Source organism: Sciurus carolinensis, chromosome 8 (assembly GCF_902686445.1).
Source record: "Sciurus carolinensis chromosome 8, mSciCar1.2, whole genome shotgun sequence".
NCBI lineage: Eukaryota > Metazoa > Chordata > Mammalia > Rodentia > Sciuridae > Sciurus > Sciurus carolinensis.
The window spans coordinates 23,785,334-23,892,951 of NC_062220.1; the positions used below are offsets into that span (position 1 = coordinate 23,785,334).

Genomic DNA, 107,618 nt, shown 5'->3' on the forward strand with positions numbered 1-107,618 from the left:
CCTGGTGTTAGTCTTTCTCACCTGCACATTGCTGCAGGTTCTTGGAATTAAGAGGCTTTCTTGACCACCAACCCCCAGCCCCATATGAAAACAGCTTTTGCTTCTAGCTTCTTCCCTTAGAACCTGAGAGTGAGAAGGATTCTTTTCTTCCTTTCCTCAGACGCAGACAGATTTTGTTTCTATCCCTCCCTCAGGTCACCTCCTCTAATGGCCTAAAGTTTTATCAATTTAATAATAGAAGTGTCATAGGATATGGGTGATGGTTTGAGCTTGTTCCAAGCAGCAATCGCTTCCTGCAAATCTATACTACTAAGGGAGCCTCTGACCTCCTGCCCTGCTCCCAATCTTTCTTTGAGGATTCAGGGATGCTGATGGAGAAGACATTACAAGTGAACATAAACTCATCTTGTGTCTGGGGCTTTATATTAGTGTGTGTGTGTGTGTGTGTGTGTGTGTGTGTGTGTGTGTAAATATCTATCTTAAGGAACACAACTAAGGAGGCTGTCAAGTCCAAAATTTACAGAGTAGGTGGGCATGCTAGAGACCCAGGGAAGAGCAACCAAAAGCAGCCTGCTGGTAGAATTCTCTCTGCCCTGGGGGTGGTCAGTCTTTTTTTTCCTATAGTCTTCAAATAATTGAATGAAGCCCACTCATGTTATAGAGGTTAATCTGCTTTGCTGAAAGTCAATTTACTTAAATGTTAATCTCATTTTAAAAAGCACCTTCACAGAAACATCTACAATGATTTTGACCAAATATTTGGGTACTAAGGCCTAGTCAATTTGACATATAAAGTTAACCATTATGGTCCCTGTTATTCCATACTGATCTTTTAACCCAAACTCAGCCTCTTGGTGTTGGTGAACATTCTAGATGATTTCTTCTCTCCACTTTTTCTCCAGTGCTCTACCAAATGTAAAATTTGTGTGTGTATCTCTTCTCTCCTGAGTGGGGCTTGTTGCTTTTTGAGTCAGGTTATGTGACTAACTTGTGACTTCAGCTCTCTGAAGGATTCAAGGAAACTTTTTATTTTGCAAATTATTCATTTTTCCTATAATTAAGATGGGAGTGATGTTCCCTTGCAGCTTTTTATATTCCAAATGAAAGCAGAAATATCATTAATGTGACTTTTGCTTTGTTTTTACCCCAGGTGTGATCTTGTTTATTTAAAAAATCATGAACAGGAATTATATTTGCAGAGTTTAGCACAGTGGTTGTAAATTAGTGACCCATAGATGTCACATGAAAACCTAAGTTTCTAGATTATTTTGAAAAATTGATGATCTGACTTCTGACACACAGAATCCACATTTCCTGGCCTTTTCATAAAGCACTGGCGCTCCACTGTATCCACTCTGTCTACTGTGTCCAGAGTGTGACAGCTACCTCCCAACATGATTCCTCCTTCATGTCTTCAGGGAGGACCATCCTGAGACCCAGGTCAGTTCCTCAGAGCCAAAACTGGCTTTATGACAGAACATCATTCTTTTTTGATTGTTTGTTTTGTGGTGCTGGGGATTGAACCCAGAGCCTTGAGCACATGAAGCAAGCACTTTACCAACTGAGCTATATCCCCAGCCCAGAATATTATTCTTGCAAAGCCCAGGCCAAAAGCTGGAACATGACATGTGACAACCAAATGTCCTGGGCTCCATCACGGATGGTCCAGGAGGTCTTAGATCTCCTGGGAGAGGACACCAAGCATCACAGCCAAGCTTTCCACATAGTTCACTGCTATGGTTCAAATGCATCCCCTAAATTTTGTGTGTGAGCAACTTAATCCCCAAATTCATATGTTAATATTATTTGGAGGAGGAACCTTTGGGAGTTGATCACGTGTTAAAAACTCTGTCCTTATGAGTGGAGTAATCCAATCATAGATTAATGGGTTGATAGACTGATGGGTTATTAAGGAAGTGACTTTGTTAAAAAAAAAGGGAGTTCTCTTGGCAAGATTGCTCTATCTTGCCATGTGATGCCCTTGGCCATGTTATGATGCAACAAGAAGGACCTCTCACCAGAGCCAAGCAGAGGTTGGTACTATGCTCTAGGACTTTCCATCTCCAGAACTCTGACCTAAATCTGCCTCAAGTTTTTATAAATTAACTGGTCCCAGGTATTTTGTTATAGCAACAGAAATGGATTAAGGTACCCATAGAAGTGTCTAGAACTGCATGAGTAGGAATGCTGACATTGTAAAGAAAGCATCCATGATACCAATTATTTCAATTTCCTTGTTTCATTAGAAAGTAATACAATCTGAGAGGTGGGTAATACTCCCCTGTGAGGGGATGCAGGATGGTTGAGGCCTTTGGTCCCAGACCCAGCACTTCAAGCCTAAGCCAGAGGCAGAAAAATTCCAGTCCCCCACTCAGAGGTGGGTATGCTCATCCCTTGAAAGCATCCCACCCCCACTAGAATGACACCAACTTGTTATTACCATTGAAGGGACTTAAAGACAGGGTGAGCCTGCAGATCTTTGGGTTCACTTTTGGTCCTGCCTCAGCGGCAGTTTCATTTTGGAGGGCCAAGGGAATGACCCCAGGATTGGACTGGATTGGGCAGAATTGTCTCCTTAACCATCTGGAAGTACATGTCACTTAGGAAATGAGGGTAAATGAAGCCAAGAAAAGGAGCCAAGGCTCATATCCAACAAGTAACATCATGAGACAGGCCTGAGGGGAGGGTGCTGGGCTTCAGTCAGGAAACCAGGTTTGACACCCAAGGGTGGAGGGATGGAGAGCTAATTGGGTGGAGATGATGAGACTGAACAAGCAGAGGGATCCAAGATGGATGGTCCAGAGAATTTGAGGCATGGGAAAGGGCCAGCCTGCTTGACACCAAAGTGCTCATTTAGTTCTAGTAGGGGAGACTAGGAACTGACTAGATACAGGAACACCTAAAGCACAAACTAGTCTTATGCTGACCACAGGGACCTACCTGGGACTCCCCACCGCTCTACAGAAGCTAGAAGCTTTCAGGAACCCATACAGGGTTAAAAAGAAGACATCAAACAAATGGAAGTTCACAAGAGCACTTCTAACTTCAGGAAAAATAAGATTAATCAGTGGAAGTAGGAACTTTTAAAGAAAAGAATCAGAACTTCTTCTCTTACAAACAAAGCTTGAACCTCTTAGCAATCACGACTCTGATTGCAAGGGTCTCGTTCAAGTGCCTGGAGAGTCTTTTACTGCCAAGAACTGCGGCACTTCACATAGAGGAATTACTCGGAATTCAGCTCTGGTCTAAATCAGCCCAGACAAAAGCCATAGACAGTTTCCAGTCGGCATCAGGTTTTTTTGTTTCTTAGAGGGAGAATATGATTTTTAAAGTAGAGAATGAATTCACACTCACTGAAGAAATCTGTGAAATGCATAAAAGTATAAAAAATAAAATAAATATCCATATTCCATAACCCAGAGATGGTTTATATTTAAATTTTTTTCAATTTTTCCCCTGTGCATACCTGTACTTTTTCTGCGTGCATATTAGGATCATATTAAATTTTTTAAAAAAGTTGCCTGATGCTCTTTTCAGTTACTATATCAGGAGCAGGTCTCCATTGCCTTAATCATTCTTTGAGACATAACTTCTTCATGGTTCCATAAGGTTGCTTTTTTAAAAACTACTTTTAGTTGTAGATGGACACAATACCTTTGTTTTATTTATTTATTTTTATATGGTGCTAAGAATTGAACCCAGGGTCTCACTTGTGCTAGGTAAGTACTCAACCCTGAGCTACGACCATATCTCAAGATTGCTTTTTATTTATATGTCATGGTATATTTTAACCATTTTTACTAGATGATCAATTAGGTTGATTCAATTCTCAGCATTTCAAATCAGATTCCATTGAATATCTATGGCTATGATCTCTGAACATCAGTCCAATTATTTCCTTAGGAGAAATTCTTGAACTATTAAGATTTGAGGACTGTTCAATACCCACTCTCAGATTGCTTTTCAAGATGGTTTTACTTCTTTATATTCACACTAATAGTGTACAAATGTGTTTGTTTTATAAATTATTAGTGAACACTGAGCATTACTATCAAAAGGAAGAGAGAAAAATACCCTTTCCTCATTTGTTAGTTGGAAAATAGGATTGAGCAATTTTGCTTTGTATTTTTTTTATTATTAGACACTTTTTCATATGTTTATTAAATGTTTTTTCTTCTGTGGATTATAATTTTCATCATTTACCTGTTTTTCCTATTGAGGGTAAGTACTTTAATTTTGATCCAATTTTGACACAGCAGGATCCAAAAGGAATCATGATGTTAAAGGTCTTTAGGTTTATAGCTTGAAGTTTTCCAAAGATTCTGACGAGGCATATTGTGAAGGAATTTCAAAGTGTGGCCGTGAATCCTCCTGCATCAGATTCAAGGGATAGGGGCAAGGAACATGTATGTAAATTGCTAGACCCCAGCACACAGCATCAGATTCAAGAACCCACATTCCCATTATCTCTCTATATGCTTCATATGCAGCTCCGGTTTGATAAACCTGATATTCCCATACCTTGGAACCAAATACTTGAACAAAGAAATGAGCCAAACAGTGAACAGAAGCTAAATGGGCTTGCTGGCCTCTTGACCATTGTTCTTATACTTGATTAATGCATTACCACCCATTTACTCAGTCCTCCAACTAACAGTCATCCTTGATACCTTCTTATTCTTTGCCCCTTTTGATTTCTCATGTTATATGCATGAGAATTTACCTACAAATATCTTTTGTCTTTCCTTTTCTCTTTCTCACCACCCCTTGGTTGCTTACTATCTTCCTTTTTTTTCCTGTTTATCTACTTATGATCTCCAAGCACCCCCAAGCCATCGGAGGTAAGCAACATGTTCTAAGTAGTAAGGAATGGAGAAGCTTTTGCTTTTATGCTCCTAGATGAATATCCTCCCCACCACCCACTTTTCCAATTTTTTGCAACCCCAAATCCTTTCTTGTTCTAGTGGAAGAATGAAAGATGGAGCTTTTAGAGGGGCTAAAGGATTGGAGAACATTAGGGAAGTTAAGATAAAAGTCGGTAAGTATTAAAGAGTGACTGCAGTTCAAGAAGCAGCTGTGGCCATAGTTCAAGAACCTAGAGGTCAAATAGCTCTGAATGACAACTCCATCCAAGGTATGACCCTAAGTATGGGTTGCTGAAGGAGCTGAGAGACAGACATGTGAGACCACATTGTTGAAATGGTCATCTGCACAGACCCTGAAGTGGCTCACATTTATACTCTTATTCGGAGAGCCAGTGAATATGAACAGCTCAGAGTAATCTTTCTCCATTCCTGGAAAAACAACTTTGAGCAAAGGACAAAGGGTTACTGTGCTGTTCCTTCCATGTAAAAGGAAATAATTTTGATGGATTTGGTGGGACATTTAAGAGCCAAGTCAAACTGTGTGCGTAATTGTTTTGTAAAGGTGCTAGGACTTAATTTTCAGATCTGGAATGAGAACAGGTGGTGGCTGGTGGCAGGAGTCACAATGGTTTCCATGACGACGGGATTGGGTTTTAGTCATCTTCCCATCCTCCACAAAACCTACTGCAGCTTTTCTCATAAGGTGCTTATTAAATACTTGTTAAATGAATGATGAGCCACTGAATGGTGTGTGCTTTGCAATTAAATCTGCCGTTTTTGCGCTAGCCTAAAAGCTTTTAAAGCAACAATAATTACTGTATTTACTCGTGATATTTTGCATAATTTGCATAATAACTTAACCGGAAAACAATAAACTATATATCCTTATTCCTGCTCCATATCGTATTCTGTTTTGGGGAGAAGTAGCCCAGCTGTTTGATTAGAATGGCCTTAAGACCAGGGAGGGGGCTCGAAGGAGGTGCGTCCCATGTTGCATTCCTGCTCCCCCATCAGCTAAACGCCTCTTTGGTCCCCATTCTGGACACCCTCCCCCGCCTTGGGCACTGCGCAGGCGCCAGTCTCCTCCCGCCCTCCCCCGCCCCGAACCCCACTTCCCGCCCTAAGGCTGGAGCTCGCGGTCCAGCACCCGAGCACAAAAGGCCGCGCTAGCTGGCGTCCCGCGTAGTCCCTAGCAACCATTGATCAGAGTCTCGCTCTCCCAAGACCCTGCACTGAGACAGTAAACGGGGCAGCCATTGGCTGGCCCGCGAAGGCAGGCCAATCGGAGAAGAGATTATAGGGAGGCGGCAGAGCGAGGTCGCGGGGGGGTTTGAAGCTAGGGTTATAGGCAACCCGTGAGGCTAGAACCCCGAGCGTGGTCGGTTGGAGCAAATATGTCTGTCCGGAGGCACATTGGGAATCCTGAGGTGAGGGCCAGGTCCGGACCCCAGAGCCGGGCGGGGCGGGCGCACCGGAAAAGGCGCCACGTGGGCAGGGACGACCTGCCAGCTACTTCCGCCGCCCGGAAGGCGGGAAGCGGCCGGCGTGAGGAGGGGTCGGAGCTCTGGGCCAGGGGCGGGGCGGGCCTGGGGCTCCGCGCCACGTTTAGCGTTCGGTGGTGACAGTCCCCAAATACGGACTGGATACCCAAATACGGTTTGAAGTATTTGGGAGCGAAGTACATAAAGTCACAGCCCCCGCCTTCAAAGGGCTTATAGTCTTGGAATGACAGTTGCAAAACTAGTGAAATACAAAGGCAGCTCCGAACAAGAGCCGGCATGCGTAACGGCATGGGTACAGCAAGTGGAGGAACAAGAGGACCAACCCATTGGAAAAGGGAACAAAATAGGTGATTAGTTTTACCCCTCTTCCCTAGGAGCTTTAACTTCCTCATCTTTCTCACCCTTGGTGCTTTGCTGCATTCGTATCCATCCAGGGTCAACAAATATTAGATGCCTACCATGCAGTAGGTGCTAGACATAGAGAACAAAACGAGGCCTCTGCCCTCTAGGAAGTTCAGTCTCCTGAAGGAGACTTAGAAACAAGATCTGAATACATAAGACCCAACGGGGGAAATGAAAGAAGGGTCCTGGGCTGAAGGCCATTCATTAGTCAGGTGAAGAAGCATCCCAGGCAGAAGAGCATGAAGGCATGTTGGAGCTCCGAAGAGTCCCTGCAGGAGTCAATAGAGAGGCAGAAGTAGAGTTGGGAGGGACCTTCTGTGTCTGGCTAAGGTTCTTAGCCTTTATCCCAAACACAAGTTGCAGTCATTTCATCTGGGTGAACCCTTGGTGCAGTTTTGAGAAAGGATGAGTTCAGGCTGTGCAGAACACCATGATCAATTAGTAATGTCTAAATACTGTATAATCTCACATGTGAGATCTAAAAAGTCCAACTCAGAGATTAGAATGGTGTCACTAGAAACTGGGGATAGATGGAGAGACGGGGGAGATGTTGGTCAAAGTTTCAGTTAGGAGGACTAAATTTTCGAGATCTATTGCACAACAGAGGCCTCGTTTTGTTCTCTATGTCTAGCACCTAGTGCATGGTAGGCATATATTGTATATATTTCAAAATAGCCAAGAATAAATTTCAATGTCATACCACAAAAAAATTAAGGGACTGGATAGGTTAATTAGCTTGATTCAATCATTCCACTCTGTGTGTGTATGTGGGTGTGTGTTGCCCATGAATCACATTGTACCCTAAAAATATGTACAATTATGGTTTGTCAAAAAAAACAATGTTAATAAGAAATGTCTATGGGGAGTGAGGAGGTGGACTACTGGAGAGTAGTAGTATGGCACATAATTAATTCTCTTACCTGCTGTTATGAATTTGAGAAGATTTTGGAAAGTTTTAGTAAGGAGTGACATGGTAAGATTTACATGGTCAGATGACTGTAACCTCAGGATGTGAATGAACTTGAGGAGACCAGGACTAGAGATAGGGAGATTGGTGAGGTAGGTAATTTGATACAGATCTAAACTGAGGCTACTGAAACTAGAGACAATATTGAGGAGCAATATTCAAGGGGTATGTTATGGTTTGTATCTGGAATGTCCCCAAAGTCTCATGTGTTGAAGACTTAGTCCCCAGTGCAGCCATGTTTAGAGGTCAGGTGTTTTGGGATTGGATTATGAAGGCTCTGACTTCATTGGTGGATTAACCCATTGATAGCTGAGAGTAATACTGGAAGGTGGTAGAAACTGTAGAGACAGGTGGGTCATGGTTGGGAGCTTGTTCTTGGATACTAGATCTGGTTCCAAGCCCCTCCTCCCTGCTTGTTGCTGCTAGGAGCTTGGCAGCTCTGCTCCACCACATCCTTCCACCATGTTTCAGCCTTGGAGCCAGCTGGCCATGAACTGAAATATCTGCAACTGTGAGCTGAAAGAAAACCTTCTTTAAGTTGTTTCTGTCAAGAGTATTGACGATAGCAGTGAACTAGCAGGGTGAAATCATGGAGACTCCATGATTAGATTTGGGAGTGTGATAGATGACCATCTGTATGAGGAACTCCCATCTTCTCCAGCCTTTTTCTTAAATTCATTATTCTGATGTTGCACCTAATGACTGGTTCTTGAATTTTCTTCATTTTTATTTCCTATTCTCCTTATATTTATATTTTTTGCTTTATTTGGGAGATTAATTTTTTCTGCTAATCCTGTTATTGTTTTTAATTTCTGCCAGTATGTTTTTAATTTTTAGGAGTTCTGTTTTAGGACATTTTGGTTGTTTTCAGTTTGGGGCTATTACAAGTAAATATACCAGCGTTTGAGTGTAGCTCTTTGTCCAGAATAGATACCCAGGAGTACAATTGATGGGTTGTATGGTAAACATATGTTAGTTATATAAGAATTGCCAAACTGTTTTTCAGAGAGACTATGCCATACTGTTCCTACCAACAGTGTATGAGACATCCAGGTTTTGTAAAATCTTGGCAATATTTGATATTGTCAATATTGCTGGTGGTGACGACTGTGTAAATACTTTTTATTTCAGAAGTAATTATTGAGATTACATGTTCTTTCTTATGCTTTTCATTTTTCCTGGAGTTTTTGCCTTTACTTTTATTCTATACTTTCTATGAATAATGTAGGAAATTTTCTTACATCACTATTTACAATTTTTCCATTTGCCCAGAGAAAGTTGGGGTGTGTGGAGAGTTTTATATTGTAATTTTGGTTTACATAAATGTTATAACATTATACATATGGTTATTTGACTTGCTTTTTTTTCCCACTTAATATATCTTGGAGATCTTTCTGTGTCAGAGAAATATAGCTCAACTTAATTATTTTCTTTTAACTCTTACCTAAGTACTTGATATGGTCATATTATATTTTTTGTTTTTCTGGGAACCTAATTTGTTTAAATGGATTGATTTGATTATTCATACTCTTATAGCTAATTTTAGTTCTTATTACTTTTACCTTCCATTCTTCTCCCTTCACCATAATCATCTACTCCCATACATGTAATGTGTATCTTTCCAATTTACAGGCTATATTTTTCTTACATGACATATAATGTTATATGCTTAAACATTTTACAAAAGTATTATGCTATTTATCTTTACAACTTTTATCATTCAAATTATGCTTGCATTCCATATAGATACATATGTCTTCTTGAAACTTTTTAACTGCTGTACAGTAATATAGCATTTTATTTATCCATTCCTCCGCAACAGTCATTTAGGTTGCTTCTGACTTTTGCCGTTATAAACACTGATGCAATGAACATTTCTACTGTTGAGTTTTGAGGACTCTTTTTATATTTGAGATATTTATATTTGCTGGATATGTGGTTTGCAAATAATTTTTCCTCTGTAGCTTTCCTTCTTTCCTTCCTTTCTTTCTTCTTCTTCTTTTTTTTTTTTTCTTTTTCTTTTGAGGATTGAATCCGGGGTGCTCTACCATTGAGCTATATCCTGAGCACTTTTTAATTTTTCATTCAGGATGGGATCTCACTAAGTTGCCCAGGCTGGTCTCTATCTTGCAGTTCTGCCTCAACCTCGTGAGTCACTGAGATTACTGGCTGTAGTCTTTTTAATCCTACTAGCAGGGCCTTTTTTAAAGAAAAAGATTTTTTTTTCTTTTTAAATTTTAATTGTTTTAGTCACAGCTTTATAGAGATGGTAATTCACATAACTCACTCCTTTAAAGTATATATTTTAATGGTCAGTAGACATGTGCAGTCATCACTAGAGTTAATTTAGAACTGTCATCATCCCAAAAAGAAATACTGTGACTTCTAGCTGGCATAAGTCTTCCTATCCCTCCTTCCCACCCAGTTCTAGAAATCCCTGATCTATTTTTTTGTCTGTATATTTTATATAAAAGAAGTCATGAAAAAATGTGGTCCTTTGTAACTGCCTTCTTTCTTGCATGATGTTTTAAAGGTTATCCTTGTTATTTCATGCATCAGTACTTCATTCCATTTATTGCTGAGTAATATTCTGTCACATAGATATACCTCATTTTGTTTATCCATTCTTCTATTGATGGACATGTGGATTGTTTCAAGTTTGGGGATACTATGAATAATACTACCATGAATATTCATATATATGTTTTTGTGTGAACATGTATTTTCATTTCTCTAATGATATGTTGTATGACTATATATGTATACATACAAACACATATATCTATGTATATATACACACATGCATAACCCCTTTTGGGTGCTGAGATCCAGGAATGGGCCAACTAATGGTAGTTTTGGTTGGTTGGTTTGTTTTTGCAGTACTAGGATTGAACCCAGAGGATATCTACACTGAACCACACTCCCAACCCCTTTTCTTTTGAGACAGTCTCACTGAGATGTCCGGATTGGCCTTGAACTTGCTCTCCTCCTGCCTTAGCCTCACAAGTCACTAGGATTACAGGTGTGGGCCACTGTACCTGGTTGCAACTAATAATAGTTTTAAAAAATGTTTTTCCCCTGCATAGTCTCTGTTTCCTACAAATATCTGTTTTTTGTTTTGTTTTGGTGGAGATGTTTGTATCAGTCAGCTTAGATTGCCATAACAAAATATCACAGACTGGGTGACTTAAGCCACAGAAATTTATTTTCCACAGTTCTGGAGTCTGAAAGTTCAAGATCAAAGTGTCAGTTGAGTCAGTTTCTAGTGAGGACTTTGCTTCCTGACTTGTAAATGCGAGGGGAGAGGGAATTCATTGGTGTCTCTTCTTATAAGGACCCTAATCCTGTTTATTAATTCCGTTGGATAAGAGATAATGATCTCAGGCTTCTTTTAGTTCTCAGTTATTAATTTGTGTTTTTGAATAGGAGATTTTTTTTATTTAATTGGTACATTTTTCTTATACATAATGGTGGAATTCATTCTGTCCTGTTCATACATGGACATGACATAATTTGATCAGTCTTATTTCCTAAAATCTTCCCATCCCCTCTGCTCCTCACTCTCTGATCTGCTTGCTCTTTGAGTAGGAGATTTTAAAAGATAGGTGAGGTCTTTGTATATTGGGGAGAGGCTTGCTGATGGTGAGCTTTATTATAGAATGATCTCACTAAGCCATGGTTTAGGGACTCACTCCTTTGCGCCTTCAGGTCTTTCCTCTCTGCCTGGTCACATTCTCCAGAAAATTGCTCTGGTCTCCTGAGAGTAAAAGCCTAGAGGGATTCCTGGTGGGATTACAGATGGAGGTTAAATTGCAACACTAATGTGCATCATTCACTTATTACTCTCATTTTCAATAATGATATATCTGCCTTCTGCTGTGCAGAGACATCCCACTCTAGAAATCCTTTCCAGGAAATAAATCTATAGACATCTGCTAGGATGGGCACAGGGCAGTCACTCGGTAGCACAGAGAGGAGAGGGATTTGGAGATCCAACTGCTTTTCAAAGAGCCTTCCACCAGCCCTTCTTTCGGCCACTTCTTTTACTCCCCACCTTTGGAGGTGCCTGAGTCTGTCAACTCCTCAGCCTTTTAAGACTTGTTCTTGGCTTCTTTCCCTGTTCTTCCTTAGTCTTCAGTTATCTTGAATACATCAGGCATTTTCATTTGTTGATCTGCTTTCTAGAGTTCAAGAATCTACTACTCTACTGCTGTCACTACTCCCTCTCTCTGGTTTTTTTTTTTTTTTGGGGGGGGGGAGGTGCAGTATGTCCTTAAAATAATACCCTGTCAGTGAAGTTTTATTGAGGTTTTGGGAGGGAGTGAAATAAAATGCATTAATTTGATCTGCTGTCTTTGCCCGGTAGGTCATCTGTAATTATTTTATTTACTTATTTGCTTTCTGGCATACTTACAAGAACATAAGATAGGGCCCTCATCTGCTGTGTTGTCTCATTATCTGGCACACAATAGTATTTCCTAAATATTTGTCAACGAGTGCATGAATATATATATATATATATATATATATATGTGTGTGTGTGTGATTGAGATCTATCTATCTATCTACATATCTGTCTATCTATCTCTAAAGCTGGAGAAGTCAAGGCTGAAAGTTCACAAATCGGAAATTAGAAGCCTATAAATGGAAATAAGCCTAAGTGTTTGGCTCACAGAGAACCTATTGATTGAGAAGGTGGAATCCTGGGGAGTACAATAATTAAGTGGCTGACAGAGATATGATCTGTGTGTCATTGGAGAATCAGAGGAAAGAGATACCACCGAAGCCAAGGGAGTGGAAACTGAAGAAGGTGGGGATATATGTCAGTGTCACATGGTACAGAAAAGTCAAGTAAGTTACAGTCTGAAAAGTATCCATTATATTCATCAAGTAGTGGATCTCAGATGTTGGGTAGCTGCCATAGAACACTCAGTGGAATGGTTAGCAGCACTGTAATGGACTGAAGAGAAGGGCAGATATGTAGTGTATATTATTGTTCCTAAGGAGCTTAGCTAGAAAATAATAAAGGTGGGGTGGATATTCTAATTATATATTGATTTGTTATGAACATTCCCCTATTTTATTTTATTTTTATTATATTTTATTTTTAAATTATTTTTAGTTGTAGATGGATACACCACCTTTATTTTATTTATTTTTATGTGGTGCTGGGGATCAAACCCAGTGCCTCACACTTGTGTTTGGCAAGCGCTTTACCACTGAACTATGACCCAGCCCCCATTCCCCTATTTTAAAAAAAGAAATCATCATTTTACTATTATCCCTCATGGTTTTGAAAATCCAGTGGGCTCAGCTAGGTGGTTCTCACTTAGACTCTCTCATATGGTTTTGCAGACAGATGGGGACTGGAGCTAAGTTACCTTGTCTATTGGCCACACAGATGGGCTTTTCTGTGTGGTTGTGTGGCTTGACCTTCCCCATTACATGATCACCGAGTTCCAAGAGCAAGAGTTCCAAGAGTGTCCTGAGAGAACCAGACAGAAGCTATACTTACTTTTATGATCTGGCCTCCAAAGTCACATGATATCACTACCCTCACAGTCCCAGACCCACCCAGATTCTGCAGAGGGCACATAGGCTCCACTCAATTGGAGTAGGATGGGACTAGGATGGGAAATTTTCTTATTGCCATCTTGAAAAATACATTTGGAGTACTTTTCCCAACCCTCTTCCCCATCTTTTTATCCGCAGTTCAACCCTAAACACAACTCCCGTGCCCACTCTTCTGTGAAGTCTCTTCTCACCCCCAGATTCCCAGAGCCCCTAATATCTGTGCTGCCCACGTGGCACCAGCATGCACACTGATGTTGCTCAGGTCTTCACTTGGCAAGTACTTACTGCTCTTTCACTAGTACAAGACTTTGCAGCAAGTACAAAGATGTACAAGGTTGAGCCCCTGTTGCAAATGCAGGCAGTGAGAAGTGAGATGGCACAAAGAGCAGTAAAATCTAGGCAGGACCTTTAGAGGAGAATTCCTACTAGACCTGTTTGTGCTGGGTCTCAAGAGTCAGTAGAAGTAAAGTTGCTGGGGTAAGGAAGGTGTACAGGGAGGGTATTTCATATCATTTGACCCTCCTTAGAGATGTAGCCCTCAAAGGCTCTTGACATTTTCAGTTGTCTCTCAAAGAGCCTGTAATAATACCACAAACATCAACTTCACATCCTGCTTCTTCTTGATGAACTTCGTTATGACTACCTTTCTTATATCTTTATTTTAAATATATTTAAATATATCCAAAGCTTCCTTTTCTACCTGAACCTCTGCCCATTAGCCTATAAACATTCTCAAATCAATTTCTCCCTCTCTCTCTGTCTCTCTCTTTCTCTTCTCTTAAAATAAAACAACAACAAAGATTATCCCTTAGCAACTCTTGGGTTGGGGAAAAAACAAAAAGACCATCTGTCTATTTCCTATCCTTTTCTTTCCTTCCTCCCCTCATACAGGAGACCTGCTGTTTTTACATCTGCCCTTGTCAGTTTACCATAACTGCTTCTACCAGGGCCATCTACAATGTCCTGTTTTGCTAAATCCAAATTCACTTTTCTGTTGTTCTTTACTTGACCCGCATTCTTGTTCTCCTGTTCGTGCTTGACCTCTTGTTCTCTGGCTTGACAGCTTTCCTCCCTGTTGATCCCTCCCTTCTTCCTGCAGCTCTTCTTAAATTTTCATGACCCACTTTCTTATGGCCTCTTCTGAGTCTCAGCTAAGGTGCCTCTTAGCACCTAACCTTCAATGTTGGGGTTTTTCTTCTCAGTTTATACTTTTTCTAGAGTGGTTTTGGCCTTTATCATGGCTATATGCTGATAACTCCTATTTCTTTTTTGTTTGTTTGTTTTCATAGACTGTATCTCTCTCCTGATTTCCATATAGCCAACTAGATGCTTCCATTTTAACCTACAGGTATCTTATACTGTGCATACCCTACACTGCACATATCATGTTTTTCCATGAATGCTTCCTCCTCAACTCCCTCGTTAGGGGCATGGTACTACTGTCCTCTTGTTACAACAGGCCATTGATCATCATTTTGATCATACATTTGAAAGGTTTCTTGAAATGGTTTTTCTTCACCTCTGCTGCCACTTTTTGAGGACCAGAGACCCTCTTAGCACAACTCCAGCTGATTATGTTGACTGCCTCCCTTCTTGACTACAAGCAAATTCTCTATGTTGCTGCCAGAGTGATCTTATTAAAATGAAATAAATCTCATCATTAATTCTTAAACTTTCAGTGATTCCCTATCATCTTTTTTTTGGGAGTCTCTTAACTTTGGCACTGTTGACATTTGGGTTATTTCTTTGTTGTGGGGTCTGTCCTGTCTGTTAGCGAATATTCAGCAGTATCCCAGACCTTTACCGGCAAGATCCTAGCAGCAACCCCAACACCCAGTTGTGGCAACCCTAAGTCACCAGACATTGACAAATGTTCCTGGGCAAAATTGCACCTGTTTGAGACCCACTGATCCACAGGATAAAAATCCAAATTTGTTAGCCTGTACACAGGCTCTTTGTGATCTGCTCCTGCCTGCCTCTCTAGCGTCATCCATCCTCACATTGCCCTCAGTGTTCCAGGCCCACCAGTTGCCATTAGAGTTCTTAGAGCTGTGCATACCGTCTCTGGCTCGCTGCTTTACCCAGGCTTTTCTCTCTGCCAGGCTCTGTCTCCCACCCACTATTCCTTGTATTTGAAAAACCATTTGGGTCCTCAGAATTCAGCTCAGAAGTCACCCTTTTAGGAAATGGTTCTTGATCCTTAATCTGGATTAGGGACCATTTTTGTGCTCCTGTCACACCCCTGCTTCCCTCCCCTTGTTCACCACCCTGTCGGACATCTGTATGTCCTGCAGTCAGTGAGAGCTGAATGGCAAGGACTGTTTTTTACCTCCGTGTCCTCAGTATTGGGGTCTACTCCTGGTGGGCACTCAGTGAATGAGTGTTTGGTGCTCAGTAAGTCTTTGTTAAGGAATGAATAGTCTTCCTTGAACAGCTGCTTTCACAGCTCTTTCACTTTCCGCCATTCCAGGCTGTTTATGTCATCGAAAGAATGCCAGTTGGTCAGTAGGTCAAGAAGCAGTCACCCCAAAAGCGAGAATTTTAAAGAAGAAAGTAGGCTGTGCCATAAACTCCATGGCTGTGCCAGCAGTGGAGCACAAATAGCTTTACGTTGTGGTTGGTACTAGAAAATCAGCAATAAAAAAAGTTGGACTGAAATGGGAACGTGGAAAAGAAACACTACGTTTTTCTCCTGCAGCATATGGATTTCTCATTAGTCCTTGTAAGGGAAAACCGGGGGCGGGAAGGGCTCAGTGACTGCAGCTGTCCACACTCTCCCCTCATCATTCTGCCGCCACCACACCTGGTCCCCAGAGATACCCTCACTTCTTAGCTATTTTGGCTTAGGTATGGACAAATCCCCCTGGTTCAGCAGAGACTGGCCTGGAATTTTTCAAAAAAGAAGCTTTGCTAGGAAACTAGTGGGAAAAACAAAACAAAAGTAAAAACAGGAAATAAAGTATAGAAATTATAAAAATATAGCGTGCCAAAAAAAAAATTAACTTCAGATAACTGAAATCAGTATTTGCTTTTCTTGAAATCTAGTATTTGCTTTCCTTAACTCTGTACTGTTGGTTTGTTTCATTTTGCTATGAAATTGTCTCCCTTTGGGGAACTTGTCCTAAATCTCCCTTTTCATCTTTGTTTATTTTCCTTCTATTACTTATGAATCATCTCCATTTTCATCTAGGGACAGAATTGGAATTGGTGTTAAAGTCACTTTCTCCTCTAGACAGCAGGTTACTGATCATAATGAGAAGTGATCAGTAACCCTTTTTCTAAGGATGAACCAGATCAATGCTTGGAAACACAATCTGAGGACCAATGCTAACTGTTCATAATAAGGATTTTACTTGCCAGGTGTGAAGCAGAAATACAGACCATGTCATGAGTTTTTTAATATCACTTAAGAACTGAACTTTTTAACTCTAGGATTTTTTTTTTTCTTTTTTACCTTTTAGGCATTAAAATAGCAGATGGCAGGTCTCTGTAGTAGAGTGCTTGCCTAGTGTGTGCAAGGCCCTAGGTTCGATCCCCAGCACTGGGAAAAAAAAAATAGCAGATGGCTTATATTTTTATGTATCAGCTAAAAATTAAATTAAAATTTAAAAAAATAATGCTAAAAAATTAAAATAACAGGTGGTAGTTGTAAGGTTTTGCTTTGGTTTTGTTTTTCATGTCCTTAGTTGGCAAAATTAAAAGTTGATGACTCTCTGTAGGTCCCCCCCAACAAATTTTTGAAAATTCTTCTTGGTCTCTGAAATCCAAAACTGATCAACAGAAATTTTGTTCGGATATGTAAGTGTCCTACATTGTTTTCATGCTTTGTAGGTCATTTGAAAATGTATTTCAATATGCAGTTTACTCTGCAATCCTCCCACCAGGACATGCTGTAAACTGTTTTCAAAGGCAAGTGATGTAATTTTTGGAAGTTTTGATGTTCTCTCCTAAGGAACCAGATAGTTGGCTGTAATTTGGTCTTTATTCAGATACTCATTTATTAACTGAATATCAGTAAATGTACTTAGCATGTACTGGGTCCTGGGCAAATACAAACCTTCAAGGAAATCCTAGAGTAGTGAAGAAGATCTAGTTGTAGACAACAGGGAGGCATTGGTATTCTGGGGGACAGGGGAAGAAAGTGCCTAATTCCACTTTGGACAGTGTTACAGAGGAAATAAATTTTGCCCAAGGATAAGTTGAAGAAAGACATTCTAGGCAGACATCTGCCAAGACTTGGAGATATTATGGGGACATTCCTGTCCACTTCAACATGGGTGCATGTGCAGAAGATGAAGTTGGAAAGGTATTATACAGTTTTAATTTCATATTCCACAGCTACCTGTACTGAACATATGGATTTCATACTTGTAGGCTAGAAAGAGGCCTACAAAAGAAAGCCATATTTTGTACTGTCCTTTTTCTTTATCCTTCCCTTCCTTAATGGCTTTTGCACTCACCACAGGAATTTAATATGGCTTAATGTCTTGTGCTTGGATTCAAAGTGTTAACTACCAAACACAGCACAAGGGAGACCTGGCAGGCATTTTTGCTAACCATAAACTTATCCTGAGCCTGAGATGAGCCGGAGCTTCCACAAGAGCCAGTGCATTGGCAGCGACACATATGGAGCCCTAGACTTGGAGAAGCAGTGCCAGAGTTTGCTAGCACAGGCCCTGGCCAGACAGCATCTGGTCAGGTCTGGATCCCACCTGCTGTATTTTAGATAATCTGTGGATAAAATCTAGAGGGTATCCAGAGGAGATGGCCCAAAGCCTTCATGAAAAGAGTAACATTAAAAAGAGGAGCAGGATAGCTGCCTTTCATTATCTCAACAGGTTTATTGAGGCAGGGGCAGGTGACTTACTCCGTTACAACAGGGAACTAAAAAGAAATTGAAGGGAGATCAATTTTGGCTCCATGTACGAGATTTTTTTTTCTTTTCTTGCAGTACTGGAGATTCAACCCAGGGCTTCCCATGTGCTAGGCAAGCACTCTAGCACTGAGCTACATCCCCAGCCCAATATAATTTCTTTTATTTCTTTTTCTATGTTTTTTATTGGTATGTTATAGTTGTACATAATGGTGGGATTTGTTGTTACTTACACACACAAATTGTATTGTGTGTAATTATATTGTATATAAGTAACAACAAATCATTCCCCAGTATTTCCCCTTTCACTTCCTTCTTCCTCCCCCTGGTCCTTTTTTTCTACTCTGCTGATCTGCCTTTGATTTTCATGAGTTCACTCCCACCTTTTCCTTTTTCCTCTCTAGCTTCCACATATGAGAGAAAATATACAATTTTTGACCTTCTGAGTTTGACTAATTTCATTTAATATAATGTTCTCAAGTTCCATCTATTTTCCTGCAAATGACATAAGTTCATTCTTCTTTATGACTGAATAAAACTCCATTGTGTATATATACCACATTTTCTTTTTTCACTCATCCATTGATGGGCACATAGGTTTGGGTGTTGGGGATTGTGCAGCTATAAACATGAGTATGCATGTATCACTATAATATGTTGACTTTAATTCCAAGGCAATTTCTAAGAGCTTTTTTTTTTTAATCACATAGTGCTCTAAGATTATTTTGATAAAATGTGGAAGTGTGATAGAAAATGTGACAGAAACAAGGTAACTGTGTTCACCTGAAGAAATGCCATAGCAAAGAGTCCTAAATGGATGGGATAGTTAATCTTTAGAGTACCTTCCATCCTTAAAGTCTATGAAATTTTATTATGTTTCCCTGTCCTTAAGTGTCTGATTCTTTCCCGGCTTTGTCACCTTTATCTTTACATTAATCCAATTAATTGTGGATTTTTCTTATTTTGCAGTACTTGACTAAAAGGATACCACAGAACCCAAGATATCAGCATGTTAAGTCAAGACTGGACACTGGTGAGTAAAGATTAGAAAGTTATAACTTTTTTTTTTTAATCCAATAGCTAATTTTTGACAGTAAGCAGCCCATCAAAACTGGTATAAATCACAGCTAAAAGTTTCTATCTTGCCTGATGTCTTTCTGGACTCAGGTCTTATCTTTGAAAACTGTTTTTCAGATTGTCAGTAAAATTTGCCTTCACATAATTTAATTCATTTTTCATTACCATATAGGAAATAATATAAATTGAGAAAATGAAATCCCAGAAATGGAAACCATTGTTCAATAAGTTGTGGGGCTGATGCTGAGTAAATACCAGGAGGTCATTTTCTGTTTTGAAGCACCTTAAATATATTACTTCAAGCTGCTGGTAATATCCATGTGCATGTTTGTTCTGTTCTGTGTTCACACAGAAGGCTGAGTATAAGTGAAGCTGTGGACTGTGGGTGATAGAAAGATGAGTGTGGATTGTGGTTTTTGCAGTCAGAGAGCTTAGATTCAAGTGGAGGCAGACCCGACTTGAATGAGTAACTAAAATACCAGACAAAATTTAATTAGTGCTGCAGTTCAGGTGAAGTATGGTTTATGGGTACCTTTCTACTTATTTCCTTGCTATTCACGTATTTCAATGTCGTGATGAGGACTGCTGTCCAGATCCTGGTGGATTTGCAGTCTTGTGAGGTTTAGGTTATTTATTTGTTTAATTTTTTTCTACCCTTTAAAGCCTGTTGTGGCAAATCCACCTGATTAAGATGGCTTTGCTAGTGGACTGGGGCACTGTCTACATTTAGCAATACTGAATTTTTCACCAGACAGCTGAGGAAAGCCAAGGGAGGTGTTGCCCTTGTTTAAATCATCTCATTTATTTTGCCTTTCTCTTTCTGCAGTCTCCTTAAAAATCAATATCTTCCATTACACGTTTCCTCAAATAACATAGACTTCAATTAAATGTTTTGCATGCAGACGCTATTTCTTTTTACCTTTCTTTCAAACATCTCCATGTCATACAGATATTTATCCTTGCAAATATCCTGTTTGATGGGCAGGTGAAAATATTATCACTGTTTCAGAGGAAACGGAAATTGTGGCCTGGAGATTTTGTGATTTACTCGGAGTTCAATAAAGAAGCTAAAGCTAGGATTGTCTGCAGAGTGAGAAAGTCAATACTGGAGAATGGGTGCTAAATCTAGCGTAGTTTCTATACCACCCCTGTGTTTCCCCCAGCCTTGTTCCTTCTGCCATTCGCACTGTTAGCTCCTCTACTTGTACCCACCTCCCCCTTAATTGCAATGGTGGCCCACCTTTCTGAAATGAGTGATCCGAAGGTAAGCACCAGATGTGGGAGAGTACAAAAGTGATGTTAAAGACTACTGTACAGGAAATCTTTGAAATCTTTATAGTTTTGAAATTAAAATTTGTAAAAGCTGAGGTTTATCTCAGATACTTAGATTTGTCTATGCCTTTAGAATTTTTTTCTCTTGAAAATCAAACTGGGGTTTATGCCACCCCCTTCTTTCTTTTCAGTTTCTTAACTTATAACCAAAATTTGACTCAATAATAGTGACTGAAATTAATTTCACTTTTTGTAATGTTGAGATACTTACATTGGTTTTTTTTAAATATTTTTTCAGTTGTCACTGGACCTTTATTTTATTTATATGTGGTGCTGAGAATTGAACCCAGTGCTTCATGCATGCTAGGCAAGTGCTCTACCACTGAGCTACAACCCCAATCCTACATGGGTTTTTATAACACATATTAAATACCTATAGCCTATTATATCTTTGTTTTTTTTTTAAACAAGACTGTTTAATTTTTATTGACAAGGTTTATAAGAACAATATTTAAAATCAAAGGCCAATTTTTAGGTCTCATTTAGTTGCTTATTCCATTCACTTTTATTAAGTATACCTTTCCCTAATGTCTTGATTTTATCAAGAAACAAGCCTGTAAAAATACCTGTTAAATCATTTATATATACATTTCTATGATGCAAAGATTTTTAAACACTCAATTGGTACATCAGATATCTCATAGTCAGCATGTTTAAACTGATTAAGATCATTAATTTTTAAAAAACAAAATTTAAGTCTTGTAATTCAGGAGTGGGCTGGGTATAGTGATGAAAGCCTGTAATCCCAGCTACGCAGGAGGCTGAGGCAGGAGGATCACAAGTTTGAGGCCAGTCTGGGCAACTTAGTGACATCCTGTCTCCAAAAGGGCTGAGGATATGTATCCTATTATATCTTGAGAGTCTTAAACTGCTTTTTGAAATTAGTTTTTTATTCTGAGATAATTGTAGAATCACATGCATTTTGTAAAAAATGATAGATTTCAATGTACCCTTTCCCCAGTTTCTTATAATGGTAACATCTTTAAAAACTATACTGCAGGGGACTGGGTTAGTGGTAAGAGTACTTGCCCAGCATGTGCGAGGCCCTGGGTTCCATTCTCAATACCGTGTTATAAATGAATAAAGAAAAATTTTAAAAAACTATACTGTACCATCACAACGATGATACTGACACTGAGGTATAAGTCAAGGTACAGAACATTTCCATGATCACAAGATTCCTTACGTTGTCCTTTCCCCTTTCCACTCCCACTCATCTTTATCCCTGACAGGCACTACTATTTCTGTTTCTATCATTTTTGTTTCACAATTAATACATAAATTGGATCCTATATTATGTAACCTTTTGGATTGACATTTTTTTCCTCAGCATAATTCTTAAAACTCATCCAGGTTATTGCATGTGTTGATAGTTTGTTCCTTTGTATTACTGGCTGCTTTTGTGTGGTATGGCTCTATTACAGTTTAACAATTTACCTGTGGAAGACCATCTGCCTCGTTCCCACTTTAGGGGGTGTTAACACATGAAAGTACTATAAACATTCATGTACTAGATTTATTTATTTATTTATTGTGATACTGGGGATGGAATCCAGGGGTGCTCTACCACTGAGCCTACATCCCCAGCCCTTTTTATTTTTTATTTTGACACAGAGTCTTGCTAAGTTTCTGAGACTGACCTTGAACTTGTGATCCTCCTGCCTCAACCTCCCTAGTAGCTTGAATTACGGACATGTGCCACCCTGCCTTGCTTATGTACATATTTTTTGTGTGACGTTAAGTCTTCATTTCTTTAGAATAATTGCCCAGGAGTACAATTGCTGATCATATGGTAGTTTTCTTGCATGTTATAAGAAAATGCTGAACTGTTTTCCAAAGTCACTGTACCATTTGACATTCCCACCATGGTGGTTAGTGGTTCTTTTTCTCCGTGTCCTCATCAGCATTTGGTGTTGTCACCATGTTTTATTTTAGCCATTCTGATAGGTGTGTAGTAATGTATTGCAATTTTACTTTCCCTAATTGCTAATGATGAACATCTTTGCATTGCTTCTTTGCTTTTTGTATATCTTTAGTAAAATATCTGTTCATGTCTTTTGCTTGTACTAATTGAATTGTTTGACTTTTCACTGTTGAGTTTTGAGAGTTTCTTATATATCTCAGTTACTTAGGAGGCTGGAATAGGAGCAGTATAAGTGACCCTTTTTATTTTTCCATACAAGGTCTCTAGGTTGACAAGACTGGCCTCAACCATGCACCGCTCCTATCCCAGCCTCCTAAGTAACTGGGATTGCAGGCATGAGCCACTGCATCCAGCAAAAGTTTTAAATTTTGATGAGGTCCATTTTTTCCATTTTTCCTTTTATAGATCGTGATTCTGTTTTCAACTCTAAGAACTTTTTGCCTACCACAGTGATTTTTTTCCTATCATGATTTTTTTTCTAAAAAGCTCTCTGGTTTTAAAATTTACATTTAAGTTCATGATACATTTTGAGGTGATTTTTATATGAGGTGTGTGACTTAAATCAAGATTAACTTTTTTTGCTCAATGAGTGTACAATTGGTTCAGCATTGTCTGTTTAAAGGGTTACTTTTCCTCCCTTGAATTACATGTTCATTTTTGTCAAAGTCAGTTGGGCATAAATGTGTGGTTCTATTTCTGGGTCCTGTTCTGTTCCCTTGATCAGTGTGTTTGTCCCTCCACCGTTACTACCCAGTCTTGATTACTGTAGCTACATGGTAAATTGGATAATTAAAATTGGTTTTAATTATTTTTCTTTACAAAATTAGCTATTCTAATTTCTTTGTCCATATCATTTTTATGAAAACTTTATTTAAAATTTGCTGTGATTTTAGTAGGAGTTGTTTATCAATTTGGAGAGAATTGACATCTTTGTTGAGTAACTGTTAACCTACTTTCTATATCCATGGACTTGTCTATCCTGAACATTTCATGTAACTGGAATCATATGCTATACGGCCTTTTGTGTCTGTCTTCTCAGTGTGGCATTGTCAAGGTTTGTCTGTGTTGTAGCAGGTGTCAGTACATCATTTCTTTTTATTGCCAAATAATATTCTGTTGTGTATCTATTCTGTGTTTGTTTAATCTACTCATTAGTTGATGGACATTTGGATTGTTTACATTTTCTGGTCAATGTATACAAGTTTTTGTGTGAACATGTGGTTTTGTAATTCTCTTGGGTATATACCTAGGTACTGAATTGCTGGTCATATGGTACTCTATGTTTAATTTTTGGAGGAACTGCCGAACTGTTTTCCAAAGCAGCCACATTTTACATTCCCATCAGCAATGCAGGAGGGCTCTGTTTTCTCCACATTCTCACTAATGCTTGTTATTGTCCATCATTTTGATTATAGCCATCATTGTGGGTGTGAAGTAGTATCTCATTATGGTTTTAATTTGTATGTTCCTAATGACTAATGATGTTGAGCACCTTTTTACATGCTTGTTGGAATTTTTGTATCTCCTATGGAGAAATGTCTATTCAAATCATTTGCCTGTTTTTAAATTGGGTTATTTTTCTTAGTATTACAGGAGTTCTTTTATTTATTCTAGATATTAGACTCTTACTCTGTTCTGTTCTCTTGATCATTGTGTCTAGCCCTCTACCATTACCACCCAGTCTTGATTACTGTGGCTACATGGTAAATTGGATAATTAAAATTGGTTATGCTGATTATTTTCACTTTATTTTTCTTTACAAAATATAATCATTGTATTTTCTCCCATTATGATTATTAATTATTATCATTTTCTCTTCATTTTTCTTTATAGAAATATAATCATTGTGGGTATTTTCTCCTGTTCTATGAGTTTTCCAGCATTTTCGTTGTACTTACTTGAAGGAGTAAGTTTATCTACCTGTCTTCCTGGAAACAAGTCTCCCAGACTAGTTTCACAATAGCTTTTGGAAGGGCCAAAGCATGCCTCAAGCTTTAAAGCTCAAAATATTTTAAAGTTAGTGTGGGAGAGAAATCTTATTCTAGGACTTGATTGTGTGTGTGTGTGTGTGTGTGTGTGTGTGTGTGTTTCAAACTTAGAATCTATTTTAAAGTTCACTTAGGGGAGAGATCTTATTATAATGTTGGTGCTTCTGTGCATCTTTGTGACTGACTTCTCTGTGTTCAGAGGTCTTCTATCTGGTGTGCAGCACCTGTGGGTGATGTACCAAGACCCAGAACCCATCATCCTTTGAAGCCAGCAGGGCCTGGGGCAGCCCAAACCCAATGTTTTGTCTAAATATTATCATTGCTTCGTGTGGTGTGAGATGAAAAAGATGAGGAGTCCTGGGTAAGAAAACACCACAGGGACTTTAGAGCCCAAGTAAGAGTTAGGAGTTCTCATCTACAGAGTATTTTTAAGCTCTGTGGTCAGAGAAAATAGACATAAAATTAAATGGGCATTTCTTATTTTGAGGCTAACTGGATGGGTCTTTAATCTTTTCTTACCAGTGAGTAATTCAGTTAATCACAAATCAAGAATTTGATCAAATTCTTGATCAAATATTTACCAGATATCTCTGGTCTTCACCCAAATCACTTTCTGCTGAGTTCTTCAAAGACTAAAATCTTCTCCCTGCATAAAGATTAATTTTTTTTCCCTATACTTCTGACTCCATAGAAACCTGAACACTGATGTACAGCCCTGGCTAGAAATCTCAGAATAATTTTAACTTCCAATATTTCTTTTGTTCCATAGGTGCCTGAGTGTGTCTTCCCAGCTCCCCAGCACTGCCAAACTATGCCATGAGTGGATTATGCTTTTGACGAAACCCCTGCTGGCGTTTTGTTCAGCCAGCACCACAGGGTTCTTGTGTGTTCTCAAGCACCCTCTCTGGGTTTCTGTTCTGCAGTGCTGCAAACTGATTAAGGGACACTTTCCAAGCCACAGGGTTCTCCCTTTATTAGTCCCTGACACTCTTCTGTCAGCTACGTTACCTCTTACTTCAGTCTGTATTCAATCTCATTTCACATTTCTTTACACTTTCCAAATTCTGCAAAGTTTCTCCACTCAGTCTTTTCTTATTTTTATAAAATTTAACTTTCTTTAGTTTTTTTCTGCATAAAGTAGAATATTCCATTTCCTTTTTTCTTCTTTAGTTTTTACTTTTCCTGAATATTTGCTAATAGCCTTGATCTTAAGCATCCAAACTCATTTTAGACTAGGTGCTCTTCATTTTTATTTGGTATTTAATTCTGCGTCTTACGTCAAAGGGAGAAATGTATGTGAAAGACTTTTACAAACCAGAATGCACTATACACACGTAGAACTTATTGAGGTTAACAAAGGACCACTGTGTCTCTTTTCACGCTTTCTGCTGCTTCTGAGCCAAAAGAACTTCTCCGCAGAGGAGGGAAATATTGAAGAAAAATAAAGCCTTAGAGTTGTCTCTTAGCAACTGAGTTCATGCCTTATAAATCTTACCCACCTTAGATTACTGTTGCTCAGAATCACTTGCTTTTCTTGCAGGCTTAGTACAAATAATGTTATTAAACTATAGAGTCACATGGAAAAAAAAATCTAATTCGAATGAGTCACTCAGTAATCAATTGTACTTTATCTTTGCACAGGATTATTGATAGAGTCAGTTGTTTCCTTCTCTTGATTCTAATTGCAAAACTTTTGTTACATATCTTTCATTGCAACTTAAGTTGTAACAAGGTAGAAGCCAAATACGACCTTGTATACTTCTGGGGTGCCTGAGAATATGGGTCATATGAGTAGTCCAAACAAATCATAATTGTACATATATCAAGTTGTGCTTAGTTTAAGTAAAATCAGCTGTGCAAAAACTCAAGCCAAATTAGAACATGATTATTTACATTATTAAATAACTTACTGTAAGGATTTTTCAAAGGGTAGATCCTCATGGTACATTCCATTCAGCAAATATTTTTGAATGTCTCCTATACCAGACAATGGGAGGTATAAAGGTTGTGAGTGTGTGTGTGTTTACGTGTGCACTGATAAATAATCTTGGACTTTGCATTGAATAAGGTACATCAAATAATCCAGTGCAGTGACAGATGCTTTGTGAGTGGTAAGTCAGTGCTGTAGGAGCTCAGGGGAGGGAGCGGATCTCCTCCTGCTGGGTGAGCTAACAAGGTATTATGTTAAAGAACCTAAAGCTGACAGGGAGTTTGTCAAGTTTACTAATTAAGACAACCCTGAAGAAGGTGGGTAAGTTGGCATCTTCCGTACTAGAGCAGGAAGTTTAGACAGTGAGTAATGGAGAGCCACTGACTTTTTCCATTTAAATCAGTCTTATCTAGCAAAATTTGGAAGTAATGTGTAATGTCAAATGTTTTTAAAAATTAATTCTCTGATAGCTTTTAAGACTCCTTTTATATATTAAAAAGATGTTTATAAACAAGTGAACTATGAAGTTGATTCTCTTCCAGTCTTTTTAAAAGGTACTCAAAATCTATTTTCCAATGCAATTAGGTATAGTTGAATAAGGCACTTAGTTAACATCAAATTGTGTACGGTAGGATAAAATGCCTCTGTTTATACTTTCTAAAATCACAGTTAGGGATTTTGTGTTGATTTGAGGTTAGTCATCTCATTTTTCTAGTCAAAGCAATGTGGAAAATTTCCATTTTCTTTTCTCTTCTACATTTGGTTAGAATGAATGTCTGTAATGAAAAGAACTTCTTATTTATGGCCCTCTTGCATTTGTTCTTAATTTTGCCAAATATCTGCATAACTGTAAAAGATCTTGTCTGTCATCTCCTTTGATAGGAAAAACGAAAGGTAGGCGGCACAGCTTACCTCAGAGCCTAGCGGGAGAGTCGCTGATGCAAGATGGAGTGCTATGTAAATACACTGAAAATGTTGATAATTAATAAGGAAATAAATTTTAGACACTTTTTTAGTAGAAACCACTGTCACTTGGAAATGCAATCTTAATAATAAAGACAGTATGAATGAGGTTGGCAGCTATTTTCCATCCCTCAAGGAATTAACATCAGATGGTCCCCCATCTCTTTTGGTCCCAAGGAAGTGGCACTTTCTACAAGTTTACCTCACTATGAATTCCTTTTTAAAACAAAAGAACTGGGGACATGGCTCAATGGTAGGGTTCAATTTCTAATACCACAAAAATGAATAAATACTAATAAAACAACACAACTAGAAAAGCCAGGTGCTTTGTGAGCCATATTTGAAACCTGGAGATTGGTAATGGACCTGGCTTATTTACTCTCTTGCTGGAGAAATCAGCAGTCTTTTGTGTTTCTCCATTTTCTGACTGGACTGCCTGAAACTTGCCTAGCCCAAAGACACTATCCACCACATCAACAACATGCAGCTGTGGGGGACTCAGGGACATACAACCAAAAGCTCCTCTAAAATATTTTAAAAATAAGGTGGTGGGAAGCTCAACAGCATACTGATTTGCTGTCTTCTTCCCTCATTACATTGACCAGGCAAATCCATGCCCGAGTTTAGAGTTGCAGTGGGGAGGAGGGATGTGTGTGTTCAGGAAGAATTTGTGGTTTCTTCTTTGGAATTCTGGTCACTTCTCAGGTCAATTGTAGTCTTAAGAACCTAGGAAAGATCATATTTGGTTTTAATCAGTTCTTTGGTGGTTATTATGCCTCTTCTGACACGTACTCATTATCTCTTTTGAGAAGCCTCAGGCCTTCTGAGCAGCCCTGACTAACTTCATCTCTCTTTCAGCTTCTGGAAGGAAACAGTGTGGGTCTAGGATGTCACTAAATCTTTGTTTTTAGTGCTGATAAAGAGTGTATGTTTTTAGGTGAAAAACAAAATAAACCAAAACAGTAGACTTTTATTCCGTGATGAATTCACGGTAAAAAATTTAGAACAACAAATGAAGTAAGTTGTGTTTTGAGTTTTCTGAGTTTCAGAGCAAGGATTTTCTCTCATGGCTCTGACCTAAACATGAAGAAAAGTTTAGAATAGTCCTTGAAAACTTCAATTCATGTCATTAACGAGAAGCATTTCTTTGATCCGATCTTGGGCTAAATCTAACTAGATCCTCTCAAGGCTTAATGTTAGGAGCACAATTTTAGAAATGTGAAATTATTTTGAATGTTTTTCTTTTGCCATACTTTTAGGTGCCAGATAGAGCTTGCTGTGCTGAATTGAATCAAATTGCAGCATGCCCAGTAAAAAATAATAGTCCCTGGCTTAAGAGCTAGAATTTAATTCATTCGAAAACCAGAATGATTCTGGCCCAGTTTTAAAGTATGAAAACTCTCCAAACCACCTTGGCTAGAGCCTAGTATTATAGAACCAGACCATAAAACATGAGGGCTGGGACTCTACACAGTGGTGGGAACCTGCTGTTATTTCTCAGCAAATCAAGCCTATGGTGAATACTAGCATCCAAACTGTGTGGTCTAGTTCAGGCTGCAACATCAGCATGAATCGTGAAGACCAAATTCAGGAAAGAGGAGGAAACCACAAAGACAAAGCAGAGAGGAAAGGGTTTCTTGGGTAGCCACAAGGGCACACTTCAGATACTCAAAGAAAATTGCTTCTTTTTTTTCTCCTATGTGTCTTCCCCACAAAAAGATTAGGGGTATAGGGAGATAGAGAGTTTTGATTCAAAAGAGGGAAAAATGAATATAAATGATCATCATTATTATCTGAGACTGCTAAATGTTTTTCGGGGGATGCACCCTAGCTTAAATGCCTTTAACCAAAACATTTCCCTCAGTTCTAGATCTTTTAATGATGCTGTGTAATCCAAAAATCTGTTTACTACGTGTGGCCCATTGGTCAGAGAAGCTCAGGAAGTATTTGTTTTCCATTCTATTTTCACAATGGTTCTCATTTTCTTCCATTTAAAGCATATCTAAAATTCTTTCTTCTTTTTAGGTAACAGTATGACGAAATACATTGAGAAGCTAGAAGAGATCAAAAAAAGTGAGTAACACTATTGATGGCTTGGAAAAATGGAGCTCCATAATGTTCTATAAGCTGGTTATCAGCTAACCACCAAACTCTACAGCTGACATATGTGGAGAGCTGTGGGAGTCAGGTGAGCCTGGCAGCTACCTGGAAATATGTGGGAATCACTGGGTACCCTTCTGGCCAGCTGCTAAGATGGTAGCCTGTGGATCTCGGTTCTGCCCAACTTGCATCCTTTAGGGAGTATTCACACTGGAATGCAGAGTGAGGTCTGGTGGAGTGAGCTCTGCTTAAGTGGTTCAAACCCGACTTTCTAGGTACATTATGCTCCAGCCTTCGTGGCTTTTTTCAAAGTACTTAATCTTTCTGCTCCTCTTACTTGGTCTGTACCTGAGAGGATAATATATACCTCTCTTCATAACATTCTTATGAGTATAAATTAAAGAGTATTCACGGAAGACTTAAAGGTCTGAGAAAGAAAGAGCTTATTCACAGTGTTCTGCATTATCCATTCATTACAGCCTGTTTTCTCTTAATTAAAAAACGTATTTCATGCACATCCTTTTTAAAAAACTAATCTACTGCAAAGATATCTTACTAGTCACAGATTATATTGCCCTTGCACAAAATCATGATTTTTCAATCTGTGTTTAAAACTGATGTAAAATATACATGCCTCAACCAGAATTAAAGAAGTAGAAACATCTGTTTCCTAAGATGGATTTGCTTGTGTCTTCAGTAGGAGAACCCAGTGCTAGGGGAGTATTTAGTTAATAGTAGTGAAGGGTCCTCTGATCACAGTCCAGCACTTGACTCTGGTAACATACATCTTCTTAGAAGAGAAAATTATAAATCTAGAATGCATGAGAATTTTTTCTATACAACAGACCTTTTAATTTAAAATGATAATGCTCCTTTTGAATTGCTGCAGTGCAGGGAAACCCCAAACAGTAGATGTGGACTTGGGCGTAGCTTTCTACTGATTGCCTTTATGTGCCATGTTCAGTTAGAAGAGATTGTGCTATAAATACACCTTAAAAATGTGTAGTAGCATAGGATGCTTCTCTTTTCTTATACATTTTATGTTATTATTTAAGTATACCTAATGTATATATAAAAATATATGAAATATATTGAATTTCCAAGCCATGAAAAAAAATCTTGTTTACTCACCTACACTTCATTGTTGTCATCCTTAATTCAGCCAAGGCAGGTGACATCCAACCAACCTTCTTCTATTGGGGTTTGTGGCCTCTTTTTCCTCCCTTTCCATTTGTAGCTGAGGGTAAGCTCACATGTCCTCACCAGAAATTGTGCCATAAAAATGTCCCGTTCTACTCAGATTTGTAGAACCTTGCTTAAAACATTTCTTGAAAGTCCAATGTGATATCTTGAATATCTAAACCTTTAATGTAGATTCTCCCAAAAGAAATACTCCTGCAATAGAATCCTTGAAAATGCTAGCTCATCTTCCTCCCTTAGAAGCTGGGGGCTTCCTTTTGGTAAGGCAGGAATTTCCGCTCACCTTGATCATACACTTTGTGTTCATTTTGACAGAATTACTTTAGTTCTGGTTTAACATCTACATTTTGGAAACTATTTCCTTCTATCCCCCCTTGTTCTGTTGTAAGAGTTCTTTGGTGGAAAGGGAGGTAGTTGCATGACACTCTAGCTAGACCATCACTGCCCGCATTACCTCAGATGCCACGTCTGTCTGTGAAATCAGACCTTGTCCTCGTACTTCCTTTGATTTGTCTTCCACTGTGAGCCCAACTTCCCTTTTATTTGCTAATAATGCATTTTAACAGAAGTCTGAAAACGCAGAAATCCTTTGTAATCTGAACATTCTTTCAACTCTACCTAGGGAAAATAGACACTGTGACTATTGACCGTTTATAAAGCCTATTCTTGGTGCCTGGTAGTTAAATGACACTAGTTGGACCCAGTGTGAAACATCCTAGATAGTCAGGTCTCTGTCCTTCCAGTAACCCGAGAGAGGCAGACTCAGATCCTAGGCTCACTGGAGAAGCAAACCTTGATAGCACATCTGAGCTGGAATTTTCTAGTCTCCTACCAGCATCTGAGAGAAGCCTCAGTAGCAGAAGCTCCATTCTTAAAGCAGTTTGCTCTTGTAAGGACAGGCTGACAGAGCCTTCCAAGCCATCCTTTTAATAGAGTTTAAAACTTACTCTAAGACATCTAATTTGGTCTTTTATCTCTGAGTAATAATGTCAGAAAGTCCTACTGATGGCTGTCCTTCTAAACCAGAACCAGGTATGTGGCATTCAGGCTCCACGGTGCAGTGCAGGGGGCTTCCAGTGCTTTACAGAGGACAGTAGGAATGCCGGTCCTTGGGATGCATCATAGCCTGGTGTTTGTCTAATGTAATCTCTGGTTAGTTAAATGGGATTTTAATGTTTAATGCTTTATGCTTAGAAATCTTTGAAACTATGTGACCATACTAAAAGAATTTCAGTGGATAAATGTTAAAGTACAAATGACTTAAAATTTACCAACTCTTTCCATGGCTGATTTATTGCTGTTTTGATTTACATAGGTGACTTTTGGTATACAAGTTGGTGGCAATGGAGGGGAATGCTGTGGTTATTCACTGTACTTTTTGAAGCTTCCTTGCAGCCTGTTCAGATGTTTATCCTGGCAGACTTTGGAAGCTCTGTTATCTCCAGTCTTATTACCTTGCTGTATCCTGAAGAAGCTGCTCTAAGAATTTTCTAGAAGTGATAGTCTATTTGCCAAATCTTTCTCTTCAAGACATTTTAGAACAGAGAAGTTGTAATTGCCTGCAAGAAAGAGTCTCGAAGTATTTATAGAAGATCAGTTTTTAAGGTAGTATCATCTCCTGACTCTGAATATTAAGGTATTTGTTAAACCAAGCTTACATTATCCTCCAAAGTAACCATCCGGTCTGTGCTAGTTTTTTTGAGAATTCATGGAACTGATTAGTAACACCAAGTAAATAATCTTAAATACCTTTAATCCTTTCCTTTGTTGCTAGGAGTCTTGGTTTATGAGACGTTTATGCTGTGAAGGCCACAGCAATTATCCAGCTAACCTTCAGTAATTCTGAAATAATGAGGCAGTATTTAAGAAGTCTTGGGTCAAACTCAAAAAACTAGAAGAGGAAGGAAGGGTAAGGGTGGGCCGAGTTCAACACTGAAACTCTTCAGAATTGACAGTCATCTTCAGAAGTTTAAGGAACCTAAATTATAACAGATATCTACAGGTTAGATACTTGATAAAGTGATGTTGGCTAAGTTTTTAGTAACTGTTTAATGTGATGTGAAGAATTATTAACACAAGTCAAAGTACCCCCCATTTGAGTTATAATTAAAAATTGTAAAGCTAGCACTAAATAAATGTCAATATTTTAGGTTGGTTTTACTTTTTTGTTTAATTGTGGTAAAAACACAAAATGTAAAATTTGTCATCTGAACCATTTTAAGTGTACAGTTCGATGGTGTTAAGTATATTCTCATTGTTATGAAACAGATGTCCAGAACTTTTTTGTCTTGCAATGCTGATTTTTTTAAGAGAAACTAATGTTATCACAACCAGTCACAACTTCATGCCCAGCGTGCATTCGCATGTTTGCATACATTGTCCAATGTCTCTAGCATAGTTTGCAACCACAGGAAAATGATTGCTCTCTTTTGAAGCCAGAGTCAGAATAGTAGGGTGTAAACATCTTACAGCCGTTTGGCCTGGGGTAACTCAGCTTGTCTGGATCTCTGTCCTCCTTTGTAAATGTAGACATTTATTCCTTGCTTTGTCCTGAAAAGGGTTTGAGGCAGCTTACAAAAATGCATGGCATACAGTATGACCACAGTACATTCAGCTTAGTAAAAGGAAAATGGCAGACTATGCTTTCTGATGACCAAAACCAAGGGGGAAATGAAGAGATGGTAGCCCTACATGCCTGCCTGGTTCTGAACATATCATGAAGAGCAAATGAAATATATAGGTAAAAGCATATAAATGACCAGAAATATATAACATATAACTTGATGACTAGAAAGACTTAGTGTCTAAGAAAGCAAAATAGACTCAGATAAATATGTCTTCTCCTGCTTTTCAGATTATAGATACAAAAAAGATGAGCTTTTCAAGAGACTAAAAGTTACCACTTTTGCCCAGCTGGTAAGTTTAATGATCTTTCTGTTGGAGTTAAAACCAACTTGCATTGCTTTATGTGAGCATTTTTAAATTCAGCTCTAGGGATTATGCAGAAGGGTTGCTTCTGATTCTTCAAATTTCACCTGTGGGAGGATTAATTGGTATGCAGTCTGAATGTTTACGTAAAGATGGTGTGAAATATTTCTCTTTTCATTAGTAAGATTCTGTAAAGTAAGTAAATGTACATTCTACTTTTAATTCATCAAATTTACAACCTAGGGGGCTGGGGTTGCAGCTTAGTGGTAGAGTGCTCACCTAGCATGCGTGATGCACCAGGTTTGAATCTCAGCACCACATATGAATAAAATAAAGGTCCATTGACAACAAAAAAAATATTAAAAAAAATTTTTTTAATTTTACAGCTTAGATTTTATTTTATTTTCTACATTTTAATTTAAAATTTAGAATCTAGAATTCCAGATTCAGGATCGTTTGGACATTGTTCCCTGTGGAACCCAAGTGATTTTCGTTCTTCTATGACTGAGGTCTTTTACGTTGTATTGTAACTTATTTTGTTACTTTGGGCAAGTCATTTTCTTCTTTCATTTTTTAAAATGGATAAGCTATCTCTCCAGACCCCAAACAGGAGTTCCATTGGCATAACTCAAGTTGGATTTTGGGCCTTATGAGCTAAGTTATGAGATGTCCTTGAAAAATGAATACTGTATTTAGGTATAAAATACTGTAATTTATTATGTAATCAATATATTCATAATTACATTTATTTCCTCATTATATGAGCATTGTCAACACTATATACATGTTTGTAGGTCAGTATGGCATTTTCAAGAAATGCTGTGTTATGTTGAAACCCACAATATGTTGAGACCAGATGTAGTTTTAAGCTCTTATTCATGTTTCTTGTCCTAAGTTATCCTTTTGGTCTTTTAAGTTTATCATGTAATATTTTACATGAATCTTTTCTTCTGGAATGATCATCTGCAATATAATTACCACCCTTAAAGTAGAAGAGCCTACGACTTAGTCTATAGTTCAAGCCACTGACAGCTTCTTAAAACAAGAGATCTTTGATCTTTGATGTTTCCTGGTCTTTTGTAAAAGACAGAGTTGTCTCTGCTTAAAAACAAATATATACTCATTTACACATTTTGTTCTTTTTCTCTCAGGTCATCCAAGTTGCTTCCCTATCTGATCAAACACTGCAAGTGACAACTGAGGAGATCCAAAGGCTAGAAGGTAATGAGCATAGAGGACGTGAAGAAAATAGCAGACTGACCACTTGACTGACATACTCGTTCTGCATTTGTTGGTGTGGTCACAGGGACTCAGACTTTGATATACCTGTTTTAATTCAACTGTTACTCAGAAAAATGCTGCCTGATGCTTTAATTGTTAATTCTTATTTCTTTAAAAAAAGCCATCTGGTTTTTCTGGGTTTAACACATGTAGTTTTTAATGTTTTAGATGTGTTTTATATACTATTTACTTTTTTTAACAAATATTTTTAGTGCCTTCTCTATACATACAGGTCACAGAATTCAGTGCTATGTGACTACAGAGATGAACAAAACAGTTCTGCTTATGTGAAATTTGTAGTCACACATGCACATGTGCATACCAGTATGTTTTTTGGGTGAAGAGAATAACAGTGCAATAGAATTACTAATGCAGCAGAATCTAATAATGGAAAAATGAAAGGCAGTCATCATTTATGGCATATATGTTGCTAGGTACTTCATGTTACTTTTCTTAATCTCAAGAACTCTGGAAGGGAAGGTTCACTTTATAGATAAGAAGACCAAGCCTCAGAAGTTAAATCACTTGCTTACGGTGATATAGCTAGTAAGGAATGAACCTGGGACACTAATCCAAGTGTCTCCCATGTAACCAGTATCTTCTCACTGCCTCATGATAGGATTCTGGAAAGTTTCTTGAGAAAGATGCAGGATGCCAGGGGAGATACAAGGAAGGAAAGGTTCTTTCCACTTAGAAGACTGAAGCAGGATTCCTCAAGGCATTCCAAGGGGGCCTTGTTAGAGTGCAAGTTAAGGATAAGGATTTTACAAGTTGAGGAGCAGCTAAGAAAGGCATAGAGAGGAAAGGACACCAGGCATGTTTAGAGAATCAAGTAATCCAGTCTGACTGTGTACTAAGGGAGGAGTAGGCACTGGATAGGAGATAAGGTTAGAAAGATAAGCAGGCTCCAGATCTTCTTTCTTAAATACGGAGTGGAAAATAAAACCTCTGTAGTTGTACTCTCATGAAAAGCATACACAGACTTCAGGTCTTGATTTTATCCTGAAGTACCCCGCAATCAATGTGCAGCTGTTTACTGAAGGGGAATGTGTTTGTTAAGGTTGATGTAGGTCAGGAATTTGACTTCTGAATTCAAGACAAGTTTCTCAGGAAGTCTGAACACTGGTTTTGTGCAACTCAACTGTCATTTCCCTGGGCTGGTTTTTGTTAGGGAGAATAAAGAGAATCTGAAAACGACAGGAATTTATCTTTGACAGATGCCTCTCACACGGCAGAGAAATAAGGGCTCTTTGTAAGAGAGATAATTGAGTCTCCTCATACAAGTACTCCCAATTTTAACAGAGTTATATAAGCACCTAGATTTGGTCCTTTAATTCATTGTTGAGATTGCAGCACCAGAACATATGGGCACATGCAATTTTCTCTTCTGAGATAAATTTGTGCAGCAAAATAGGCTCTTGTAAAGTAGGACACCATAATGTGTGAGTAATATTAGTGTTTTTCTAGTGCTCTACACAGATAATAACTCACTCAGGAGTGCCTGTAGAACAGATCGTATCTGTATGTGTACTGGTCATCTTTCAAGAATTTTGAACTCTCCTTTTACAATGTTTAGTGCTTTTTTACTAACTTAAAGTTCTATTTCTAGTAAGTTAGAAAACTAGAAAAATATATAAAGAAGAAAAAATAAACAATAATCTTTGTTAACATTTTGGTCCATTTCCTCCTCCATCTAATGCATCACCCCAATCAGCTCCATATTCTTTGTGTATAGTTTTGTATTATGCTGCTTTTAATTAACATTTCTCATGCATATTTTCCTATGTTGTTAAATAGACTTCAAAAGCATGATTGTAAAGGTTGTGTTGTCATATGTCTATCCTTGGGATATACCATAATTTAATTATCCTCCTATTGTTGGGCATTGCAGTCTTTTCTGATTTTTCACTTTAATAAAATACTGCTGCAGTGCATATACATAAATGCTATATGATTCTCCTTATTCCTTGAAGATAAATTGCTACAGATGGTCAAAGGGTGGAACTATTATGACTCATGCTGACTGCCACTCTCCAGCATGGCTGTACCTGGATGCACCCCATTGGTAGTGATGGGAAGACCTGTTTCTCCCATCCTATCCAGTACTGCAAATTATCATTTTTAAATATATTTGCCAATTCAATGGATGAAAAATGGTATCTAATAGTTTTAGTTTTAGTTCTTTGATAATGACTTCCAGGGGTGTATGTGTGTATGCATGCACACATCTATTTACTAGTTATACATATTTCTTTTTTCAAAGACTCTATGAGCTGTTTCCTTTTTGTTTTTTTAAATAGGATGCTCTTCATTTTTTCTTACTGATTTGTAAGAGCTCTGAATAATTGATATCTTTATATAATGGAAATCAATACAACCTTGAAAATAAATGAGAAAATCTATTTTAAAAAAATATTTTTTAGTTGTAGATGTACACAATATCTTTATTTATAATATATTTTTATGTGGTGCTGAGGATTGAACCCAGTGCCCCACATGTGCGAGGTCAGTGCTCTACCACTGAGTTACAATTCCAGCCCTGAGAAAAATATTTACTTGATTATTTGAAACAATCTCCAAGCTATATTATTAAGTAAAACTAAAACAACACCAAACAAAAACCTAAAGTATAGAACAGTATGAATGGAATTATCCTTACTATGTATAAGGGGGAAGAAAAATATATACACAGGTTTATAGTTGTTTTATTTCTGGAAGGAGACAGAAATTTAGAAGGCAGATCCCTTGGGTAGGAGACCAGAGGGCCTGAGTCTGAGTGGGAGGGCTTCCTGTCCATGGCAGTGGTTTCACCTGGTTTGCAGTTTCACCAGGTACACATGATCTTTATTCAATTAAAGAGCTAATTTTTTAAAGCTATAAATTAAGTATATTCATCTTTATTACAGATATTTTTCCTAATTTGTTATTCACATTTGAATTTTGTGTTGGTTTTGAAACACATTAAATTTGCATTTTGTATGATCAAACCTATTAGCCTTTATTTTTGTTTTCTTTTATTGCTTTAGACTGATAATCTCCAAAATAAGTTAAAGTGTTTGCCTATACGTTCTTCTGTTGGTGTGTTTGTGTGTTTGTTTTTCTATATTTAAACTATTATATATATTGGTATATGATATAAGGTAATTATCTAAATTAGACTTTTTTCATATAATTGAGAAATATTTCCAGCACTACTTAGTTCTCACTTAGCCCACTGATTTGTGCTGTGTATCTTTAACATTTTATGTATGTTCTAGGATTTGTTTCCATGTTCTCTGTTATATTCCATTGCTCTGGTTATAGTTCTATACTGTTTTGATCATTTATATGATCCTATTTGATAAAGCAATTTGTCAAAACTATCCTTAATTTAATTTATATGTGTGTGTGTGTTCATCTTTAAAATTATTTTTTGGGGAGATAGGGATGTGGCTTTGTGGTAAAGAACTTGCCTAAATTGAACCCCAGGTTCAATCCCCAGAGCCTCATACAAAATCTATTGTGATTAGTATTACAAGATAAAATTAAGTTTGGAAAGGATTAACACCATTTCACCTTTAGACAGCTACTCAGAAATATGCAAGGTGTGGCACTCTCTTTATTGAGATTTTTTTTAAGGCCTCTAAGTAAAATCTTTCAAAGTCCTCTAAGTTTTATAGATCTTTTACAGTTGTTTGGGTTTATTTCTATGAGAGTTTATTTCATAGATGCAGTTACTGTGAGATTTTTTTCATGTTCTAATAAATATGTAGGAAAAATATTTTATTTATTAGCATTTAAAAAATCTTAACCATATATTTATTGCCTGTATTCTCTTGAAGCTTCTAGTTATATGATCATATCATAGGCAAATTAAATCTTCATATCCTTTTTAAATGAAGCTTCTTATTTCTATTTCCTTTCTTGTTATATTGGTTAGAATTACAAATTCCCAAACATTGTGATTTCAGTGCCCTTCTTCACTCTTAAAAATTATTGAGGACCTCAAAGAACCTTGGTTTATATAGATTATATCTATTAATATTTAACTTTTTAAGCAGACAACCAGTATTTATTGTTTCAGTTAAAAATAATGATATCAAACCCATTACAAACATAAAAACTTCGTGTGTTGTGGGGTGGTACTGGGGTTTGAACCCAGGGCCTCATATGTGTGCTAAGCACATGTTCTTTTACTAAGCCACATCCCCAGCCCATAAAAGGATATTTTAAAGAAAACTATAGTTCTAAAACAAAATTTTACAGAGAGGGTGGCATTGTTTTACATATTTTGTAAATGTCTTTCATGTCTGGTTTAATAGAAGGCATCTGATTCTGACATCTGCTTCTGCATTCAGTCTGTTGTAATGTGCTGTTTGGGTTGAAGTATATGAAGAAAATCTGGCCTCACATGGACCTATAGTTGGAAGAGGAAGAGTATTTTAATAGCCCTTTCAGATAATTCTGGATATTTTTCATTGATACTACACCAAAACTTGACAACTTGTCATTTCTTAAAGGCTAGCTGTAAAGTGGAATCTAAATCAATGAACCGTTCACACTTGGTTTCATTGAAATCCATTGGTCTTTCTTGTACTTTCAATGAATCTTTTACCCATGCATGATTTTATATTATGCAGTGGTTATTTGGAAAATATCTTTTCACTGAGTTATGGAGATCTTGTTGACATATTTCTTTACACACTATCAAAAAATTACATTTTTTAATCTCACCATTTATCTTCCCAGAAACAAGTATGGGGAAGCAGCTCCTCATACTTCAGCGCCAATGGCAAATACTGTTTCTAAAATTCTGGATTTTTTTCAAAATTTAATCATTAACAAAAAGTACCATCCGTTGTTTTCCTTGAATTGATAGGTTCACTTAATTCATTTTTGAGGAAATGTCTACCAAATATACAAGTGTAAGTAACCAGAGCTTCCCTGTCAGTTTTCCTTCCAAGTTAAAAAAGATGTCCTCGTCAAAAGCAGCTGGCTCAGCTGCTGCTCAGCAGTCACACTGACACTTTTTCTTGAGATAACCACAGCAGTGACATATGTAGCAAACTTGACGTATGTGGACTCCCCATTTCACCACATAAAACGTTAAAAAGATGTGTACTTACTTAAAAGTGAGATTTAATTAATTAAAATTATTAATTATTTTTATGAGGGACATTTTTATGTGACTGTCATACTTATTTTCTGAGTACATACGTGACAGTGAAAAATCAGATTGCTAATAGTTTAGTGCCATTACCTTGATTCTCGCTACGGTCCTAGCATTTTATCCACCAATTCTTTTGCACCATTAGTGCAAATATCAACCTAGTAAAAAAAAAATAGATAGCATCTAATTAAAAACAGTTTTCACTTTGCAGACCCCTTCTGGGGTCTACTGTACTTTGAGAACCTATACATTACAACTTCTAGAAAAATGTAATTATTGTGGTAAGATTTTCTTTTTTTTTTACTTCATTTCTGTGGAGCTACCTAATAAATAAGTACAGCTCCCGAGTTTAAATTTAATTATTTCATTTGCAAATTTTAGACAATGAGTCTGCAACTTCAGACCCTGATGCTGACATCGCTGCCAGGACCAATGGGAAAGGGAGTCCCGGTGAGCAGTCGCCCAGCCCAGTCCAGTTCATCAACAGTGCGGCAGCGGGGGACTCAAGTCGCTCCACGCTTCAGAGGTACTCTCATCCAAATCACATTTTCACTGCATTTTACCTACAGATTAATCTAAACACCAATTTCAGTGATTTAATTACCTTAGAAACAGAACTGGCAGTAGTGAGGTCCTACATTTTAATATTGGCTCTTCTACTTTCTCTTTATTTAAATGCCATCTCCTGAATCTCTTTCACAGCAGTCTTACTGAATTGATATAAGAATATATTAGCCAGGCACAGTGGCACACACCTATAATTCCAGTTACTCAGGAGACTGAGGCAAGAGGATCACAAGTTGGAGGCAATTTGGTGAGATCCTGTTTCAAAATAAAAGATAAAAAAAGGACGGGGGATGTAGTTCGGTGGTAGAACATCCCTGGGTTCAATCCCCAGTACCACCAAAAAAATGACTATATCAATACGAGAGTGTTCATTTTCCCTCCTAAGTTCCATTCTTCTCAGCCCTTCTGAATGTAAGTTTGTTATTAATACTTAGCTTTACAAGTACTGTTTTTTCATTCAGAGTAGGATTTTTCCCCCATTTCTGTCTTCTACTGCTTATAATTGCCTTGTCTAAAATTGGAAAAATAAAACACAGTGTCCAGCAAAGGAGAGTGAAAACAGCAACCTAGTGTTGATTCTTAAACTGCACATGACTGATTTTTCTTATTCTGTGGGCTTTATTCCATGTAGCACATTCTCACAAATATTAACCACTGATTATAGAACTGGTGATGATTTTTAGCACACATTCATCTCTCCTACTGGTAAACGGTTCTACTAGAGAAAGAATTGCCATCATCAGTATGTCTACTGTGAAAAGACTCCAAAAATACATTCAAGGAGAGAGAGATATGCCTAAAGGACTTCTAATGAGGATGAAGTTTCATATGAAAGAGAGTTTCTTCATCTTTGGTTCAACAAAATATACACTATATAGAATACAGTCATAGTGTTTATTAGATTTAAATGCAGAATTTGATGTGCTGTGATGGGAGAGGAAATACACCACGTACTAATCTGTGGCTTAGCACATGTGTCTTTACAGTCCTAGGACGGTAACCATCTCATTCCACTGCAGATATGCTCACCACCTGCCATCCTGTTCGTAACACCCCATTTTCTTAGTCCTTTGAATCATGTTTTCACCACATTTCCCCTATAATATTAAAATGGCAACTAATTTAGTAGTTTAATGACCTTAGAAACAGAATTGTCAGTAATGAACCCCTTATTTTAATCCCAGCTCTTCCTCTGTCTCATTATATGAATGCCACTTAATGTAAAAGCCTCTTCAGCTTAAACATTGAAATATGTAAAATGGAAGTAAGTGCAGATAACTGTTCAGAGTTTTAGGGTTCAGTATGCATATTAATAGGTCCTTGTATAAGTACATTCACATGTCACAATGATGGAACATTATGACAAACGTGTCATTCGGTAATTTTGTCATAGTGGGAACATCAGAGAGTATACTTACACAGTGACCAAACTAAGATGGCTGTAATGACTAGATAATATAATCTTATGGGAATACCATAGCATATGCCATCTTTTGTTGACCAGAATGTTATTATGTGGTATAAGACTATATACAAAATATATAAAACATTAATGCCACTTTATATTACATGTAATATGCTTAGAAACATCTTTAGTTTTTCCTGTCCTTATCAACCTTAGTCTCTCCCCCTTTGTTCTGCTTTATACACTCCTCAAAATCCTATTGGACTTAACTCTTCCCCTCTTTCTTTCTCTGTATGCTGCCCTTGCTGCCTATACCTCTTCCCGCTTGGCCATATCATAGCCTGCCAGGCATTGTCTAAAGGTAGTTATGGACACATGGATCCCCTCTTGGGGTCCAGGATGATAGAATAGGAATCCAGAAGATCCTGCATTCAGAGGCAGAGCTGAAACACTGTACTCATTTACCTTTTCCTTTGAAGTGCCTTTTGAAAAGACATTGAGCACTCACCTCACTGTTCTGAAGAAACACATTTGACCTTTAAGCCACCAAGCCCTGACTGTTTTCTATTGACCTACTTTTTCTGCTTACAGTGTCATCAGTGGTGTTGGGGAACTGGATCTAGACAAAGGGCTAGTGAAGAAAGCAGAGCCTAACACCAAAGACAAACCTTATTCTGACTGCCCCTTCTTGCTGCTAGATGTACGTGATAGAGATTCTTACCAGCAGTGCCACATCGTTGGAGGTAAGAGAACTTTATAGTACGTCAATCCCAGGAAAAGAGCCTGTTCTTGAGTCCAGACAGGCTGAACCACATTGATAGGGAGTCTTATGTGTGCTAGATTCACTATGGAAACCTCTCAAGTTGGCTCCACCATGTGCTCTGAGAGAGGTTACTGATGGTTCTCAGATGACTCAGGGCCCGCCAGTACTAAATGTGAACAGTGAAGTGAAGCTTCGTCCTTTGTTCATAATGTCCTGTTTTTTTTCATTCACCAATGTATTTAGGTTTATGGCTCATGATTTTGAAAATATATTTACCTCTTAAATTTTAAACCAGCTGGAAACTGGGGCCAAGTTGTACTAAGAGCTACAGACTTCTAAACATTTCCTTCTCTTCGCAGCTTACAGTTACCCAATTGCAACTCTGTCTAGAACGATGAACCCCTATTCAAATGATATTCTTGAATATGTATCCTTTGTTGTATTTTAAGGAGTTGGATGGTATGAGGATTACAAGAATCAACATACTATGGATTGTGCTCCCAGTGAGAAGACTGTCAGGTTAGCATATTTGAGACTTTGGATTCCTAGCTGTTGCCGAAAATCCTGACTGTGAAGGCAGATGCTTCCAAACCATGCTGCACTGGGCCAGAAAAACATTAGGTTAAAGGTTATGATCTGTTGAAAGATAGTCCTAAGATGTTTTTCCCCCAGAAAGCTTACCCAAGTAAAATTTAAGAAGTAGATCTTTTCCTATTTTAATTTTTTCTCCTTTAAAATTTTTGATTTTTTTATTCATAAAAATCATATAAGTAGAAAATAATTAAAATACTGAAAAATATAAAAAAGAAAACAGAAATCTCCCATAATCACACAGTTGAGCGTAACTCCTGTTACATTATTGGTATATTTTATTCCAGACTGTCTTCTGTGTGCATGTGTGTGTATGTGTGCGTGTGCGTGTGTGTATGTGTGTTAACAAAGTTGAAGCCATACTTTATACTTAGTGTCTTGCTTTTCTCCACTTCATATTACAGTGTGTCTCCCCATCCTAACACAAGCTCTTTGTAAACTCCGTTTTTGATACTGTGTATATTATCTCATCTTCAGATTTACTATAATTTACTAAACCACTCTTTATTTTGGACTTTTAGATGATTTCACCTTTTGAAACTATTATAAGGAAGACTTGAGTGAATACAGTGGATATAGAAGTTTTTCAATTTCCTTGTTTGTAAAATGGATACTATAATATTTATTTCTTGGGATGAATAAAAACCAAAAGGTGTAAAGTACATAACTGGTGCTGTCTCAGACTATAGTTGTACTCGTTCACTAAAGAAAAGAAAAGTAGCTCATGTAGTTTCCATAACAGGAGAAATCCAGTAACTGCTGGTGATGGATAAGAATGGGCTCCTCTGACATTCCCTGAACTCAGAAGGAAGAACCTTGGCTGCTCTTTGTTCCTTGGGAGTTTCTTATAATCTAGGAGCATTAGCTCAGTACCTGGATCCTTAACTTATCTCTTAGAAAAATGCTCATGGCAAGATCATCATTCTGTATGACGACGACGAAAGACTGGCCAGCCAGGCAGCCACCACCATGTGTGAGCGGGGGTTTGAAAATCTCTTCATGCTTTCTGGAGGTGAGCAAGGCTGCCTTCTACTTAGGGATTTAAAACATAGATCTGTGGACTCACAGTCCTTTAACCCACCTCATCACCTTTTCTTCTCAGTGTTTGGAATTTAGTGTTCTCAAAGGAACCAGGAGTTATGTGAATTGTCCTTTAGCTCTATTGCACATGGTTTTAATTCCTAAAATAACAGTGTTGCTTCAGGGCTCTGGAAAAATGCTGAAGATGTGAGCAAAAGGATTTCTTGAGGTATTCTCAGAATCCCATGTAACATTTTCTGGTGTAATTTGCTTAATGGGGAAACCGTTAAGAAAGATTTCGTGTCCTTGTGTTGGCCTCAACTTGGTGACCAAAGATTCGGAGACATGCAGGCTCTTTTTCCCCCCAGGGTTTGATGTGGCCTCACTGTGTTAATCCTGCTTTTGTTTTATTTGTTTTCTGTTTATTTGTTTGTTTTGATGATCTTCTATGTCTAGGTCTAAAAGTCTTAGCTCAGAAATTCCCAGAAGGACTGATTACTGGTTCCCTGCCAGCATCCTGCCAGCAGGCCCTTCCTCCTGGTTCTGGCCGGAAACGATCCAGCCCCAAAGTGCCACCACTACCAGCTGAGAACAAATGGAGATTTACCCCAGAAGACTTAAAAAAGATAGAATATTATCTGGAAGAGGATCAGGGTCCCACAGACAATCCTAGTAAGATATTTTGACCTTTGTTTTCTGTGGAGCTTAAGATTTGCAGCTTGAAATATTACCTTATCATATGAAAAACTTCACTTTCCTCTTCAGATTCTTTTTTTAAACTATTTGAGGCTGTGGGTGATCCAGTTATGGGGTGGGAGTGGCCCCTAATAGTGGTAAGAATTAGACATAGAGAAGAGTTTATCAAAGGGTGCATCTCAGGCAGGGTTGAGCACAGCTTATGGCATTCAGATTCCTTCTCAGGAAGTTTTCTTTTTCTTCCATTGCTTCTGGGTACATTTAATCCACCACCCAGAGCCTTCCTGGTTTGTCTTCCTGTCTTACCTTTGCCACCCCCTTCTTTCTCTTCTCCCTCTTCTAATCACCCCTCATCCTGCACCCCTCTCCACCAAGGAAAAATGAAAGACTAGATTTGGGGGGATAACATTGTGGAAGCAAAAAACTAACTGGGCTTTCCTCCATCCCTGCCCCCTTCCCCAGCTGCAAGTTGATCTCAGTGATGAGGAGTAGGTCATCATTGGCCCAAAGTACATGCTGCACCAGCCTTCATTAGCTTAAAAGTAGTTGTAGACTAGGACTTCATTAGCTTAAAAGTGTACTTGGCGGATTGTTCCTGGAATCATTCTTGTTGCTCAGCTCCTCTTTTTTGCTCCCTCCAGGCCGACTGAACCAAACTAACTTTTTTGGAAGAGACTCCAAGGTGCCTAGTGCCCGAAGCAGTCAGAACCTGCCTGTTGGGGTCCCTACTGGCCACTCGAACCCCCGAGCACCTGGCAGTGGCCACCTGCAAGCCAAACCCTGGAAGTAAAGACTGTCTCGCTTAGTCAAATAAATGTTTCCCCTCTTTTGGAACCCCTGAGCAGTTCCCAAGTTGGTCATTTTCAGAACCGCTGTAGAGAAACCCACACCATGTGGAGTAGGCCTTCTTCCTTCTCCCTGTCTCCCCCTCCTCTCCTTTCAGCCAGCTTGGGAAGAATTTTGACAGATGACCACAAAAACCAGAGGCATGACAGGCTGTAGTGTCCTCCCTATTGTTTACAGAATATTTAAGTCTTTTGAAACTGAATAGGAAAAAAAAGAACCTCTCTTTTAAATAAGGTCCAGCTTGTTTGGTCTATATCCAGTGTTGTTTTGTAAATACTTCAGTCACATCTGCTGGTATGTTCTTCCCAACCAGTTTTTTTTGTTGTTGTTGTTTGTTCATTACTGATTTCGTGAAGGATTCTCCAGGTGGGCTTGGCATGGGCAACTGTCCCCAGGGGTGCATATGAGACTTGTTTCCAGCCACCCACAGGCCCACACCAGGTGTGGGTGGCTTGTCGAGAAACTCTGCCCAACATGCTGTGGATCTGTTGGGAGTTCAGAATCTGGTACCTGTGAGCATGGCTTAATTTTATGATTTTTAGAGAAGCTCTACATTTCTTCAATACTCCCTTTCATTTAATGGTTTCCTGGGGGCAGAAAGGCGTGCACTCTGCTGTCCTCACACTGGGAAGAGGGAATGCCCTGGCCATTGTACAGGCCTGTGTGGGGGCCCCTAGAAGCCACCAGAACTGTTCCTCACTTGTGGCTGGTGTATCAGTTGTAAATTTCCATTGCCTGATGGAGTCCATCTGTGTTAGATGAGTACAAATTACGACCACTTGAAAACATGAGTTTCACTCAGGCAACAGGAACATACAAGGTGAGGAGGACTCTGAAGTCCTTTGTCAGGCTGATGACCCCTTAAGCCCTTGCTTTAAAAGACAGTATTAGTCTAATTGAGTAATTAGTGCAATTTCCTGCTTACTTTTCATTCTCATGACTGAGCTGTGATTAGGAGGTTGTGATTATAGATTCTGGTTTTGGCCGGAATTTTGAATCAGCATTAATTGAATTGCTAGATGACTGACATTCATTCTATTTAATTGGGGGGAACAAAAGACCTCAGGTAAGGATGAGGAATTCTGAAATCATACAGAAAAGGAAAAGAGCCTTGTTAATTTTTATGGTCTGTGATCATAGCTGTGATAAGGGACTAAGGAATAAATTGTGTTCTTCGTCATGGCAACCAGCTTCTGAAAGCCAACTGAAAATTGCCTATCCTTAGGTGGTTACTGCTGCTGGGTAAGATTTGCCTTAAAAGTACTATTTCTCACTACCAAAAAAGAAAAGAAAGAAAAGAAAAAAAAAAAAAAAAAAAAAAAAAAAAAACCTCCGCAGTATTTCTAGCATGAGGGCTGTGTTGTAAGAGAAATAAACGTAATAAATATCTCATGCAGACATATGGAAAAATAAGTCAGATGCAGCCCAGTTCTGTTTTAGAATGTGTTTATTCTTCTCTACTTGATTTCCAAAGTGCAACATTTTCCGATGCTTTAGAAATCAAACAAACCAGGGACATTGTTCAGATGTCAAGCCGTGCCCAATTTTCCACAAGATTCAAGAATCTTGTATCAAATTCAGCCAATGTACACATAGCTTTAATGAGAAGCCCGTCATGTTTCCCCATAAATTTATTGCCTGAGAACTTAGTTCAGCCTTCTGCTAATGCCAGAATGCTCTGGCTTTTTATTTTCTTTATGGCATAGATAGAAAAATGCAGATTTTTCCACACTCAACTTTCCCCTAGCGTGGACAAGATTTTCAGCCATCTTTGACACATATACATTTTTAAGGAAAAATATTTTCTCTATAACAAAGTTCTGGTTATGCCATTTTAAAGTTGGCTAGTCAGGAGACTAGACTTCCCCTCCCGATTCCACTTTGAAAACAAAGAATAGTGTCCCCTGTTGCTGTTGTGCAGTTGTGACTTCACATGTTAGAAGCACTATATACGTATTAGAAGTCAGAATTGCTGTGTGTTTACCAGAGAGTTGGAGCAGGTTGAATATTTTATGTGTGTCTATCCGTAGTGCTTTGCCCTATTGGTAAGGACTTTAAAATTTCTAAAGACCTGTTGTGATTCTGCACTTTTGAGTGTTAAATGTTACTATCAGACATTTTTTATAAGCTCAAGCTATTGCTTTTAACATTCTACCTTACTTCTTTCTTCATTAGATTGTTTGACATGTATTATTTAAATGATCAGTGATACTTTGTGCAATTATGAATGTTGAAGATTAAAGAACATAGTTACATAGTTACTAATTTGTCGTTTGCTATTAATGTGCTGAAACCTGCCAACTTCTCTGTCAGGATGATTTGGGGGAGCCCCAGGAGACTGGAGTGATTGGAAAGAGTGCCTTTTTTTTTTTTTTCTGCATCTCCCAGAAAAGCATATATTCTTTGTATAAATGAATCAGGAAATAACTCCAGTTAGAGCCAGAGACATGCTCTGTGGTCAGAAGGCCTGGGTTTCTCATCATACTCAGGCAGGGACTGATGGCCAGGTTGTGTCACAGATTCCTTGTCAGTGTTTTGGGGATTCACTCCCTGTCCTCGCCTGGGACCCCCGAGAAGGAGGGTGCTTTACCAACATGCAGCGATAGCTCTACCGTGCGTCAGCAATGGTCAAAGCTTAATAACATGTTAGACACCTCAAAGGGATGTGTACGTCAGAATGAAAGGAGTGGAGGAAGGAGGGAAACAAGGAACAAAGAGGGAAGGGAGAAGAAGAGAGGCAGAAAAGGAGTGGGGAGAAAGCTCCAGGCCTCATTCAAAAACTAAGGACATCCTGGGCTGTAAATGTCAGGTTTAGTCTGTTGAAAACTATAGAATGATTCAAATGACCTAAAAGTAACTTTCAGTTTTTACCTGTGGTAGGAAGCCAGAACCAACACAATCGTATTGGACCTGGTATAAATCAGGATTAAAAGAGAACACATAATATTCATTAGTCACTCAGAGACTTTTCCTGTGGTGCTGTTTAGATTCTACAAAAATTCTTAAGACTTTAAGCTACTCACCAGGAAAACAGAACAAAACAAAACCCTTTTCTTCTGTAATTCCCTCGTGGAATATAACTGAAGTCAGAGTCCTAGGCTGGAAGAAATATGTAGGTGATTTTTCTTGTGTTGGTTTTAGTTTCTGTCATGTTGTTTATTGGTTGTAGAGTCTGTCTTTTATTTTATTTGACTTTTTTAGGGCGATAACTAATTTCTGTCTACCTAGATTCAAATCCATGATTACCTTCTGGCTCTACTCTGAAGATGATCATTAAGATGATCCTTTCTTTCTCCAGTTCTAAAATGTTCTCAGTGTCTTTGATGCGAGTTTATTTTCTTCACATTTCTCGTAATACTTTCCTTTTCCAAAGTTTAATTACATTGGGCATGTTAAATACTTCCATGCAGTCCACTTTTTGATTGACAAATATATTTTTCAAATAAAAGCAAAAAATAAGACACACAGTATGCTTAAAAAAGTGTTCAAAATACATTTGGGTGGCAGTACTTTCCTAGACTTGTTGTGATTATTGGAATTATGATGGCATCCTTAAATTGGTACCCAGGTCAGTTATCACATAAAAAATGTAATAGTAGAAATTTTCCCATCTCAAAATTCTGACACAACAGGGTGCACAATTTTGTTGTGTTGACAAAACTGTATTTGTCACACTGTGATTCCCTCACGGTGTTACTTTCTAGTGTGGATCAGCATTGTTCTGAATACCAAAGCAAATTCTCTTTGACTATATAACATCCTGAGGCACCTAGTAAAATGTGTGGCACACAGTGATCGATGATTAAATGCTGTTGACTGATGAACTACATTCTGTTAAAGGATATCACTATGTCTTCCCTTTGAAATTACTTAGACCTTAATCTCCTAGAGAGTGCAAATCACCAACTCTGTGACAGTGGCCCTTAAGTAAGTGTTCCTTAATAAATAAGTTGAACCTGTCCAGATTGAAGTCCAGGTATAATGCCCATCATGGTGGCCACTCGGTACCACTGTGCACTCTGGAGGCTTAGGAAGCTTGTTTTTTCCCCTTGTGCATCTGTATTTTGAATCTCCCTCCCTGGAAGCTTCTCAGAGGGCTGGTTGAGCAGTTGTCCCCACCCTGGCTGACTGCCACCTGCCCGGCCTGCTTCCACTGTCTTAGTAGCCTTCAGAGTTACTGCTGTCCCCATCAGAGAGATTTTTCTTTTCAAATCTCGAAGGTTTCCAGATACTATCCAACATATAGAGTACCTACTGTGTATTACACAGCTCTCCTAGATTCTCCATTGTATTTTTAAAAAATATTTTTAGTTGTAGATAAACACAATACCTTTATTTTATTTACTTATACATGATGCTGCCTCACACATTAGGCGAGTGCTCTACCACTGAGCCACAGCCCTGCCCTCCGTTGTGTGGTGCTGGGGCTTGAACCCAGGGCCTTATACACGCAAGGCAAGCACTCTGCCAACTGATCTACATCCCCAGCCCTCCAGTGTGTTTTGACTCATTCTCGGGCAGTCCTTGTGAGGCAGGAGTCTACCTTTTCAGATGAGGAGGCTGATGTTTGGGTGGAATGAAGCAGCTCACCCTGAATCGTTGAGTAGATGATAGGAAGCTAGAACCCAGCCTGAGGACAGCGGAGCATGTTCTTGTGGGCACTCTGCTCTGAGCTTCCCACTCTGAGTAGGCACAGCCATGTTTAGTCTCCCTGGCAGTGCCTCTGCCTTCCAGTGGAAATGTAGCCTGCCCTTGACTTCTTTCCCTCCTCGTCACTGAGATTCCACAGGAAGGCTTCCTCCTGCCACCTGCACAAAAGGTACTGGAACTGAAAATATCTGTGCCCTGAAATGTGTCTGCACACTTCCGCTGTCAGTGTCCAGGGTCCTCTCTTGAAGAAAATTGCTCCGGGCTTTCTGAGGTTTATTTTGTCGGTGGACACCTCATGAGCTTCTACTTCAAGAATGAGAGTTACGAACTTAACCAGATTGGGTGGGGAGGCCATAGGCTGTTTTCTAGATAGATTGAACTATTCATTTAATAAACCATACGGATGGGCTTTGTGTCTGATCTCTTCTTTCCTTTGTGATGATGTTTCTAATTCAGGCTGAAAAATAAATTGTGAGAATTGACCCATGGCCACAGGCCTGGGCTTCCTGGGGAAACAGAGGCAAGCCTGCAGCCCAATTCGGCAGAGCCCTTATTCTACTACACTGTTCTAAAAATGTAGCTGACACCACAGATGTGGTTAAGCAGAGACTTTTAATTTTCTCCTTTTACTTTGGCAATAAACACTTGGCAGTCTTGGTCTCTGGGGTTGTTAGATGATGCTCACAGTTTGAGTTGCCAAATTAGTGCAGATCCTGAAAGCTTTGGGGAAGAATTCATTACCCTTTGACGGTTTTTTAGATCTAATGTGTGCTCTGTACTTTTCTCAGAGACCTTCCTTGGCCTGACCACTCTGAATGTTATAGTGGGTCATATCAGTTTCCTCTAAGTAGCATCTGGGTCGTAGTGTGTTCAGGGAATGATGTTCCCATAGTCCTTCCAGCAAGAGCCCCTGTGCATCCTCAGATCCACCTAGTCCCACTTGCCCTCCAGAACAATTGCCAGGATGATGAATAGCTCTGCACTCGATGAGGGACCGGTGAGGTCATATCTGGATCATATTCAATGACTTTTCAATTTTAACTTTGGGCCAAAGCCAGAGAGCTAGACATGCATTTCTGAGTGTTAATTTGGAGACTACCTGAAAGATTCTCATGGCCCACCAACGGCCCCATTTGAGAACCACCTGTAACAGTGTAAGGAAGAAGTAAAATGAGTTCACTTAAAAATAAAGATGTTTGAGGGGCCCCGGAGAATAGGTGTTAGCATAATCAATTCCCAAGATTGTGATGGGAACTGAATGTGAGCAGAAGGCTCTTGGGAATTTCCACTGGGGCTACAGCAGAATGCTTCGGGAACTGCTTCGGGAACCTCAGTAATCCCTGTCCTGATAGTAACACTGCTGCTTTCAGCTATATCTGGAGTGTAAATTTTTCTGAAGATAAGATAAACTGCAGTGTTCTGGGAAAGATGGTGAAATAAGATGCCAGAACAGAAGTAGTGAGATTAGACAAATTCTAAAAAAGAATCTGAGCAAAGACTAAGATGGCCATTTAGATATTTGATATTGAAAAGAAGTTGATGTTAGGTAACTTTATGCACACATTCATTATCTGGTGTGTATTAGATAAACATCCCCAAATAAACGTTGATTATAAAAGCACATTGTAAGAAATTCTGAAAATTATAAAGAGCAAATCCACTAGCACTACCCAAGTTAGACATATTATTGGGGAATATGCCCTGGGCATTGCCTGTGTGTGTGTGTGTTTTAAACAAAATCGGGATTCATATTCAACATACTACTTATGCAGTTGAATTATTTTTTCTGTATTTTTATTAGTACATTATAGCTCTACATAATGGCAAGATACATATTCATACTTAAACACAATATAGCGATATAACTTGGCCAACATTCCCTAGTATTTCCTCTTTGCCGCATCTTCCCTCCCACCTGGTCCCTTGCCTTTATAGATCTCCCTTTGTTTTTCATGCGATTCCCTGCCCTCTGCACCTTTCTTTTCCTTTTTCCTTTCTAGCTTCTACACATGAGAGGAAATTTTATATGACCCTAGACCTCCTGAGTTTGACTTATTTCACTTAACAATGTTCTCAAGTTCCATCTACTTTCCTGCAAATGACATATTTTCTTTATGACTGAATTAAATTTCATTATGTATATATACCACTTTATTTTTTTATCCATTCTTCCATTGATAGATCCCGTGGCTGGTTCCATAGTTTGTTGTGAATTGTGCATCTGTAAACATGGCTCTGCATGTATCACTATAGTATGATGCCTTTAACTTGTTAGGATAAATACCTAGGAGTGGTGTAGCTGTGTCATGGTGGTTCCATGCCTAGTCTTTTGAGGATCCTCCATACTGATTTCCATAGTAATTGTACTAATTTACAGACCCATCAAGAGTGTAAAAATGTTCTTTTTTTCCACATCCTCGCCAACATTTATTATTGTTTGTATTCCTAATTTGACCAAATTATTTTTTTAAAAACCCACTCATATGCCATCAAATTCACCCATTTTAAGTATACAAGGATTTTTAATACATCTACAGAACTGAACAGCCATCACCACAATCCAGTTTTGGAACACTTCCACCTGTAGCCAGCTTCTTTCACTTAATGTGCTGTGAACATTTTGTCCACATCAACATGGATCTTATTACTTCATGATATTCCATCGTGGGCGTGTGTCATATTAGTATCAATACTGATCGTTCTTTAGGTTTTTTTCCTTTTGTTTGACTTTTTACTATTCCAATTTTGTGCATACATACTTTCTAACTTATCCAAATGTTTTTATAAAATAAATTCTTCCAAGTGGATTTTCTGGGTCAAAGAAGCAGTATATTTAAATGTCTTATATTGCCAAATATGACCTCCAGAAAGGTGGCACAAATTTATCTTCCCACCGACAGTATGTGACTGACCTTGCTCCTTCCTGCCGTTGATAACACTGAGTCATCAGTCTTTTATTCTAAGCCAAGCTAGTGAGAAAAAAATGACAACTTTGTTTTTCTTTCATGTGCAAGAAATCACTGAGGGTCGTTATCTTTCTTTGATTTGCTGACTTTTTCTGTTTCTTCTCTTGGGAATTGCCTGTTTATCTTTTGAAATGTTAGTCTTTTCCTTAAGCCCCCCTTTATTACTTGCACTTTGAACCCCTCAAGGTTATTAATATTTTCATGTAAGCTACAATATTTTCTAAATTTATTGTTTTATGTTTTTATTCGTAATTTTTTACATTTGGTAAAAATATATGTCTGCAAACAAAATGTAAAGTTCTTATCACAGTTGAAAAAAATTTTAAGTATTCATGACTTCTGTGTCTCCATTTAATAAGCACTTATTATTATTGATATTAAGAGTATTATTACTAAAGTTATCATACTAAATTTTTTTTCTTACCGGGCTTTATTAAATAAAAGGTGATTGTCTTCCTACTTGGTCAAACTAAACTTGACGACGGGTTTTGGCTGATCTATAATCTTATTGTATGGATGGAGGAGGAAAGTTTTCCAAAAGAGAACGTGAAGAGAATGTTTTCAAATCTTTAGGTTATCCTTCTGCCTTGTCTCATAAACTTACATATGCATTTTATGTATGCTGCATGTACAGTCAGTCTTGTTCTTATTTTTTAGAATGTTTGGTAGCAAAAGCATTATTAAAATATGACTCCAAGATGAAAACTCCCTCAGGTCCCTAAAATGAGGAAAAAAAGAAAAAAAGATTGAAAAACTTTGTTGACTTTCAGACCATTTTCTGCAAAAAGGACGAGATTCAAGTCAGTGGAGCTGGAGGCAGCTTGAGATCTGAGATGGCCAGTTCAGGGAGATGTCTGCATCCTCACCCAGACCCTCAGCCCCTGCCCATTAGCATCCCCAGTGACTTCTGTGGCAGTGACCAGCTCCACATTCACTCTTAAGACATATGGGGGAAGAAGCAAAAAAGTAGATTCTTATTTTTTAAAAAGCTGGGGTATTCCATGTACTGTGGTGCTAGTCACTAGTATACTGCCACAGTCCTCAGGATTCCTAAGCCCAGGGAGGGACACCAACTTCAGGAGATGTAGGGGATATGGGCAGGAGAACAGAAAGGCAGGGGATGGGAACTGGAGGGGGCAGAGGTGACGTACAGGGGATGCTGGAGGATGTGGCAATGAAAAGTGAACCACTCTCCTCTTAAAGGCAGAACTTTCCTTCTATACTACAATTAATAAAAATGTCCCTAGGCTGGCATTCATTCTTTATCTTCAGGCAAATGATTTCATTTCACCCAATTATTTTCTTCCAATGTAATTAAGGAGTGGGAGGCCATATCTTGCTTTATAGTGATCTGTCTTACTTGACTGCAACATCTGTGGTCACCAGTATGGTTCTATCTCACGTTCCAGGTTATTGCTTTTATAGACAATGGATATAACCAGCTGAATTCTTTGTCACCATGGGGTCCTGGGCATGTGGTTAGCAGTTGTGGCAGCTGCCTGCTTCTAAGATATGCACAAATCACCCCTGATGAGCTGAGCTCAGGGTGGTCTAAGTAAAACAGACACCACTGGGATATGGGACCCTGGGATGCAGGGGACTTAGGGGTTCTCTAGTCCAACCACCCATGTTTCCAGTGAGGTCTGCAGGAACTGAATCACTTCTGCCCCAGCTTGAAGAGGTGGGTGTGCCACATGCATTCCACATACAAGCCCCAAGATTCTGTTTTTTGTATGCTCAGACTTTATTTGGGTGGGGCCAGAGAGGAGGAAGAAGGGTGCCAACGGGCCAGTTCAGTAGGGGTGATTCAGGGTGTACTCCATGATGGTCAGAAGAGCCAGCCATGTCTCCTGAGCCGTGGGGATGATCTCAGAGGCTGGCAGCAGGAAGCCATAGCGCCCAGTGTCCCGGAGCTCAAAAGTAAAGGAGTACTTGATGCCCTGGCTATAGGTCCAGTCAACAGTGCTTCCACTGGCTTGATCTGGGGCAAGAGCAAAAACAGAGGAAGGGTAAGTCACTTTGGAACTATCTACATGGGCCAGGTTAGCAGCCCAAAGCCCCAAGCCTTGTGCAATGCTAAGTAGAGTCTATGTCTAGCAAGGTCTGCTGTTGTCCAAGTAGCCTGGCTTCTATGAAATTCCTGCTGAGTTGAAGCCCAAGAAGCCCCAACAGGAGGCCAGCAAGGTTGTCCTATTCATTGAGGAATGCAGTTGCAAAAGCCTGTCTGAAAACTCTCTCCATCCAATAGTCACCTTAAGGACACCTCTAATTATACCAGAATTCTCTGTTTAGAGAAGGAGACTTAATTCCCTGAGGGCTCTGGTCTGCAGGTGAAAGTGCAAAGAGTCAGAGTAAAAGTTAAAGCCCTGGGTCTGTCTTTCAGGAAGAAAGTTTTCCAGGTTTTCAGGGAACCATGGATAATGAAGCCACAGTCAAATTGAGCTGGGAAGAGAGAGTCAGGCTGCATATTAGAATTTAATTTGATGGCTGGATATAGTGGCACATGCCTATGATCCCAGTGTCTTGAGAGGCTGAGGCAGGAAGATCTCGAGTTCAAAGTCAGCCTCAGCAGCTTAGTGAGGCACTAAGCATCTTAGCAAGACCCTGTATCTAAATAAAATATAAAAAGAAACTGGGGATGTGGCTCAGTGGTTAAGCACCTCTGGGTTCAATCCCTAGTTTAAAAAAATAAAAAATAAAAAATTTAACTTGATGATGTCAAATGCAACAAAAATCTTTGGGCTTGGAACAGTTTCTAAGAAGGCCTGGGATAAAAAATGAAGTCATCCTTGAAGACTGTGACCCACTCACCCCCTAAAACCTGGGCATGTGGACCAGGAAGTACATGAGGTGGGTGTGCAGCCCACCCCCTCTGTCCCCCGTATCCCACTTCGGACTTCCAGTCCTCCATGCAGTCACATTGGTTTCCTAGCTATGACCAAAATACCCCAGGCCAGAACACATAGTAGACCTTTACCCAGAAAGTTCCTCTGCCTGGAAAGTTCTTTCCTAGAAAGATATCCTCTTGGCTTCCCATTCATTTCCTTCAATGGCCCAAATTTCACTGTCACCTGCCTCCAGCCACCTGCCTCTTACCGCCAGATTTTAACCTCCACACGGGGCTTCCTGATTTCCTCACCCTGCTCTGGTGCCAGTTGTTCCCCCCTAACCTACTCCACTGTTTACTTAAGATGGAGGTCAGTCTCCCCTCCTAGAGCATAAGTTCTCTGATCTTTGCTTATTTTGCTCCTGGTTATATCCCCAGCCCACAAAACAGGGCCTGGCGCAGAATGGGTGCTCAGTAAACATTTGCCGACTAGATTCCATTTCCATGTGGTAATGCTTCTCCCACGGGTGTCACGTGGACAGTAGAAGCAAGTGGGGGAAAGATGGAGTATATTCCCTCATGAAAGGGCAATGGGGAAGTGTTTTCTTTAACTGAATGTCCTGGGGATCTGTGAGTTCCAGCAGGGTTCTCAACCCCATCCACGCATGAGGCCTGACAAGGTGAAGTGACAAGCGCACTCAGAGGAGCCCACGAATGAAAACATCAAATAAGACAAAGCTGATGTCAGGAGAAGGCTCTCCCTTTCTCCAATTGGCCAAGCCAGCAGTTGTCGACATAAGGAACCTGTGTGCACACCGTGCTCCTAGGTCTGGTGCGCTTGGCTACTTCCTTCCACCGGGGATGCTCCCTTGGACAGGAAGAGCCACCTGGAGAGATCGTGCAGCACTTACAAATCGTCGTGATGATGCTGCCATACTTGTACTTAGTCCCGTACAGAGACGTCAGGGCGGTCACAGCAGACTTGGCCAGTGTATCCTGCAGAACACACAAGCAGGGCCACTGTCATGGGCAGGGTAGCCCAGCTGGCGGGTGATCCTACACAGGTACCCACAGAAAACCCAGAACCTGTTCCACCCTGTGGGTCATCAGCAACACCATGGTCCTCTGTTCCTGCAATATGGCTGGCTGTCCCTTCCCAAGGGTAGTGCTGCAAGTTTAAAGCCCAGCCCTGCCCCTTGCTCTGTCACATGACAGAAGTGACTCAACCACTCTGTGCCTCAGTTTCCTAGAAAGAAAGTGAGGCTAGTCCATGAGCTGGTCCTCCCAAATCACCAGGGGTACAAGGGAGGAAGGGGATGCTGGGCACACCATAGGTGCTCAGCCATCGGGCAGCTCTGAGGGGTGAAAACCCAGGCCTGCCCAAGCTGCCCTTGGGATGAAGGGCAAATAGGCAGCACCTACCAGTTCTTCCTTGTCAGGGGCTGGTTCTGTTGTGTGGCCATACGGGTAAAGGAGGAGCTGGGAGTAGCTGTGGATGGAGATGAAGGCCTTGATGTTCCCATGGTTCGTCACAAAGTCCACAATGGACTTGACTTCCACTTCTGAGTTGGGGTACTTGCCATGGTATGTCTCAGAGCAGGGGTTGCTGCTGGAGCCGGCCTCTGTGGGAGGGTGAAGGGCAGAGCTGGCATTTACTAGCACAAATAGTGTAGCTTCTAGTGCTTTGTATGGAGTTGGGAGAGGTAGGGTCCAGGCCCTCATTAAGGAAAGGTCAAAGCCATCTTATAATCTGGGGACCTGCCTCCCTTCCCAGCCAGGTTTGGCCTGAGCTGAGATGGGTTCTTACAGCGATGTGGCCAAGACAGGAAGGAGTTGAGAGGGGCTTTCAGACCTTAGTTCCATCTAGAAGGAACTTCCTTTTACATATGAGGACTTCCAACTTGGAAAGCCCAGAGACTGAGTTAACACCCCATTACCTTTTCCTCACTGCTGGTGCAACTGGACCAAGGAGGGTAAGAAGCCATTCTGGGTGGTCCCATCCCTGCCCCCTAAATCACACTGGGCCTTACTCCCAAAGCCAGAGTCCCAGTTCCTGTTGGGGTCCACCCCAACACAGGAGGAGCCTGATGTGAGAGATCGAGTTTTGCGCCACAAGCGATTCTGAGGAGAGAAAAGGGATCAGCCAACCCACCGCACGTGTACCAGATGCTATATTTGTGGTAAAAATAAAAGTAGGGCCAGGAAGCAAACTCTGGGGTGGTGAGCCTCAGCTGGGGACACTTTTGTCTGTCATTTTGCAGTGTCCAAAGATGCTCTTGGTTTTGCAGCTGGAGGGGAAGGGGTGCTGCTGCATCCAGTGGGTAGAAGGTAGATGCACGGGACAACCCCCCACAACAAAGAACCACCATCCGAAATGTCCATAGTGTCAGGGTGAGAATCCTGTCCAGGAGGACCGTTCTGCTCACTCTTCCCTCAACTTAGGGGGCTGTGATTAGGGGTGAGTCGCTTGTGAGGTTGAGGCCAGAGTGCATCCCACTTTCCTTAAGAACAGAAAGCTTGTACCTTGCTGTGGGTGAAAGCAAAACCATCAGGGTTGGTGACAATCTCCAGGAAGATGTCCATGTTATTAAGAATGGCGGTAAAAGTGGGGTCTTGGCCATAGTCCTGGGTGATCTGGTGGGGGAGGTGAGAGAGGGAGGGGGCAGTGTTCTAATCAGGCATCTGCCATGGTAGAGCAATGGGCACCTCTGCTGTCACTGTTTCTGGAAGGGAGAGGGGAGGTCAGGGCTTCTATGGGCCTTGGTACCAGTCACCCGCCAGGCAAGAACTCTCCTCACCTCCCCAGCCTTACCTTCTTTGCAAACCAGACCCCACTGGCCTGAGTGACCCACTCCCGGGAATGGATGCCCGTGTCAATCCAGATGGCAGGACGGTTGTACCCTCCAGTGCTGAACTAGAGAAGAGGCAGGGAAATGGGCAAGAGGCAGGTGGGTTCCCCAAGGAGAAATCTCCCCAGGCCAGAGACCACCTGTTCTCCAGGTATCTCAGGTTCAGGCTTGGTTTATGGGACTGCCCCTCAGGCCAGGTCTGCATAACAGTATGAGTGTGAGACTCTGAGACCCATGGCAGCCCATGCCCGGATATGGATGCCCACTCTTACATGTGTGCCCGTGAACATCTATAAGTGGGCACCCATTACCTTCAGCACATAAATGGGTCGACCTTCATAGGTGTCACCAATCTGGATCTTGCTGACAAGCTGTGGGTGCTCAGCCACCAGCAGGTCCATGAAGTTGTAGATCTGAGATGGGAAAGATGGGAAAGAAGGGAAGAAAGGCCTTGATGGTTTCTGGGCGCCCAGACAGCTCCCTCAACCGCCCTGCAATGTGATGGAGCCATGACCTGGATCACGCCAGCCCCTTGGAAACAAAGCAGGTGCTTCCCACACACAGACTGGCCCTGACTCTGGCCTGCACGCTGCCAGCTGTGAGGAGCAGAGGGGTGCCTGTGGGGAGTGGCCCAAGGGCTGCTCTTACCTCCTCCAGGGTGTGGTAGGTGGCGTAGTTAAAGGTGTCAGTAGACTGGACCTGGGTGCGGAAGGCGAACATCTGCTCCTGTTCCTCGTCCAGCAGTGACTGCAGGTCCTTGATCATGATTTCATAACTGATGTCGTGGGACTCCAGGAAGATTTTGACAGCCTGGATACTGTGAAAGGGCACTCGGACGTCGATGGGGGAACCAGGCCAGGTAGGGCCTCGCCAGAAGTCCAGCTGGGGAGGACAGAAACCAGTGCTGCCTCAGTGGGCTAGACATCAGACAGGAGAGGCAGCAGGGACAGGACCAACCTGGGAGCAGGTGTTGGTGCCAGAAACCTCAGTATAGATGGGGATGGAGCATGGGTGTTGAGGGCAGAGAAAGAAGAAAAACCTTGGGGACTGGACAGAGTCCAGCATGATCACAGCAATGCCTAGGAAGCAGAGGGGAGAGGCTTCTAGATAGCAAGACAGAGAAGGGAAATGGAAAGGGGTTCTAGCACTTTGTCAGATGCTCCCGGGCAGCCAGATTTGAAACTGGGGGGTTGAAGTCACTTCCAAATAGGGCCCGTGACTCCTTTCTGGGAGGTGCCACGTGATTAAAGCAGGAGGGTGGGTAGCCTGGGAGTACCAGGGGGTCTCAGGGTCTCTCCACCTCTGACCTGCAGGTGCTCCAGGTCCTCCAACTCCTTCACCTTCTGCACCTGGGCTTCGTCGGCTGCAGAGATTCGGAGCACCTGGTGCCTGGGCAAAGCAGGAGGGAAACTGAGCACCCGAGCCAGTTCCTGCCCTGGCTGCAAACACTCCCCAGAGCAGGCAAGAGACAGCCTGGAATCCCCAGTCTGGGTCCTCTGGGCTGGAGCAGGAAGAGGCACCACAGAGACTTCTGTCTTGAGAGGCCAGGTTCTCCCCATATTGGAAAATCCTAGACTTATTGCCGTCCCCATCTGTTTAAACAATTTTTCTCTCTCCCAAGCAGGCCAGGCCTCCTCTCTCTTCCTCTCCTGAAAATTCCTCCTCATCTCCAAGGCTCAGACTGTCCTGAGAGACCTGGACCCCCGCCAGCCTGCCGCCCCAGGGTGGTGCCAGCCGTGCTCTCTGGCTGGTTCCTGCATGTCTGTCTCCTCCAGACACTGGCTAGGGTGAGTCCTCCCCGTCTCCCCTCTGGCCTCTCCTCCTCTCCACGCCCCTACCCCACAAAGTCCTCATAGCCAAAGACAGTTCCCAGCAGCACACTCAAAACCAATAGTCCCCTCATGCTGCGGCCGTTAAGGTCAGACTGAGGCTGACACTGAGGTCTGGGCCTTTTAAATCCAGGGCAGCGTTCTCCTGGCTGTGCCTGAGGGCTGTGCTCCTTTTGCACCTGGACCTAGTCTCACAGGGAGGAGGGGTGGGGGTTCCGAGCTCTGGCACCTTCTCACCCTCTCTGATATGATAAAGTGGCAGGGAATGGGGCAGCTGGAAAGATAAGCCAGGCTTCCACTTGGCCATGAGGATCAGCTGGGCCTGAGGTCTCCTAGCTGGGACTTGCATGTGGCCCACAGCCCCGGGCACCCAGAGCTGGGTTGTGGTCCAGTTCGTTTACTGGACAGTGGAAAAGGGGCCAGGACTTCTCGAGGCCACACCAACTGGGGCCTTGTGTTCGGTGTCCCCTTCTCCCTTGCCCCTGACTAGCAGCTCTGTTCCTAGAATAGAGCTGGGGTCCCCAGCCTCATCCAGCTCTTGCAACTGCTTGATTCCTCACCATCTTGGCTTTGTCCAGCCCTGTGCAGGGCACGTCCCCCTCTGGGGTCTAGGCCATTGAAAGGAACTTCCCAGCCCCACTCCTGGCCACAGTGGTCTTGTGGGAGTCAGGCTATAGCAGCAGCAACTGAATCAGGAACCCAGTTCTGGCCAGCATTGCCCCCACCCCATCACCATGGGACCCCAGGGTCTCTGGTACCCTTGGAAGAAACTAGAGCCAGATGTCATCTGAATAGAAAGGGCCATGGGAGCCAGGGCCAGACCCGTGTTGGGACTGCACAGCGCACAGGAGAGACAGGAACTCACCAAGGGGGATTTGCCTGGCTCTGGTTGCTGATCTCATCGTGGAGACATGTAACTCAAATCCACCTAATCCGCAGGGGCCCCCAGGGGTTCACCAGCACCACCTGGGGGCCCTGCTCTGTGTCACTAATGACAGCCCAGGAGGTCCTAAAGGTTTCAAATCTGTTGCTCTTGCCTCCTCGCCACACCCGCTTCCTGGTCAGCCCTCCAAGGCCAAGACGCAGTGACCGTTGCATATGCACGCAACTGTCTGGAGCCTAGGAAGGCCATATACCTGGAATATCCCCTCAGCAGACACGAAGTGTGTCCCCCCGACCCCATGTACTGGCCTCACCCGAGCTTCAGCCCCGGGCAGAGCTCACTGCCCGGTGGGGCTTCCTCTGTGCCTCTTTTCTCTCCTTCTTGGAATGCCCACCCTTTTGTTCTTCACCTTCTGGCCTAGCCACTGGCTCCACACTGCCACAATGCCCAGGCAGACTGCCTTGACCTTGCGGGGCTCATGTCTAGCAGGGCAGCTAACTGGGTTCTCCATTAGGTCTCTGAGAAGCTGGTGGTGACACAGGCTTAGACTGCCAGAGACTTGCTGGGCCACTGTCCTCATTATAGGAGACCCTGATGGCACATTTTCTGTGATGCTATATGAAAAGTTTCACAAGAGCAGTGGGCACTCAAGGAGAGGGCTCACCAAGGGTTAGCCTTTGACCTGGCTTCAACTGGGAGGGAGGGAAAAGGGCACGTACGTATCCATCTGATACTTAAACCCAGAATTCACATTTATTTCTCCTTCACTGTTCCTGGGGTGTTATTTTTGTCTCCTTAAGGAGACTGTAAATTTCTTAGGCCAGGAGCCTGGTCCTACTTGATACTCAGGGACGTCCCTCATTCCTCAGTACTGTGTCCTCAAGCATTTCTCCTGTTTCATACTAGTAATGAAGGTTTTGGAGGTGTCTCCGGACTGCATTATGGAAACGATAGTTCTCTGTTTCCAAATGTAAATCTGTTTTACATTTCTGAATTTCTCTTGATCACACTGCACATATTGGGCCATGTCGGCTACTTTGGGGTTTTCCTGAATGCCTTCCAGAAAAGTCAAGCCCTCTGAAAAAGGGAGATGTCTGGGGATGGGCACAACTCACCAAGAATGCTGTGCCAAGCACAGTGGTGGCGGTCCCAGAATCCCAGCCACTTGAGGGGCTGAGGCAGGATGATCTCAAGTTGGAGGCCATCCTGGACAATTAGTGAGATCCTGTCTCTAAATAAAAAGGGTTGGGGATGTGGCTCAGTGGTAGAGCACCCCTGGGTGCTACACACAAAAATGGAATGCCTCTTTCTGCCTCCAACTAGCAGCAGAAGATGCCCCAAATCATATAACATATATGAGGTGGGAAAAGATGAGTTCAGTGCTACAAGCTGAAATCACTGACAGGAAGCTGGCAGCATAGTGTGGGAGACGGACTCGGGAAAGCTAAGCCTAATCCCCTGGGTCCCTTGAGAGTGCCTCAGGAAACTAAAAGTTATCTCTTGCTGGAGACTATTTTCTAGAATGTAGCTGAGGCAGGAAGCCACAGCTCTGCCTGCCCATACCATGGGATTGTTTCATGTTGGTCCAAAGCAAGGGCAAAGTTGGGGACCATTAGTCCCAAAGCTGGGGTACGGGCAAAGCATTAAGGCTCATGACCCCAAAAGAAACCACCAGACTGGGATCTATACTGAAGAGGGAGTCACTGCCAGGTGCTGGGTTCAATTTGATTTGTTTTATGGGGAAAAAAAAAATCAAATGTCCTAGAATCCTGAAGTGGCCCAGATGGACAGGTCTTCAATAAATGTCAAGACAAAGCCCAAATCTCAGAATGGAGGCCTGTGGCAGAGAAGAGCCAAGAGGGGATGAGCCACCATGTACAAGGACAAATGGGGAGGGTGCTTCTGCTCAGCCTGAGAGGACAGTTGGGGGCATACTTAGGGGGAGGGGCAATGGGCAATGTGGGAGCCAACAGAAGGTCAAGGAGGGCAAAGGCCTATTGAGATGAGCCCGTGAAAGGACATGAAGCACCATCTCTAACACCAGAGATATCCAGGGTCCAGCTTAAGGTTTTTTTTTTTTTTTTTTTCTTAATTTTCTGTAATGTATTTTCCTTGGGTCTCCCAAGTACAAGTTTATAAAATGCCGCCTATAGTGTCTTAGCTATGCTTTGGGGGAGTCAGGGAGGAGGACTGAGGGGGAGGGAAGTGGAAGGAGGGCCACAGAGCTTGGTGAAGCTGGTTAGAAGAGCAAAAGGCGAACTGCAGACCCCAGGCAAGAGGCCACTCGGGGGCAAGTCAAATGGGATGGACCTCTTAGTCTTTCCAGGGGTGGTTCCAAATACTCAGGAAAGAAACTTGGAAGACCGAACAGGCTAGAGTTGTCCTTCAAGACACCAACCAAGAAGAACATGATTTGCCCCCAGGCTTGAGATGGAGGGCAGTCATGTCCCACTCAGGCAGGCCACCCTGGGGGACCAGGCGGAAGAGGCTGGCAGCAGAGTTGCCACATCAAGTGTGGACAGTCAGTAGAACCCATGGCTGCGGCCCAGGAAAGGCACTTGTTGCTGGGGAACATTCCGCAGAGCTCACCCCAGCCTCTGTCCCAACACACCCATGACTGTGTCTTCGAGGGGCAGCAGTCAGGCTTGGCTCTCAGACACCAACAAAGGGACAAGCAGTGTTCCTCTGAGGAGGCTGGAAGGACAAATCCAGGCAGCCAGATCAGCCTTCGAGGTTCTCAGATGGGATGATCCTTGGGAACGGTAACATGTTCCACAGATCCATCCCGCTGGGCCTGCCCCTGGCTGACCTCCTGCCCTGGTCTGCCACAGGCCTCTCACTCCCTCCTACGCATCGTGTCAGTCTGGCTGACCAGCCCTGAAGCACTTATCACCCACGTTCACCAGATTCTCTCACAGCCTGTACCAGCTGACGGCCCGGGCCTTCCTGTTTTTCTAAAGGAGCATTTTACATTTAATTTTTTTTTTTTTATAAAGTCATTTTCTCTCTGGCCCTGCCTCTTTCTGAAGTGGTCATCAGAGGGGAGATGGAGGAGGATGGGGGAAGTGGACGGCACCTCACTGGCCTCTTGGATGGCGGCCATTGGCCCATCACCCTCGGCCTCTGCCGCTGGCTGGCCTCACACAGGACTCTCACATTCCAACTGCCTGGTTGGTTTGTTTTCTTAAGAAAGCAATAACCGCAGCACATTCGCTGTGGTTCTTTATGACTTTCCATATGTATAATCGCTCTTTCTCTCTTCAGTTTTTCCAATGTTTTTTTTTTCTTTTAAATAAATGCTCATAAATTTTACTGGTGAAAAGGATGAAAAAACAGACCTAAAAAGAGCAGTTTGTTGGGAAAAGGAAAAAAAAAAAAAAAAATGCAGAAGGTAGAAAAACTGAGCTCCTATTTAGCATTATATACTTAAGAAAATAAAAAAAACTTAAGGTTTTATGAAAGAAAACTCTTCTGTAATTTCTCTACCACTTACATGTCTAAGTCTTGAGCTGTAGTTTCACACACTTAACTCCCAGGCCCTATCTCCTTGGCTTGCAGAGGAGATCTGGCAGTGGCCCCTCAGTCCTGGGGAAGCAGCAGTGAGCCGGAACTCGGCATGAACCCTGGCTTTAGTCTTCTCTCAGCCATTACAGTCACATGGGCCTTGTGCAAACTTCATTATCCAGAATCCCCAATATTTACAACTGTAAAATTAGAGGGTTGGTCTACAACATCTGGAAAGTTCTGTGACTTTATGATTACCTACAGAAAGAGGTCCATCAGATCTTCCCTGCCCCTCAGAAAAGATGTCACAGTCTCTGTTGACTCCTTCCCAACATCCACTCTTCCCTTCCTCCTTAACACCGGAACTCACTTTTATTTGGGGGCAGCAATTTGCCCAACTATAGAGCAATTTCCCAGCCTCCCTTGCAGCTGGGTGTGGCCACATGACACCGTTCCAACCAATAACATGTACATTTAAGTTCGTGGACCAGCCAACTCAGCTGGCTCACCTTCTCCTCCTTGCTCTTCCTGCCTGGAATTTAGTGGTATGATGACAGTAGGGCAGCCATCTTGCAATTTGTCAAAATACAAGAAATGTGCTGCACAGTGACATTTAGGCCAACCACCAATGACAGTGGTCCCAGGAGATTATAATGGAGCTGAAAATGTTCCTCTTGCCTAGTGACATGTAGCCATTGTAGAGTCGCTGTGGTACACCACATTGCTCCTGTGTTTGCAGAGATGTAACAAACCTACCAACAGCCAGTCATATAAAAGTAGAGCACAGACAATTATATAAAGTACATAATACTGATAAAAACAGTAAATGACTGTGCTACTGGTTCCTGTATTTACTACACTCTACTTCTTTTTTTAATTTTTCAGTTGTACGTGGACAGAATACCTTTATTTTATTTATTTTTACGTAATGCCGAGGATCAAACCCAGTGCCTCAGGCATGCTAGTTAAGTGCTCTACCACTGAGCTACAGTCACAGCCCCAACACTTTACTTCTTATTGTTATTTTAGAATGTACTCCTACTTTAAAAAAAAAAAAAAAGCTTACCATAAAACAATGTGACTTTTACACCAGGAACAGCTGCTCCTGAGTCTCTGGATTGCATCATTTTCTCTTGTGCTTGAATTAATCTCTTGTTGTGTTCATCACTGCCTTAGGAGCTGATAGGCTACCACACACACGTAGCCTACGTATGCAAAAGTCACCTAGATTTGTATAAATACACTCTGGGATGTTTGCACATGATTAAATCACTTAATGACACCTTTCTCAGGACATGACCCCATTGTTAAGGTTTGTGTGACATTGCTATACACATTGTCTAGCAGAATGGCAAAACACAATAGGTCGGAAAGGTTTGGGTTCCCATGCATGAAGGAGTCACCAAGCCAGTCCACTACCCACTTCCGAGGACTTCTTGTTACATGACGAAAATAAAAACCCCTATCAGGTTAAACCACAATAAGGTGGGTTTCTGTTACACAGAGAAAAACACGTGAGACTGAGGAGGAGAAAGAGTCCTTCAATAAACATTGAGTTTCTTCTGTGTGCCTGGAGCTACCAGGAACTGGGTGAGAGTGAGCAATCCAGACATGGTGCCTGCCCTCAGAGGCTCACAGACCAGTCCAAGTACAAAGGACAAGTACCCAGAGAAGTCAGTAATTCCTCATTATCATTTCTCTGAAGGAAGTAAAGGCGGCCTTGGACAGGAGAACCAAGGGAGATGTCTACACCCAGTGGGTGGTCCTAGGACTTGTGGGAAAAAATATTGAAGGGGAAGAGTGGGAGAAAGAAGGTTCCAGACAAGAAGGGGCAGCACGTGCCGAGGTCTGGACTGGGAAGCAGCTTTGGCGCTGAAGGAAGCAGGAGGAAGCTGATAAGGTTGGAGCTGGTGAGCAAGGACCTTGGAGGCGTGGAGACAAGGTGGGAGAGGAAGACAGGAGGTCCTGCAGCTTCTTGGAGGGCTTTTATTTCAAGCTATGGAAGGATTTGGAAGAGACTGTTACCTTATGAAAAGACCTCCATCTGAAAAGCAGTTTCAGCTACAACTTTTGTGTGCTTATGGTCTGCACAGAGATCTAGCCAACCTGGCTGCAAAACCTGGTTCCCAGACCCCAGTCCTCAGGGGGCTTGAGCTGGAGTCAGCTTCAGGATCTGGAGGCAGGTGGTGAACCATGGCCTTAGGGCCAGTCCCAGCCTTACTGCTCAGCAGCTGTACCCTTCAGCTGCATGCCCTTGAGCCTGTGCCTCTGCTTAGAAAATAAGGACATTAATAGTCCCAACTCTTATAGCTAAGAGGCCATGTGGTGAATCCCATAATGTCCTGAGAACCATGCTTGGGACATAGTAGGTGCTGGAAAAGAAATTCTCATGTCCATGGTAATAAGGAAGTCCATCAGAGCCCAAATATTCCTGACCCTAGGCCAGGGCTTCTCCAGCTTGGCACAAGAGTCACCCGAGCTCCACCTCAGACAATCTGTGTCATTTGGGGGATAGAACGCGAATACCACCATGTTAAACAACTCTCCATGCACTCTGCTGCAGGTGGAACACAGGCCACATGTGAACAAATGATGACATTGTGGTTTTGGAGTTAAGAAAATCCAAGTTCAAAGTGCCCTCAACTTTCTGTGTGGCTTTAAAACTTCTCTGTAGCTTGCTTTTCTTATCTCAAAAAATGAGCTTATTAATAATACCAGTAATACCCCCGCCATGAGGATGAAATAAAAATATTTGTGTAAGCCAAGTGCAGTGGCACCTCGGGAGGCTGAAGCTGGAGGATCTTGAGTTCAAAACCAGCCTTAGCAACTTAGAGGGGCCCTAAGCAACTCAGTGAGATCCTGTCTCTAAATAAAAATATTAAAAAGGGCTGGGGATGTGGCTCAGTAGTAAAATGCCCCTGGGTTCAATCAATCCTTCATATATATATATATATATATATATATATATATATATATATATATATCTGCTTAGAGAACATAAAAGTTATCTCACACTCCAATGTGCAAAGGTAGAACTCAACTTTATTTATCTGTAGCTTATATTAACTTATCCCATGACCTTGTATTTCCACTAACAGCAGAAAACTTCAGGTTGGAAAATCCATCTCACTTCCTGCTTTAAAAACAAAACAAAACCCTGGGTCTCTCTCAGTCTCTTGTGGAAGATTTTAACCAGAATCAGAATTCTCCCCTCCTCTGTTACTGACTTTTCTCTGGCAGACAATCCATGTTCTTCAGAGACCAAGTTCCCCCACTTCCTCAAGGTTGCCCCACAGCACAGCTGGTCCTGGGCATCCGCATGCCCAGCCAATGCCCATTGTGTCACCATGGCTGCTGGCTGCATGGCCCTTGGACTTGGCCTTCTTGCCTCTACCCCAGGCCTCCCCGCTGGACAACCCCCTAGTTCTTTGCTCGGAGCTCTTAGCAGCTGCAGCTCTGTGGTGCCTCTAACATTTGTCCAGTCCCCTTCCTCAGTCACTTATTAATTTGCTGATTAGATGCCCGGGCGGGTATGGGCCTTGCCTGGGGTTTGATCATCTTAGACAGCCTCCTTCTGCCAACCAACCCTACTGCTTCTCCTTTCACAGTCTGGATGGAAACAGGGGCGCTTCTTACCACATTCTGCTCTTGTCCCTGTCCTCCAGGGACTGGCTCATGGTCATCCATATTTTTTCCTTTCATGTGCGTGTGCACATGCGCACACGCACACACACACACACACAGACACACAGACACACACACACACACACACACAGCTTCAGTCATTGTCTTGCTTCTCAGGGGGGTCTCTGCCTCCCCTACGAGCAGAGCACCACTATCCCAGCCCCCCCATGGAGGGGGAGGTAAGGGTAGAAGGAAAGCTGGGGACGGGGGAAGGCATGCCATTAGGATCTCACGACAGCAACCCTTTAATTTTCTTGGAGAAAAGTGCCTACTTCATACACGACCTGGCCTGGAATACTACATGGTCACAAACCAGTGACCTGTTCATATAGGGCTATGTGGTTAGTGGGATCCTCTGAGAGGGCACCTCTGTACTAGGCCCCTGCCTCCTCTTCTTTATGGGGAATGAAGCAGGCGGAGGCTGCCCGTCTGGACCCACTTCTTCCTTAAGGGCCCAGAAATGCCACCAATAGAGATCCTCTCCTTTAGTTCAAACATCTTCCTTCCAGGTCACGTTAAAATGTTAATGTGCTGGGACAATGTGTATTTGAGTAGCTTCCCGGGGGCGAGGTCTCGGTTTTGGGCTCTGAGAACACTGCAAGAGAAGAAGTGAGGCAACCTGCAGGCCCCTCATTTTCCTGAAGAAGTGTCCCCAGGCGTGAGCAACCCTCTGTCCCCTACTCAATGCTGAACCCAAAGGGATGGCAACCGATACCAGAGGCAGGAGCCTGTTTCAACTTGCATTTATTTCCTAGGGGTCTGGGGAGGGGACAGGGAGGGATGTATAACTTGGATATCAGGAGTCCCAGGCCTCGGGAAGGAGGGTGAACCCCACCTGCTCTGGCCCCAGGAGCACTGCTAGTAGGGGTGATTCAGGGCGTGCTTCATGATGGTCCGCATTGCCATCCATGTCTCCTGGGCTGTGGGGACAATCTGGGTGGCCGGCAGCAGAAAACCATAGCGCCCTGTGTCCCGGAGCTCGAAACTGAAGGCATACTTAATGCCATTGTCATAGGCCCAGTCCACAGTGATCCCACTGGCCACATCTACAAACCAAAGGGCCAAAAAGTGCCCCCAAAAGGAAAGAGAGAGTGTGGCCATGGGGGACAGAGGAATCCTGAGTTGAAAGTGGGCCCTGGGAACCAAAGCCCCAGCCAGCCCAGAGCACACTAAGCTTCCAGGCCCAGGTCTCCTCCTGGTCCCACCCAGCCCATCTCTCCCCCTGCAAAAGGAAAGCCCCGAGAGGCCGGCAGACTCTCCCCTGAAGGAACTTTGTAGTGAGCCGGGCATTGGGAGCTGTGCATGGTTGCTGCAAAGCAACAGCTGCCTGGTCACCACGGTCCACCCTTCTATCCAGATGTGGGAGGCAGCTCTGAGCAGCCCAGCTATCTAACGGTACTTCCCTGTGGCTGACCAGATCTGCCACGCAGCCCAGGGCCTGCACCTGCCTGATCCCAGGTGGATGTGGCATCCAGGGACGCTCACTCACAGAGGGTGGCGCTGATGCTGCCAAAAATGTACTGGATCCCATGCACCTTGTACAGGGCCTTCACTGCATCCTCAGCAAGCCTGTGCTGCAAGACGGCGGCCGGAGGGTGAGAGGCGAGGGTTCAGAGTGGCTCCCCGCACACCCCGCCACCCTCAGCAGCCAGTGAGAAACATGGATTGAGGAGTCCCTGCAGCTGATCACGCAGATGGCTCTTGTGAGAGGGTGGCACGGCACCTCCAGCTTTGAACTTGATCACGCATGAGAACAAGCCCCGCTCCTCCCTACCACAGGGTGTACTGGTCCAGACCGTTGTGTGAGGAGTGAGAGCCAGGACCCCTGGGAATGTGCCGGATATGGATTTTCGTGGGGTAGGGGCCTCTTCCTCCCCCAAGTTCTAAAGAGCCAATCTTACCAGCTCCTTCTCATTTGAAACAGACTCCATAGAGTGGCCATACGGGTACATGAGCATCTGAGAGTAACTGTGGATGGAGATCAGAACCTTGAAGTTCCCATGGCTTGTGATGAAGTTCACAATGGCGGCCACCTCTGGCTCTGACTGAGGTGAGGGCCCATGATAAGTCTCTGAACAGGGGTTGCTGTTAGAACCATTTCCTGAAAGTAAAATAAAATCACCCAAAGGGTTGGAATTCCAAGCTGTGGCAGAAATAGTGCTCACAAAATACCTGTATGCTCCCTTATATCTCCCAGCTTCCTCTGCAGTTTGGTTGAAGTCATGTGACTATTTCTGAACAATGAAAAATGATGTGAGCAAAAATGATGTGTCACTTCTGGTTTGAGGCTGTTAAGAGCAATGGTGACTGCACCACACTTTCTTTTCTATCTGTGTGGCTGGAAGCAAAACATTCTAGAAAGAAGTAGCATCCTGGGTCCCTCTGTCACACTGAATGAGAAGTGCCAGTGACAGTCATCTGCCTTCCTTAGACTGTGTGCCTGCGAAACAAACTCTTACTGCAGTAAGTCACTGAGGGTGTTTGTTACTGCTGCATATCCTGGTCTCATACATCAGAGGACTATAGCAAAACCATGACCCAGCAACTCTGTAAACTTTCAAGGAGCCTCCTTGGCTTGTCCTTTGGGTAAGACCCAACTGTGGTTCCATTGGAAAGGCAGGCCTGCCTCAGAAGGTGCATCTAGGAGAAACTCTGGGTTTCTGCCCCAATTCCAGCTTCCCCTGCAGTTGATCTTTCTTGGTTTCACTGCTGTTGAAGGCTCAGACAAAATATCTGCTCAAGCTTTGCCCCAAACATGGCCCTAGGAGTTCCATGGACTTGGGGGCCAGGAACAGAGAGAGCAGATCCCCATGTTTGTCTGAAGCTGATCTGGGAACCAGAGATGCAAGAAGTCTGGGAATTCTTCTTGGGGACCTACTTAGTGGAGAGGGCAGAGGAGCTGTCCTCTCTTTTTTTTTTTTTCCCCCCCACAGGTTTAATTTTTTCCTGTCTCCTCCTAGATTCTCTTTTCCTCTTCCACTCCTCTTGTGCTCCTCCCCAAAAGCCATGTTGTGGAGGGCTGAGCCAGGCTGGTCAAGACTTGTGGGTTACAGACACACGGACAAGGAGCCATCCCAGTTCCCCTCTCCTTCCTCTTCCCTGAAAGAGCTGCCCCCACGCCTGGTTCACAGGCCAGGGATCCTCCCAACTTCCAAAGCCTCGTGAGGATGCCTGAGCCCCTCTCTTGACCCCACAGGACCAGCACAGTGGCCCAAGGACCAGTTCAAATGAGGTTCTAGGAATGCAGCAAATTGATCCTCCCCAGAAGTGCAGGTAAGGGCATGCACAGTCTCCAGACAACCCATGACGCAGCCATTAAATTAAGGCAATAATACAGCCATAAACAAAATCTTCCCACCTGAGTCACCAACTCAGACACTCACTATTTCTGGCCATAGGCAGCCCAGAGACCATTCTGTCACTGGGGAGCCCATCACCTCTTGGTTGGCTGGTCCTGGCCAGGGGTAGGGGACCTCAGTTAGAAAGGGACATGTCTTCAGAGAGCAGGGGGGTGCGAGGCAGCCCCCCAGGCTGGCTGACAGTGGCCCCCTTTGTTGTGTCTGCCTGCAGCTTCTGCACCTGCTTTAGTTGACGAATGACAAATACCAACAGATGAGCAGAGCGGGCCAGGCTGAGGGCTTTGTCTGCGTTTGCAGCCCACGCAGGGAAAGCGGTTCCCCTGCCAACGACCAGGTGGCTTTGCCCAAATATGGAGAAACACTTCAGGCCATTAGTTCTGGTTCGAGCTAAGCAGAATAAACTAATCTTCCCCTGACCAAATGGGAATTAGCTGCCTGCCTCTCTGACATTCACAGTCAAGGTCCTCTGAGCCTTCCTGTTTCACAAGTACCTGCTAATGGATTCATTAGCTATTTATTTTTCCTTCTCTAAAAATGTAATTTGTAGCAAGGGGAAATCTCTGGAAGGACATGGTAAATTATTAAAAGCAGTAATCTTTGGGTAGTGGGATTATGGGAGCTTTTGGGCTTTTTTCTACCTAATTGTTTTTTACATTGTACATATACAGGTGTTTTTTTCTTTTTCTTTTTTTTTTTTTTTCCTTCCCTATAAGAGAAACCCACAAAAGTTATTTTCTTTAAGAGGTAATTTGTCTTTCTACTAGCTGGGCTACCTCAAGATCTGTGAGCATTGACTGCAGTTAGTTCAGAGGGGTTCACGTGGAAGTCCACCCAGAGTAAGCATCTGGTCATTTGGAGATGGAAACATCTAATTTTACACAGTTGTGTTCCTTTACAGCAGTGGTTCCACGCGGAGCACAGACCCCAGGCAACATCTACCAGGAGAGTTAGAGGACTCACTCCCCTTGCTTCAGAACAGACCCCAGGAAGCTAGATTTTCAGGACAATGGGCATCCAGATCTAGAATGTTCTCCATCATTGGTTTGACCACCAGTCTAGGGATCTGCTTGTCAACTGCCCTGTGTAGCCAAACCCTGTACCATAGTGGAGTTTAAATGCCACATCTGGGGATTGAGGACAGTGTGTGTTCCGGAGGCTGTCCCGGCAGGATCAGCATCCTGCCGTAACATGGCTGCATTTCCAGTCTGGAGGACTGTTTCCTCATCTAGTCCCTGTGCCTGTGGCATGGTGAGCAAGAGAGACAATCAGGAGAGAACACCATGAAACTTAGGAGAAAGTTACCCACCTAGCAATGGGACCATAAAGCCTGTAGGTACGAACCAGGCTGCCAGCACAGGGTCACAAAATAATGGCTCAGGAATAAAAACTAGGCTTGAGTCAGTGGTGACAACGAGGACTCGGTTCATTCTATATTGAACTACTTCTCTGATCTCCCCAAGGTGTGAGTCTCAGGTCACAGCTCCTGGACAGTGGTTCAGAAGCATATCCTTGTGTTGTGCTCCCTCCAGAGAGAAGCCAGGGACACTTGGGGGGCACTATAAATTCTGGGTTTTGTACCTCCTTAGGCCATTCTCTGCCATGTTTAGGACTTGACCCTTGCAGTTCATCTGCATTCAGGAGCTGAGGGTTTCTTTCAATGTTCCCATGAAAGCTTAGCCTGGGTATTCATTTGACACACACGTGCAACTTCTCCCACGTCCCATGGTCAATCCTAGGTACGTGCTTGCCTGTCCATGTCCATGACTCATGCATATTAGCAAATTCCATGCGCCCTGCCTCTCAAGTTGAGTCAACACAATCTGACTGTGGGAGACCAGCAACGCCTTCCTCCAGCCCTGCCCAGGATCACGGATCTCCATACCTCCAAAGCCTGACTTCCAGTTCCTGTTGAGATCCACACCGATGCAGAAGATGCCAGGTCTGCTAGACTTGTTCTTCCGCCACAAGCGGTTCTGAGAAAGCCCAGGTCAGGTGACCCCATTCACTGGGCCCATTCCCAGGGATGGTGGGGCAGGAAGGAGCAAAGGGAAGAAACTCCAGGACAAGGTGGGGCTGGCCTGGGACTGGGCCAAGGCTGCAGATGAGTGTGCATGGTTGAAGTCAGGTTGGGGAAGAGACCTGACCACAGGCTGCCAGTGGTGACCTTCCCTGGTCAGGAGGTTGAAGGGCAAGAAGCCAGAGCTGCAGTACCCTGAAGGGGCCACCTCCAGAGACCACAGTGACCTTTCCCTGGCTCCCCCATGGCTGACCCCTGCCTCCACACTCCCCAGGTGCCCTCACCATGCTGTGAGTAAAAGCAAACCCATCAGGATTGGTGACAAGCTCTATGAAGATGTCCATGGCTTTCAGTATCCTTGTCAGGACACGGTCTTTGCCGAATTCACTGACAATCTGCAAGAAAGGGTGAGGGATGGGAGGCCATGCTGGGTTCTCCTCAGAGGCAGAACAGGACATTTGCACAGCTAGCAGCTGCAAGAAGAGGTGGCATCAGACTATCAAGCTCATCCTCCTGCAGAACCAGTCTTAAATTTTAAACAACTGGAAGACAGCGTAGATATGGGCTCTGCATTGCAAGAGGCCAGCACACATACTAGCTGTTTCAAAGGGGATGGGGATAGAGCACTTGAATTTAAAGGGACTGAGTCTAATTTTTCAACCAGAGGTGCCCTCAAAGCTCCCTCCAGCTCCAGCCCCATCTCCACCTTGCTCCATCTCCAGCCCAGCTCCAGCTCCACCTTGGCTACAGGTCCCTGCTGACCTTCTTGGCAGTCCAGATGCCAGTGGCATGGGTGATCCACTCCCTGGAGTGAATCCCAGTGTCAATCCAGATGGCGGGGCGCCGAGAACCTCCAGTGCTGAACTGGGATAAAGAACCAGGCCCCAGACAAGGATTAAGGAGGTTTGACCAGAGACAACTATGGTGTCATCCCAGGGCTTCCTGGAAGGAGACCCCAGATGTAAGCTCACAGCCTGGGATGGCTCCATATGCCAGTCTGGGCGGGGGCTGGGGTGGGGTGCACAGGTACCTGATCATGTGCCCATGGAGCGCACGGCCTATGAAGTGCACACGTATGGGGGTCTTTGGCCCTATAGTGGTACTCTTGGAGGGCAAGGTGATCCAGAAGCACAGAATTTCCCAGGATTGAGTGCATTTCAAGACTAAAGCATCTCAAACTTTAATGGGCACATGTATCCCCCAGTGTGGTATCAAAAACTGATAATAGCAATTTCAGTGGAAGCCAACTGTGTTTGTGTGTGGGTGGGGGAGGGGATGGGTGTTGAGGGGATGGCAGGTGAAATGGGTAAGGGAAAGAGGGGACATGATATGCTTAGTTTTTAGATACATTTTTGCATCTGTGGTGCCTTTGGGATAGCTGAGGGGTGTGTTCAGTGACCCAGTCTGTATGATTGGTAGAGGGGCCAGGGTTGGAGACATGATCAGTAAACTCAGTGTGGTTGGTCTATGGGAAGGGGGAGCTCGCCTAGGCTGCTTGCCAGGGAAGGAGAGCAGGAAGCCAAGGTTAGAGGCAGGGATGACGAAAACGCAGATTCTGATTCAGTAGGTCTGGGGAGGGGCCTGAGGGTCAGCATCTCCAACATGCACTCTCCAAGGTGACGTGGATGCTGTTGTGCAAGGACCACACTTTGTAAAGCAAGGTCTCAGATAATATCACAAAGACTGGGACAGCACCAGGTGGAGGATAGAAGCAGAAACAGGTGACGTTTAGGGTCAGAGTAGACAAGGCCACTTTGCTGTTCAGAAATGTCCAGCAGAATATTGTTGAGAGCAGCAGTGCTTGTCCTTCCTGTTGACATCCAGGGCCCCGCACGGCCCACGCCTCTGGTGCCCTTGGAGACATGCCCTAACTGTTTTCCAGTGGGCCCTGCACTCACCTATGCTGTTTCCTTCATGACACTTGCCAAATTTGCTCAAGCACTGTTCCAGTGGCCCCTGTGAAGGGCTGGGAGGTCTCCCCAGAGACTCAGGCCTGTCCATGGGGTTATCTGAGCCAGATGACCTTGATCATCATCATACGAGCGCTCACTGTATCTCTTTTCCCACTTAACATATATAAAGCAACTGAAGCAACAGGAAGGACACTGACTCACCCACACTCACACCCCAAGTCCAGGGTGACGACTGCCACTCTGCAGCTCCATCTCCTTAGCAACCCTCCCACTACTTCCTGACAAGGTCTCCGCACTGTCACCTGCCCATACCTACAAGGGTGGGTCCCTGAATACCACATCTCAAAGCTTATGAGTCACCCAAAGACAGCAGCATACACATCTTTCCTCTCCCCAAAACTCCCATCCAGTCACTATCTCCACAGGCTCTGTCTTAGGCTAGAGCCTGTCACTGCAGTTGTCCGCTAGTTGACAAAGTGAGCTTTTACCTTCAGAACAAGAATGGACCGATTTTCAAAACTGTTGCCAATGTGAATTTTGGAGACGATGTTTGAATTCTCAGCTACAAAGTTGTCAATCCAGCTATATATCTGCAAGGAATGAAATCTCAGACTGGCAGTTAACTTGAGAGAAGGGTGAACCCCAAGATGTCTGTGAATATTCTCCTCCCCCCATCCCACTCTGTTCGCTGTATTCCCAACCCCCTATGAGAGTCTAAAAGGACCCAGATTAGAAACTGGAGTTGAAGATGCTCTAAGAATTAAGGACAGTGAGGTGTAGTCTTGCTGGATCGGCAGGCTTCTCACTGCTGTGCAGAGCTATCCCTTTGCCTGGGAGAACAGCAAGTGCTGAGCCTGCTCAAATCCCCATGTGTCTCTCTATGTTGTGAAGTCTCTCATGCTTTCATCCATTAGTCCATTCTCCATTTGAGGGATCCACAGACCTTGTAGTATTTTTTAATCTTATGATTCTTTTCTACATTTTAAGTTCCTTGAAGGCAGAGTTCATGTTTTATTTATCTTTAGCATCAATAAATTAGTTATAAGCTATATTAATTCATTCTCTTATCCTTTTGGTAAATATGATTAAGAAATATAAGAAAATAAAATGGCTCCTCTATTACAGGACTTGTGAAATGGGAAAATTGATAACAGTAGCAGAGTGGGCACTATCAATAATGCCATGTCTTGTACATGCAAAACGAGAACTGTGCCTTGCATTTCGTTCTGGAGTAGGAATCCCTGGTGCCCTCCTTGCAGATTCTCCTTTACAAACAAGTCACCACCAGTCACACCGGCCCTAGCTGGCTATCACTGTGATCATGAATTCTCTCCAAGGCAACTCTGTTTGATTCTGTAAGTATGGCTTTCCACTGTGCCTAACCTCCCGCTGCTGATGTCCCCAAGTACACACAGTGCCCCTGAACACCAGGCCTGGTCAGGCAAGGTGGAGATTCCTGGATCCCTAGCCAGAGAAAAGGGTCTGGAGGCTGCCTCTGCCGACCTTAATGTTCTGCTCTATGCCTGCTGACGACTGTCCTGTTGAACTGCAGTCCCCTCTAACTGGCTTCTGGATCCCATGAAGCTGAGCAGCCAACAGACTGTCACCTAATACTTACTCTTCACTCCCTAAGTTCACAGTTTTTCATAGACTCCAGCACCTTCATTGGTCTCTGCCCCAATCTGGAGAATCCAAGGGGCCCAGAGGCAAGAGAGAGCCTGGAGCGGGACCAGACAGGCCTACCTCCTCCAGGGTGTGGTAAGAGGAGTAGCTGAAGCTGCTGGTGCTGCGCTCCAGCCGGCGCGAGCGTGCCATGGCTTCTCTCTCCTCGTTCAGCAGCACCTAGGAGATGGAGCACACGCTGGATGGCAGGACAGGCCTAGTGCCTCTTCTGAGCTCTGCCTGGACCAGCCATGCAGAAAGACGGCATCGACACACCATAGGAGCCCTTGGGAGCGTCACTGTGCTGCAGGAGAGGAGGGGGCCGGTGACTTGTTCCCCAGAATCCCTGCTGCTCTTTCCCAAATGAGCACAGGGCAAGGTGTCTGGGAGCTGGGTTGTAAGTCCACCTCTGCGGCCAGCTCACGGTGGAACTTGCTGTCCTTAGTTTTCTCACCTCGAACACTGGGACAGTGATGTCTGCCTTGCTGCCTCACAGAAAAAACTGTAATAATGGATAGGAAGGAATTTTCCAAAAGATGCTCATAGTCTATTCTCGCCCTTCATAAACATTCTTGGAAACAGAACCCAGGCTGAATCATGGGGAACCCCTGGGGGGAGCAGAGAGATCCTCTGACCGCCAACACTGACTCTACCCCCAGGAAGCAGCATGGATGAATGGTATCCAAGTCATTTGGAAAGTCAGGTATGACAAGGTCAGTTCAAATCACCACCAATGTGTCAATGGTCTTTCATTCACCATGCTGACCTTCTAAATCAACACAAGCACAGGCGAGACAAAAAGCAACATCCTGCATACCAGTTTGGAGGTGGAATTCAACCCTCAAGTGGCACTTCCCACTGACCACAGGGAGGACAGTCGGGTACCTGGGTTGAGTTGACTATTCACTGCTCAGACCACCCGTGTCATCCCAGGACACTTTTCCAACTTGGGTCACAGTGAGATGGGCAGGTGCCTTCACCCAAGCTCATATCCTTAGCCTGGTACCCAGGGACTGAGGCACCCCAGGATTCAGAACTGACTAAAGTGCCACAGAAGGTGTTGATGGCATCTACATCAACCCAAAGGTGCCCCTCATTTGCAGCTCTGGATCACAAAAATGTCTTGACAATGCCTTGATTTGGACCAGAGCCTTTTGGTTTACCAAGCATCTTTATTCTCATGATCTCACTTGACCAGATGCCAGGGCAGGAATTAACTCTGCATGTGTCAGAGATACAGCAGATTGGAGAGGTGACAGGACTTAATGGCAAAGCTAACAAGTGGCAGAGGTGAGAAAAGAATGAGCTATTTCCAGTTCCTAGCCTTGGGTGCCTTAAGGCTAGCCGCCCAAACTAAGGGACAACAATAACATATATACAGACATGTGTATCTGTGTGCACCTGTATAAATATGAATGCAGAGAGTCAGGCTGAGGGAGAGAGAACACAACGGGTAAAATGTTAGTAACTGAAAACTGCATCATACTATTCTTGCAATTAAAAAGGGGGTTTTGTTTTTCTGTTTGTTTTAATGATGAAAAATGAAGTACCCCCAAATACAGGAAAATAAGACACTAAAAAAAAAAAATCTACCATAATGCTAACAATGCCTATTAGAACAGGAAAATTGGGGCACAAGGCCCTGGGTTCAATCCCCAGCACCATACACACACACACACACACACACACACACACACACACACACAAAGAACAGGAAAATGAGAGCAACAATAAATGTTGGTGAGAATGTGAGGGAAAAGGCACACTCATATATTGCTGGTGGGACTGCAAGTTGGTGCAGCCACTCTGGAAAGCAGTATGGAGATTTCTCAGAAAACTTGAAATGGAACCATCATTGGACCCAGCTATTCCACTCTTCAGATTATACCCAAAGGACTTAAAATCAGCATACTACAGTGACACAGCCACATCAATGTTTATAGCAGTTCTATTCACAATAGTTAAACTATGGAATTAACTGAGGTGCCCTTCAACAGATGAATGGATAAAGAAATCATGGTATATATACACAATGGAATATTACTCAGCCTTAAAGAAGAATGAAATTATGGCATTTGCCAGTAAATGGATGGAACTGGAGAATATTATGCTAAGCCAAATAAACCAGTCCCAAAGAATCAAAGGTGGAATGTTTTCTCTGATATGTGGATGCTAATTCACAATGGGGGGTGGAGAATAGAGGTAATTTGGACTAGACATGGGTTAGTGAAGGGAGGGGAGGGTATATGGGGTAGAAATGATAGAATGAATCAGACATTATTGTTCTATGTGCATAAACAACCAGTGTGATTCTATATCATGTACAACCAGAAGAATGAGAATTATACTCATTTATGCATCAAAATGCATTCTACTGTCATATATAACTAACTAGAACAAATAAAAATTTTAAAAGAGAATATAAAAAATAATAGGAAAATTAGGATTTCAAGCAATTTTTTTTTTCTTTTCTCTATTTTTTATATTTTGGCCATGCACGCTTCTATTATGTGAATAAGTAAGGATTCTTAAATGAATGAATAATACCAAATCCAAAGCCCTAATGGATGATATAAGGTAACAGCAGTGAAGTATTCACTGGGCTGAGAAAGGGTCCCCTCAACCCCTACTTCAAATGAGGTTGCTGTCCAGTGACTCACTCAGCCTTGAGGGTCCTGGCCACTTGCTCATGACTCTCAAGTTCTGAGATTTCAAAAGGACCTGGCATTGATAGCTCATTTTCTTTCATGTTTGAACACTAGGCAATTGTAGCTGCAGTTTTCTACAGCTGGGTTAGCTTGTGTGGGGTTCCCAGTTGGGCAAAACTGGGGATTACAGGTTAAATTAGACATGGCTGAAGGAGCTTTGGCCCTCGATGGCTACTCAGGAGCACCACCCTAGGAAACTCTAACAAAAGGACTGTGTCTTCTTCCCAGGAAATCCCCCCGCTCTGGGCAGGCCCACCGTGATGGATGTGTGCCCACCATTATGGACTGGTGGTGCAACCAGCTGGGTGTGAGCAGCTGCAGGGAGGACAGCAGCTGGGCCAGGGCAGGCTGGTCCCCACTCTGGCCTCATGGGAATAAAGCCATGGGGTCTGGAGGTCTAATCGCCAAGGGCCTGCAGGAGTGCATGAAGGTGGGGGGCGTGGAAGACAGGAGAAGAAACTGGAGGGAAACTGGAGGAAAGAACCGGAGGGCCCAGTTTGCAGCCAGGGACACACACAGGAAGACAGCTTCCAGGAGGTCATCCTTTGTTCCACAAAACAGCTTGGAGGCAAATGGAAGTCGGCACCAAACTGCAAATAACTTTCCAAACACCCTCCCAGTCTTGTGAATGGAAATGACACCCTCTTAGGAGCTGGGAATGTTCAGGCCCTCACAGCTGGACTCCAATTCCAGGAACATTAATCTACCCTGGCCTGAAAACTGCACAGATGTTTGCTCCCTTCCTAGGGCCCAGGGATAGGGATCAGAGAGAGAAGGGCTAGGAATGTGGCCTTACCACAGGCTGGGGATGCCTCCTTACAACCCTGTCAGGCTCCTCAGAAAAAGCAGAGAAAGAAAAAAAAAAGAAGAAACTCAGAAGTAGGCCATTTGCCTCCCTGGAAGCCATAACCAGACAGGGGCAGTAATACCTTGGTGTGAATTAACTTATGACAAGTGTCAGGGAGGATGGGGGCACTAAGCAAAGAGCAGCACCCCCAGGGTTGGGGAGGGGAGGGTAGTGAGGCAGATCCCGCAGTCACAGAGCTCCAACCCCAGACATAATGGCCGTAGCTCTGGGGACATGGTGGGGAGCTCCCTGTTGACAGCAGTCTCCTCTCCTGCCTGTCCCTGGCTTTCTCAATTAGGCCTATATTTGTTACATGGCTAAAGTTCACAACAGTCCACAGGCACCATACACGGGAGGGCTCCTGATCTGATGTTATTAGAAGGGACTCTGCGACTTCATTACTCACAAAGCAAAGTTAAAACACCCATTACTGCTGAGGAAGCCAACTGCAGAGGCGAGTAGAGGTCCCAGATCCACGCTGCCTCAGATTAGACCCTGGCACTATCACTAACTTGGACAGATCACTAACTTTTCTGTGCCTCAGTCTTCCCTCATGAAACAAGGATCATGTCATCACATACTTTAGCCCATACTTTAATGTGTTCTCAAGAGGATTAGAAAAATTAATACATGTTAGGCATGTAGTCAATGCCAGCAAATGCTGGCTGTGATGAAGATGCTGATGATGACCACAAGCATAATAACTCCTGGGGTGACTCCGGAGCTCTGTGATGGATCATTAGAAAGCATGGCTAGGCTGGCACATGCCTGTAATCCCAGCTTCTCAGGATACTGAAGCAGGAGGATCACAAGTTTGAGGATAGCCTCTGAAACTTAGCAAGACCCTGTCTCAAAATAAATAAAAATGCTGGGGATGTAGCTCAGTGGTAGAGCACACCCCCACTGGGTCAGTCCTTAGCACCAAAAAATAAATAAAGACTAGGAAATATGGATTCCAGAGAAAATATGGCATCTGTGGATAGCACATAGTCCCACTAGTGGTCACCTGCCCCTCATGTGACCCAACTGAGGAGCCTGGGTCCTCTTCTGTCCCTTCCCCCTTGACACAACCAGACTCTGATTCCTCCTTGGGGTCTTTCCCATGATTGTCCCTTCTTCCCTGCCTTTTGCAGCCCTCCCTACCCTTGAGTCTCCTCTTTAGAGTGCTACCCACTCCCACACCAGCCAAGAGCATTTTCACTTTAAAAACCCTTGCATTCAGCAAACATGTTTTTGTTGATCACATACTATGTGCTAGGTACTAAGGACATGGCAGCCAACAAAGTAAAACCATCTGCCTCATAAAGCTTTCAGTCTAGCAAGGAATGTAGAACAGCAAGGAGATAAAGGACATGGCCAAGTGTTAAATGCCAAGGACAAGAGTGGAGCAGGGGGAAGAGAGAGGGAGTTGGGAAAGGGGGTGAGAAGAGGAGTACCTTTTAAAATAAGACTTAATTCCTTTTCACACCCCACATTCAATCCACCACAGTTAAGAGTGACTTGAAGTTTCTTGCCTGAGTGACTAACTGGAAGAATGACCTTGTTGTTTCCTGAGCTGAGAAGCAGATGGGGCTGGGGGTGCTCGGTTTGGACCTGCAAAGTTTGAGATACCCATCAGGCACCCAGTGGCCATGGCCATGAGTAGGTGGCCAAGTATAGGAGTCCAGAGTTCAGGAAGAAGTACTGACTGAAATGCAATAAGGGAGTCCCAGAGGAGGTATGATCCTGGACGAGGGTATGGAGAAGTCCACGGACAGAGCTGGAAACAGGAAAACTGTGGGCAAAGGAGCCACCAAGGAGCCAGGACAGGGCAGCATCCTGGAAGCCCAGAGAAGAGACCTGATGCAGGGAAGGAGCAGGGCCAGAAGTGCCTATGGAGACGAATATGAAACCTAACAACTCAGGGGACCCTAGTGTCCTGCGTGCCATTGTTGGGGGTCAGCTTTGGTGAAGTTGAGGGGGGGGAACAATCCGGGTGGGGATGGGTAGGTCCCACAAGTATAAAAAGTCAACATTTCTGGGAGTTTTACTCTACAGGCAAGCAGAGAATTGGGGTGATGGCCGGAGGAGCAAGGGATGGGATCAAGAGAGGATTTTTAAAGATGGGATAAATAACTCTCTATTTGTATGCTAATGGAAATGATCCAGGAGAGAGGCGGAAATTGGTGAGGCAATATTTACACTGAATTGTATTCCCAGCTAGATGGTCAGAGCATGGGTGATTTTTGTTTTCTTCTTATGCTTTTCCCCTATTTTTCAAATTATCTACCATGAATATTTATTAATTTCATAATCAGAAAAAAGCCATTAAAATCCACAGAGCTGATTGCTCAAGTGAAGCTTTTCCATGGTGACTCATCCTAAGGAAAAAAAAAAAAAAAGAAAGAAAAAGAAAAAAACCACCAAGGGCTGAAAAGAACGAGGAGGTGAAGAAAAATTAAATGCAAATAGAGCTCACTCGGAATCAGATAATTTCTTGCCTGGCCCACTGCAATTTCCTCACCACCCTCCTGCCTGTCAGTCTCTCCCCGGCCCTGTCCCCGACTCAACACTGTCACTGTCAGGGTGGTTTTTCTGAAATGCAAATCGGATGGTGTCAGAGCCCCTCCGAAGGCTCCCCCTCTCCCCCACCGGTTTTCGGGATCAAATCCCGACCTCTGCACAGGGCGGAGGACGCGCTTTGCTCTGGGGTCCAGCCTCAGCCGCAGTCAGGGTGGGGGCTCCTTCTCCCCGGCCCCCCTTCCCTTCTCTTCACCACACAGTAATTACCGCCTTCTCAGCACCGCGACGTGCAGGGCCTCTCGTATTTGCTCCCATGGCAACCTGCTCTCACTCCACGCTCCCAGCCACTCCATTGTAATCACCGGTTTACTCGCGCCCTCCCATCCCCCACCGCTCCACTCCCCTGGAGGCAGCGCAGGGTTTCTGAACCTCAGTGTTTCCAGCGCCTTGCTCAGTGCTCAGCACACAGTAGGCAGCTCTGGGTCTGCGGGTGGAGTGAACCGGCCCACCTCGTCTTCCCCAGCGCCGGCTGATGGCAGAGCCAGGGGAAGGGGAGAATGTCGCTTCCTGAAACATCTCCCCGAGCCTTTGGCCTAAGCCCGAAGCCTGCAGCAAGGACTTTGAGCTCTCTCAGCCTGGCCTTGGCCACCCCACACACCTTCTCCTTCTTCTTTCCTTTTCACATCCATTAATTCAACCCACATTTATTTAAGCCCCAACTAAGCGACAGGGGTGTAAAAGATGCACTGGGGAATGCGACTGAACCCTGACGGGCAGGAGGGGAGAGGGGCCAGGAAACAAAAGACGATGTGTCCATAAGGACCCTCTGCCCAAGCGGGTCCTAAACCCGCCAACAAAGTAATTCATTCTGCAGACAGTTACTGAGGGCTCACTACGTAGGGGACACCATGCCAAGTGCTGGGGCTGAGATGATCCAGAGAACAGAGAGAAAAATCAGGCCTTTGTGTCATTATCTGAAATAAATCTGGTGGCCAACAACCTGAGTGGTGCAAAGTCCTTGCAGTCTTGTCAGCACCTCGGAGCCCTCCCCACAAATCACCATCATCACCACAAATCAACCAGCAACAACAGCCTCTCTCCACCCCAGCACCCTCTAAGTCACAGAGTGACCTTGAGGATGGCATTCGGAGCGATGCTGTGCAGAGGGACAGTGAGTGGTGAAGGTCCTGCCTGGCTGCGTTAGGGGCTAGGGGCATTGTCCTGGGAGCGCAAAGCCCCGGGGGGCATGGGGACTGGGGCAGAAAAGAATGCAGAGGAGCAGCTCCTGAGGGGCAAGTGGGGAGATTCAGAGGTGACTCTGGGACTGTACCTGATGTGCAGAAATCAACAGAAAAATTTTCAAGCCTCTGCATCTCTGTTTGCCAAATGCCGCGGGGTTCCCAGGGCGAGGCAGAAGCAGGGAAATGCGAACTTCAAAATAGAGGCATGGGCTAAAAATGGGAATTAAGTTCTGTTTCTTTTGATGTGGTAGCCTCTTTTGTCTGTGAGAGTTTCCCCATTTTTGTTTGTGGGGGATTTAATTAGAGAAACATCCCACCCCCACATGTTGAGCGGGAAACAGATGTGCCTAAGGAGGGATAAAGGACTTTGAATGGACCCAAGTGCCCCAGCCCTGTGCTCGCATGGGAAAGGAATGCCGCTTAATGCGTTTATCCCTTGGCATGCGGTGTCAAGTGTGTGCGCTCTGGGAGGCTCCGTGTTCCCACACTCGGAGTCCTCGAGGAGATCAGTGCAGAGCAACATGGCTGGAAACGAATCTGTGGATCCAGTTCCACAGGTACACGGTCAGTAAAGCGCGGCAGAATGGTGCAGCCGGGAGGCTTAGGGATGGCCCCGAAGCCTGCACAGTCGACACAGAATTGCACCAAGTTCAGAAGAGTGGCCGCAAGGTGCAGCGCCAAGTGGGGCGGGGAGTGTGAGGGTTGCCCTGGGCTCCTTTGTCCTACCCTAGGTCCGGCCTGTGTCCATTTGCCCAGAGCTTCTCCTTTGGGAGAAGCTGGTCTTGGGGAGAAACCCACACAGACAGCCCTGCACAGAGTCGGGCAGCAGGAAGAGATGAATGGCAGGGCTCACACCAGCCACTTCTCTGGAGTAAAGAAATCTCCCCTGGTATTATTGCATGGCCGAGACACAATGAGGACAGTGGGGAACAGTCAGAAAAGCAAAGAAAGCCATCAGAGGCGCTTAGGTAAAGACCTAAGCTATTTCCTCGGTCTGCATTCTTCCCGTCTCCTGCTTTGCTGTTGGCTGCAGATTCCTCCCTAAGAGGACTCATCCACAGCACCCTTACCCACTATGGGAACTCCCTGCCCTGGGAACTCTGTCTGAGGTTTAAATTCTCCCTGAGAAATGTGCAATTTAATTCCTTCCATGGCATGTTCACAAACATGCAGACAGAGATCCGGAAGCAAAATGTCAGTTTTTAGCCTGAAATGTTTTTCCTCCATGATAAGCCTCAACCAGAAAACCAATGCGGAAGATAAGAACCTTGCCACAGTGCCAGCGTGGGACCTCACCTGGATGTCCTTTATCATGACGCTGTAAGCAAGGCCATGAGACTCCAGATAAGCTTTGATGTCGTTCAGTTCAGAGAAAGGAATTCTCATATCCACGGGGAGGCTGGGTCTGGCTGGGCCACGCCAGAAGTCCACCTTGTTCACAATGGAAATGAAAACAGGTGTGTTTGTTGCCTATCTTTACACAATCCTGTGGGCACTCTGGCAAGCCAAATGGTTTTCTCTAATATTTAAGAGGGCTCCAGTTCCATAATGAAAAACACTAAGGTGACCGGAAAGACCAGAACAAATAAACAGAATCCCTGCATTGCCAAGTTTCTTTCCCTACTTCCAAGTGCTAGTCTCCCAGCTTTGCTCACCCATTGCAACTTTGCTTGGATTCACAGAGCCCCAAAGAGTTCCTAAGCAGGAGACCATTCATCATCTGGGACATTAACACAGGCAAGAACCCTGGTTAGAAGAGGGAGGCCTTGTTGCTCCCAATCCCTGGCAAAGCGGGAGAGGTTTAATCTGGAGCTCCATGTCCTACATCTGGTTTTCAATTTGTAAAATGGAGAGACTTACAAAGTCTTGTAAGTCCTCATTGATGGGGACACTCATACAAATATAAGAGCAAGGGCTTTGGGTCACTTCCAGAACTATGATTGCTTCAACAGCCCTCAACAAAAACCCTTCTATTATAATTGACAAAGAAAATGTTTCCCGTCTTGAAAACTTGTAGAGGACAAATGTTCTCAGAAACAAATGCTCAGACTGACAAGGATGAACCCAAACAAAATCAGGTTTGTCAAGCTCAGCCATTTCAGTCGAGAAGCAGATGTGTCCACACTTGATGCTACATGGCGTCCCACCAGGGACATCTGTGCCTCCCATGTGCCCTTAGGACATTCCGGCCGTCTTTGGGAGTCTGCTCAGCAGTCCCCATCCAGGACAGAGGGGAAAGCTAAAGGTAGCTACAGTCTAAAAGGGGCGCCCAACCTCACGGGCAAGTGTCCCCAACCTTTCCTGAAGGGGAGCCACATTGGGTTTGTCCGGTGCTGTGATCACTGGTGGAGACCTGGGGAGGGCGGGTTTGGGATGGGGGAAGGAGGACAGGGAGCCTCCGTGCTCGCTACTTGGGAGGAGAGGGTTGTCCCTGAGTCCTAGGCAGTCCTCACCTTCTGGGGCTTCAGGCCCTCCAGATCCCTGAGGAGTGAAAGCTGCTCCTCATCTTTGGCCAGAACTCGAAGAACCTGGTCTCTGGAAGACACAGAGGGGTGGAGAAGTCTGCAGAGCGGCCTGCTCTGCAGCAGGAGCGTGGGAGGCTAGGAAGCCCCATGTGGGTTCTGAACGGAAACGGAAGTCCTGATATCTCTGCCTTAATCGGGTCCCAGCAGAATGGCCCCTCCACCATCACACAAACACACATTGCCATACCTGGATGCCCTGGCTCACAGTCCTTCCTCCTGTCAAGGGTCAGCCACTTACCCTGTGAAATTCATTTGACCCCAAGCTGCTGCCAGGATAAAGCTGAAGACCAGGAGTATCCGCCTGCCAGTCCCTCCTTTGGGGATGCCCAGCATGCTTCTTCCTCCAGGAAGCTTCAAGGACTTTCTGCACACCCAGGCATGGCCCAGGCCTCAGAAGAGCGCAGCACCTAAGGCCGGCAGCCCCGGCCTGAGAATGGACATTAGGTTCTGTGGGACCCAGGCCAACTCCCCAGCTTCCTCTCCCTAGGCAAATCATCTCTTAGGAAGGGGAGAGAAAGAAGGAGAAGACATGGCCCTTAGCTTTTCTTTCCTCTGGGGGAGAGGGGAGTTTGGGGCCAGCCTTCTAGTGAGCATCAAGTCTGTCGTCTTCAGGGAAAGAGGACAGGGAACCAGGTGCACAGGTCTCTTCTAAGAGATCTGGGGCTACGAACCTAGTCTCTCCAATCTCAGTTAACTACCTCCTCAGTCAGATGGGGTTAATAATATGTCCCCTACCTACTCACGGGGCTTTGGGGGATATTAGATGAGACAACCTGGGTGAAGAGGCCTGGCGAAGCCTGTGAAATGTAATGTATTATTTCAAAGGCATTAACTCTTCGTCGCAGCTGTGTTTTGGATCCGTACTCTGGTTGCAACAGGGAGAAGGAAAGAGAAGAGAATGGGGAAGGGAGCAAAGGAAATCTATACACTGCGTGAGAAGAAATTCAGTCAGGATCCCTCGTCTCTATCTTCAGGTAGTCACCATTCTGCGAGGACAAGTAGAGCTTTTCGTGCTGAACGTGAGGTCCGCTGCGGTCATTATTACAGTTCTCCACGCATAGTAGAGTCTGCTTCTCAGTCCTGCCGAAGCGCCACACGAGTCCCTTTATGGTCTGGGAGTCGAAGGAATAAAGCAGAGGCCTGCGCACAAGGCAGTCATATTGGAAGGATAAAGCAAACGATTCTGCCTGAATGGCAAATGATGAATCTAACAGAAAATCCACGGGAAAGACAGAGACAGAGAGTTGTTCCACAGAGGGCAGACAAAAGGCCACTTAACTGTCACCAGAGATTCTCAGAAGCCCCCCCTCCCCATCCATACTTTCCCAGAATGGCCAATTAACTGGCCCTGTGTGCAGAGAGGGGAGCTTTTCTATTGATAGAAGGCACTGTGCCCCACCCCTCCTGCCCTACTCCATTACTTCATGGGTCAGCTGTTCAGACGTGCCAAACTCTCCTAGAACCCTGGCTTTGGGAACTCTCCAGACAGTAACATTAGCAAAGGGTTTAAGGAGCTAGAAAAGAAAGCAATTATTCTTCCCACCCAAGTAACATGCAGCTTTAGTGGCAATGAGAATAAAATAATGTACTGGTAAAGAATAGCTCAGGGATTTTTAAAGAAGAGTGGGTATGGTACTAGTCACCGAAAGCACCCAGCATCTTCCTGTTCAAAAGCATCATTTTAAGTCACTAACAATGAAACAACTATCCCTGTACTTGGTTTAGGGATGGGGGAGAGAGAGAGAAAGAATGAGAGGGAGAGGGAGAGCAAGAGAGAGAGAGAGAAAGAGAGAGACGCAATTAAAGATTCTTGAGAATTCTATGGCGACACTTGCAATGGAACTTTCTATGACAATGGAAATGTTCTACACCCATGGTGTCTGATGGCGTAGCCACTAGCTGCTCGACATGTGGCTAGTGTGACTGAGGAAATGAATTTTTAATTTTATTTCATTTAAATTAATTTTGGTAAAATTTAAATAGCCACATTTGGTGAATGGTTACCATATTTATGGACAACAGAATTCACTGGAAATTCACCAACCCTAAAAGCATCACCTTCAATGGCTGAATTTGAAACCAAGACTCACGGCTGTGCTTTAACCTAGTACCTCATATTGGCTTCCAGCTCATAATTAATTACTCACTAATCATTTATGCAATAAATGTCTACTGAACACCTACTATGTGCCAAACACTTGCTGAGGTCTGGAAGGAAAACAGTAACACAGCTTTGGTCCTTATATTTCTAATGGGGTAAGTAGACAATTAAAGAGCATACAGGCAAAGGTAAAATTAGAGCTGGTATATGTGTTTATGAGGGAAAGGTATGTTGTACCCTGAGGACAGGAAAGATGGACACCAGGTTGACTGGTTTACTTTAAATTTTTCTTCTTTTGGTACTGGGGATTGAACCCAGGGGCACTTAACCATTGAACTACAACCCCAGCCCTTTTTATTTTTTTATTTTGAGATGGGGTCTCACTAAGTCACTGAGGTTGACCTCAAACTTGTGATCCTCCTGCTTCAGCCTCCAGAGCTACTGAGATTACAGGCATTCACCACTGTGCCTGGCTACCCTAAAGAAATTTTGTCAGAAGACTTGTATTTCCTGCAGGTGGGCAAATTAAATATCTAAGCAATCCTGCCCAAATGAAACAACTCAAATGCAGGATAAAATATTTTCAATGACAACTGTTACTGTTTTCAATTTTAAGTGCCTCATCGCTTTGGCACAAAATTAAGTATTTACAGATCCCAGGAAGTCATAAAAGCCAGGCAGACACCTGAGAGGTAAGCAAACCTTTCCCCGAGGATTCCTGAGAACACTGACATCCTTGATCTTCCTCCTACAAGATATACCTCGCGTCTAGGATCTTGTTCCCTTCTGCTTCAAGTCTCTCTTTCAAAACTTTCTTTGAGCAAAAGTCTCTGATTTTATTTATTTGAAAATTCTTTATTTTGCTCTCATTCTTGGAAGAGTTTCACTGGGTATAATTTCTAGCTTGATTATTGTTTTTCTCTCAACACGTTGAAAATATTATCCTACAGTCTTCTGGCTTCCATTTTTGCCATTTAATCAGTTAGTCTACTTTGGGTTTTTCAGGAGGGGATTTTTTTCCATTTCCAGTTGCTTTGAAGATCTCTTTGCCTTTGATGTTCTGAAGTTTTATTATCATGTATTCTTCAGATACAGCATAATATGTCTAGGTACAGATTTCTTTTGTTCTCTTCTGCTTCAGGATCATTTAGTTTCATGTTTTTGGGTATTGCTGTCTGTCCACTATTTCCAAAATTTCTCAACCATTATATTTTAAAGCATTGCCTCCCTTGCCACTCTCCATTACCTTCCTCTGAAACTTTTGATTTAGATAGATATCTGGCCTTCTCATGTTGTCCTCCATGACTTTGAACCATCCTGTTGTATTTCTATTTCACTGTCTCTCTGGGCTGCACTCTGGATAATTTATTTGTATCAAATATTTGTTTCTTTACTCTGGTTAACTGATTTTCTCATCAGCTGAATTGAATCTGCAATTTAATCGATCTGCTAATTTTAAAATTTCAATTGCTACAGTTCATTGATTCTGAAACGATTTTTTTTTTTCATTTTAACATCTCTGAAATCAGGATGCATCATACAAGCGGTGACATCGTCTAATGATCAGAGGCAGTGTTTCTGATGACACATAAAATTATGGTCCTTCTTATAATCAATCCTGTTTTGTAGTCAACATAATACGGTTTTTATTTTTTTCATTTTTATAAGTTCTCTTTGATTCGTGTTCAAGTCCAAAATATCCAAATTTCTTACCTATTTTAGAATTCTTTTTGGTCCTTTGACTTATAAAACAGTTATTTTATATTCTATGTCAGGTAATTATACTACCTGAAGACTTTGTGAGTCTTTTTTTGCTTTGTATTGTTTCTGCTTGCTTGCTCTCTCTCTCTCTCTCTCTCTCTCTCTCTCTCTCTCTCTCGTGGTACATATTTCTTTCTTTGTGCCATTTATCTGTGAGAATTTCATTTCCTTTGAATATTTATGTGTGGAAACCCTTTGAGACCTGGGTTGAGTTGAGCTCCTCCAGAGATGACTTGTATTTATTTCTCCGAGTTGCCTAAGGGTCACTGCCAACCTGGGGCCACTCCAAATTAAATTATTTGTTTAATTTTCTTGGACTGCATAGTTAGCATAAATTTAGATCTTAAACTCATCTGGGTCTTACTTGTGATTATGAATTCTCAGGGAATATTTCTCCGAGAATTATGTAACAATGATATTTTAAGTCCTGGACAACAATAGCATAGTCCTGGACAATATTTGCAAGAAGGTAATCAGAGTTAAAGTGTTTTAAGTTCCTGGAGACATTGGGGGAAAGAATACATATTAGTAATTTTTTAGACTTTGGTAAGCATGCATATTCAAATACAAACAGTCACAAAAATCTAAAAAAGTAGACACAGAGCACATAGCATCCAAACAGGTGGAGAGGGTAAAGATGAGATGAGAAAAAGGGGGGAAAAATAAATGAAAAGAAGGTAAGAAGAAAGGTTTACCCAAAAAAGTGGCTTTTGTTTTGTTTTGTTTTTTTCTTTTCTGGTGCTTGGGATCAAGTTCATGACCTGGTTCATGGTAAGCATATATTCTACCACTGAGCCACACCCCCAGCATAAAAAAGAATTCCAAAAGTTGAACAAATTGAAAGGACATAAAAAGAAGAAAGTTATGTAAGTACATAGTTCAAAAATGCTGAATTTAAGTGAATTCAACTCTCCAGTAAAAGACAAAAATAATCAGAGTAGATTTTTTTTGTTAAACCTAATTATGTGTATTCACAAGAGACACTCTTAAAACATAAAGACAAACAGAAACTAAAAGGATGGAAAAAATATATTCCAGGTAAATGCTAATAAAGGAAAACACATGTAGTGTTACTAATATAAAATTTAAGGCATTATTGGAAACAAGAGGACCAATTTCCTGAGAATATTTAACATATAAAAATACCCAGAGATAATTCTAACAAATATGGTGCAGTCCTTCCTGGAGATAATTATAAAATATTATTGAGAAAAACACTGAATTTCTAAACAAATCTAAAGATAGTCTGTATTTGTAGACTTTTCTTAAAGTCAATGTCATAAAAATTATTTACTCCCCCAAATAGATCCGAACATACAATGGAATTCCAACCAAAAACCTAACAGTTCCACAAAACTTCGCAAGTTGATAAAAATGTAATGAAAAACAAACAAACAAACAAACAAAAACCAAAAATCATGAGTCAAGTCAATTCTAAAAAGAAGGTGAGAGAACTTTCTGTACAAACATTAAAAGGTATTAAAAAGTTAAAATTATGTAGTAGTGTATAGAGACAAATAGATCAGCACAGAGACAAACCCAAGCCTATGTGGAAACTTCTTTTCAGACTTGGCACAGCAGATCAATGGAACAAATAGGGTTAGGCTATATAATACAAGTTGCTGAGACAATTACAGATCTGTATGGGAAAATGAAATTAAATTCCTTTCACACCACAAACAAAAGTCCATTCCAGGTAGATTAAAATTCTTAAATGTAAAAGGCAATGCTATGAAACACTTAGAAGACAACCTAGAGAATGTTTTTATGACTTCGGGTGAGAACAGTTTTTATAAACAAGGCCAAAAGGAAAAAGTAAACAAAAAATAAAAACGATAACAATTCTCACAAAGAAAACGATGGATAAAAATCAAGTCTGTTAAAATTAAGAATTTTTAGCTGGGCATGTCTGTAATCCTGGTACTTGGGAGACTGAGGAATTTGAGGAAAGAAATTGAGCCTAGGAATTTGAGGTCAGCCTAGTGAGACCCCGTCTCTTTAAAAAAAAATAAATTAAATTAAGTTAAGAATTTCTTGATTGGGAGTAGAAAGCAGACCTCCAGTTGAGAGGTCTTATTATGAGAGTTCTCATATTCCATTTACCTGGAATATATTTGCAACATATAAAACTGGTAAAGAATTAATGTCCGGGATAGATAAAGAACATCTGTGAATCAGTGTTTTTAGTGCACCCAAATATGAAAGCCTATTTCAAAGAAGAGGCCTCACAAATGATCTATCATGTACCAAAATTCACAATCAGGGAAAAGCAAATTCGAACCACAATGAAATGAACAAATCACATCACCAAATTTGCAGAAGTTTAAAAATCAGTCAATGCTAAGTTAAAAAGCAAGAATGTGGGGCAATGGGATTTCTCATCTACTCCTGGCGAAACTTTGAATCCATGGAATGGCTTCAAAAAATTGAGTAGGGTTGCGGAGGTACTGCACACCCTGCGCCCTAACAATTGCCCCTACACACATGCTTAAAGAAACTCTTGCACATGTGCACCAAGTCTGCACGTAAGTGAGTCTGCAATACGTGAAAGATTACATCAAGAAGTGGAGATGTAGTCAGGATACAGCAGAGCTGAGGAAGCTACATGCAACCACGTGGATGCATCTCAGAAGGGTCATATTAAGTGAAAGAAGCCGAGTCAGAAGGTCTCCATTTACATACACCCACAAAACAACATATTGTTCAGGAATATGTACATATGTGATCATTAAAAGGAATTAATAGCTTAGATTAGTAGTTTTGTCCGGGGAAGGAAAGGGAGCACATTGGCATTTAATAGTTACTCAAGTAATGTATTTTTATTCCTAAGTCGGTTGGTAGATAGAGTGCTAATTTCATTTTTGACACACCATGGAAGTTTTATGCAGGCTTTGGTGTATGTGATATACTTCAAAATAAGACATTTTAAAGGAACTGTGGGAAAATTAAATTCTTATTTGTCTCAGTGAAAAATCAATAGAAAATGCCTAAAGCTGAAAAATCAAGAAGTAGCCATGTAAGCGCTTTATCTAAGTTTATGAATGTGAACACCGAGGCTGAAAGGAGTCGGCGTGGTCGCTGCTAGACAGCAAGACCTGGGGAGTGGGGCTCTGCTGTCTTTCACAGCAAGTCTGGCAAAACAATCTGACTCTTCAGACAACATGCTATGTAACTGATTAAAATAAGAGCAAAGTTGAAAAAGTGGCATTGGATACCTCAAGTGGTCACGTTCACAGAGACAGAAAGCAGAATGCCAAGATGGGAGGAAGTGGGGAATGGGGAGTTGTTTAATGGGTAGCGTTTCAGTTTGGGAAGATGAAAAAGTCCTGGACACGGTTGGCGGTGACAGTTGCACGATACTGTGAATGTACCTAATGTTGCAAAGCTGTACACTTGACAATTAAAATGGCAAACTTCATGTTGTGTACATTTTACCACACATACACAAATACAGCTAAAAAAAAAAAAAAACAAAAACCACAAATACCCAGTGACATTTGAGCTATTGGGTAAGATGGAAGGAGTTAACTAACCAAGGCAGAGTGGGGAGGTGGCGGGAAACCTGATTCCACCCTGAATTCCTTTCTCATTAGAGGTATTAATTCCCACTTCTGGCACAGACCACCCTGAGGGTCTCCAGAGATCCATGAGGTGCTCCAACATTCACAAATAAAACTCCCAAACTAAATTATGTTTAATCTCTGAAAGTCCCCTTTGGGTGCTTTATGGAAATAAATATATCAAATGTAATCTTTAAAACAACAGAAAAACAGGAGCATCGTCGTTCACATTGGATTCTTTGATTAACAAGAGGATTTACCACTGGTTTAGAAAATAGCAGTTCCCCTAGGACACTCAAAATGTGATTTAATTAACTAAAAAACAGGCTTAGCCCACCTTTCAGAAATATGCCCGAGAAGTGCTTTTAGAGGAAATTGTGTATTGAAAACCCAAGAAAACAATGATCCATCAAAAGGTAGTTAATGTTTCTCCAGATTAGGGATTCCTCGTTCAAAAGCCCCACTCGGTTTCCCAGGCCCTGGGGGAGACCACAGTCTCTGACTGTAGCTCTCCAATTTAGCTCTTCATCATCATGCACTAGGTATCAGGTAATGTGACACAAAGCAAACACCTCATGGGCCCCAGGAACCTTGTATATGGCCCAGGCCACTGCCCAGGGCCTGTTGCTTAATCTGTCAATTCACTCATTCAAAGGATCCCCCACGTTCAGGGGGAAACTTGTCACTTCCTAGGCCTTTCCCTGGCCTGCTCCACTCAGCTATGCATCCATTGGCACAACGTTCCCAAATCTTTGCTCTGTCCTGCTTCCCATTTCCAGTTATTGGACCCCATTCCCACCCCCTATAGCCAGGGGCCTCACCTGTGGTCATAAGGATGATAAGAGCAGTCCTCCGGTTTCACTGTCTTGCCTTCCCCTTCCCTGGGAAAGATGTCCCTCCCCAAACTTAGGCTCAGCAGTTGATGGCAGGCTCTTAAACCACCCTCTACCACATGGCAGCCTCCACCTAGCCACCAGCTGGCCTCTCAACTGTAACTACACCCACCCCACTTCCTGCTGGTCTGGTCACCTATGAAGTGATCCCCAGTTCCAGCCTGCCTTCACCCAGTCTTCGGGCAGGGGGATTGCCCAGTGGCATGCCCTGGTCCCCAGCCCCACAGCTCTCCAACTCTGTGGCCAGGGATCTGTCTACCCAGGATTCAGCTAAGGACCACCATGCAGTACTTAAGACCACAGGCCAAGAGCATGCCCCCCGCAAGACAGCGCTCACGGAGAAAACACTTTCTGTTCTGAGGGAAAGGGTACCTGTCAGCCAAGGTGTACCGCTGCAGCCAGGGCCAGCCCCTGGAGCCCACAGAGCCATCTGCATAGCCCTGTGAGGGGCTTGCAAAGTTCCTGCTATGTGGAGGCTAGGCAAAGGGGACCCATTCATTTTCCCTGTTCAGGGACCAGCAAACATTTTTGTGGAAAGAGCCAAAACATAAACGTTTTAGGCCTTGCATGGTTATGAGGTAAGATTGAGCAACCATTCTCACCAAAGAGCCTCTTTTACATTTAAAAATGTAAAAACCAGATCAGGTACATGCCTATAATAATCCCAGCTACTCAGGAGACCGAAGCAGGAGGATCACAAGTTTGAGGCCAGTCTTAGCAACTTAGTGAGACCATGTCTCAAAGTAAAACTTAAGGTGGGGAGTAAAAGGTCAGTGGTAGAGTACTTGCCCAGCATGTGTGAGGTCCTGGGTTCAGTTTCCAGTACTACAAAAGAAAAAAATAAAATAAAAATAAAAACCATTCTTTGCTTTCAGGTTATACAAAAACAAGTAGAGGCTAGATGTAATGTACTTACCCCTTGTGTAGATGAAGAAGAGGCGTTCATCACGAGATGATGTGAAACCATCACAGTCAAAGTGAATCAGAAACAAGAGTTTGAAGTACTCTTCAATTCAGTGATCTCCAAAGTGAGGCATTCATTCCAACTGGAGATAAAGCAAGAAATGATTAAGACTTTTATGCTATTTTTTTAATTTCATCCTATTTTATTTTAATTTTTATGTTTCACAAAATACAAGTACAATGGTATTTGTGCAGAATTTGTAAGTAACATAATTACATAGGTTGAAGGCGACATGCTAATTTTTAATTATGGGGGTACGGGATGAAAAAAATCTGAAGAATCCTAACCTAATCTCACATCAATTAATTCTGAAAAGCTTCTCACTGTCATGGCTTTGTTTCTAAAAACATCTCTTATCTCACATAGCCATTTGGATGGCAAAATCTCATTTTTTAGCTTAAGTTTATTTAAGTCAATGTTGATCTATATGGGAGAACGTCACTGTCCTTGAAGTTAATGTATTTTAAAAACATTATAATGAGATCGATCAAATTATGTGCACATATAAACGTAATCATGAATCTCACTGTTACATATAATTATAATGCTCCAGTAAAAAAAAAAAAAAATTGAACATTCTAGAGCACTGCTATCAGCAAGGTTTTGGCTTTGGGACCTGGCATCTTGTTCTGAATCTTTGCTGCTCTTTGTTGTCACATGAAATCAGAACCCTCTTCCCCCAAGGCAGGACTTTGGGATCAATAATTTTGAAGCTACTGCTGGGGCCATGTTGACTTCAGGCCAGGCTTGATTTTCAAAACTTACGTAGCAATACTTCCTGTAAATGCTGAATTCAGTCTCTGGTACAAAGCCGAGTTAGCTCAGGAGTAGGAGGACAGCAAATGAAACGGGAAGAGCAGCCTTCCAGTTCAGCTCCTCATCTTCCTTGTCTTCATCTGAACAGCAGCGTCTGCACATGGTTTGTAAAAAAAAAAAAAAAAAAAGGTTGGAAAATGGAAAACCTGAAATTATTGGTGCCAGTGATTAGTTGAGATAAAGATAGAAATAAACATACTAGAGGCAAATTATTAACATTACTAGGACATTCATTGTATTAACCAAGGTATCTGGGTATTGACTTGAATAGAAAAGTATAAAAAAAAGTTCAAAAACTGTGAAGGGTTGCAGATTTTACCCTACTCATAAGCTAACGAGTTAGTCTGCCAGTTTCATGGATGCCAGTAAGACACACAAATCCTGGATCAGAGACAAAGAACTTTATCATTCATGGCAATATCAGCATTTGTGCCTGTTCTCTGAGTCCCATTTTTCACAGTGCAACACAAAGAGGATCAGCTGACATCTGCGAATGCAGTGGGTTGAATTATAGGAGAGGAATCTTAGAGAACCTAAAATCTTTTGTGATTTCTTTTAAATTTGTTAATATTTTTATGGTGCAGAATGTGGTCCATCTCAAGTGAGTGTTCCACGGGAGCTTGAGAGGAATGTGTGTTCTATTGCGGTTGGATGGATTATTCCATAAATGTCAATTAGATAAACCTGACTGATGGTGCTGTTCAGATCAACTATATTCTTGCTGATATTCCTCCTGCTTCACCTATAAATTACTGAAGGAAGAGTTTTGAAGTCTCCAACTACAATAGTGGACTTGTTTTTTCCTCTTTGCCGTTCTATCAGGTTTTATTTACCTCATGAACCATGACACTCTTAATCTAGTAGTTGGCCTAGAGTTTGAGATACACTTTGAACTAATCTAAGTTCACCTTCCAATAGCACTTACTACTTCACACGTAGTACAGGTTGTTACAGAGTATTCTCAGTTCCTCTTTCCTCTCCCTATTGCTGAAATTTATTTTACTGATTCATATACTATAATCATTATAACACATAGTCATTATTATTACTATACACACATAGTTATCTTTCAGATCAATTAAGAATAAGAAAAATAAGATATTTTAATTTATTCCTTTCTCTTTCCCTTTCAGAATCTGTAATCTATATCATTTTCCTGCTCCCTGAAGTACTAGTTTTAATATGGTTTCCTGAGCAAGTCTGCTGTTTCAGTTCTTGCTGCCTGTTTTTGCTCATCTGAGAAAATATTGACCATTACTCCTAAGGGATAATCTCACTGAATATAGAATTCAAGGTGGTGGATTTTTCTTCTAATACTGTAAATATTTCACTCCACTCTCTTCTTGCTTGCATAATTTCTGACAAGAAGTCCTCAGTAATTCTTATTCTTGCTTCTATATAATTAAGGTGGGATTTTCCCCCTCTCAGGTTTCTTTCAAGACTTTGGATTTTTGTTTTTTTTTTTTGTTTTTTTTTTTTTTGTTTTTGTGTGTGTGTGTGTGTCTGTGGTCTGATTATGATATGCCTAGGCATAATTTTTTGGTATTCATTCTGTTTGATGTTCTCTGAGATTCCTAGATATGTAGTTCAGTGTCTATTCATTTTGGGAAAATATCTGTAATATTATTTCAAATATTTCTTCTGTTCCTTTTGGTATTTATGTTTAGTTACATGTATATTATACTTTTTGAAATTGTCCCACAGTTCTTGGGTGTTCTGATTTCCCCGCCCAACACACATTCTCTTTTCTCTTTTGCACTTCAGTTTGAGCAGTTTCGATTGAACATAACTTTGATCTCACTAATTCTTTCCCTGGCTATGTCCAGATCACTAAGAGTGAGCCCAACAAAGGCATTTTTATTCTGTTTCTGGTTCCTAGCACTTCCTTTTGATTCTTTCTTCGTTTCCATCTTTCTGTTACTTACATTACCCATCTTGTCTTGCATCTTGTCTCCTCTTTTTCTTGGAGCCCTTAACATGCAGAGAATTGTTATTCTAAAGTCCTTGTGTGTTACATGACCAGTGTAACTCCGCACCACATACAGTCAGCTAATGGGATTCTAATTAGAATAAGTCATACTCCGTGTATGCAGAATACGTCAAAATACACTCTACTGTCTTGTGTATCTGAAAGTAACAAATAAAATAAATAAAAATAAATTCCTTGTGTGATAATTGCCAAATCTACATAACCTCTCACTTTGGTGGGGTTGCTCAGTTTGTCTCTTCAGTGTTTTTCTTCCCTTTCAGTATGGATTGCAACTTTTTGTGGAAAGATGAACATGATGTATCAAGTAGTAGGAACTGAAGTAAATAGGCCTTTGGTATGAGGTTTTATATTAATCTTGCCAGGAGCTGGGTTGTCTAATGTTTTTTGTAAGCATGGGTGCCAGAGGCTTCAAATTCCTCAGCTGTCCTTTCTTTGATCTTCCCTGTTGTCTTTGAGCTTCCCTAAGTATCATCCTCTTGAGAAAGTCAGGATCTTGAAGCTCTTTCAGCTTTAATCCACAGTGATCATCCCAGAGACTTGTTGGTCTCATGGTAAGACATGGGGGAAATATAGTGATTACTTATCAGTCTGTTGATGGTTCCCTGGACGGTAAACTTCACAAGTGGTTCTTAGCTTGATCCCCTTCCTTAGAGGGAGAGTAAAAGACTAAAAAGAGTTGGATTTGGATAATTTTCCTTCTCCCAAGTCAGATAAGGCTCTGGTATTCTCCCAGCAGAGTGGGCCTTTTTAAAAAATTGACACACAATCACCATATACCTTCATAGCGTACAGTTGGATATTTTGATATATGTAGCCAACATGCAATGATCAAATCTGGGAATTAGCATATCCAACATTAGCGCCTCAAACATTTATCTTTCTCTGTGTTGGAAGCATTCAAACTCCTCTTCTACACAGTAGGCCTTTGTTGTGGAGAACACTGGGCATATTTCAAAATGGTTACCTTTCTCCTGTCTCTGCCAGAGACACTGGAGAATTTTTCATGGTTCTTCACCAGAAAAATATGGTGGGATTCCTATAAGTAAGACTCGCAAAAGTAGGAGGGAGAGGACTAAGACTGTAGGCCCCCTGGAATCTCTCCCCCTCGTGCAAGTCCATACTCAGTCTCCAATTTTATCAAAATCACTTCTTAAGTCTTCCTATCAGCTTATGGCTCCAGCAGCTTCTACTCCAGGTAAATAGATCACAGCTGTGACTCTCAGTATTTGCTGTCTCTCTAGATTTCAGGGCACCAGTTTGCCCTGTGACCCCAATTTTCTGGTAGGTCCAAGGAAAGTCATTGATTTTCAGTTGGTTCAGCTTTCTGCTTGTTGAAAAAGCAGGAGTGACAAGTTTCCAAGAGTTTCCAAGCTCTTTACATGTCAGAGCTGAAACCAGAAGTCCCTGAACTTTTATAATAGGCAGTGAACCCAACTGCCCTCTGCTCCACAGAAGACATTATTTTTATTATACTGGACAGTAAATAAATCTGCCTTTCACTCCAGAGGGAAACATTATCTACATCTTCCAAGGCTGTTTATTGTTGTAACATCCTTGAAAAGACAATCTGATGTGCAGAAATGTAAAAAAAAAAAAAAGAAAGAAAGAAAAAAAAAGAAAAACCCACGGAGAACAGTATCAACAGTCTCTCAACTGCTGTATAAGATGTTGGATAAACCGCACTGGAAATTGGACTTACAGCAGTAGTCCTCTACCTTGGCTGTCCAGTAGTATACATACCTGGACAGAGTTTTACAAAACTAATGTCCAGAGGTTCTGTTTTCCTGGGGTAGATAGAGCCCCAAGCATTGATAGTTCGGAAAAAACCCCAGGTGATTCTAATATAAAGCCTGGATGGAGACCACCTGTCTAAAATATAATGAGGTGAGATAATATCGGCAATACATTTTTTTTTCACTCAGTGCTTCCCAAATTTAACTTTTTTTTAATGGGGGGGGTACCAGGGATTGAACCCAGAGAAGCTTAACACCCCCAGTCCTTTTTATATTTTACTTTGATTTTTTTTTTTTTTTTTTTTTTTTGGCGGTGCTGGGGATTGAACCCAGGACCTTATGCTTTTTACGACGCAGGCACTCTACCAGCTGAGAGCCCTATATTTTACCTTGAGACAGGGTCTCTCTAAGTTGCTTAGGGCTGGTTTTGAACTCATGATCCTCCTGCCTCAGCCTCCTGAGGTGCTGGGATTACAGGCATGTACCACTGTACCCCGCTTTATCATGCATTTAGGTTACCTGGGAATTGTGAAGGACAGATTTTGATTCCATGGGTCTGGAGTGGAGTCAGAGATTCTGTTTCTGACAAGCTTCCTGATGTTTTTTGATGATATGACTCCTCTCTGAGCACAGACCTCCATACTTTTGACTACATATACATGTTTTTGAATTTATTGGGTGTGAGAAGAGAAGATAGCCTGACTCTAGAAGATGTTTCTTGCAGTAAAAGCGAGGCTTAACCTTTCCCAGGACCACAGAAATACTCTGGACGTTGAGATAATGAGAAGTTTGAAATACTTCGGAATGTTGGAAAACAGGGATTTGGAACACAGGGCCATTAAGTCCTAAGCAACCACTTTTCTGAACCGTACATTGCTTCAATATTGATGGTAGCACCTGGGGAAGGATCTACAAATTTGGATCCAAGTGTAAAAGAAATAAAAAGGAAATTCTTGGTATTGCTGAAGTCAAAACTCCATCAGGCATGAACAACCCTCAAAAGAATATTGCTCAACTTATTTTTATTTCTCCTATTGAGACTAGGGGAAATCATCTCTGAAACTCCTTCACCTGATCTCCTGGTTTAATTTCCAAAGGTCATGATACTACTGGATTCCATGATAGCAGAGTTGGCACCTGGACCCTGAGGCGGTAGCAGGTAGGAGGTGGGAGAGGACACCCACTTCCAGGACCTGTGCTGCTCATTACCAGGTCTTTCCCAGCCTAGCATTCTGTCCCCTTTCCAACTTGAACAAACACCTCTCTGGCTACACAAGTCCTTCATTTATTTTCCAGAGTAAACTGAAGACTCCTAGACAGGAGCCAGGTGCCAGGGAGCCCCAAGGACACATAGAGACGTGCATGTTGAATATTGATCCTGTTGATGTCCCTGGGGCAGGAGGGGAGGAAGATGTGGTGCCTTCTTCTTTGACAAGCCTCCTTAACCAAGTTAATACCTGTCCACCCATCAGGTGCCTCTGGGAGCCTTTTAGAAATAACACTTCACAATGATGAGATAGGTCATCATTTCCCACCGAGCCTGGCTTCTCTGAGTTTTCTAATACAGGTATGCTGTAATTGAGACATGAGGTCTTTGCTTTCCCTGACCTCTGGTTTTCTCACATCCATCAGAAAAGATCAATGGTATGGTGAGGTACTCAGAGCTGATGGAGGAAGATTGCCACAGCCAGTTAGCTAGGTGGAAAGAAGACACAGGGCCTCTTTAGCATCGGATGCGGAATGGTTCGCCTTCCATACATCTTTGTGATGTGCCATTTTGTGCTTAGATGCTGCAGATCCAAATTAAATAAAGCCTTGGCTCTATCACTGGAGGACTTATAAGCCCCAAACCTGGGTTAATGGTTTTCTAAGTCTAGGCTAAACTGTTTAAATATTTAAACAGAATACACGTATTTGCTTTTGAGAGAAGTGGCCATTTTGTCGTCCACGGTTGAGAGAGGCAAATAGTTAAAGATGGGGGCAAGAGGTTCTACAGGATGCCCAATCCCTGTGGAAAGGCATAACACCCCTAAAGCATGGGAAGAGTCATTAGCCCATTCCAGATGTTTCATATTAAAACTTTACCCATAATTCTCCTTGGATGGCAATCCTTAACATGGTCCAAGATTGGTGAAGGACCTACAGGAACAACATGATACCCACTGATCAGTGGTATTTCTTCAACCAGCAATGGCAGTCAGCAAGGGGGACCTGGCTCCTGTTTCCTCACAAAATTCCTTCTCAAGATTGCTGGGGCTGTAGCTCAGTGGCAGAGCACTTGCCTAGCATGGGTGAGGCACTGGGTTCAATCCTCAGCACCACATAAAAATAAACAAAATAAAGATTTTGTGTCCATCTACAAGTAAAAATAATAAATAAATTTTAAAAAAGATTGCAAAACTGAAAATTCAAAGGTTTCAAGAGCCAGGCAGATGATATAGGACTGTGAGATCAGAGAGACTGTAGGAACAATATACATTTTAAAGGTACTCAAAAACAGAGCCAAGGACATACTGCCTTCCTCTTTGCTTTCTCTGCAACAACATGGAATTGGTCTTAAGACAGGGCTTCATCCTTCACATCCATGTAAGATGGGCACATCCAATGCCTCTTTAAGACTTCATCTCCTCAACAGTTAAATAGGCATAATAATACCCAGCTTGCACAGAGCACCAGGTGGTTGTGATAATTTAATTATCCAATATCTATAAAGCATTTTAAAACTACAAATCATGATAAAATTGCAAGCCACTTAACCAATATCAAGCCTTCCTTATCTCTGAATGTTTAATTTATGCTCTGCTCTCTCAGAACTCAGGGACATGCATTCCAATCCATTTTCCAGACTTCCACTTATCATATTTGTTGGGAAAAGTACTCTTTTCCTGTTGCCCTAACTTGTTGAGTGTATGGCTTATGTGATTGTTAACTGGCTGCCTACGGCAAATCAAATCTACAAATATTTACTAGCTGTTGAGCTTGGCCTTGTAGGAGATACAAAAAAAAAAAAAAAAAAAAAGCATAAGATTCACTTTCTGCATTAAAAGAGCAAATTGCCCAGCTGCACCACAGTGCCCATATATTCTAAAGGAGGGAAAAACAGCCTGTGCTCCCTAGATGCCCCCAATACACCTGGAGCTTTACTTCAAATACAAGAAACAGCTGGTGTTCATGATTTAAGGCTCAATACAAATAGCAGAGAGAATTTATTTTACAAGCTGCCTGGTTTGGCAAAATTCCAGAATTCATCAAACAGAAAGATAAGGATGATGATGATAATGATAAAAGTGATTCTGCATAGTTGGTCTTTATATAGAACATAAAAGAAGTGCAATCTACATGACATTCCAGAGTTGGAATATACCCTCAACTTCACCCAAAATAGATTTATAGCAAGTCCTTCCCAGGACCCGCCAAACTCAGAGATGACCCCGTATGCTTGACAGGCTCTGCTTGGAAGGACCTATGAAGGTTTCAGACAGTGTCCTTTGTTTTAATCTAATAGGGGCATGTAATATAGGAACACTTTCACAGAACCTAATATTTCAAAATGCAAATAATACTAAAAAGGACTTAATTTCCAACCAGAATTTTTCTAAAACCTATTGAGATCTTTGTTATAAGTCTCCCACTTAGTAAAAATGCCAATGACCCAATTCATAAATGAATATCCACCACTCAGGGGGAAGAACAATTCTAACATTCTCAGCATTTTCCTTTTTTTAAATATATTTTTTCGTTATAGATGGACACAATACATTTATTTTATTCATTCATTTTTATGCGGTACTGAGGATTGAACCCAGTGCCTCACATGTGCTAGGCAAGCGCGCTACCACTGAGCCACAACCCCAGCCCCTCAGCACTTCTATTGCCAGGTAAGGTACTGAGTACTTTGATATAGTCACTCACTTAATTCTCTTGATAAATCATGACAGATAATATTATTCTCATTATAAACATGGGAAGGGCTAGGGATCTAAGTCAGGGGTAGTGCACACTTGGCCCTGAATTCCATCCCCAGCAACACACACACACACACACACACACACACACACACACACACAAATGGGAAACTGAGGTTCCCAGAGTTTACATCATGGTGCAAGGCCACACAGCTAAATGATAAGGGTTGAGCCATTCTGCTGCTCCCCACTATCTGTGACCCCCAGGACAGAAGTGGATGTGCCTGAGGAAACTGAGGTCTGCTCATTGGTGCTCAGGTGGCTACAGTTCAGTAAATACCTGATTTCAAGTGGGCAGCATATGAATGGCAGCTAATCCCATCCACACCCCAGACTGTTTTCCTCCCCGTGTCAAAGTCTTCACAAGGGCTTCTTTTGGTCCCCAACAGGACCAAGTGTAAGACCTGGAGATGACTCAGAGAACCTCCTCCCCAGTGCTACAAAACACCGCTTTTGTCCTATTATTGATGAATTATCCCTTTTCCATTCTCAGGGGTGGAAAATCCCATGGAGACTGATTCCTTCAGATACAGAGAAGCCTTTCCGACTTAAATGTGTTTCAGACATTTCAGTTGTATCCGTGAAGGTTTATAGCTCAGATTTTCTCTTTGTCAGTGGGGTCTTCATGTACAGAATAGAACATATTAATTATTCATTTGAGGGAAAAAAAATCATGTTGCTCTAGAGATTTTTCCATCCATAAAATGTGGATAATAAAAGCTATCCCACCTTGTTCTCATGGTTTGGGGAATTACACAAAGAATTATACAAAGAATACAAAGAACAAAGTTGAGGATAATTTATAATACATCCGCAAATGCCATTTCCTCTAGCTTTTTCTAAAAAGGCCCACCGCCTCCATCAGCCTCCTTACACCAGCCTGGACTCTCTTATTTACAGTAGTTCTCACTTATCCAAATTAACTTTTTCATTTGGTTGTTTATTTGAGTGCTTCCTGTCTTTCCAACTACAATGAGATTCCAAACGAGAAGAGATATTTGTCTTTAATTTTATTTATTTATTTATTTTTGATTCCAGGGATTGAATCCAGGGTGCTTAACCACTGAGACACATCCTCAGTCCTTTTTTATAGTTCATTTACAGACAGCGTCTCACTGAGTCGCTGAACGCCTTGCTAAGTTGCTGAGGTTGGCTTTGAACTTGTAGTCCTCCTGCCTCAGCCTCCCGTCTTGCTGGGATTACAGGCATACGCCACTGCGCCCAGCAATTTTTGTCTTTTTTTTTGCCATTGCAATGTCAGCATCTCAAACTGTCCCCAGCACATAATGGGTACTCCATAAATTCATGTTGAATAGTAAAACTTTTGTGTTACATTATGTATCTTTATACAAATTTTGGGAAAATCGGATTCAGGTCCAAAAAAATTGATTAATCATGACCTTTTGGTTTGTGGCACACCCATCATTGCTTCATATATGGCCCTCTTTTAATTATTTACTTGACTATTTTTTTTCTCAAAAATTGTATAATAGCTATCTGAAAAAACAGAAACTAAAACAAAATCTATCAGACCACAGGGCCCTGTCCCCCTCCTCATCCTCCTGCCTCGCCCCTTCTGAGGTAATCATCTTGGGAATCCCAGGGGCTTCATTCCCTGTTGTCTTTAGTCTTCTCCCCAGAAGTAGAGCCTCAGGTGAGATTCTCAGCCTCTGCTGAGAGGGTGGTCTCAGACGAGGGGAACCAGGGAAACAGGGTGAAACAGGAAGAAGGTCAAGCAAGGATGATTTGCCTGGATCAGCTGGAGATGGTCTTAGTGTGACCCCTCAGGAGCTCTGGAGCCACTGGTACCCAAGTGCTGAACCCACCTCAAGGTAAAGAACTAGCCATCTCTACCCCTGAGTCAGTCAGTCACAGGCTGACACTGGAGAGGTAGTAGAGGGAAAAACAGGTATATCGCCTCCTGAG

The 107,618-nt window shown here is 42.4% G+C and overlaps 3 protein-coding genes across 6 annotated transcripts; 1 reads left to right on the forward strand and 2 right to left on the reverse strand.

The window, feature by feature from the left end:
- Positions 1-6,172: 6,172 nt before the first annotated feature.
- On the forward strand, positions 6,173-49,344 carry Cep41 (centrosomal protein 41). 4 transcript variants are annotated; one of them, XM_047562696.1, is made up of 11 exons: positions 6,173-6,292; positions 19,153-19,216; positions 29,423-29,470; positions 33,552-33,613; positions 34,777-34,846; positions 40,437-40,581; positions 42,619-42,770; positions 43,150-43,217; positions 44,279-44,393; positions 44,858-45,073; positions 45,739-49,344. In XM_047562696.1, exons 1-11 carry the CDS (start codon positions 6,260-6,262, stop codon positions 45,885-45,887), a joined length of 1,122 nt encoding a protein of 373 aa, XP_047418652.1. In that variant the 5' UTR covers positions 6,173-6,259; the 3' UTR covers positions 45,888-49,344. The 4 variants fall into 4 exon arrangements, with proteins under 4 accessions (XP_047418652.1, XP_047418654.1, XP_047418653.1 ...); XM_047562698.1 differs by lacking the exon at positions 6,173-6,292 and adding an exon at positions 6,416-6,714; XM_047562697.1 differs by lacking the exon at positions 6,173-6,292 and adding an exon at positions 17,565-17,616.
- Positions 49,345-55,352: 6,008 nt separating this feature from the next.
- On the reverse strand, positions 55,353-61,138 carry LOC124990912 (carboxypeptidase A1). The gene is made up of 10 exons (XM_047561448.1): positions 61,074-61,138; positions 60,543-60,624; positions 59,884-60,117; positions 59,547-59,648; positions 59,199-59,300; positions 58,910-59,020; positions 58,417-58,507; positions 57,809-58,008; positions 57,298-57,382; positions 55,353-55,540 (listed from the first exon to the last, which is right to left on the reverse strand). Exons 1-10 carry the CDS (start codon positions 61,136-61,138, stop codon positions 55,353-55,355), a joined length of 1,260 nt encoding a protein of 419 aa, XP_047417404.1.
- An 8,881-nt stretch (positions 61,139-70,019) lies between these two features.
- On the reverse strand, positions 70,020-88,161 carry LOC124990913 (carboxypeptidase A5-like). Its single transcript, XM_047561449.1, has 10 exons — positions 88,148-88,161; positions 87,838-87,919; positions 86,681-86,815; positions 78,168-78,266; positions 76,913-77,014; positions 75,274-75,375; positions 74,796-74,906; positions 74,377-74,467; positions 71,037-71,236; positions 70,020-70,181 (listed from the first exon to the last, which is right to left on the reverse strand). The coding sequence occupies exons 1-10, from the start codon at positions 88,159-88,161 to the stop codon at positions 70,020-70,022; spliced, it is 1,098 nt and encodes a 365-aa protein (XP_047417405.1).
- Between the last annotated feature and the right edge of the window lie 19,457 nt (positions 88,162-107,618).

Excerpts from the sequence above, each read along its gene's own strand:
- LOC124990913 (XM_047561449.1), bottom strand. Across the intron at positions 74,468-74,795 it reads TTGCTTTTACTCACAGCATG|AACCGCTTGTGGCGGAAGAA; the intron begins GTGAGGGCACCT and ends GGGCTTTCTCAG. Across the intron at positions 71,237-74,376 it reads CTGGAAGTCAGGCTTTGGAG|GAAATGGTTCTAACAGCAAC; the intron begins GTATGGAGATCC and ends TTTTACTTTCAG.
- LOC124990912 (XM_047561448.1), bottom strand. The coding sequence starts at position 61,138 with ATGAGGGGACTATTGGTTTTGAGTGTGCTGCTGGGAACTGTCTTTGGC. Across the intron at positions 59,301-59,546 it reads GACCCATTTATGTGCTGAAG|TTCAGCACTGGAGGGTACAA; the intron begins GTAATGGGTGCC and ends CCTCTTCTCTAG. Across the intron at positions 58,009-58,416 it reads CTGGGACTCTGGCTTTGGGA|AGGCCGGCTCCAGCAGCAAC; the intron begins GTAAGGCCCAGT and ends ACCCTCCCACAG.
- Cep41 (XM_047562696.1), top strand. The coding sequence starts at position 6,260 with ATGTCTGTCCGGAGGCACATTGGGAATCCTGAG. Across the intron at positions 6,293-19,152 it reads GGCACATTGGGAATCCTGAG|TACTTGACTAAAAGGATACC; the intron begins GTGAGGGCCAGG and ends CTTATTTTGCAG. Across the intron at positions 33,614-34,776 it reads TTACCACTTTTGCCCAGCTG|GTCATCCAAGTTGCTTCCCT; the intron begins GTAAGTTTAATG and ends TTTTTCTCTCAG.